This window comes from Echiichthys vipera (assembly GCF_963691815.1).
Source record: "Echiichthys vipera genome assembly, chromosome: 11".
Classification (NCBI taxonomy): domain Eukaryota; kingdom Metazoa; phylum Chordata; class Actinopteri; order Perciformes; family Trachinidae; genus Echiichthys; species Echiichthys vipera.
This window is the reverse complement of record NC_139836.1, coordinates 31,939,594-32,083,175: the sequence shown is the minus strand read 5'-3', so window position 1 is coordinate 32,083,175 and position 143,582 is coordinate 31,939,594.

The window sequence follows — 143,582 nt, the reverse complement described above, 5'->3', positions numbered from 1 at the left end:
TGTCTAGGAAGACGTTTCACCTCTCATCCAAGAGGCTTCATCAGTTCATGTACGCATCTGACCAGGCTGGGACTGGTCCAACTAACTGATCTCCACACCAGTTAGTTGGACCAGTCCCAGCCTCCTGTAGAATTTGAATTACGCAATATATACTCTGTGAGGTCCTTCTGATTTGACTAAAGTATTGTGTGTAAAATTCCTACACACCTTATCCCAGTAACCAGAAAAAAAACAGCATTATAGGTTTAATTACTGCTTCTTCCCTCAGTATGAGGTCATTTGGAGTTTATTTTGATTGATTGTAATGCCTTTCCTTAAATATTTTAAAAGCTACTTGAGACCAGTGTTACTCAGGAGAGCATGTTGTAATGAAAAACAAACCTCAATCTTCGACTAACTGAAAATAGCTGTACATGCATGCAGATAATGACATGTAATGAGTTTTGTCCCCAAAGGAAAGTGAGACACCCAAAGGTGACATTTATCAGTCTGTGTATTTGTGTAAATCTGAAGACCCCAAATAGGACATTAAAATTATTCGTCCCCAATCTAAAGGTAAAAATTCTGTATGGACAAAAAGTTGTTTAAAACTAAAATACCAACTGATTTTCATAATCTGGGAACTCCCAGTAATATATTCCACTTACCAGCATCTCTTTAAACCATTCAGAAAGTGGTGTCCTCTAAGGGGGGGTGTTGAAATGTCCGCCCCAAAAGTGGACGGACGGACGGATGTGTGCGTGTGCAGCCAGATTATGAGGCCATTTTAATTCTCCCTCTCCCCTTGTGGACAGGTGCTGGAGCTCAGAGCGGCGACCCAATCCCTGGTGGCGGGTTCTTCATTTCTCAGTTGCGTGGGTGTGCAGTGTCACGGGTGATATTTTTTTTGGTTTGTTTCGCCCTCCTTTTTGGTTTCAGGTCGCCGTGGCAAGCCCAGCTCTGTCCATCCCCTTTTATTGGCCCAGTTTTATTGACCACCTCGCCACACTGAACAATCATAGAAATCAAGTGTATATGAAAGAACACAGCCAGTAACTGATATAGGTGATTGCAAAACATTTTCTTTCAGCTCCCAGGAGTATTTTCCATTTTGCCCCACTGTAAGACAGAAACACAGCAAGAAGTATTACTGTCAAATTGTTCATAATTTTAAGAATAAATATTACTGACACTGTACTTTTTACAATGAGACATGGATTATACAGGTATGCATGCATTCTTTTTTGAAAATGAGCTTTTCAATATCATATTTAGACAGTGTATAACAAAACTCCCCAACATCTGTGTGAAAGGCATGGAGAAATAATGGGGGGGGGGGGGGGGGGACTGTTACACCTCTGAGCTGGCATTCAAGGTAGTCACAGAGACAGAGAAAAAATTTTAGGTTTCATTTGACCAAAGAATGTATTGCCAGTATGAATCTTTTTTTCTTCATGTTTTTGGGCAAGTTAAATCTTGCAGTTTTGTGCCGTTTTATGAGGAATGTTTTTTTTCTTAGATTGCATTAGACACCAAGCCAAAACTGAGAAAATTGTGGCGTTCACTTTTATAAAGTGATACAATTATGAATCATTTCACATTATAGTGATATTGCACAGGGGGTTTCTTGATTATGTTATATACTGTGAATTTATTTTAAGTCCAATACACAATACACTGCCCAAAACATTAGACTGCTATGTGACTTGCTTGACCCTCAGACTTTGCTGTCCCTTATTAAACTGCAGTTAAAGTTGAAGACATTTTTCTATTTTTATTAGTGGATTTTCCTCATCTACAGTAACAAACTTTAGAAAACATACACAAAGATAGAATTTGTAGGTTCAACATATGCCTTGTAAACATGGTCATGGTTAAACAAACTATTAAAAAAGAAACAGTCTTGTGACAATATAATCAAAATGAATTCTCTGTAAACAATTGAACGGGACCATTTTCATTGATATGACAGTAAAATTACATGAAAGGAGGACATTTTTTTAGTAAAGGGAATTCCCACAACGTACCAAATGTGGGTGTTATTTTGTTTTTCCTCAATGATCATTTTTTAATTCATTTCTTGAACTCTGTTTTAAATAATACTTACATGCACATATTGAATTAGTCATTGGTGGCTGTGAAGATTTTCCTGTAGATACTGGCCACAAACAAATTCATTACTAGAGGAATTATACTGCAAGAAATTAATGCACATATAATCATTTAATTTTGTGCAAAAATATATTCTATAGGTCAGAGAAATATGAAGTCTAAGTAACCTTCTTATGGCCCTAAGTTACAAGAGGGAATTCTCAACTACAAAGACTGTAAAATGGGAAAATACTCAGATTGTCTAATTCAGACTGCTGTATACTTTTTTTGTATTACTTTTTATATTCATCCAAAAATTAGTTGGAAATAATGAGGACTGTTATATTAACATGTAAATATGGACATGTGAGTATTTCTTCTTCCAAAAAAAAGGTTCTATGCTTGTCTGATCATGACATTCAATAGCTTGCTGTACAAAAAAGTGATGCGTTTCATGTGCTTTTGAAGAATTCATGAACAAACATCAATGAGGCAGGTCCTGTTACTTCAGCTAAATCAGTATTAACATACACAATTATATGACTATGTATGATAACATTCTAAGAGAATAACTGTTGAACCCACACATACCATTTGTGTCTGCTTTCTTATTTGCTTTTCTTTTACGTGAGGAAGATACTGAGTTAGGGGCAGGGAAGGGAGGTGGACATGGGGAGGGAGGTGGACACGGGGAGGGAGGTGGACAAAGGAGTGCGTATGAGGGTGAACTCAGTGTCAGACTCTGGGGTAAGCAGAGGTGTCCCTGGTTCAGCTTCATTGTTCGGTGGTAGAGTCTGCCCCATCCTGGTTTCTGGTTCCACTTTTGGGAAGAAAAAAATGTGATGTTGGCATAAGCAGTTGTACACACCAGGGTTTCTTTCAGTATATAACTACCCCAGTGCCCTCCTGGGCCTAAATGGACTCCCCCCCAGGCTAAGCATCAGGGATTTTAAATAAAGAAAATAACTTTTTTACATGACTTTTTAACACAACTAATGCGAGGCTGTTCCCACTGCCGAACTGTTCTCTCCCTGTCTGTGACGGACAGGGAGAGAGTTTCATACACACAAACAGACACACTTTAAATGACAGTGAGAACGTGTTTGTGTGTGTGCATTTGTGTGTGATGGAGAGTATTAATTACAAAATGTGGTAACGATGTGAATGTAGCAGAGCAATGTGTGTAGTTTATTGTCGATGAGTAAATGCTTCAACTCCAAGACCCAAGTCAAGTCCCCTTGTCTGTGCCTGCTACCTACATTTTATCCAAACGGGAAATAAGAGAACGACACTGAAGACTTCTCCCTTCTCCTGATTGATTTTGCTGAGAGTTTGATTGACAGATGGTTCATCCAATATCCTACCAGATATATTTAGAAAGGGCATACCCTTTCCCCTATCTGTTTTTAATGACGCCTTCTCAGATGTTTCAGTGAAACAAACTATCTGACAAGTCAGGTTAGACCATGGGACCAGCCGATGCACAATAAGAGTTTGCCTCCCCCTGCCCCCTATACTATGATTTGGTGTTTGACACTTTATTAGAGCACAAAACAGTTTGCTGTACAAGAACATGTCAGTACCAAATGAAAGAGACATAATACCACTATGGAATCAATCAAGATTCATTATTCCACATCAAATTGTGGAAGGACACAGTTAAAGACTGATGGATAACCAGGTCTGCATTTCCATCCTAAGCCATGTTGTTCACATGTTAAAGAAAAAAAGACTTTGCTTTGCTATATGCAGAAATATGTTGCAAAGGCAGTATTTCAAAAGGAGTCTTGAAAATATAGCATGCACTGTGAGACTTTCATAAATCTTCTTAATTGTAATAAGGGCATTCCTGGCATCTTCTGTGTCCATTTTCCATGGACTGACACACTCGGCTGTAAACCCATCTGGAGCTCTGCTGGCAAGGAGGAGGATGGGATCTAAAAGTTGCCACATTTTATGCCTGGTAAAAGGTGTGTAGTTTGAACAGTACAGCAAACTGACCACTTTGAAAGTTTTGTTGTGAGAATTTGGCATAGGACTCATAGCTGCAGCACTATATATCCACTGCATAGTCACATGCACATCACATGCAACATGGTGGACCATGTTGCATGTGATGTATTGCATTATACAGTTGTGTATGTGTGACTCTTACATCCAAAAATTGGTATCTGCATTTTTTTTTCAGCCACTACTTTGCTCTGTCCCCTCTCTGCTTTAAGAACAACAGGGGCTATCTTTTATGTCTAAACATTACCGTCATCTTACTTCTGGATTAAAATTGTATCTTGTCAATCCTAACAAGAGTTAGAGGTGGCATTCACCATTCCACATGTAATAATCAAGAAAGTGTGTGGTGAGGGGTCTTCCTAACTTATTTATATTTCATGTTGATTTAGTTGAGCGTTAAAAAAACCAAACAACCTTTGCATTAAACCAAAAACAAACTAATAATTTATTTATTTTATTAATAATATTAATTTATTATATTAATTTGGTTAACAATGAAAAATAAAGATTAATAATGGGTATGCAAAGATTTTTTATGCCGTTTTAATTTAGTTGGCAATAAGCAGCCGACCAGAATAAATATGCAGTTATTAGGCTTTGATCTGTACTTCATCTGTACTTCTTCAAAAGCCCCGACAAAAGATATCTAGCAGGCTAAATATCTGGAACTGTGGGGGAATCCAGGAGCCAATGAGAGTACAATGCAGGTTGTGTTTGCGAGGCTCCCTCTATTTTTTTCTGAACCTCAGCCGAGGACCATATTCCTAGGAGACAGTTTGTTTCCTCCACCGAGCACTACTTTGATTTTGCATCCATATTTTATCCAAAGAGGTTAATGAAACTGTTAATGATCTGTTTCCACAAGCTCTGCGTTTTTAAAAATGGCGCTCAGAACATTTATGTTTCTCTTGTTGGTAATCATTATCCGCCCCCAGGCCCTGACGGAAGCAAGACTTGATTCCAGACCTGGTACAAGATTAAGCACTCTGTCCAAGCCGGCCCTCAAAATGCCTTGGTCAAATAGAGTACGCAGGCTGAGGGGAGACCAAGAGACGAGGGCACCTGTAGCAATAGGAACTGTTTTTGTGGCCCTAAATGGAACCTGTCATTGGTGGGGACCAGTGGAGAAGAAAGGAGAAATTCTGCTCCTGGCCTCAGGAGAAGCTACTGAGTGACTCACCAGTGACTTAGGCAGAGTGAAAACAAGACAAGACAACTGGGAAGGGTACAGTAAATCGAGAATTCAGGATTGTCTTGCACAATAAAACCAAGATGAGTGTTAAATTGCTGCAAAAGCAAATAATGTAAGAGAAATATAGCAATGTAAATTTAAAGATCAACTATTAATTACATATTATTTTTTGACAACTGTCTGAAAGAAAAAAATAACCTACCAGTAGATTTGTTGCATCATACACTTTGTTGATGCTGCAATTTTTTTGTTTGTTTGTGTTTCCAATTTTGGCCAAATTTCTTCTTTTGATTTTCAAAATTTTTTTTGTAAGGCTGCTTGGCCCCGCACTGCTTACACGTCTTGCTGGCCACACCAATCCTTTCCTTGCATGTGATGCATTGTTTTTGAGTGGCCATCGCCGTCTGGAACTCCTCTTGCTGGACGAGGCGGGCCTCCTGGGTGCGCAGCGCCTCCGATAAGCGACCTGCCTCCCGAGTCCATACTGGCCAAATTATTCTGTCAGGCCCAGGCAGGAAAGAGGACTCAGGTGCGGAGGTTCGCGGATCAACACTGAATTTATTTGCTTGACGACAGGAACGTGGCACAGAACAAAAACCACAAACAAAAAAATCTCTCCGCACAGGAGGAACAAAAAGAAAGTCGCCAGCAATAAAGTAAAGTACAAAATAAAGTCACTCCGTCCAGGAGGAAAAAACAAAAGGCAAAGTGAACAAAATAATTAATTAAACAAGGACGCTCCAACCAGGAGGGAAAAACAATGGACAAACAAGAATTTAAAAACACTACATTTACTTTAACAAAACAAGAAATACTATCCTGAACGTGAAAAGAAAGGTTGACACACAAAACCGGCAATTCACCATTGAATGGACAGAGAAGTTTTTGTTTCTAACCGTCACTGTGAAGCCTGTGTTTTTTGTGTCAAGAGTATAACTTGATATGGTATTTTAAGAAAAATCATGCTAACTTTAACACCACTTTACCACTGAAATGTAAAAAATACTCTGCATTTACATTACATTAATTTTTGTCAGTCTAGTTTTTGATGAATAGCTAATGTTTCATATGTACTTTTAAGATTGGTAAAGTAACTAGTAACTGAAGTAATCAGTTAATGTAGTGGAGTAAAAAGTAGAGTATTTCCACTGATTTGTAGTGGCGTAGAAGTATAAAGGAGCATAAAAAGAAAATACTAGGTAAGTAGGGGGCAGAGCCTCAAACTTGTACTTTAGTACAATAATTGTTGAGTGTAAACCTCTGGTTAACAGGCATGTTCATTTAATAAGGATTGCTACTATTTCTATTGATAAATAAATATGTTGAGTATAGACCTTTTCAAAGTTGTAAACATAAACATTCTAAATGTGTCCAAGTTTGATTCCTGTTGCAGTAAATGTGAACGACATCAACTGACAAAAGGGTCTATACAGTTTACCTATTCAGAGGGAAATTCAGCTTCTCAGAAGAATTGCGTTTATCAAATAATCGATCATCAATTGATAAAATGAAACAACTATTGGTTAATGAATTACTCAATAATTTGCATCCCTAGTTGCCATGGGACAGTTGCCCAGTTTGCCTGGTAGGTAATCCAGCCTTGGCCGTTGGTGCCAAAACCAATCATCTTGTCACTGATGTCAATCCTACTGCTATAGTGTATTTCTGCCGTACAACAGAACATCTCATAAAAATGAATGGTTCACAGAAAAAACAGGAAAGCATGCCAGCACCATACCCCTTTAAAATAGCTAAATCAGACAATGCTAGTATTTAACAGACAAGAGGTTTAAAGTTTGAATGTAAGATGAGGACAAAATAGCGGCCGTGGAGAATCCAGCGAGATCCACCAAGATGCATGATGTCTTTGTCAGTATCTTATAGAGTAACATGAGGGCAGCCATCAGCAGTACTTACTGCAATATAGGTCATGCTAATTGTGGCAACACTGAGCTTTAGGCTGTGTATACACAGCTCTGTGCTGAGGTCATACAGGGTGAGCAGCAGGAGGCTCTGAATGTACGCAGCATCTGGCTACAGTCCCGTCCACCGGCAAAGTGTCAGGAGCAAATCATCTGTTCTTCAGTAGAGATGAAACAGTTGGCGGTGATCAATCACGGTTATCAGTATTATCGTTGAATTATTCAAATGTGGAGATGCTCAAAAAGTACTGAAATCAGTGCCTGAAGGGGGGACCTTCACTGCAGAGTAGGTGAGGAAGGAGTTGTGCAGACTCCGCCCAGGCAAGGCAGCAGGTCCCGACGGTGTCAGCCCGAGGGTCCTCAAAGCATGTGCAACCCAGCTGTGTGGAGTACTGCAGTACATCTACAACCTCAGCCTGAGTCTTGAGAAGGTCCCTTTTCTGTGGAAGACATCCTGCCTGGTACCAGTACCAAAGAAGGTGCGTCCCAGCGCCTCCGAAGACTACAAACCGGTGGCGCTGACGTCGCACCTGATGAAGTCCCTGGAGAGGCTGGTTCTTTCACTTCTTCGGCCCTTGGTCAGCTCATCACTGGACCCTCTACAGTTTGCCTACCAGCCAAGTCTAGGTGTGGAGGACGCTATCATCTTCCTGCTCAACCGTGCCTGCACCCACCTTGACAGAGCGGGAACCACTGTGAGAATCTTGTTCATGGACTTCTCCAGTGCCTTCAATACCATCCGGCCTGCTCTGTGGGACGTAAGCTGACGGCGATGCAGGTGGACCTTCCCCTGGTTTCCTGGATTACGGATTACTTGACGGGTCGACCACAGTATGTCAGACTGCAGGACAGAGTGTCTGACACTGTGGTCAGCAGTACTGGAGCTCCACAGGGAACTGTTCTTTCCCCATTTCTGTTCACCCTGTACACCTCAGACTTTCAGTTCCTCTCTGAGTCCTGCCACCTGCAGAAGTTTGCTGACATACTGCAATTGTTGGCTTTGTCAGTGAGGGAAAGGAGGAGGAATACAGGGGTGTTGTGGACTCCTTCGTCGACTGGTGTGCAGCTAATCACCTGATTCTAAACGCCACCAAGACTAAGGAGCTAGTGGTGGATTTCCGCAGGAGTAAATCTGCCCCCACACCCATCTCCATCAACGGCGTGACCGTGGATGTTGTCCAGGATTACAAATACCTTGGAGTATACCTGGACAACAAACTGGACTGGTCCAAGAACACTGAGGCTGTCTACAAGAAGGGCCAGTCGTCTCCATTTCCTGAGGAGGCTCCGGTCATTCAATGTATGTAACACCATGCTGCGGATGTTCTACCAGTCAGTGGTAGCCAGTGCCATCTTCTTTGCTGTTGTGTGCTGGGGCAGCAGACTGAGGGCAGCAGACGCAAAGAGGATCAGTAAGATCATCAGGAAGGCTGGCTCCGTCCTGGGGGTCAAACTGGTCTCTTTGGTGGCGGTGTCTGAGAGGCGGATGCTGTCTAAACTGCACAGCATCCTGGACAACAACTCTCATCCTCTCCACCAGCTGCTGACCTCCAGCAGAAGCACCTTCTGCCACAGACTCATTCTCCCCCAGTGTAATACTGAACACCGGAGGAAGTCTTTTCTTCCGGCGGCCATCAAACTTTATAATTCATCTCCCCCTGGTCAGGTAAGGAACAGTGGAGACACTGTATCCTGAAAATGTCACTTTGTCACTTTATATCATCACTGCACCACTTTATTCAGTTGTACTGTCACTCAGGGCCTACTCACACTGTCCTTCTGGCCGGGGCCAAAACCGGTTTTTCATCTAAAGCCTAGTACCTTTAAGCAGTGTGAGTGCACCCGCTCCGCGCACAACTGCGGCCAGCGGGCCGTCCACGGCCCGCTTGAAAGAGGTGGGCTTTAGCGGAGTCGTTTGCACATGTACGAGCACGAGCGTGCGCACATGTACGAGCACGAGCGTGCGCACGTGGGCGAGCACGAGCCCTGCGGCAGTAGCGTTATGTCCGCCTGTTCGGACATGTAAATAGAAGGACGGACCATGCGCGGACATATAACAACAACAACAAAGGTTCATGGTGGTGTGATGCGGAGTGGGGAGTGTTTACTGCAGAATTGGTCGGATGGAAATATTCAAAAACAGTCGACAAGACGCACAAAAACTCCGAGGTCTGTGGAAAGATTTGTAAACAAAGCCACACACACGCGATCAATGCGTGTGACGTGTTACGGCGTGATGGTGTTTGGACAGCAAGAAGCATTGGCCGGCCCTGGCAGTGTGAGTACAAACGGGGCTGGGGCGCGGGGGGGAGAGGGAGGGGGGACAAGTACCCTAAAGCCCGGGTCGCGGTCTGGAAGGACAGTGTGAGTACGCTCTTACTTAAGTGAGAAATGCTGCTATACTTTACACTGTCACTTTATACCACCACTACATCACTTATTTTTGTGGTACTGTAACTTACTGCTGCTACACTTACACTGTCTCTTTATATCACCACTACATCACTTTATTTATTATTAATGGTACTGTAACTATCTGCTGCTACATTTACTGTGCTTAGGACATGCTGCTACATTTCACTGTGGTTTACTGTAACTTACTGTAACTTACTTCAGTACAAAATGCTGCTACACTCAACTGTGCCATACTGTCACTTAGTTATGTAGGAAATGCTGCTACATTTTTAACATTTTTAACACTTATAACTTATCGCTCCTTCTCACTTATTAGTTTGTACTTATTTCATTTCAATCTGCTGCTAAACTGCACAGCGCGTATTGTTGTCTATTGTATATACCTACGCTTAACCACGATGTCTGTTGCACTTTGTCACACTTAGTTCATTGCTTGATTTATCTGATGTTAGCTTTATTTTGATTTGATTTATGTTTTTATGCTCATTGTTACTCTGATCCTTTTCCACCTTTGTATTGAAATAATTTCCCTCTGGATAAATAAAGCTTCTTGAATCTTGAATCTTGAACTGGGGTGTGAATGGCACAATGCACTTTAATTTGTATTAACATTAAATCAATAACATACCCAATACCTTGGCAACATAAAAAAGACCCCAGTGGGTTAAAAGGCTGAGGAAATGCTGATTTTTCTTCTTGCCTGTTAAAGGGAAGGTTTTCAACGCTACTGTGCTCAAAGGGGGAATTGTTGGGTCTCTGTAAATCCTATATAAGTCATAGAGTGTGGTCTTTACCTACTTCGTAAAGTGTCCTGAGATAACTTTTGTTGTGATTTAGCACTGTAAATAGAATTTAATTGAAAATATTTTTTTCTATACAGAATTTCTTTTTTCACACTGTGACTACTAAGTACATTTTAAGCAAAGTATTAGTAATGATCCACAATGAATTTACGTACAATATCTCTCATCTCATCTCATCTCATCTCATCTCATCTTCATCCGCTTATCCGGGGTCGGGTACAATATATTTTATAAAAAAAACAAAAACAAATAGAAGTGATGTGACATTTGCCTGCATATATCCCTGCATTGCAAAGAATTTACAGAAGTAGTAAAACCTGCAGGCTACACCGTGGTGTAGTGGTTAGCACTGTCGCCTCACAGCAGGAAGGTTCAAGGTTCGCCTGGGCCTTTCTGTGTGGAGTTTGCATGTTCTCCCCGTGTCTGCGTGGGTTTCCTCCGAGTACTCCGGTTTCCTCCCACAGTCCAAAGACATGCACCTGTTTAATTAAATCCTCTAAAAATGTGAGGTGTGAATGGTCTGTCTCTGTTCGTCTCTGTGTGCCCTGCGATAGACTGGCGTACTGTCCAGGGTTTACCCCGCCTCACGCCCGATGTCAGCTGGGATCGGCTCCAGCCCCCCCGGGATAAGCGGTTGAAGATGAATGAATGAGTAAAACCTGCCTGTAGCAGGATACTTGTAGTAAATTAATACAAACTTCAGCAGATTCTGAACAACATAAAAAGCTGGCCCTGTTGACAAAGAAACAATAGAGAACCTACGTGTGCCATATTTGCATATGTGTGGCTCTCATTCGGAAAACATGCGCTAGAAAAAGTGACAGTCAATGGAGGTATTGAAAATGAATATCGGCATTGAAACAAGTTTAAGCACTAAAAAAAAAGTTCAATTAAATTAAAACAAACATTAAAACATAATCTTACAATCATGATATGTTCTTTTATATTGATATTTCTTAGCAATAATTTTTTTTCAATCTTAATCTTTAATTTTTTTCTTGAGGTCTGTCTTTTTTCATTGTCACCGGTTTTCAGTTTCAACTTTCTGTCACTCTTTTGGAGTGGAGAGGAGGGGCTTGAGGGGAGAGACAAGGAGGGGGCCTTTAAGGATAATTTGCATACTTTAAGCACCGTGATCTGTGATCACGACAGTGTGGCCATCCTCTCAGATGCCTGATATGACCACATATCTGCAATGGCTTCCACAATTTTACCAGATCTCAAGTAAGTCTGTATTTCTGCCAATGTTTTTGTCATATATAGTCCCTACAGTTATATGCTTTTTTTCAAATTTTCACTGCATCAGGGGGCTGTTGCAGGAAGGTAGAATTAAAAAAAAAAGCCAAACTTGATCTAGTCTGTACTGATCATTCTGGTTAAATTAGTTGCACATACACCAAACCAGGATGAGACGCTACGGCTTTGTCAAGCGAGGTATAAGTAATTCTGACGAGTGCAGGTTCACGGGAGAGGGAGACCGCAAGGTCGAGCACAGATTTACTGATACAGACACGGAAAAGGCATATGCAGCACCCTTCTCTGCCTCAACAGCAAAATCTAATGGAAATGTATTAGGAAGTGAAGCATGTCATAAGTATATAAGGAAATTCAGCTGCTTTTATTAAACAATGAAAAAAGGGGTGATGGGCAATATCAGACGGATTGAATAAGCAAATGTTCAAAAATATATACCTGTCATTTGTGTCACTTTCATTTTCACAAATGAACAGGTGAACACAATGCAAATGTGAGCAGTGGAACTGAACTCCTTCAAAGGAACAACACGCAGCCATTGGTTCAGATATGTGGACGATACGTAGGTTAAAATCAAATCCAAACACTGACACTGTCTGTCTGTCTACAGCAGGTACACAGAGTTATATTATTAACTGTCACTGATATATACACATATGAAGGGTCTCTGTCTCTCTCTGAGCTAATTTTATTTACAGCGCATTGTATCTTAATCTATAACAATATATGGCATTCATTTGTTGATAATATTTTGTATTAAGAATCTGAATCAGTTAAATAACTAAAGTTACCAAAAGAATGTAGTGGAGTAAAAAGTACAATATTTCTTCTGTAATGTAGTGGAGTAGAGGTATAAAGTAGCATCAAATGTTATTAATCAAGTACCTCAAAATTGTACTTCAATTCAATTTTATGTATAGTGTCAAATCATAACAAAAGTTTTCTCAGGACACTTTACAGAGTAGGTAAAGACCACACTCTGTGACTTATTTATGATTTACATAGACCCAACAATTCCTCTGTAGAGTGTGCGCGCGTATAGAAAGACCTCAAAAGTAGGCCTGTGAATGTTCTCATTTGTCCAGGTCATCGTTATCCTCAAAGCAATTTCAGTCAAAAGCAACTGGACTGGCTATTTGTCTAGGAAGGCGTTTCACCTCTCATCCAAGAGGCTTCATTCAATTCAATTCAATTCAATTTCATTTATAGTGTCGAATCATAACAAAAGTTATCTCAGGACACTTTACAGAGTAGGTAAAGACCACACTCAATGACTTATTTATGATTTACATAGACCCAACAATTCCTCTGTAGAGTACGGTGGCAACGAAAACCTTCCCTATACGGGCTGATTTTTATTAAAACAGTGAGTAGGTTTATGTACACTCTGGCTAAAACCAATCGAATCTAATAGAGAGATAAACGCAGTACTAAGGCTATTATTAACAACGTCCACATGAATATTAAAATCTCCTACAATGATTACTTTATCAGATTTAAGGACTAAATTTGACAGAAACTCTGAGAATTCAGACAGAAATTCAGAGTACGGACCAGGAGCACGGTACACTATGACAAATATAATTGGCTGCACAGTTTTCCAGGTTGAATGTGAAAGACTAAGAACAAGACTTTCAAATGAATTATACTTTAGATTAGGTTTAATTAACAGGTCTGAGTCATAAATAGCTGCAACGCCTCCTCCTCGACCACTGCCTCGAGGAATATGAGTATTAATATGACTGGGAGGAGTGGATTCATTTAGGCTAACATATTCTTCATGACACAGCCAGGTTTCAGTCAGACAGAGTAAATCAATATGGTTATCTGATATCAGATCGTTTACTAATACAGCTTTAGATGACCTGATGAGATCTGATGTTTAAAAGTCCACATTTTATTTTCTGATTTTGGTGCATAGTCGCAGATTTTGCGTTGATTTGTATCAAGCTTTTCGGTATAGCTCCTCTTCTGTTCATTTTTGATCTGATTAATTTAAATGATCGTGGGGCAGACAGTGTTTGTATACTATACTGAGTTTGAAAATGCTCCACAGGGAGCGCAGAGAGGTGTGTAAGACTGCCACTCTGCTTCCTGGGCACCTGCGACTCTGCTTCCTGATCCCAACACTGGGTTGTCATGGTTTTAGACCGCTAACAACTGCGTCCAGGTTCTTAGATACGAGAGCAGCACCCTCCAAAGTAGAATGAATACCATCTCTCTTAATAAGACCAGGTTTTCCCCAGAAAGACTGCCAATTATCTACGAAGCCCACATTATTTACCGGACAGCGACGGAATGATGACATGCGGCTATACATGTCATTGCAAGTCAAGTTGGGCAGGGGACCAGAGAAAATTACGGAGTCCGACATGGTGTGTGCTTATGCAAAAACTAACTCCACATTAATTTTAGTGACCTCCAATTGACGTAATCGGGTGTCATTACCGCCGACGTGAATAACAATCTTACCATATTTACGTTTATCCTTAGCCAGTCATTTCAAATAGGATTCAATGTCGCCCGCTCTGGACCCTGTTTGAAACGTGAACGGGTGGATGGCCAATGGCTTCAATTAAGAACTATGCTTCCTCTCAGTCACCCAGGAGGACCCTGGCTGCTCAGGAATTGCCGCGGGAGGGCTAGCAGGGGCTAACGCTACACTATGTGGCTTCGCACCGGCTAAAGTTATAGGGGGCCGGCTAGCTGCCGTAGCGTAAGACTGAGCTTCCATGGTGGAGCTTCCGGATCCTGATATAAATAGCGCTGGTTGGTGCGCTTCAATGGGTCAGCTGACCGCGAACTATACTAAGATTATAATTTATGATGAATGTATGGGGAATTGAGGTGTTCTGTGTAAACAATGGCACAGCCATATGGAGGGTTGTTAGTGCAACATTGTGACGTGAAAGTTAATGGGAGGTTTTTTGTTTGGGTATTCTGTTTCTGTTTATGTGTTGAAACCCCTGTGCTGGGATAATTGGTTTGCCCAGGGGAGGGGCCAAAGGGTATTTAAAGGAAGCTTGAGCGGGGCATTTCGGCTGAGAGGCATGTGGGTCCTAATTGCTAATTTTTCTCTCTGTCCTTTGTAAATATTTTTTCTCTCAGTCCTGTTGTAAATATTCCTGTTACTTTTCTTTGCCACCTGTGGATATTTTTCATTGGTTTTGGGTGACAGCCCCGCAACTGGGTCAGGCAGTGGCAGAGCTGAGGCTGGACGCACCTATCCAAGCACCACCCAGGGCCCCATCACTATCTGAGTAGCTGATGAGCCTTAGAATGGACTTGCCTACACCTGCTGCACCGTGCCGCAGTTCACCCTTAAGGCCACCAAGGTAAGGTCCAACCAGGAGGGTAAAACAATGGAAAAACGAGAATTCAAAAACACTACACTTTCTTTGACAAAACAAGAAATACTATCACCTGAACGTGGAAAAAATAAACTCGAGGGCATAAACAAGACTGTGGGAAAAACGCTGGATACATTCGACCAGTGGTGGACCCTCAAGGCCAGCAAGGCCTTCTCTGCTGGCCTAAACATAATCAGGAATATATTTTTTTAATATATATTCTTTCCACAAATATGTATTAAATTGTTCCCCATAGTCTATACACTTCATTTCATAGCTTTCCTAAGTTGGTTGCTCTGCTTCCAGCCCCAGGTCTGGGGGGGCTGGCGTTTATGTTAGAGTTTTTATCCAATCATTATTCAGCTATCATGTGTTGCCAGGGTCCCAAATCTGCCCTTACGCATTCAGAAGCAAGAGTGCAGGCGCATGGTAGCTTAAAGTCAATGATAACGGACCTGTGGAATTAACCAATCAGCGTCAAGTTGGGTTCACTGGCGCCTGCTAGCAGGCCTACAGCGTCATCGCGTGCACGTCTTTTGATTGGATATGCGCTAGAGAGGTAGAGCTATGCAGAGCTATGCAAAGCAGTCCTGAGCACAAATGTCAATGTGATAAACGGGAAATAAGGACATTTCTAATTTGTGTAGCGCGACAAGTTGTTTTACTTTATTTAACCCACCTTAGCTGAAGGAGGCGAAGATAACGATTTGATCGCAGATTTATTTTACAACGCCATTCTCTAGAAAACTTTTCAAGATAAGCTAGACACTGTAAAGAGAGGCCGTCCGACCCCGACGCTAGCAAGCCCGACTCAGCATTATTCAAACACACTTGATCTGAGTGAGTACAAAGCATTATATGTTTTATTAGATTTGTATGCCTTGCCCATTTTATTTAGTAATGTTAAATATGTATTAACAACCTCAATTGGCAAATATTCTGTAAATTGTTTATTTTTTAATGAACAGTGTCTGTGTGTGCGTCAAACATGTTTCTATGACACTGCGGGTTTGTGTGTGATGATGCGCTGTTTGGAGAACACACTTGTTAAAGCCCATCGCTGTAGTGTTGGTGGACTTCATACAACTTTGTATTATAACTTAAAAGCCTTCTATTGTTTTCTGAAATTATGCCTTTGTGTTATATATAATGGCGCGTGAGCCCGTGGTGGAATACACTGAGCAAATGAAAGCCACAGTACAGCTTATAGTTGAGTTATTTTTGTATTTGAGTTGGGGACTTTTGCAGCTTTCTTTATTTTGCAGAGTTAATATTATTGTTAAAAAAATATATTAACGAATGTTTCTGTGACGCTGCTTTGGCTGCGACTTGATTGGTTGGACAGTGCGCTCTGCGCTGTTTTGTGAACAAACTTGTTAAAGCTCATACTGTTGGTTGAGTGAATAAAACTCAGTAGAGTAATATAACTCTGTTGTACTTGACTATATGTTAAGGTGATGCAACGCCCAGTTGTGCTGTGTTTTGGTCTAAATGCATAATGTGTAGAGCCATGGCATCATAATTATGGTTTTAAGAGGTGGATTAAGTCTGGTAGGGCATCGCTGCAGGCGCAGGTCTGAAATGCACGGCCACGCCATTAGACACATGGTTTGAGATAATCTGGCATGGAACAGGGGGGAAGACACGGATTTTACACACATGAGGGAAGTGGAACCACAGGTGGAAACAATCGGGAATCAGGGAATGACGTCAGACTGGTAGCACAAAAGGAAGGGCAATTGACCTGGAACGAGAGGAGAGTTATCTTTCAAAATAAAGCAGGAAATTTACAAGACAAAAACCCAAAGACAGGACTGACCTAACCATGGCGTGACAGCTTGAAAAAGCTGAAAAAGACGTTTTTAAGCTTGTTAAGGCTGGAAATGACATTTCATATGTGAATCGGCCAAATAACATAAAAATGTGATCCCAAACACATATTCTTCATATGTAGGCTACCTTACACATATAATACTGTGAGATTTGTATTTTAAAGCTTTCAAACAGAACTTAGTCTATTCCATGCAAACATGGTTTTAGGTGTTTAATAGCTTAAAAAAGGCTAAAATAGTGTGTGTGTGTGTGTGTGTGTGTGTGTGTGTGTGTGTGTGTGTGTGTGTGTGTGTGTGTGTGTGTGTGTGTGTGTGTCGAGAGCAGGTCCAGCAGACTGGGTGAGGGTAGACTCCTTCTGGAGGAGTAGGACCTTCTGGCTGGGATGGTACTCTCTGCGCCTGGCCTGTCGGTCATACCATGCCTTCTCAGTGATGCGCTCCTGACCCTCCGTTGCTAGGGTTAGCAAAACCATCACAAAAACAACACAAAAAGTGCCGTGAAAGTTCAAAAAAAGAAAGGTGTTCGTCCTCTCCCAGTCTCCGGAGAAGAGTCGCCAAAAGTTCAGCAAAAACCAAAACACAAACACAACAAAAACTTTTTAAAAACTTAAAAACCCACGGGAGCTGCTGTTACAGGCTGCCACCTAGTACGGCGGCATAGCAACTACATATGAGCTCCTTACCGGGGCTGCGCTGGCGAGGTGTGGGCTGGCAGATGCTGGCTCTGGGCTGTGGCAGAACGTGACGACTGGGACCACCCTGGTAGGCAGTCGGAACTCCCCTCCGGGCGTTAAGGTACTGCAGCGCTAGCTTGCCTGCAGCTAGCCCATCCGTCGGCTCGTGCTCCTTCACCCAGGTGCGGATGTCTGCCGGGAAGACACGCAGCAGCTGCTCCAAAATGACCTGCTCACCGATCTGCTCCTTTGTATGTTGCTCTGGCAGAATCCATTGACCGTAGAGACCCTTCAAGCTGTGGTAAGTCTCTGTTGGGTTCTCTCCCGGTAGAACTGCCAGGGACCGGAACTGCTGGCGATACGTCTCCAGAGAGACGTCTAACTTAGTCAGGAGCGCTGCCTTCAGGTCCGGGTACCAGTGAGCCCTGTCCTCAGCCATTGCTGTGTATGCTTCGAGCGCATTCCCCATGAACAGAGGCACCAGGCGACACGCCCACTCCCCATCTGGCCAACCCCGCATTCTGGCAAATGCGTTCGAAGCGGAGCAGGTCATTTCCAATGTCCTCTCCAGCCAGGTACTGTGGGATCCCTCCAGGAAGGTCCGCATGACCGCAACCAGCTCCTCTCCTGCACTTGGAGCTCCGGAGCGCAGGACTGGAGCTGCAGCACCTCCTCCGCACTCCTCGTCTGTGGACCAGGCTCCCTCCTCAACATCTTCCTCATGAGCTGGTTCCTGCTTTTGTGAGCGCAATCCAGTACGTCTTCCTGTGTACCAGACGCATGCTCCTCGTCGACTGGCCATCCCACTTCTGACACCAAATGTCGGGGTTCGCACTTTGAAGTTGATAGATGATGGCCCAGTCGGCAAGCTTCAGTGTGGTGATTTTTTTTATTGACACCAAAAAACCCAAAGAAAAATATCCACAGGTGGCAAAGCAAAAGTAGCAGGATTATTTACAACAGGACAGAGAGAAAAAATATTTACAACAAGACAGAGAAAAAATATTTACAACAGGATTTCACAGAAGCAATTAGGACCCACATGCCTCTTAGCCGAATGCCCTCCTCAAGTGAGCTGAGCTTCCCTTATATACCCCCTTGGCCCCTCCCGCGGGCAAACCAATTATCCCAACACAGGGGTGTCAACACATAAACAGGGAAACAGAATACCTAAACACAAAAACCCCATAATCTTTTACATCTGTATGTGGCACTAACGATATAGCTGTGCCATAGCTGTGCCTATGTTTACTCAGAACACCTCAATTATCATTAATCATATTATTTGTATAGTCCGCGGTCAGCTGACCCATTGAAGTGCGCCAACCAGCGCTATTTAAATCAGGATCCGGAACTGCCTCGGTTCGGTCATGAACCCAAGACAGACCTCTACAGCAGGTGAGCGTGTGTGTGTTGCGTAAGCGCCGAGTGTGCACCCTCGACGACCTACGGGGGGCAAACAGAGTTCAGGGAAATGGGCGAAAGTTTGTGTCACTGTTGGACCCAGTTTTGATGGAGCTTGGCGCCACCGGAATAATGCGAGCGCCACGTGCGTTTCCAGCACCCTGCGGCGGGGCCACACACACACACACACACACACACACACACACACACACACACACACACACACACACACACACACACACACACACACACACACACACACACACACACACACACACACACACACACACACACACACACACACACACACACACACACACACACACACACACACACACACACACACACACACACACACACACACACACACACACACACACACACACACACACACACACACACACACACACACACACACACACACACACACACACACACACACACACAGAAGGAAATACAAAACAGATAAGAAAAGACAATATGGATGGTTACGTGGGGTAGGCAGTCCGGAATAGGTGAGTTTTTAGTTTTGATTTGAAGTGTGTGAAAGAGTCCAAGTTCCTGAGATCCGGTGGAAGTGCGTTCCAGAGTTGGGGGGCAGAACGGCTGAAAGCCCTGCTCCCCATGGTGACAAGGCGGGCGGGGGGGGCGGAGAGGTGGACAGAGGAGGCAGATCTGAGGGAACGGGAAGGGGTGGCGATGTTGAGGAGTTCAGACAGATAAGGAGGGGAGAGGTTGTGGATGGCCTTGAAGGTAAACAGGAGTATTTTGAATTCGATGCGGAGTTTGACCGGGAGCCAGTGGAGTTGCTGCAGAACAGGGGTGATGTGTGGTGGATGGAGGGGGTTCTGGTGATGATCCGAGCTGCAGAGTTCTGAACCAGTTGGAGTTTATGGAGGTGTTTGTAAGGTAGACCGAAGAGAAGGGAGTTACAGTAGTCGATACGGGAGGTGACAAGGCTGTGTACAAGAATTGCAGTGGAGTGAGGAGAAAGGGAGGGGCGGAGGCGATTAATATTGCGTAGGTGGAAGTAGGCAGACCGGGTGATGTTGTTGATATGGGATTGGAATGATAACGTGCTGTCGAGAATGACACCCAGACTCTTAACCTGAGGGGAGGGGGAGACAGAGGAATGGTCAATGGTGAGGGAGAAACTGTCAGTTTTTGAGAGGGTTGATTTGGTGCCAATTAAAAGGAATTCTGTTTTTTCACTGTTGAGTTTGAGGAAGTTGGAGGTGAACCAAGATTTGAGCTCGGTGAAGCAGTCAGTAAGGGAGGAAGGTGGGAGAGTGGAGTTTGGTTTGCTGGAGAGGTAGAGCTGGGTGTCATCCGCAAAGCAATGGAAATTAATGTTGTATTTACGGAAGATATTGCCAAGTGGAAGGAGGTAGATGATAAAGAGAAGGGGCCCCAGGACTGAGCCCTGGGGCACACCAGTGGTAACGGGGGATGGGTGGGAACTGAAGGATTGGATATTAAACAGTCAGATGCTAATGATCTCGTCCCCTCAATTTTTTCAGCCAATAGATGTGAACTGCTTTCCACCAATCATATGCCAGGGAAAACAGACCACATCAGTCGATGCCAGATCTACTTTAGTTTGCTCAAATACTACTACTACAAACTATTACAGGACTACTTGTTTATGGTGTTTGTTTAGTGTGCTTGAAAAAAAAAAAATCACATATCTAACATTTGTGGACATTTTATGTTTAAAGATATTTCAAATATATTTTTGCTATTTATGTCTTCCTGACAGTATGGTTAGAATGTCAGTTTGTGAGGCAGTTCCCTACTGAGGTGCAGCTTCAGATCCCACTTTATGCATCACTCTTCCATGCTGTCTATTATGCTGTTAATAATATAATACATAACCCAATAAGGCTGAATTTGGTTTTAAGTATTAACATGCATTTACATAGCCTGAAGATGACAACATAAGAACAAGTTGCACCTTTAAGATTATACAGAGTCCAAAAGAGAGAATAAACAATGTGGAAATATTTTAAATATGCTGTAATTGTGTGCCCAGATAAAAAAAAAATCCCAGCACACTGTAGCAGGAAATATAGGCCTATATGTGCATCAGTAGACCACTGATATGTCCGTAAAAATATGGAAGAAAACATACAGTAAAAATCTTTAATTTATTGAAAAAATAACAGTCATAATGTTAAATGTTCAAAGTTTCCCCTTAAAAAATAAGAAGAACTATGTATAAAGAGGTTTGAATCCTCGACATTTTACATTATTATGGGTAATTAGTGTAATTAGTGTTTTTTAAACAAGAAATGTGAATATCACCTTGATGTTCGTCTTCTCTTTTGAGCTCTCTTATTATTAGTATCAGTGCAGTGTGCGGTCATGCAAACTACCAGAGTGGACGTGCACAAACCTGTGCAAATTACAAACCTGTGCCAACCAATGCAATGAGGAAGAGCCTCCCAGCACACCTGACAGACTCAGATGTAGATGATGTTGATTAAAAAAATAATCTGTGCACTATGATGTTCAGTGAAATTTTAACATTTCTTCTGTTCTCATCTGTTATGTTACCTGTGATTTGGCTAGTGCTGAAGTCATAAAATGCCTTGTTACTCTGGTATATGTTCTGCTTCACACAGGATGATTGTAAAGAGTGTATACATCCATATACTTTGTTTTCACCTCATTTGTTTTTGTTGGTATATGATATCGCAGGGTTAGAGGTTGGAGGTTGGATGACGACAGCATCGTTCAACAAAGTCTGTGGTTTCGCCGGCTGCGTGTGGATGGTCGGCCAAAACGATACTAAAGTTGTGCGGTTACAGGAAAACGCATCTCCGTGTGCATGGGCCCTAAAAGTGCTAGGATTCAAAGATTCAAACCTCCCCGTTTCCTGATTCCCATTGAGTCCTAATCTTTCAACATGTTACACAAAACAGTGCCTGTCTATAACCTATTAAAAGACAAAATTGTTTTCTTCATTACAGGGAAAATGCACAAACACGTCTTCTTCCCCTGGAAAGTCAGTGGGGTCTTTCGCACTGGACTGCTCGGATATCTCCACCAGGATCCCACCAAGGCAGCCAAACGGCTGAAGGACAACCTGTCACTGCAGGACAAGTCTGCTGCGTTGAAGGAGGAGCAGATCAGGGATAATGCTCGGACTGTGGTTGTCATTAGAAGGGGTGATGCCTCAGAAATGATGGTCCCACCAAGGCAGCCAAACTGCTGAAGGATAACCTGTCACTGCAGGACTGGGAGAGTACATCCTACAATTTGGAAAATACAAGGGGAAAACTTTATGCTGGCTCCTGAAAATGAGATAGGGTACACTGTATATCTGATCTAGAACCAGCAAAAAGAAGAGGCTGCAGGAGTATTCATAGATATTTTTAAAGCTGAGGGCATAATTCAGAAATGCCAGGAGGCTGTCCTTGCTGTGTCCCTTAGCTTTAAAAATATCCAGTATCTTCTCCGCTACGAGTCATAGAAGCCAGTTGTGACAGCAGCAGCATCATAGGATAAGCTGATTGGTTTTTGCATTGTGTCACGTTGACCTGAAGACAATGTCAGGGGACTGTATAAACACCAGGGGTCTGTATAATGCGGCAATGCTTATAATAATAAGTGGATAATAATCCACAATGCCCGTTGGCACAAACTCCCTTCGGACCAGTGTCAGGAAGCTCCCCGAGTCAACCAGTGCAGTCACAGATTCACCGTTAATGGTAATGTCTTTAAAACGCTGTTGCCCTCTCCCAGCACTTGCAACCTCAGAGTGTAACATGCCCCGTTAAGTTTCGCTTTTCTGATAGGGCACAAAGAAGCCTTGTGCCCTGCCTGCTGGCAGTAAAAAGAGATGAGCTCCTTACCTGGGCTGCGCTGGCGAGGTGCGCGACAGAACATGATGACTGGGACAACCCTGGTAAGCAGTCGGGCCTCCCCTCTGGGCGTTGAGGTACTGCAGCGCGAGCTTGCCTGCAGCTAGCCCATCTGTCGGCTCGTGCTCCTTCACCCAGGTGCGGATGTCGACGGGGAAGACATGCAGCAGCTGCTCCAAAATGACCTGCTCACCGATCTGCTCCTTTGTATGTTGCTCTGGCCGAATCCATCGACGGTAGAGACCCTTTAAGCGGTGGTAAGTCCCTGTTGGGTCCTCTCCCTGTGGAATTGCCAGGGACCGGAACTGCTGGCGATACGTCAAACTTGGTCAGGAGCGCTGCCTTCAGGTCCGGGTACCAGTGAGCCCTGTCCTCGTCCATTGTTGTGTATGCTTCGAGCGCCTTCCCTCTGAGCAGAAGCACCAGGCGACACGCCCACTCCTTATCTGGCCAACCCCACGTTCTGGCAATACGCTCGAAGCGGAGCAGGTAATTTCCGATGTCCTCTCCAGACAGGTACTGTGGGATATTGGGGTCGCCAAAGGGTCTGCTCTCCGGCCTAGGAGGTTCTGACCCGCTGCTCACCCCAAACCTTGGTGGCCTTAAGGGTGAACTGCGGTGCGGGGCAGCAGGTGCAGGCAAGTTCATTCTAAGGCTCATCAGCAACTCAGATAGTGATGGGGCCCTGGATGGTGCTTGGATAGGTGCGTCCAGCCTCAGCTCTGCCACTGCCTGACCCAGTTGCAGGGCTGGCCACGCAGCCCGGGGTCCCCTTAGCTCTGCCAGAAACCCCTCCTCTCTTTTCTGCTGTCCCTCCAGGAAGGTCCGCATGACCGCCAGCAGCTCCTCTCCTGCACTTGGAGCTCCAGGGCAGACCTGCAGGACTGGAGCTGCAGCACCTCCTCCGCACTCCTAGTCTGTGGACCAGGCTCCCTCCTCAACATCTTCCTGATGAGCTGGTTCCTGCTTTTGTGGGTGCAATCCAGTACGTCTTCCTGTGTACCGGATGCATGCTCCTCGTCAACTGGCCATCCCACTTCTGACACCAAATGTCGGGGTTCGGACTTTGCGATGGATAGATGTTGGCCCAGTCGGCAAACTTCAGTGTGGTGATTTTTTTTATTGACACCCAAAACCAAAGAAAAATATCCACAGGTGGCAAAGCAAAAGTAACAGGAATATTAACAACAGGACAGAGAGAAAAAATATTTACAAAAGGACAGAGAGAAAAAATATTGACATCGATCAGGATTTCACAGCAGCAATTAGGACCCACATGCCTCTCAGCTGAAATGCCCCCCTCAAGTGAGCCAAGCTTCCTTTTAATACCCTTTGGCCCCTCCCCCGGGCAAACCAATTATCCCAGCACAGGGGTTTCAACACATAAACAGAGAAACAGAATACCCAAACAAACAAAAAAAAACATTAACTTTCACGTCACAATGTTGCACTAAAAACCCTCCATATGGCTGTGCCATTGTTTACACAGAACACCTCAATTCCCATACATTCATCATAAATTATAATCTTAGTTTAGCCCGCGGTCAGCTGACCCATTAAAGCGCGCCAACCAGCGCTATTTATATCAGGATCCGGAACTGCTTCGGTTCGGCCCGTGAACCCGAGACAGACCTCTACAGTAACAGCAGGTGAGCGTGTGTGTTCGTCTATGTGTGTTGCGTAGTTGCGTAGTTGCCGAGTGTGCACCCTGAACGATGTACGGTGGTTTAGGGAGTTTAGCGAAATGTGCGAACGTTTGTATCACTGCTAGACCGCGAGATGCGGTCTTTTAGAAGACAGTTGGGATGGAGCTTGGCTCCGCCGGAACAATGAGAGCGCAGCGTGCGCTCCCAGCACCGGCACTCTCTGAGGGAAAGAGCGCGCCGGTCTGGGAATGACGGGCGTTGAATGGCGCTCCGTCACATTGATTAATAGGCCTGAGTCATAAATAGCTGCAACGCTTCCTCCTCGACCACTGCCTCGAGCTATATGAGTATTAATATGACTTGGAGGAGTGGATTAATTTAGGCTAACATATTTTTCATGACACAGCCAGGTTTCAGTCAGACAGAGTAAATCAGTATGGTTATCTGATATCAGATCATTTACTAATACGGCTTTAAATGGCAGAGATCTGATGTTTAAAAGTCCACATTTTATTTTCTGATTTTGTTGCATTATCACAGATTTGGTGTTGATTTGTATCAAGTTTTTCTGTATAGCGCCTCTTCTGTTCACATCGTTTGTATAATATACTAGATTTAGATTAAGTACATTGACTAAATTATTTTAAAAATAAAAAAGCAGATTTAGTACATTGACTAAATTTATTTAAAATAAAAAGTAGATTAGTACATTGACTAAATTCATTTAAAAATAATTAAAAAGCGGATTAAGTACATTGAATGAATTAATTTAAAATAAAAAGTAGATTAGTACATTGACTAAATTCATTTAAAAAATTTAAAAATATTAAGCAGATTAAGATTTAGTACATTGACTAAATTAATTTAAAAATGAATAAAAAGCAGATTTAGTACATTGACTTAATTATTTTAAATTAAAAAGTAGATAAGTACATTGATTCAATTAATTTAAAAATATATAAGTATAAAGCAGAATTAGATTAAGTACATTGACTAAATTATTTTAAAAAAAGTAAAAAGAAGACTAGTACAGTGACTAAATCAATTTAAAAATAGATAAAAAGCAGATTTGGTATATTAACAAAATTAATTTAAAATAAAAGTAGATTAGTACATTGACTAAATTAATTTAAAAATACAAATAAATAAAGCAGATTTAGATCTAGTACATTGACTAAATTAATTTAAAAATAAATAAAAAATTGGATTTAGTACATTGAATAAATTAATTTAAAATAAAAAAGTAGATTAGTACATTGACTAAATTAATTTAAAAATAAATAGAAAGTGGATTTAGTACATTGAATGAAATTAATTTAAAATAAAAAAGTAGATTAGTACATTGACTAAATTAAGTTAAAAATAAAAAATATAAAGCAGATTTAGATTAAGTACATTGACTAAATTATTTAAAAAATAAAAATGCAGATATAGTACATTGACTAAATTAATTTAAAAATAAATGTAAAGCAGATTTAGTACATTGACTAAATTAATTTAAAAATAAATAAAAAGCAGACCAGTACAGTGACTAAATCAATTTAAAAATAAATAAAAAGGAGATTTAGTATATTAACAAAATTAATTTAAAATAAAAAGTAGATAAGTACATTGCTTAAATTAATTTAAAAATAAAAATATATAAAGCAGATTTAGTACATTGACTAAATTAATTTAAAAATAAATAAAAAAGTGGATTTAGTACATTGAATGAATTACTTTAAAATAAAAAAGTAGATTAGAACATTGACTAACTTAATTTAAAAATAAAAAATATAAAGCAGATTTAGATTTAGTACATTGACTAAATTAATTTTAAAATGAATAAAAAGCAGATTTAGTACATTGACTTAATTTATTGAAAATAATAAGTAGATTAGTACATTGACTTAATTAATTTAAAAATAAATAAAAAGCGGATTTAGTACATTGACTTAATTATTTTAAATTAAAAAGTAGAAAAGTACATTGATTCAATTAATTTAAAAATATATATGTATTAAGCAGATTTAGATTAAGTACATTGACTAAATTATTTAAAAAAAGCAGATTTAGTACAATGACTAAATTAATTTAAAAATAAGTAAAAAGCAGACTAGTACAGTGACTAAATCAATTTAAAAATAGATAAAAAGCCGATTTAGTATATTAACAAAGGTAATTTAAAATAAAAGTAGATTAGTACATTGACTAAATTAATTTAAAAATAAAAATAAAGCAGATTTAGATCTAGTACATTGACTAAATTAAGTTAAAAATAAATAGAAAGTGGATTTAGTACATTGAATACATTACTTTAAAATAAAAAGTAGATTAGTACATTGACTAAATTAATTTAAAAATATTAAGCAGATTTAGATTTAGTACATTGACTAAATTAATTTAAAAATGAATAAAAAGCAGATTTAGTACATTGACTTAATTATTTTAAATTAAAAAGTAGATATGTACATTGATTCAATTAATTTAAAAATAAGTATAAGTATAAAGCAGATTTAGATTAAGTACATTGACTAAATTATTTAAAAAAAAGCAGATTAAGTACATTGACTAAATTAATTTAAAAATAAGTAAAAACCAGACTAGTACAGTGACTAAATCAATTTAAAAATAAATAAAAAGCAGATTTAGTATATTAACAAAATTAATTTAAAAAAAAAGTAAATTAGTACATTGACTAAATTAATTTAAAAATAAAAATAAATAAAGCAGATTTAGATCTAGTACATTGACTAAATTAATTTAAAAATAAATAAAAAGTGGATTCAGTACATTGAATAAATTAATTTAAAATAAAAAAGTAGATTAGTACATTGACTAAATTAATTTAAATATAAATGTAAAGCAGATTTAGTACTTTGACTAAATTAAGTTAAAATTGAATGTAAAGAAGATTTAGTACATTGACTAAATTAATTTAAAAATAAATGTAAAGCAGATTTAGTACTTTGACTAAATTAATTTAAAAATAAATGTAAAGCAGATTTAGTACTTTGACTAAATTAAGTTAAAAATAAATGTAAAGCAGATTTAGTACGTTGACTAAATTAAGTTAAAATTAAGCAAAAAGCAGACTAGTACAGTGACTAAATTAATTTAAAAATAAATGAAAAGCAGATTTAGTACATTGACTTAATTTAAAATAAAAAATAGATTAGTACATTGATTAGATTAATTTAAAAATATATAAATATAAAGCAGATTTAGATTAAGTACATTGACTAAATTATTTAAAAAATAAAAAAACAGATTTAGTACATTGACTAAATTAATTTAAAAATGAATGTAAAGCAGATTTAGTACATTGACTAAATTAATTTAAAAATAAATGTAAAGCAGATTTAGTACTTTGACTAAATTAATTTAAAAATAAATGTAAAGCAGATTTAGTACATTGACTAAATTAATTTAAAAATAAATGTAAAGCAGATTTAGTACTTTGACTAAATTAAGTTAAAAATAAATGTAAAGCAGATTTAGTACATTGACTAAATTAAGTTAATAATAAGTAAAAAGCAGACTAGAACAGTGACTAAATTAATTTAAAAATAAATGAAAAGCAGATATAGTACATTGACTTAATTTAAAAAATAAAAAGTAGATTAGTACATTGATTAAATTAATTTAAAAATAAATAAAAAAGAATGAGATTTAGTACATTGACTAAATTAATTTATAAATAAATAAAAAGTGGATTTAGTACATTGAATAAATTAATTTAAAAACAAATGAAAAGCAGATTTAGTACATTGACTTAATAATTTAAAATAAAACGTAGATATGTACAATGATTAAATTAATTTAAAAATATATAAATATAAAGCAGATTTAGATTAAGTACATTGACTAAATTATTTAAAAAAATTAAAAAGCAGATTTAGTACATTGACCAAATTAATTTAAAAATGAATGTAAAGCAGATTTAGTACATTGACTAAATTAATTTAAAAATAAATGTAAAGCAGATTTAGTACTTTGACTAAATTAAGTTAAAAATAAATGTAAAGCAGATTTAGTACATTGACTAAATTAAGTTAAAAATAAGTAAAAAGCAGACTAGTACAGTGACTAAATTAATTTAAAAATAAATGAAAAGCAGATTTAGTACATTGACTTAATTTAAAATAAAAAGAATATTAGTACATTGATTAAATTAATTTAAAAATAAAAAATATAAAGCAGATTTAGATTTAGTACATTGAATTAATTAATTTAAAAATGAATAAAAAGCAGATTTCTTACATTGACTAAATTTATTTAAAATAAAAAGTAGATATGTACATTGACTAAATTCATCTAAAAATAAATAAAAAGCAGATTTAGTTTGTTGACTTAATTATTTTAAACTAAAAGGTAGATTAGTAAATTGATTAAATTAATTTAAAAATTAATAAATATTAAGCAGATTTAGTACATTGAGTAAATTAATTTAAAAATAAATGTAAAGCAGATTTAGTACATTGACTAAATTTATTTAAAAATAAGTAAAAGACAGACTAGTACAGTGACTAAATTAATTTAAAAATAAATAAAAAGTGGATTTAGTACATTGAATACATTACTTTAAAATAAAACAGTAGATTAGAACATTGACTAACTTAATTTAAAAATAAAAAATATAAAGCAGATTTAGATTTAGTACATTGACTAAATTATTTTTAAAATGAATAAAAAGCAGATTTAGTACATTGACTTAATTTAAAAATAAATGTAAAGCAGATTTAGTACTTTGACTAAATTGAGTTAAAAATAAATATGAAGCAGATTTAGTACATTGACTAAATTAAGTTAAAAATAAGCAAAAAGCAGACTAGTACAGTGACTAAATTAATTTAAAAATAAATGAAAAGCAGATTTAGTACATTGACTTAATTTAAAATAAAAAATAGATTAGTACATTGATTAAATTAATTTAAAAATATATAAATATAAAGCAGATTTAGATTAAGTACATTGACTAAATTATTTAAAAAATAAAAAAGCAGATTTAGTACATTGACTAAATTAATTTAAAAATAAATGTAAAGCAGATTTAGTACTTTGACTAAATTAAGTTAAAAATAAATGTAAAGCAGATTTAGTACATTGACTAAATTAATTTAAAAATAAATGTAAAGCAGATTTAGTACTTTGACTAAATTGAGTTAAAAATAAATGTAAAGCAGATTTAATACATTGACTAAATTAAGTTAATAATAAGTAAAAAGCAGACTAGAACAGTGACTAAATTAATTTAAAAATAAATGAAAAGCAGATTTAGTGAATTGACTTAATTTAAAAAAATAATAAGTAGATTAGTACATTGATTAAATTAATTTAAAAATAAATAAAAAAGAATGAGATTTAGTACATTGACTAAATTAATTTATAAATAAATAAAAAGTGGTTGTAGTACACTGAATAAATTAATTTAAAATAAAAAAGTAGTCTAGTACATTGACTAAATTAATTTAAAAATAAATGTAAAGCAGATTTAGTACATTGACTAAATTAAGTTAAAAATAAATGTGAAGCAGATTTAGTACATTGACTAAATTAAGTTAAAAATAAGCAAAAAGCAGACTAGTACAGTGACTAAATTAATTTAAAAATAAATGAAAAGCAGATTTAGTACATTGACTTAATTTAAAATAAAAAATAGATTAGTACATTGATTAAATTAATTTAAAAATATATAAATATAAAGCAGATTTAGATTAAGTACATTGACTAAATTATTTAAAAAATAAAAAAGCAGATTTAGTACATTGACTAAATTAATTTAAAAATAAATGTAAAGCAGATTTAGTACTTTGACTAAATTAAGTTAAAAATAAATGTAAAGCAGATTTAGTACATTGACTAAATTAATTTAAAAATAAATGTAAAGCAGATTTAGTACTTTGACTAAATTGAGTTAAAAATAAATGTAAAGCAGATTTAATACATTGACTAAATTAAGTTAATAATAAGTAAAAAGCAGACTAGAACAGTGACTAAATTAATTTAAAAATAAATGAAAAGCAGATTTAGTACATTGACTTAATTTAAAAAAATAATAAGTAGATTAGTACATTGATTAAATTAATTTAAAAATAAATAAAAAAGAATGAGATTTAGTACATTGACTAAATTAATTTATAAATAAATAAAAAGTGGTTGTAGTACACTGAATAAATTAATTTAAAATAAAAAAGTAGTCTAGTACATTGACTAAATTAATTTAAAAATAAATGAAAAGCAGATTTAGTACATTGACTTAATTTAAAATAAAAATATTAGTATATTGATTAAATTAATTTAAAAATAAAAAATATAAAGCAGATTTAGATTTAGTACATTGACTAAATTAATTTAAAAATGAATAAAAAGCAGATTTTGTACATTGACTAAATTTATTTAAAATAAAAAGTAGATATGTACATTGACTAAATTCATTTAAAAATAAATAAAAAGCAGATTTAGTTTGTTGACTTAATTATTTTAAACTAAAAGGTAGATTAGTACATTGATTAAATTAATTTAAAAATTAATAAATATTAAGCAGATTTAGTACATTGACTAAATTAATTTAAAAATAAATGTAAAGCAGATTTAGTACATTGACTAAATTAATTTAAAAATAAATGTAAAGCAGATTTAGTACATTGACTGCTTTTTACTTATTTTTAAATAAATGTAGACTAGTACAGTGACTAAATTAATTTAAAAATAAATGAAAAGCAGATATAGTACATTGACTTAATTAATTTAAAATAAAAAGTAGATTAGTACATTGACTTAATTAATTTAAAAATATATAAATATAAAGCAGATTTAGATCAAGTACATTGACTAAATTATTTAAAAAATAAAAAAGCAGATTTAGTACATTGACTAAATTGATTTAAAAATAAATGTAAAGCAGATTTAGTACATTGACTGAATTAATTTAAAAATAAGAAAAAAGCAGACAAGTACAGTGACTGAATTAATTTACAAATAGAGAAAGCGGATTTAGTATATTAACAAAATTAATTTAAAATAAAAAGTAGATTAGTACATTGATGAAATTAATTTAAAAATAAAAATATATAAAGCAGATTTAGTACATTGACTAAATTAATTTAAAAATAAAAATATATATAGCAGATTTAGTACATTGTCTAAATTAATTTAAAAATAAATAAGAAGTGGATTTAGTGCATTGAATAAATTAATTTAAAATTAAAAAGTAGATTACTACGTTGATTTAATTAATTTAAAAATAAATACATATAAAGCAGATTTAGATTAAGTACATTAACTAAATTATTTAAAAAATAAAAAAGCAGATTTAGTACATTGACTAAATGAAGTTAAAAATAAGTAAAAAGCAGACTAGTACAGTGACTAAATTAATTTAAAAATAAATGAAAAGCAGATTTAGTACATTGAGTTAATTTAAAATAAAAAGAAGATTAGTACATTGATTAAATTAATTTAAAAATAAAAAATATAAAGCAGATTTAGATTTAGTACATTGACTAAATTAATTTAAAAATGAATAAAAAGCAGATTTTGTACATTGACTAAATTTATTTAAAAATAAATAAAAAGCAGATTTAGTTTGTTGACTTAATTATTTTAAAAATAAATGAAAAGCAGATATAGTACATTGACTTAATTAATTTAAAATAAAAAGTAGATTAGTACATTGACTTAATTAATTTAAAAATATATAAATATAAAGCAGATTTAGATTTAGTACATTGACTAAATTAATTTAAAAATGAATAAAAAGCAGATTTTGTACATTGACTAAATTTATTTAAAAATAAATAAAAAGCAGATTTAGTTTGTTGACTTAATTATTTTAAAAATAAATGAAAAGCAGATATAGTACATTGACTTAATTAATTTAAAATAAAAAGTAGATTAGTACATTGACTTAATTAATTTAAAAATATATAAATATAAAGCAGATTTAGATTAAGTACATTGACTAAATTGATTTAAAAATAAATGTAAAGCAGATTTAGTACATTGACTAAATTAATTTAAAAATAAGTAAAAAGCAGACAAGTACAGTGACTGAATCAATTTACAAATAAAGAGAAAGCAGATTTAGTATATTAACAAAATTAATTTAAAATAAAAAGTAGATTAGTACATTGATTAAATTAATTTAAAAATAAAAATATATAAAGCAGATTTAGTACATTGACTAAATTAATTTAAAAATAAATAAGAAGTGGATGTAGTGCATTGAATAAATTAATTTAAAATTAAAAAGTAGATTAGTACGTTGATTTAATTAATTTAAAAATAAATACATATAAAGGAGATTTAGATTAAGTACATTAACTAAATTATTTAAAAAATAAAAAAGCAGATTTAGTACATTGACTTAATGAATTTAAAAATAAGTCAAAAGTGGATTTATTACATTGAATAATTAATTTAAAATAAAAAAGATTAGTACATTGATTAAATTAATTTAAAAATAAAAAATATAAAGCAGATTTAGATTTAGTACATTGACTAAATTAATTTAAAAATGAATAAAAAGCAGATTTTGTACATTGACTAAATTTATTTAAAATAAAAAGTAGATTAGTACATTGACTAAATTAATTTAAAAATGAATAAAAAGCAGATTTAGTATGTTGACTTAATTATTTTATAAACTAAAAAGTAGATTAGTACATTGATTAAATTATTTTAAAAATTAATAAATATTAAGCAGATTTAGTATGTTGACTTAATTAATTTAAAATAAAAAGTAAATTAGTACATTGATTAAATTAATTTAATAATAAATAAATATAAAGCAGATTTAACAATAAATAAATATAAAGCAGATTTAGATTAAGTACATTGACGAAATTATTTAAAAAATAAAAAAGCAGATTTAGTACATTGAATAAATTAATTTAAAAATAAATGTAAAGCAGATTTAATACTTTGACTAAATTAAGTTAAAAATAAGTGATAAGCAGACTAGTACAGTGACTAAATGAATTTAAAAATAAATGAAAAGCAGATTTAGTATGTTGACTTAATTAATTTAAAATAAAAAGTAGATTAGTACATTGATTAAATTAATTTAAAAATAAATAAATATTATGCAGATTTAGATTAAGTACATTGACTAAATTAAGTTAAAAAATAAGTAAAAAGCAGACTAGTACAGTGACTAAATTAATTTAAAAATAAATAAAAAGCAGATTTAGTGTTTTAACAAAATTAATTTAAAATAAAAAGTAGATAAGTACATTGATTAAATTAATTTAAAAATAAAAAATATAAAGAAGATTAAGATTTAGTACATTGGCTAAATTAATTAAAAAAATAAATAAAAAGCAGATTAAGTACATTGACTAAATTAATTTAAAAATAAATAAAAAGCAGATTTAGTACATTGACTAAATTAATTTATAAGTACATTAATAAAAAAGATAAAGTAATCCTTGTTTGCACCGTCGGGGTCAGCAGCTCCTCCTCGACAGTGTCCTTCCAGGCTCGGTCTCCCTCTTAGGCTAAAAGATCATGGAACAATTGTAAAACATGTTTGATTTGATCGGAGTGACAGCTGACTGAACAGATAAAGCAGCAGAATTAATCAAGCCTGGCTGTTAGCCTGGTCTGGGCCACCAGCACATAATAAATCTCCATGGCCTCTTGTGCAACTGAGTCATCGATAAAGTAAGCCAGGATAACAGGCATATCCCAGCCTAATCCCTTATCTACCTTCCATGCAATAGCCCCAAGACAACTTTCGTGGAATAATTTAATGTCCACACAAATCCCTGCTCTATACAGCACAATAGATCACACGCGATAATTTGAACATATGTCATATATACACCCTACAGTTGTGTGTTTTAGTTTTTCTTTGCACTATGTCAGACAACTTTTTAAAAGTGTTATTGATGTTGTTTTTATTGTTCTAATCTTTTTTTTAAAAATTCTGCCTTTATTTTTTTGAATTTTCTTCCTTGGTATCGAAAAATTAAATTTTTTTGCACAGTAGTGTATATGGTCTACGATAGTATCTAAATTGTTGTTTTTCACGATAGATGACATCACAAAATCGAATGTCCCTCATTTTGCGAAAAACAATCAAAACACACCATTTTTAGAGGCCACACATTCACTGCATGATCAAGCCTCGTAAGACTAGTAGCGGACTACTGCCGCTGTTGCCAGATTAGACTTTTATCAGCCAAAAGATTTAGGCGGTTTTGCCAGGGTTTTTTTCTGGTTTGGAAATTAAATCTCAATTCGGCAGCCGTGACTATAGTGCGTGCACATATGGGGATATTGATTTTTGTTAATATCGCACACCTACATTCATTTTCCAATAATGTCTTATTTTATGAGAATGCACAATGGCAAACATACACCATATATATTTATTTATATATATATATATATATATATATATATATATATATATATATACGCACACACACACACGCAGATGCAGAGGTGGAAAGTAACTGAGTACATTTACTCAAGTACCGTACTTAAGTACAATTTTGAGGTACTTGATTTATTACATTTGATGCTACTTTATACTTATACTCCACTACATTACAGAAGAACTATTGTATTTTTTACTCCACTACATTCTTAGTTATTTTACCGATTCAGATTCTTAATACAAAATATTATCAACAAATTAATACCATATATTGTTATAGATTAAGATACACTGCGCTGTAAATAAAATTAGCCCAGAGCGAGACAGAGACCCTTCATATGTGTATATATCAGTGACAGTTAATAGTATAACTCTGTGTACCTGTAGACAGACAGACAGACAGACAGACAGACAGACAGACAGACAGACAGACAGACAGACAGACAGACAGACAGACAGACAGACAGACAGTGTTTGGATTTGATTTTAACCCATCTTTCGTCCACATATCTGAACCAATAGCTGTGTGTTGTTCCTTTAAAGGTGTTTAGTTCCACTGGTACACCTCGCTTGACAAAGCCGTAGCTTCTCATCCTGGTTTGGTGCATGTGCAACTAATTTAACCAGAATGATCAGAACAGACTAGATCAAGTTTGGCTTTTTCATTTATCGCGGACGTTTTAATTCTGCCTTCCTGCAACAGCCCCCTGATGCAGTGAAAATTTGAAAGAAAGCACATAACTGTAGGGTCTATATATGACAAATATTTTCAAGTTCTCTTGTTTGTTTTCTTGTGTTCTAGTGTAAACGGTGATCTGGTCCATGCGAATGTATTCAGCTACAGTCTTGTTTATCTTCTGTGTTTCTGCTGACTTGGCTCCATATTATCTCTGCTGATTAAATCGTAAGTATAGCAGCTGCCACAGTTTCTGTCTCACTGTTGGTTGACTTTTCAGACCCGTTACTGTGTCACCCTGTTAAATACACGTTAGACACAATGACTGATAATGTTAGCTGCTCAGGACTACCGTTAGCATTAATCAGAATCAGAATCAGAAATACTTGAATAATCCCCAGGGGAAATTATTTTTGTTACACAACTCAGGGTATACAAACAAGTATTATACAGACTAATCATGTATTAGAAAAGACTCAAATGTAAATTTATAGAAATTAATATTTACAGTAGTGAAGTATAAAGATGATCAAAGATTGTGTGTGGTTGAGTCTGAATTACCGAGAGGAGGTGACAGACTCTCCACCGGCCCTCCTGATCAGTTTGTTCAGTCTGTTGGTGTCTACGAATTTCAGAGTGGAGTCTTGTCAGCTGTCTTCTCACCAGGTCATGCGTGAAGGACACTGTAGAGGTGTCCGTCAGGGGAGGGCTGAGGTCATAAGGTATGGAGCTAGAACAGTGACAGTCAACTGAGGTATTGAAGAAAAAAATGTAAGCACTGAAAAAATGTTCAACTTAAAAATAAAATACAAAAAAAAGAAATCCTCTCACAATCATGTTTTGCATTTTCATTTTAATATTTTTATGCATTATGATGGGTTTTTCAATTTGAATCTATAGATTTTTCTTGATGTCTGTGTTTTTTCAATAATTACCACATTTATGAGGCCTTGTGTATCAGCAATAACACTGCCCTGAAAGACCTAGTAGACAATAAATACTAGATCATAGAGGACAGATGAACATCCGGGGGCTGAGTTGAGGTATTAGCCAGCATTAACGTTGGCGCTTGTTCAGCTAACCTCTGCCAAAACAGCACAGCGTCCATTAAAAGTTAACATTAAACCAGGCTGCTTCTTATTTGAAAAAACAGTGGCAGAAATACAGACTTACTTGAGATCTGGTAAAATTGTGATCACAGATCACGGTGCTTAAAGTATGCAAATTATCCTTAAAGGCCCCCTCCTTGTCCCTCCCCTCAAGCCCCTCCTCTCCACTCCAAAAGAGTGACAGAAAGTTGAAACTGAAAACCGGTGACCTTGAAAAAAGACACTCAAGAAAAAAATTAAAGATTGAGATTGAAAAAAAATCATAATGCTTAGAAATATCAATATAAAAAAACATATCATGATCGTAAGATTATAATGTTTTAATGTTTGTGTTTTATTTTCAATTGAACATTTTTTTTAAGTGTTAAAACTTGTTGTTTCAATGCCGATTTTTCATTTTCTTTGTAATGCAGGTATATATGCTGGCAAATGTCACATCACTTCTATTTGTTTTAGTTTTTTTTATAAAATATATTGTACGTAAATTCATTGCGGATCATTACTAATACTTTGCTTAAAATGTACTTAGTAGTCATTGTGAAAAAATAAATTCTTTATAGAAAAAGTATTTTCAATTAAATTTTATTTACAGTGCCAAATCATAACAAAAGTTATCTCAGGACACTTTACAAAGTAGGTAAAGACCACAATCTATGAGTTATATAGGATTTACAGAGACCCAACAATTCCCCCTTTGAGCACAGTAGCGTTGAAAACCTTCCCTTTAACAGGCAAGAACGTCTGACAGACCCAGCTCTATGAAGGACGGACAACTGTCTTGACCGGTTGGGGAGGAAGAAAAGGAGAGGGAAAAGACAAAGATGGAAAGAGAGAGAGACAAAGACGGACACAAACACAGAAAGAGAGACAGTTCCAGAGATGCAAGCAACCACAAAAGTAAAACAGTAAGTATAATAATAGCTATAGTAATGTGAGTATAACTTATATGTTTTGCAGTTGTATAGTACAATAATAGAAACAATCACAGAGATGAAACACGATGCATTGATAATCATTTTATAATCGCAGTGCAGTCCTCTGAATTGTAATCAAATTGAAGGTGCCTAGAGATTCCCATCCCAATGAATAGTAGAAATAATGGGAATAAAGGTAGTAGAAATATGAATATGAATAATTATGGTGGGGAATATGTCACAAAAACAGACAGACGAATAGATGAGTAAAACACCATATTTTAGTCCAACTTTTCAATTTTATCTGAATAGCACCAAATCACAACTGAGGTTCTCTCATGACACCTGGAGTCAACCATTAGCAGATGACCTACAAGAACAGCACCATTCTGTCATTTTAACTCAAATTTTATAAGCTTGCCATTCTTACTTATACTAATAATGTTACCACCAGTAAAAAAACCTAATCAAATCCTTGTACTTTATAACCTCGCTGGTTATGTTGAAGAAAAGGACTAATGCCGGCGTCTCTTTGGAAATGAATACCTCCGCTCCATCATGTGTGTTTCCGACCACAATAAGCTGTGACGGGTGTGTTTTTCAGGAGGATTTAGCGATTCGGGCTCCCCAACGTCATATTACTTTTTCTACACACAACACAGCTAAACGATTAGCATTACCTATATTGCAGTAAGTACTGCTGATGGCTGCCCTCATGTTACTCTATAAGATACTGACAGAGGCATCTTGGTGGATCTTACTGGATTCTCCCGGCCGCTATTTTGTCCTCATCTTACATTCAAACTTTAAACTTCTTGTCTGTTAAATACTAGCATTGTCTGATTTAACTATTTTAAAGGGGTATGGTGCTGGCATGTTTTCCTGTTTTTTCTGTGAACCATTCATTTTTATGACATGTTCTGTTGTACGGCAGAAATACACTATAGCAGTAGGATCAGTGACAAGATGATTGGTTTTGGCACCAACAGCCAAGGCTGGATTACCAACCAGGCGAATTGGGCAACTGTCCCATGGCAACTAGGGATGCAAATTATAATTCATTAACCAATAGTTGTTTCATTTTATCAATTGATGATCGATTATTTGATAAACGCAATTCTTCTGAGAAGCTGAATTTCCCTCTGAATAGGTTAACTGTATAGACCCTTTTGTCAGCTGATGTCGTTCACATTTACTGCAACAGGAATCAAACTTGGACACATGTAGAATGTTTATGTTTACAACTTAAAAAAGGTCTATACTTAAAATATTTATTTAGCAATATAAATAGTAGCAATCCTTATTAAAGGAACTTGCCTGTTAACCAGAAGTTTACACTCAACAATTATTGTACTAAAGTACATGTTTGAGGCTCCTGCCCCCTACTTGAGTATTTCCTTTTTATGCTCCTTTAAACTTCTACTGCACTACAAATCAGTGGAAATACTCTTCTTTTTACTCCACTACATTAACTGATTATTTCAGTCACTAGTTACTTTACCAATCTTAAAAGTACATATGAAACATTAGTTTATTCATCAAAAACTGGACTGACAAAATTTAACGTAATGTAAATGCAGAGTATTGTTTACACTCCAGTGGTAAACAGGTGTAAAGCATGATTTTTCTTAAAATGCCTTATCAAGTTGTACTCTTGACACAAAAAACACAGGCTTCACAGTGACAGTTAGAAACAAAAACTTCTCTGTCCATTCACTGGTGAATTGACGGTTTTGTGTGTCAACCTTTCTTTTTCAGAGTAGAAAGAGACATTGATGTGGTGATTTAACCACGGATTTAACCAGACAGAAACGATTGAGATCAACAACAGAGTGGAGCTTGAGGAGCTGTTGCCAAGCAGGAGCGTGTGGACTAAGTCTCCCAGCTCGCCGGGAGTCTACACGCTGAGATCAGAGAGGACAGCAGTCAACATCAGCCATGGATTACTGTTTCACACAGGCTTCTACTCAAAGGGCTAGGAAACATTCCATTGTTCGTTCGCAATCAATTGTGCAGTCTTAGTTAATACACATAAAAATACACATATATATTTCATTTGTATTTTGTCAATTTTACTATGCACTTATTTACAGCAATTAATTAATTAATTAGATACATCCCTAATAAACTCAGAAACATGTAAAGCACGTAAGTCTGTGCCCTGTCTTCCAGCAGGAGCAATCTTGCAATGGGTGGAGATTACAACTAAATGTTCAGTGGAGATCAAATTTAGAGAACAAATTAGAAATACTTGATTTATTCTGAAAGACTGTAATATCAGCTGTGGCTATACCACTGCTGTACTAGCATTTTTGTTTTAGATACCAAGAGAACCAAGGTACTTCAACAAAAAAATATTGTATTTAAAAGGTTATAAGCCCAACAATGCAGTCTCTCATCCACTGCCACTGTTTTACACACACAGTGCGATAATCTGCAAATAGCAAAATATTGAAACAAGTTAAGATGAAAGCTGTCTGTATCTATTCTGTTTTTCTTAGGTTGACATAAATCTTTGGCCAAGTGCTAAAAAGGAGCTCCTGGTTGAAACAAACCAGCACCCGTCTATACCATAGGTGGTTTTAATGGTTTTTTTTATCAGATGCTGTAAGTGAGGTATTTGATGTATTTAAATTGAGGTCATTTATTTAAAGCATTAAATGTCACGCCGCAGTGAGGTTTGTCCTGTCTTTGGGTTTTTGTCTTGTGAATTTCCTTTTTTATTTTGAAAGATAACTCTCCTCTCGTTCCAGGTCACTTGCCCTTCCTCTTGTGTCCCCGGTGTGACGTCATTCCCTGATTCCCGATTGTTTCCACCTGTGGTTCCCCTTCCCTCATGTGTAGAAAGTCTGTCTTCCCCCTTGTTCAGTGCCATATTATTTCGTACCTTGTGTCAAATGTATCCAGCGGTTTTTCCCACAGTCTTGTTCATGCCATCAAGCTTATTGTTTCCGAGTTCAGGTGATAGTATTTCTTGTTTTGTTAAAGTAAGTGTAGTGTTTTTGAATTCTTGTTTGTCCATTGTTTTCCCCTCCTGGTTGGACCGTCCTTGTTTAATTAATTATTTTGTTCACTTTGCCTTTTGTTTTTTCCTCCTGGATGGAGTGACTTTATTTTGTACTTTACTTTATTGCTGGCAACTTTCTTTTTGTTCCTCCTGTGCGGAGTGATTTTTTGTTTGTGGATTTTGCTCTGCGCCACGTTCCTGTCGTCAAGATAATAAATTCAGTGTTGACCACGGCCAACCACATGGGACAGCTTTCCTCGCAGCTACATGACTTGCTGGGGCATTTGTCTCGACCAGCGACCTCAGCTCCTCCTTCGGATAAGGGAGTGGGACGAGTGGAAGATGGGATTCAACACCCCTAGTGGACACTACGAGTATCGGGTCATGCCTTTTGGTCTCACCAATGCGCCGGCAGTGTTTCAGGCCATGATCAATGACGTGCTTAGAGACCTTTCTTGACCACTTTGTCTACGTGTATCTCAACGACATAATTTAATTTACTCCCCAGACCTAGACACCCACCAGAGCCATGTTACCCAGGTGCTCAAAAGACTACTGGATAACCATCTTTATGTCAAAGCCAAGAAAAAGTGTTTTTCATGCCGACACCTTATCTTTTCTGGGCTTCATTGTAGCCCCTGGAAAGGTACAGATGGACCCGGCTAAAGTTAGCGCAGTTCCGCTGGTCGCCGGAAGCAGAGAAGGCCTGGCAGACCCTCAAGAGACGCTTCACCTCAGCCCCCATCCTCACCATGCCTGATCTGCGCCGCCAATTGGTGGTTGAGGTGTACATCTCCAACGAAGGGGTGGGAGCGGTCCTCTCACAGCGTCCAGAGCAGGACGGCAAGATGCACCCTTGCGCCTTTCTGTCTAAGCGGCTGTCCAAGGCGGAACGGAACTACGATGTCGGCAACCAAGAGTTGCTGGCGGAAAGTCGCCTTAGAAGAATGGAGGCATTGGCTTGAGGGGGTCCAGCTGACATGTGGTGGGCTTGGACTTATGGATGAGGTCGGAAATCTCTGAGAGAGTGGGGAGCTCGAAAAAAGAGGAAAAGGGGTGGGCGGGTGGGTTTTCGGTCAGAAGTGACACTGGAGGAGTTTAAACCAAGACCCTGATGGATTGTCTGGATTATGGTGTTGAAGAAAGACATAAGAGAGTTATAGAAGGCAGTTGAGTACAAGTGGGGTGGTATAGAAACTGAGGATCTAGTGATATTGTTGAACAGTGAAAAGAGTGACTTTGTCATGAACGGTACAGAGATACAACACAAAAGAGAGGACCCAAGGCAGACACAGACGCGGAATAAAAGTACAAACAAATATTTAATTACAATTACAAACAAAATGCAAAACACTCCAGGGGAAAAACAGGCAATATCAATGACGAGACGGTCGAGGGAAAAACAGGAACAAGGAGATGCTGACGTATTAGTATTTAGGCGCAGGAATGCGATGGCGATCCGCCATCCTGCGGTTCTGCTCCGCCGTCTGAAGCAAGGCCCCTCGGGTCTCTCTCCAAATCCGACGTACTTTCCGGAGATGGATTTGGATGGACGGAACAGCTATCTCAGCTTCCTGGGCCGAAACCAGAGGGGAACGAAGCCTCGAAGGGAGACATACCTGTATACCTGAGTATTCCACCCAGGAGAGTTGTGATAACCACGACGAGGGATTGCGGGCACAGATGCAGCGAAGAGCGGCCTCAAGTGCCTGGTTAGCCCGCTCCGTTTGTCCGTTAGACTTGGGATGGAACCCCGACGTTAAGCTAACCTTAGCTCCCAAAGCCTGGCAGAAAGCTTTCTAGACCCGATAGGTGAATTGGGGCCCACGGTCAGAAACGATGTCCGCTGGAATTCCGTGGATGCGGAAGACATGGTCCACCAGGATCTGTGCCGTCTCCATGGCGGACGGCAGCTGAGGAAGCGGGACAAAGTGAACCATCTTAGAAAAACAGTCTACAATGAGATGAACCTTGAGATACAGGAAGTCCTGTAACAAAATCCAAGGCGATATGGGACCATGGTCGACCGGGTACCGGGAGAGGACGGAGAAGGGCGATGCTGGAGGGCGATGAGAAGTCTTTCCCCGGGCGCAGGCGGTGCAGTCCAGGACAAACTCCAGATCCGAACCCATGGTCTTCCACCAGAAGTGCAGACGAAGAAGGGACAGCGTCCTGGTGATTCCGGGATGACAGGAGAGACGAGAAGAGTGCCCCCACTGGAGCACCTGGGAGCGAACGCCGGCAGGAACAAACAGACGCCCAGGTGTACCACCACCAGGGTCGGGGTTAGAGCGCTGAGGATGGACTCATTCTCCCAGGTTAATGCTACCATCACACATGATGAGGGAACGATGTTATCCACAACGGATTCTTCCTCCTCGGCTGGTCCAAACTGCCGAGAAAGGGCAGCTGGCTTGATGCTTATTACTGCCAGGAATATAAGTCAAAGTGAAGTTTTAAGAATTGAGTTTCTTGGCGGTCTGAATATAAGCCAAGTTTTTGTGGTCAGTCCAGACCACGAATGGAACTTCTGCCCCCTCAACCAATGTCGCCACTCCTCTAAAGCTAGCTCAACCGCTAGTAGCTCCCGGTTCCCAATGTCGTAGTTCCTCTCCGCAGGCGATAGCTTCTTAGAAAAGAATGCACATGGGTGAACCTTGTTATCAGATAATGCCTGCTGGGAAATAACCGCCCCAACTCCCAGATCCAAGGCATCTACTTCGACAATGAACTGGAGGGCAGTATCCGGTTGGACTAGCACGGGGGCGGACGGGAAACACTTCTTGAGAGTCAGAAAGGCATTGTTGGCGGCAGGAGACCAGTCAAAAGGAGCAGAGGGGGAAGTCAACCTAGTCATCGGTGAAACTACCTGGCTGTGGTTACGGATGAACCAACGGTAGAAGTTAGCGAAACCCAAAAATCGCTGTAGTTGCTTCCTAGAGGTAGGCGTCGACCATTCAGTCACCGCAGTGACCTTTGTAGGGTCAGCCCTAACCTGTCCACTCTCCACGATATACCCCAAAAATTTTACGGAGGAGACGTGGAACTCTCATTTCTCGGCTTTGACAAAGAGACGATTCTCCTAGAGACGCTGAAGAACCTGACGAAAAAATGGAAAAAATCAGGATGTTGTCCAGGTACACGAAGACAGAGCGATTAAGCATATCACGAAGTACGTCATTAACCAGGGCCTGAAAAACGGCTGGCGCGTTAGTTAACCCAAACGGCATGACCAGATACTCAAAGTGTCCGAGTGGAGTGTAGAAAGACTGTCTTCCACTCGTCCCCCTCCCTCACAAGATGATATGCGTTGCGGAGGTCTAGCTTGGAGAAGATGGTCGCTCAATGCAACGGCTCCAACGTGGAATTGATCAACGGGAGGGCTACTTGTTTTTAACCGTGATATTGTTGAGACCACGGTAGTCAAGGCAGGGGCGTAGCGATTTATCTTTTTTGGCCACAAAGAAAAAAACAGCTCCTAGTGGAGAAGAAGAGGGGCGAATGATCCCTGACTTAAGCTAGTCATTGATGTATGTTTCCCGTTCGGGACCTGACAGGTTATAGAGACGACTAGTGGGAAAAGTTGACCCGGGCAACAACTCAATGGGACAATCGTAAGGACGGTGAGGGGATAAGGATAATGCCTTAGCCTTGCTAAATACCTCGGCGATATCTTGATACACGGGAGGCACGGAAGACAAGTCAGGAGGATGAGGTAGTAAGGAACTGGGGGTACTAGGACATCTAGGAGGAGCTGAACGAAGACAAGAAGAATGGCAATTGCTACTCCAATTCACAACCCTACCTGTTAACCAGTCAATAACTGGGTTGTGAGTGATAAGCCAGGGGAGACCAAGAACTACGGGAGCATTAGTGGAAGGCAATGGACTGGTTACCAGCAAGAGACATGGTTAAAGGCAAAGTCTCTGCGGAGATCTGAGCGAGTTCGCTTCCACTGAGACTATTAACCTTTAATGGAGTCTCTAGCTGGTTCACAGGAATAGCATTAGCTTTAACAAATTCAGTATAATATTAGTTTAAGCCCGAGAGTCAATTAATGCATGAAGGAAAAATTCCCTGCCCTCACAACTCAAAACTATGTCCAGATTAATACATTGGCGGGGACTATTAGGAACAACCGAACGACTCACCAGGACCCCCGTCTTTGACTGGTGGGTCTGACAGTTTAACCGTCTGTGACAGTTGGCTATCTGCTGATTGGGACCTCCACAGTAAATACATAATCGGTCTCTAAAGCGCCGCTCAGGTTCAGCGGGAGTTAAGTGACTACGACCTAGCTGCATGTGTCATGGCTACTCTTGCATACAAAAAAGTTCAAAAATCGTCAGAGTAGTTTCTGAGGAGGAGGTCTACGACTCACTAAATAAAAAGCACTCGCGGAGATGTTTCTTGTTTCAACAAAAAGGGTTTCGCATTTATTTACATAAACAGAAATATCCTCCGGTTGACTTCAAACCATAAGCAAATAAAAAACGTAATTTAGCGGTTGATAAACTGTTTCACTCCTCACTCCTTCAACACAAAAAGCCGCCCAGCAAACCAGCTGTTCTCTCTCCTTAATCACGGGAGGAGGATGGCCTGACTAGGAGGAGTGCCATAAACAACAAAAACAATCATAATAAATAGTAGTTCATGTACATTACACATTCTAAATAGTTATCCTTATCATTATTTTATGCCGTTACCATATACCATTTTCCTAATAATTAATACAAAGAATTAATAGGCTCCAACATTCCGGCCCGTAATTGTTGGCTTTAGCAAAACAATTACATAAATAAGGTTCAAAGGAGCCAAAATAAAGCAGTTACACAATAGAAAATAAATTATGCTAATTAAACTCAAAGTCCATTCAGTTACTTGATGATGACTTTCTGTCTTATCAAAGTTCATAATTATGTCAGAATATCTGAATCAGTCCATAGTGAAGGATGGAAATTCACGGCCTCCCTCCATTCATACGGCTGCCTCCATTAGAAGACAGCTTATCTATTGGTCGTTGAATCACACTGCTTTTGGTTTTAACCAAAACGCTCCTCACGAAACCCTTGGCATCTGGAAATGTCTTTACAACACGGCCAGTAATCCATGAGTTCCTCGGTGCTGTGTTGTCAACAATAATGACCAGATCTCCAGGACTCAGGTTCCTTTTTATGCTGTTCCACTTGCTCCTTTCTTGCATGAGTGGAAGATACTCTTTTGTCCAACGTTTCCAGAAGAGATCTGCAAGATACTGTGCTGGTCTCCATCTCTTCCTTGAATAATGATCCTTTTTTTCAAAAACCCCTGGTGGCATAGTTGTTTTCGCCTTCAGCTGAAGCAAATGGTTTGGGGATAGTGGTTCCAGGTCATTGGGGTCACTTGACACTGTAGTTATTGGTCGGTCATTCAGGATGGCTTCATCGTCCAGTGTTTGCTGTTTTAGAACAGATGTAAGGCTCTTTTTGACTAGTCTGATCAGTCTTTCCCAGACTCCGCCGTGGTGGGCTCCAAAAGGAGGGTTAAAAATCCACTTTATTCCCTCTATTAGAAGGGTGTTTTGAATCTTCTGATGATTCAGCTCTTTCAAAGCTTCCTGTAGTTCCCTTTGGGCTCCAACAAAGTTTGTCCCACAGTCAGTCCTGATACTTAAGACTGGTCCTCTTCTGCAGATGAATCTGCGAATAGCATTTATGCATGAATCTGTCGTTAGGAAGTTTGGCATTTCCAGGTGGATAGCTCGACTCACCAGGCAGGTGAAGATGACCCCCCACCGTTTTACCTGAGTGCGGCCCCTCTTCACTTCAATGGGACCAAAGTAGTCAATGCCAACATGACTAAAGGGAGGTAGGTCCGGATACAACCGATCCTCAGGAAGATCTGCCATTTTCTGTTCACTAGGTCTTGCCTGCATGCGCCTGCAAAATACACAGTTCCTGATGATTTTCCTGGCTAAGGAGTTTGCATGAGGGAGCCAAAACCTTTGTCCTAGCCTGGAAAGCATATGGCTTCTTCCTGAGTGCCCAACTTGATGATGGATATGTTGTAGGATGAGGTTAGATATGTGAGCACCTTTAGGGAGAATAATTGTATTCTTCTGGTGCACTGGCATTGCACTTTTGTTTATTCTACCTCCTACTCTCAAGATGCCATTATCAAAAATTGGATCCAGTTTGCGGAGTGTGCTTCTTGAACTGAGGGTTTTGCCGTGTTCCAGGCAAGTAAATTCATGGCTGAAGTAGCGTCTTTGTTCAAAACAAACGATTGCCCTCTCTGCCTCTTCCATATCCTCCACTGATAAGTTTTGTGTCCCGCGCTCATCTTTCAGTTTTCTCTTCGTCTCCGAAGACACGTGTGTCTGACCCTTTCTTATCTGACTTAGCAGTTGAAGTAGTTTTTTCACCTTCAGTATCCAGGCTACAGACCTCTGAAGTTGGTTCCATGATGAGTGATACTTGATTAATGTGCCTATCGGATGTTGGTTTTCAATTCTCACACTGTTAACTGTGACCTCCTTTTTCACCTCGGGGTCATTTGCTGATATTTCTCCTAGACCTTGCGTGATCTTTGGCCATGTATTTTTCTCTCTGCCCAGGTATTCGGGTCCTCTCAGCCATCTTGATCTCAAGTAAGATTCTACATGCAACCCTCGTGATGCATCATCGGCTGGATTGTCTCTTGAATTTATGTGTCTCCACTGGCTTGTGCGGGAGAGGTCATGGATCACTGCAACTCTATTGGATACAAATGTATGAAATCTCCTTGTTTGATTGGGGATATATTTTAATACAGATGTACTATCTGTCCAGAAAGTTGAATCTGTGAGTGGTAAATCCAACTCCTTCCTCAGCATCCGATCCACTTTTACAGCCAGTGTTGCTGCAGTGAGTTCAAGCCTGGGTATGGTAATCTGCTTGAGAGGTGAGACTCTGGCTTTTCCAAATATGAAGGAAATATTGATTTTGCCTTGCTGATTCATTAATCTAAGATAGCTTACAGTACCATAACCCGACTCACTTGCATCGCAGAAGTGATGCAGCTCAGCCGTCTCCACAGGGTCAAAGTTCTCAGGCTTTATGCATCTTGCTACTTGAAACCCACGTAACTGATTTAAATCCCCGATCCATCTCTGCCAAGGTGTTGCAAGTTCCTGTGGAATAATTTGATCCCATCCATACCTGGCTTTGCAGAGCTCTTGGAGTAGTTGTTTGGCTTTCAGGATGAAAGGAGAGAGAAAACCGGGTCATAAACTGAACTAACTGTGGAGAGTATACCTCTCCTGGTAGCAGGCCGGCTTCTGACAGTTACTTTAAAGCTGAAGGTGTCACTGTGGGTGTTCCAGTAGATTCTAAGTGCAGGCTCAACTGTGATTTGTTCTTTCAGCTTTTCTTTATCCAGGTTCAGTTCCTTGACTGCCTTTGCTCTGTGATGCTCAGGAATGCTTGCTAACACCTCACAGTCATTGCTGACCCATTTTGTCAGTGTGAAGCCTCCCTGGCCGCAGGCTTCAGTGAGATCTTTGACAAGCTTCATAGCTTGGTCCACTGTTGCCACTGATCGGAGACAATCATCCACGTAAAAGTTAGTTTTGATGGTTTTCATAACTTCATCAGAGTAATGCTTCTGGTTGTCATCAGCAGTTTGACGCAGGGCAAAATTAGCAATACTCGGGGATGATACAGCACCAAAGAGGTGAACTTTCATCCTGTAAACTTCAAGCGGTTTGCTGATATCACTCTCTGGCCACCACAAAAACCTCAGGAAATCTCTGTCCTTTTCAACAACCTGTACTTGATAAAACATTGCCTCAATGTCTGCCATAACGGCAATTTGTTCTTGACGAAACCTTAATAGAGCTCCAATGAGGGTGTTTGTTAGGTCTGGACCTTGGAGGAGCTCCTTGTCCAGAGATGTTCCTTGAAATGAGGATGTACAGTCAAACACCACCCTCAGTTTGAGCTTTCGCTTGTGGTTGACACCATGATGCGGGATGTACCAGACCCGTTCATCCTCTCTGCAAAGCTGCTGGGGTGGAACCTTTTCTGCATAACCCTTTTTGAGAATGTCTTCCATGAAGGAGGTGTATTCCTCAGCATACTTCTTATCCTTCCTACATTTTTTCATAAGGTGCAGTGTGCGTTCCTTTACTATATCATAGTTGTCAGGCATGATCTTGTCTTTATCCCGGAAAGGCAATGGCAAATGATAGTGGCCATCTTTAAGAAATGCTGATTTGGAAGCAATCTCCATAAAATGTTTATCCTCAACTGACATCTCAATTTTCTCCTGATACATGTTTTCAGAGAAATCCTGGTTATACTGTCTGATGAGTAGATCCTTCAACTCAGCAACAGAGATTCTGTTACTTGACACTGCAATGGGCCCATCATGTTCTGCAGCACTATCAACACTGAGGGGTCCAGTTACCACCCATCCCAGTAAGGTTTGGACCGCATATGGTCCATTATCATGACTGTTTATTATTTGCCATGGCTCCATTGCTCGAGGAACATCAGTCCCAATGAGGAGTTCAATGTCTGCCTCAATTTCTTTTAACTGGATGCCACTGAGATAAGGCCATTTCTTCAAATCAGCTTCTGTGATTATATTTTCTGTTGAGACAGGGATTTTGCTCTGTGTGTAAACTTTCGGAAGGTCAAGATATGTGCAGCCTTCCAAGTCTCCCACCTCCAGTCCTCTGACCTCATAGGTCCCTGCAGGCTTTTCCTGTCCCATTGTTCGCAAAAGTATCTCGGTTTTGCGTCCTTTCACATTCAGCCGGTTCATTAGATTTTCTGTGCAAAACGTTGCTGTGCTGCCTGGATCGAGGAAGGCATAGGTCTGAATATACCTGCTCCCCTTTGCCACTTTAATTCTGACTGGAACAATTGCAAGTGCACAGTCTCTCCCGGCCCCAGTTACATCACCTGCTGAAACGAGAGCACTGCATATGGCGGTATCTTCTGTCTCAGCAGTGGCTTTTGGTTGATTTTCCTGTTTTGGGCCTTTTACCCTTTGAATATGAAGTACAGTAGGATGTTTCATTTGACAAACTTGACACATTAATCTTCTTTTACAATTTTTGCTTAGATGACCTTTAAGTAGGCCACCAAAGCAGTATCCATGGCTTCTTAAGAATTCAACCTTGTTGTCATGTGACTGTGTTTGGAATTGTGAGCAGTCGATCAGGGCGTGTTTCCCTTGGCAGAATCCGCAGGAAGGAATGATAGGACAGGGTTTGGTCTGAAGTGGTTGTTTTGGAATAGATGATTGTTTTACAGCGTATCCTGCTTTCTCTGTATTCACCGCCACTGAAGTAGCAAAGCTGCTGTTTTTGCCTCATATTGATTTTAGTTCACTTCTTCTTCTTGGGATAGACTTTTTTGTAGTCATTTGGTCTTGAATGTCTCCAAACAACGGATCCAAAAGCATCTTTGCATGTTTTTCCACAAAGTTCACAAGGTGCTGAAATCTGATACTCCTGCCAGTTTTCTGTTGTGTCTCATAAGCTGTGGTTCACCATCTTTCCCGGAGTTTATAGGGTAGTTTGGATGCCATTAGCCTTAGGTTTGATGGGATTTCAAGTTCCTCTAAATACTGTAAATCTTGCATTATGTTACAACATCCTGTCAAATACATTGCATATGCATGCAGCATTTTCCCATCCTCAGCTTTAATCGCTGTCCAGTTCAAGGCCTTTTCCAGGTAAGCTCCAGAAACCTTAATTTCATTCCCAAAGTGCTCTTTTAAGAGATGTCTTGCTTCACTATAGCCTCTTCTGTCATCCATATGCAAACAGCTGCGAACCAGGTCTCTTGGTAATCCAGAGGTAAACTGCTCAAGATAGTAGAGTCTGTCCTGATTAATTTTAGTCTTGTCTTCAATCAAGTGTTCAAATGCATGGATAAAGGACTGATATGCCAATGGGTTACCATTAAACACAGAAATCTCCCTTGCTGGTAACCTAGACAAGTTTTGCTGTGAGACAATGAGTTCTGCAATGTCATTTTGTCTTCGAATAACCACATCCAAGTTATCTTGTGCAGCATGAGTTACGGTGCGATTATGATTTGCAGTTTCGGTTCTGTGTTTTTCAGTTAAATTCTTGTTTTGGGGTTTATTTTCTGGTGTGTTGGTACCCCTTGTAGGTGGAGGTCTGTGGAGACTCAAGATGGTTTGGTGAAGTGGGGTTTTGGGTACTGCACCTAACTGCACAAATTCCACATTGCTCTCCATTGTTTCTGGTTCATGGTGAGGGTCATAATACTCGTTCATGCCATCACCTGGAGCTTCCTGATCCACCTCATCACTTTGTAGAATTTTTATTTTAGCAGTTGATGCAGCAAGGTCTGCTTCCAACTCCATTTGTTCCATTTTTGATTTCAGTTTTGTTTCCTCCAGTTGCAAGGTGTGTTTTTCTTTCAAAGCAGCAGCTCGAGCCACTGCAGCAGCAGCCTGTTCTGCTTTGGCCTTTTTTAATTCTGAGGAGACTGAGGAGGATCTGGAGACTGATGATCCAATAGAAGTGGAAGACTTTGATTTGTGTGACACATTCGATATGCTGTCCAGTGGTTCAACCTTTGATTGTGCAATTTCTCTTTTCCATGTTTCAACCTCTTTCATGAAATAATTCAGGTTAGTTATTCTGGGTTCATACCAGTCATAGTAATAATTTTCCTGTTCCACCTCGGATAAGAGCTCTTGCACAGATCTGTGAGCATTTTTAAATTCATCCACAGCTCCTTTAAACGCTTCAAAAAGCAGGTTTAGTGAAAACTCTGAGTCTGTTAACCCTGAAATGAGGGAAACTCTGAGTTTTCCGTTTCACAAAGGGAGTTAACTCAAACCAGAGACAGAGGGGTAACTCTAGCCTGTTTCACAAAGAGAGGTAACTTAACCTCTCGGTCAGTTACCATGGTAACATGCTCTCTGAAACTAACCTGGTCGGGACCAGGTTTTTCTCGGAAAACCTTGAGTTTCTCTCTGTCTCCGCCCTCTTTCAGCCACACACGGTGTTTGATTTCCTCATTCATTCAGTCAGCACGCGAGTTTTGGTGTAGTATAGTTCTGTCTGTTTTTTCAGAAAATCATTGCAAAAATCAGACATTAGAAGTTATATTAGGTGGTGTGGAAGTAAGAGAAATGAGCTGCTCTCTTCATGTGGCTTTTGAAATGGCTAAACTGAAGTTGGTACACAGTACCCCTGGAATGAGACTATTCCTTGCTGATTGAGCAGATAATAAACTTGCAACACAGAGCCTAGAATGTGCAAGGTAAGATATCTCGTGCCCATTCTCCCATCACCTCGTAAAGATTCTAACAAACAGAGGAAATGCTCATTTCCTCATTTTAGGCACACACACACATATTCCTTAACTAACAAGTTTGTGTGTTGCAAACACAGACACATCTGTCTCTCTAGATAGCCATATAGGGACATGCACTAAATTCCTTCTCTCAGCATTTAGTGTTATAAGATGTTGCTAGGCAGATTAACATCTGTTGCCACCTTTTTTACCTTGGGGGCGTTACCATCAGCCCACCAGTGTATTTAAAGCCGCTACTCTTAGACCACAACAGACTCGTCTGATGTATGACCTGGTTGGTGTTGAATCAGAACTTGTCTCTGCTTTGCAAAGTGCTCCAATAAAGATATTGGTGTGATCTCAAGCCATTGTCTCAAGATCTCTTCTTCCATCCTCCGATCAACGGACCCGGGGAGGCAACTGCAGGTTGATCTCAACAATTTGGGGGCTCGTCCGGGATCGGAAGGAGGAGAAGGCAAATTCGACCCAAAAGGTTTCTTCACGGGGAACAGCGTGAGACACAAGCCGGCACATCAGTAAAGGTAAGCAGAACCTGTTTAATCGAAACTCTGCACATTGGGCATTCTAAAACATTGTGTCTTGCCTGCGCCACAGTGAGTAAACTATTTAAATTGAGATAATGGCAAAACTTAGAATGGTAAACTGAGAATGGTCCTGGGTCGTGGTTGACCCCACCGTTATTCTGACGAGGATACGGACAAAACCTAGGAGGTTACTGGGTTAGAGGCCCGGGGAACTGAGGATACCCCGAATTCTATAAGTGAGTTTTAGCTCACAGAGGCATCACAAATTTTGCTATAAGCCGAGTCAGAATATTTAGTGTGGATTGTGAAAGTGAATAAAGAACAGAAGAGATACTTAGGCGCCATTTTGGAATAATTAAATATCAGGCTTGCTGTTTTCTGACTCACAATGAAGTGAACGAATAACACGGTGTCCTGGCTGTTCCAATCAGAGGTGATCTGTAACGAACAAAGTCAGCAGGATCAGCAAGAGCTGATTGGCCGTGGATGAGTCACCGTCTCAGAATAAGGTTCAGAAGACAGTAATCATATAAGAAAATAATGAACGGAGAATTTGATCCCGAGCAGGACGATGGAGGTTGGGGTCCGGTTAACCCCAACTCCAGATGGACGTCATTTGCAGTCCAGTTAGACAATATGATGAAAGTAGCGGATATCACCCTCGGACCGAAAGGGAAAGAAAAGAAATTGTCAGAGATAAGAGTTAAAGTGGAAGGGTTGGTGAAGAGAAAAGGGAAAGAAATGGATGAGAAAGGATCATTGGGCAAGTGGTTATGGGAGAAGGAGTGTGAAAGTCGGGTGACAAGGGATGAAATGAACGACAAGGGTAAGAATGCAGGAATAATGAAACGTTCCGGATATAAGAAAAAAGTGGAAACTCTGGAGGAATATAGAAGGGAGTGGTCGGAACTAGGGTTTTACTGGCAAAGTACAAAACACTTACACAAAAAAACCACACCCACTAAAAAACAACTCGCCATTTCTGCCACAGCTTCGTCATGTCCACCTCCGTATTCCCCTTCAGCCACGACTCAAATTTCAGAAACCCCTGGCATGTATCCAACATTGTATATTACTGAGGGCACCCTCACGGTCGGTGAAGAGGAGGAAGTGTACACACAGGATATTGCTAGTAACACCTCAAGCCTACAAACAGGCTCCATCTCACAGGCAACAGGAGGGGCCTCGTGGCCACCTCCACCCCCGCCACCGACGGTTAATACCAGCTCAGGCGGAATGGACACTGTTCCATTTGATCTGCGCAAACAACGTGAAAAACAAGCCGAAGAATGGTCAAAGTTAGAAAATGAATTACAAAAGTACCACTCGACACTGAAGCAACAGACCCAACCCCAACCTCCACCACTCACCCATGCCCCCGCTCCAACAGCACAGCCACCATCGCAGCCTACAGACTTTCCCACACTGAGCTCTAATACTCCTTTACCAGCACTCGATTCAACAGGTCGAGGATGGGCCGCCTTTAGGGGGAAAGGGGGAGAAGAACAGACTGGGAATGTCGTTCCTGTCTCTATGGATCTGTTAGGATCCTGGGACAATAACGATCCGGCATCTGCCCGTCAGTCTCCTTCTGTAACAGAAATACTAGAACGCGAGAGGTCTGCTTTACAGGAGAGAATTTGGGAATCAACAGCCACTGTTAAAGCCCTGGAAAATACTATTGGTAGCAGGGTTGCGGCCAGAAATCGCACAACCCGTCAGGAAAATCTTTCTGGAGGGGCACATGGCAATTATCCGCTGGTGACGTCAAATAACAATAGAGGACAATATAAACCTTATAGTCAGGGAGACCTTGGCGCCATTGTTGAAAAACTACCACCTATGTCCGAAGGGGGTAACTTGTGGTTAGCCAAATTAGATGCGTTGACTGCGGGACAGAAACTAGGACTGGGTGACTTCCGAGCAGTAGCTGCACGTTGCATGACAGGAGGAGACTTAGCGTCTCTTGAACAACAGGCAGGGACCGTTGGCCTAAGTGATGATACTCCATTTTTGGCGCTGAGCACTCTGATTGGTCAGTTTTTAAGGGAAAAATACCCATTGCCCAGCGCAGCCGCCATGCCCAAAATGAGGTGGGATCCTAAGCAAAATCCGCGAGAATACATTGACAACGGCAAAGATTTATGGTTAAAATATACAGGCATGCACCCTGGCAAAGAAGGTACACAACGTGAATGGTTTAGACAGGTGGTACTGGAGGGAGTTCCGGAGGAAGTCAGAGTGGCTATGGTCAATAATCCGGATATGTTAGGGGCGGAGTCGACTAATTGGGAAAAACATCTCATACATCATTTGACTCGTGCACAAGACCAAACTCAAAAAGAGACAGAGGATCTTAAAGAATCACAGACACAACTACTGAAATTACAATTATCTGATGCGAGACAAAAAGTAAATGACAAAAATAAGTCTAATAAGGACTCTGGGAAGGTGATGGTTGCCGCAGCATACACGCCCAACTCATTCCACTCTGATCACATTCCATGGGTGCCACCACACCCACAACAAACGAGGGGCAGTGGGCGTGGCAGGGGATTCGTGAGGGGTGGCAGCAGGTTCCGAGAAGGGCATGGAAAGGGCAGTACAGGGCGTGGTCAGTCGAGGGAGGGTTGCTTTGTATGCGGTGACCAAGGACACTGGGCCAGAGACTGCCCCAGAGGACAGGGCGGTCCGTCACCTTTCCGGGCCAGAGGCCGTGCATCTGGAGGACGACGACCTCCATGTCCTCCTTGGCGTGCCACTGACGAGGCCCCACCAGAGGGCAGCAACGATGATCCCGGCCAGTTTCCACAGTGGGAGGGTGGCTGGGAGGAGTCCAGCCAATATTGACACACCCCTGAGAACCACACGGACAACAATCCCACGGCAGAACCAATGTTGTCTGTACAAGTAGGAACGGCCAAATTGCCATTTTTGGTTGACACGGGGGCCACGTGCTCAACGATAAAATCATTACCTCCCGGTTCTCTATCTTCAAACACCATCACACTTGTGGGCTTCTCTGGGGAAAAACAAACTCTGCCGATTACCAAACCCCTGTTAACAAAAATTGGCCCACAGACTTTTGTGCATCCCTTTGTGCATTCTCCCATGGTCCCTATGAATCTCCTGGGGAGGGATATGCTCATTAAAATGGGAGCATCCATCCTGTGTTGTGCTGATGGACTGGTTGTCACTCTACCGGACGGTACTCGACTGCCATGCTCGAACGGCCCAGCCTCAGCTGGACAATATCTGCTGCAACCTGTAACCGAACAATGTGTCGACATATACTGGGGAACTATACAACCACAAACGCCGGGGCAGGGTAGCGTTCTTTCGGCTTACTCTCTCTGGAAACCCTGGATAGCTCAGATCGAGCCCTACGTCTCTCCTCCGGATCCACCACATGTCACACTGTTCTATGATAGAGCACAAACTGATTGGTATCAGGATAAATATCAAAGCTGCCTTGAAGGGCAGACTTGGGAAATTGACACACAATACATTTATGTTGCACCAGAGGGCGTGGCTGCTGCGGTTAACTTAACACCTGAACAGACTTCCTGGTACATGATGGATGACGAGGCGTCGCCACACGTTTCTCTGGCGCTGCATCCTCAACATCAGGCCAAGGAACTTGGGAGCATTGTTAAAAGGGCAATACAGCAAACGGATTGGGTAGACACACCACTGCCACAAGTCCAATATTCGCATACGACTAACACTTATCGTATTTTAGTTTCAGGAACTGATCGGGTAATCTTAGAACATGCACAGTTGTCCAGACATCATGGTCGCGAGCAGACAGATCACCCAGAGGCCACCAACATACTTGCCGGACTTCCTGCTAGTTTATGGGCAAATGGCCCGACGGACGTCGGCATGGTACAATGCTCGCCGGTCGCTTTCCAGATACAGGACGAAAATCCTATCTGGATCAGGCAGTATAAGCCTCAAGCTGAGGAGGGGATAGCTGACACAATCCTGGGCCTTCTCCACTCAGGGGTCCTGGAGCAATCACATTCCGAATGGAACACGCCCATTTTGCCGGTTGAAAAGAAAGGGACAGGTAAATATCGCATGGCACATGATCTGAGGGCGATCAATGACATCCTTCGTACTCCCACAGTACCAGTTCCTAACCCATATGTTGCGCTCACGAATTTGGCTCCGGAACAACAGTGGATCACCTGTATTGACTTGGCTAATGCGTTCTTCTGTTTACCTTTGGCCAAGGAGTTACGGGACATTTTTTCATTTACCTTCCAAGGACAACGACTTAGATACACCCGCCTACCACAAGGTTTCGCCCTCTCCCCTGGACTGTTTAATCAGACCCTCAAGGAACTGTTAGTCGACTGTCCCTTACCCGTCCAAGTGACTTTGGTTCAGTACGTAGATGACCTGCTACTTGCTGCACCAACGGCCACGTTATGCCTACAAGCGACGCAACTCGTTCTGATTCATTTGGCAAAAGGGGGATTCAAAGTCAGCAAAAACAAACTGCAAGTCTGTCGAAAGCAGGTTTCTTTTTTGGGAAGGGTAATTTCTCAGAAGGGGACTAGCCTCTCTCCACAGCATAAATCCACCATTTTGCATCATTCAAAACCCATGATAGTAAAAGACATGCCGTCGTTTTTAGGACTCACAGGCTATAGTAGGTCGTATATTGCTGACTATGTTGGACTGACGACTCCATTGCGCAACCTCGTGAAAGAACAGGGTATGCGGAATCTCTCAGCGTCTCTTGACTGGACCCAGGAGGCGGAAGAAGCTTTTATCAATCTTAAACAGGCACTTTCGTCCGCCGCTGAATTGGCCATTCCAGACTACTCGTTACCGTTCTGTCTCGATGTCTCTGTCACAAATGCCTGTGCCAACGGCATTTTGTTCCAGAGAAAAGGGGGAGATAGGATAGTATTAATGTATGTAAGCGTCATGTTAGACGAAATGGAAAAACGACATCATGACTGCACTCGACACGCAGCAGGTTTGGCTAAAATCATTCAGAAAACGGCCCATGTCGTCATGGGCCATCAATTACACATTTTGACGTCACACAGTGTGGTAGCATATGTCAACTCACAAGCATTCACATTAACGGCGTTACGACAACGAAGACTGAGTCATATACTCGAAGCCCCGAATTTAACATTCACACATGAAGGAATAAATATGGCCGATCAAATGGGAACAGGAGAACCTCACACATGCGTGGACATAATATATAGGGATGAAAAAGTGCGACCTGACTTGCAGGCACAAGCAATTGATGGTGCCAGAGACTTGTACACAGACGGCTGTTGCTTTAGAGATGAGAAGGAAGGGTTAAAAGCTGCCTTCGCGGTGGTAGAGGATCTACAAGGACAGTTCGTCACACGAAGCGCGGAACGAATACAGGGACAGCAATCAGCCCAAAGAGCGGAGGTGCTGGCCCTTATAGCGGCCCTAAAAATAGGTGAAGGACAGAGAGCAAACATTTATTCAGACTCCGCGTATGCAACGGGCGCGGTCCATGTAGAATTAAAACAATGGTTAAGGACAGGCTTTCTGACGACCAACAAAAAACCCATCAAACATGAAACTGAAATGAGAGAACTGGCAAATGCATTATTACTCCCAAATGAGGTAGCAGTAATAAAATGCAAAGGACATGACAAAGTCAACACACGAGTAAGACAAGGCAATGACGCAGCTGATCAAGCCGTAAAGAAGGCGGCAGGATACTTAACACAAGCAATAGTAGTGTGTTCAGAGGCAGAAGAGCTATCTGATCTGAGTGCACTCAAAAATGGACAAGCAGCAGCGTCGCCACAGGAGAAAACTATGTGGAAAGCTAGAGGGGCCACACAAACGGATGGTTTGTGGAGAGGCCCGGATGGGCGTCTCGTTTTGCCACCGGACGGTAGACAGACCGCTTTAGCTGAAGCACACGGTGTGGGACATGTGGGTGTGGCTCAGATGATGAGAAATCTGGAACATTGGTGGCATCCTTATCTGAAAGACATGGCCAAACACTATGTGACCACATGCAAAATATGACAGACTGGGTGGTACTGAAGGTCATCAAGCGGAAGTGGTCCGAACCTCGCTGGACAGGTCCATACCAGGTGGTGGAGCGAACATCCCACGCTGTCCGACTGAAGGGGAAAGGCGACACTTGGTACCACTGGAGCCAGTGTGCGGCAGCAGCAGAACCACAACGCTCCTTGAGTGAGGTGCATCAGGACCTGAAAGCATCGTGCACTGTACCGGCTGGTACAGAAGAAAAGACCACCGACCAACAAGGGGCAGAATAATCCCCTGGTGGCACTGGAGGGAAGGTAGTATACCTGAGCTCGTTAAAACCAACACTCGAAGAAGACGACGTCGCCAGACCCACCATCTCCATGACAACGTGTCAACTGAACTTTTCGTTTTTCTATCTGTAATATTTGCTATTTACTTTGCTTTAGGTTTGCTAAAACTAATACACACAGGCACCACTAGGTTTTAGTGCTGAATCATGCTACTATTTGGTAATAGAGGGGTGTTATTATCGTGTGGTGCTCTAACATGTATAATTGTACCCCTGATTTTTTGGGTATGCGAGGGTCAGCATGAACAGAGTCAGGCAGTGACACCCCTTAGCCCGTTCTCTCGTGAGAAACGAGGAACGCAAAAAAAGGATAAGTGTATACAGAAATATGGGGGAATTGAGTTAGATTACACCCTAAATTCAACCTCGGCATTCCAATTTGACCTATGTAGCGTAATTCCTTGTGGAGGCAAGCCAACTTCGTATAGAGGGTATGACGTATATCTCTGCCAGCTGGGGTGGCCAGGGAGCCAGGTTTGGTGTCCTAGCTGGAACCATGTCTGGCAGGCCACCAATCGAGACTTTAACCCGCAAACGACGACCTCGGAAGGAAAGATAAAAACGGCAGGGTACTTTCGTATACAGAGGGATTTTAGTGCACAAACAAACCCATTAACAATGAGTGTCCTACAATTAACAGCCAATCCGTATCCTAACCGCCCAAGTGGACATTGTTGGAACTATACCGAAAACTCCTTCTATTTCTTATTAGGGTTAGATATCACAGGAAAGGACCCTATGGGCCTAATAAAACTAAACTTACACCCGGCTCGTCCTCAAAACCTCACCGCATTAGCCACTGTGTCCACTCCAGCCCCGGCGACTAAACCGGATCTGGGATCTACCTTTAAGGTTATAGACTACTCTCTATTGAAACCGGCAGATGTAGTATGGATGGCTACCGGGTACTCTGAAGAAAACTTGTGGGTATCCTGGGTAGCTCAGGTAGCGCGAGAACAGAGTGAAGGGGACTGTGTAGCATGTGCATCTGCTCGCCCCAGTTTAGTAAAAGTCCCAGCGCCACTCTTTCCAAACGACACAGTAGGCTATAATTGCATGATGAGCTTGACTAACGGCATTGATACCAGCTGTTCCACTCTGGGACATCTGTTTCCCCCGATATCTAACAAAACCACAGTAGGTCCATTTACGCCCAATAAGAACAATGGTAAGTACATATGTTATGAATGGTCTGACTATACCCCAAGATGTAATCTAACTCACAGCAAAATGCCTGATAAACGCGACTATGGGTCCATAGACTCCTCCTGGTGCAAAGAAATCAGAAACGGAAGTGAAATTGGCACGTGGGCTCGGGCAGGATTGTATTACTATTGCGGCACTAACCGACTCTATGTCCGTCTTCTCCCACATAGCATTGGGAAATGCGCGATGGTAAGACTGAGAACACCTCTCCTTTTGATAGGCGACCATTTGAGACATCTGTCTGCCACCGAAACCGCTAGACAGGCACTCACACAACGTCGACGACGTCATGTGCTCGAGAAACGACACACCGGTTCATTTGATACGTCATTAAACAATCCTACGTATATTGATGCAGTTGGAGTACCACGCGGGGTCCCCAACCGATACATATTAGTGGATCAAGTAGCAGCAGGTTTCGAAAACATCCCCCTTATCAGTGCTGTGTTTCCGATCACGCCTAACAAAAATGTCGATCGCATCAATTATGTGCATTACAATGTCCTGCGACTAACCAATTTAACCAGGGACGCAGTCGAAGGTCTTTCGGCTCAATTAGCCCCGACTTCACTTATGGCAGTTCAAAATAGGATGGCCTTGGACATAGTTTTAGCCGAAAAAGGGGGTGTGTGTGCAATGTTTGGGAACATGTGTTGCACGTTCATTCCCAACAATACAGCGCCGGACGGTTCAGTGACCAAGGCCTTAGAAGGATTGCGAACCCTCTCTAAAACTATGCACGTACATTCTGGATTGGATAACCCCTTGGATGAATGGTTCACCAGAGTATTTGGAAAATGGAAGACATTGATTCTGTCATTGTTTCTGTCTGTCGCTGTTTTCCTGGCTATACTAGTAACTTGTGGATGCTGTTGTGTACCATGTATCAGATCTTTGATGGTTAGGCTAATCACCACCACCATTGCAGGTAAAGCTCCTGTCATGATGACCATGCCTCTACTGTTAGCTGAAGAACAGGAAAACCAGGAGAATAAGGATGGTGACTATGTACGGGATATTAGACTGGTCGATGTCTAGACCCACTACAGATGTGATTCCAACGCTTTTTCTTAAAACCCATGTACGGCCGAACTATAGCATACGGCCGAGCTATATTCATGTTTACTATCAATGATTGTCTGCAATTGCGAACGCTTGATGTTGAGCTCTTTTGAGAGCTCAAAAGGGGGAATTGTGGAAGTAAGAGAAATGAGCTGCTCTCTTCATGTGGCTTTTGAAATGGCTTAACTGAAGTTGGTACACAGTGCCCCTGGAATGAGACTATTCCTTGCTGATTGAGCAGATAATAAACTTGCAACACAGAGCCTAGAATGTGCAAGGTAAGATATCTCGTGCCCATTCTCCCATCACCTCGTAAAGATTCTAACAAACAGAGGAAATGCTCATTTCCTCATTTTAGGCACACACACACATATTCCTTAACTAACAAGTTTGTGTGTTGCAAACACAGACACATCTGTCTCTCTAGATAGCCATATAGGGACATGCACTAAATTCCTTCTCTCAGCATTTAGTGTTATAAGATGTTGCTAGGCAGATTAACATCTGTTGCCACCTTTTTTACCTTGGGGGCATTACCATCAGCCCAGTGTATTTAAAGCCGCTATTCTTAGACCACAACAGACTCGTCTGATGTATGACCTGGTTGGTGTTGTATCAGAACTTGTCTCCGCTTTGCAAAGTGCTCCAATAAAGATATTGGTGTGATCTCAAGCCATTGTCTCAAGATCTCTTCTTCCATCCTCCGATCAACGGACCCGGGGGGGCAACTGCAGGTTGATCTCAACAGTGGTGACTATTTCCACTACCATGGCGTGTCCTTTTGATAACGATCCCGTGGATGAAGGTGCAGCATTACTGCACAGAGAATTAAATATTCGTCGGGAGATGATTATCAAACTATTGATTATAGATGTTCTTGCATTTCCAGGCAATTCTCTTTTTGAGCGGTACCGTTTCATATCACGGCAGATATTCTGTGTTGCGCTGCGTTTTTTTGCAAACGGGAGTTTTTGTATACAACGTATAAAAATCATTCAGTAGGCCTACATTAGAAGTTATATTAGGTGGTGAATATTTACACTACCATGGCATGTCCTTTTGATAACGATCCCGTGGATGAAGGTGACGCATTTCGCAGAGAGAATTAAATATTGGTCGGGAGATGATTATCAGACCGCGCATAGACGTCCTTAATATACTGCAGCCATAATTACAAAATGAATGAAATGGATCTTTTGAGCAAGTTGAATGTATTTGACTTAGCGTTTCTAAATATAATCCCAGCTTTTCTTGCAATTCATAGGTTCTTTGTGTGTGCTTTTAATTGGGTTACCGGTATATAAACTACTCCTATATAGCATTCTGATCCAGAATATCACCTATAATGCGAGGGGGCTGAATACGGCACAACACCGTTTCATATCACAGTCCATCTCATCCCTCCTTACATTTCCAACATTAACAACCAGTAATGCTCTCACATCACAGCAGATATTGTGTGTTGCGCTGCGTTTTTTTTGCAAATGGGAGTTTTTTATACAACATTGATATGTTGTATAAAAAACAGCCACTTACGGTAATATTTACTTTACGATGTAAAACATGCTCAAAATGAGGCGTCACCATGAGACTGTGCTGAGGTTTTACCTGTTTGAAAAATGTTTTTATGTTTCATCTTAAGCTGCGCTTCTCCCCCGCGGGGTTGCACTTAAATGAAATAAATTAATAGGCTCCCACTCAAGCAGTTCCCCCTGTGATATTACTGTGATTGCAACAGGACTACATTTAAACTTACGCACTGACCCGAGCAGCAATGTCCTCCCGCACCGTCTCCCTCTCTTTTGCTGCTGCAGCGGTGTAAACCTGCTCAAACTCTCCGTATCAGCGCATTAATATTTCCATTTCCAGTTGTAGCGTAGCCCTTCGCTTCCCCGTCTCCATGGTGACTCGTCGAATCAGGGCTCCATTGATGCTGTCTTTTTTTACTTGTGGTGCACGCGCTTAACTCCAGGTCAAACTACTCTGAGTTGATCAACCTAACGCAAATCTGCTGTTCTGGAACCGAAAACTCAGAGTTTCCTATCTCAGAGTAGATCAACTCAGAGTTCAGGGTTAGACTCAGAGTTTTTTGAACCTGAAGTTGTTCCTTAACGCATATCTGACGGTCTTTGATATCTTATAGTGTGGTTTTGACCTGCTCTTTATGAAAAGTGTCCTGAGACTACTTCTGTTATGATTAGATACCATGAATAAAATTTAATTGGATAGTTTGTAGCGTTAGCTCTGTTTTTAGATATTGAAGCAGGTGATGCTTCTCTTGTCTCACACTGAATTGGAATAGCTGTGTTTGTTACCAAGGTCTTTTGTTTTTTAAATTGCTACTAAAACAGTTTATAGTGACCTCACTCTGAGTCTCAATGTATAGCTTATATGTATAGGTATTAAAGCATAAAATATATTTTTTTATTTATTATGACCTTCCATTTATGTATCCAATTTTCTGTCTTGTGATTTTGTGCCAATTTTGTTTCAGCTCCACAATTGACATCCCATCCTCCTTGCCATCAGAGCTCCCGATGGGTTTACAGCCGAGTGTATCTGTCCATGGGAAATGGACACAGAAGATGCCAGGAATGCCCTTATTACAATTAAGAGGATTTATGAAAGTCTTATTAGCGGTAATGTACACAGTGCATGCTATATTTTCAAGACTCCTTTGAAATACTGCCTTTGCAACATATTTCTGCATATAGCAAAGCAAAGTCTTTTTTTCTTTGTTAACATGTGAACAACATGGCTTAGGATGAAAATGCAGACCTGGTTACCCATCAGTCTTTAACTGTGTCCTTCCACAATTTGATGCGGAATAATGAATCTTGATTGATTCCATAGTGGTATTATGTCTCTTTCATTTGGTACTGACATGTTCAGTTTGTACAGCAAACTGTTTTGTGCTCTAATCAAGTGTCACACACTTATTGTTCCTTATATCTTTCTTTCTTTTTTAAGGACCGTGACGAGGTGTTGGTGCAGTGGCTGCCTTGCTCTGGATGGTGTGTATGTTCTTAAGTTTATTTTACTGTATATGAGGAAAATCCACTAATAAAAAAAGTAAAATGTCTTCAACTTTAACTGCAGTTTAATAAGGGTCAGCAAAGTCTGAGGGTCAAGCAAGTCACATAGCAGTCAAATGTTTTGGGCAGTATTGTGCATTGGACTTGAAATAAATTCACAGTATATAACATAATCAAGAAACCCCCTGTGCAATATCACTATAATGTGAAATGATTCAAAATTGTATCACCTTATAAAAGTGAACGCCACAATTTTCTCAGTTTTGGCCTGGTGTCTAATGCAATCTAAGAAAAAAACATTCCTCATAAAACGGCACAAAACTGCAAGATTTAACTTGACCAAAAACATGAAGAAAAAAAGATTCATACTGGCAATACATTCTGTGACTACCTCCAATGCCAGCTCAGGGGTGTAACACTTCTGTTGCCTCCATTCCTTCTCCATACCTTTCACACAGACGTTGGGGAGTTTTCTTTTACACTGTCTAAATATGATATTGAAAAGCTCATTTTCAAAAAAGAATGCATGCATACCTGTATAATCCATATCTCATTGTAAAAAGTACAGTGTCAGTTATATTCTCAAAAATTATGAACAATTTGACAGTAACACTTCTTGCTGTGTTTCTGTCTTACAGTGGGGACAAATGGAAAAACTCCTGGGAGCCGAAAGAAAATGTTTTGCAAAAATAAATGTTTTTAAAACACATATACCAGTTACTGGCTGTGTTCTTTCATATACACTTGATTTCTATGATCGTTCAGAACCTTTCAAGAGCGAATTGTAGTAGTTGCAGTTTCCCAAAAAAACCAACATTTTGTGTTATTTTTACTGTTGACAAATTTAGTGTTCAGTCACCATCTTAAAAACATGAGAAATAGAATGATTTACTGAGAAAAGGTGGATGTAAAACAATTATTTTTTGGCTTATTCCCTCACCTTTTCTTAAAGCAGAAATATTTTTCCATCCCCTGGTTTTCTTTCTATGTATTATGTATTTGTACGCTGAAGACAATACCCAGACAAAAGGAAGAGTACATCCTGTTCACACAGCTAAAAATAAACTTTTGAATGTATTCACAATCACCATGATCTACAGGCACCTTATCGATTCATCTGAAATGCTCATTCTTGGCTGGTGTAATAACACCCATAAGGATAAGGTAAGAAGATGCCAGAGAGGGATAACGTTTTTATCGTAGAATCACTTAGCTCAGACTCATAATTGTTGTCCTTTACTAAGTAAATAATTGGGCTTTTGTTTTTGAATACATTTATGACTTGACATGGGTTTTAAATCATCCGGCAGTCCCAATCGGAGAACCGAGGACCCGCCTCCCGGAAGCATTTTTTTCAACAATCTCCTGATAAAGAGTCCTTAATAACTTCACAATACGATGGGTTAATGCAATGGCCATCGATTATAATTATTTCTTTCGGATCTGAGAAATATAGTTTTATTTTGTCAGTTTTGGATAACGGAAGGCTACGTTTTTACCCCCAGCCACCGTTGCGCTTGTTTGGCTTGTGTTAAAGGCGGAAGTGGTGTGTTCGAATACTATTATGAGCTGTCCGCCGTGGATGGGCTGCATTCCAACTCAAATTGCCGCCGTTCAGCGTGGTGTTTTCGAATACTATTATGAGCTGTCCGCCGTGGATGGGCTGCATTCCAACTCAAATTCCAGCGTCAGCGTCACTAGCTCTGTTGATGAGACATTTTATAGCCAGTGATTGTAAAATATGAAGTGGCTCATTAATATAGTTTAATATTATATTTTTAAGAATATATGGCTGATTATATTTAAAATAAAATCGTATTTCGTATGTGTCTTCCTCAATTAATATTGAACCACATACGAATCAGAATGGGTTTTTATTATCATATTGTCATATTAAAAGGAAAAAGACAAAAAAATAAATAAAAGGTAAATACTAAATAATAGATAACAGGCTATAGACATTTGAATGTAATTCCCGTGCTAGGCAACAGCCTTGGTCCTTGTTAACTTCCCCAAATTTCAGTCCTGGAGAGCCACTGTCCTGCATGTTTAAGTTTCTCCCTGGTCCAACACACCTGATTCTAATGATGTGCTCGTTATCAAGCAGCTGAAGCTTGTCACAGGTTTGAAAATCATATAATCTATATATGTAATAATATGTTGCTGAGGATATTTGATCTACATCATCAAATAAATCACTGTGTGTGTGTGTGTGTGTGTGTGTGTGTGTGTGTGTGTGTGTGTGTGTGTGTGTGTGTGTGTGTGTGTGTGTGTGTGTGTGTGTGTGTGTGTGTGTGTGTGTGTGTGTGTGTGTGTGTGTGTGTGTGTGTGTGTGTGTGTGTGTGTGTGTGTGTGTGAGTGAGTGAGTGAGTGAGTGAGTGAGTGAGTGAGTGAGTGAGTGAGTGAGTGAGTGAGTGAGTGAGTGAGTGAGTGAGTGAGTGAGTGAGTGAGTGAGTGAGTGAGTGAGTGAGTGAGTGAGTGAGTGAGTGAGTGAGTGAGTGAGTGAGTGAGTGAGTGAGTGTGTGAGTGTGTGTGCGCGTGCGGCATTTGTGCGTCATACATAAAACATCATTCTTAATGCTTGCATTGGCTAATAATAACATATACACAGTGAATATTGTGATATATGAAGGTGACTCATGTCAGTCAACAAAGAAACAAACAAAGAATGAAGGAAACAAACAAACAAACAAACTTTTATGTGTAGATTCAAGATTCAAGATTCAAGAAGCTTTATTTATCCCGAGGGAAATTATTGTGCAACAGTTTCGATACAAAGGCGGAAAAGGATCAGAGTGACAATAAGCATAAACATAAATCAAATCAAAATAAAGCTAACGTCAGATAAATCAAGCAATGAACCAAGTGTGACAGAGTGCAACAGACGTCGTGGTTAAGCGTAGGTATATACAATATACAACGATACGCAGCGTGCAGTTTAGCAGCAGATTGAAATAAAATAAGTACAAACTAAATAAGTGAGAAGGAGCGATAAGTTATAAGTGCTAAAAATGTTAAAAATGTAGCAGCATGTCCTACAGAACTAAGTGACAGTATGGCACAGTGGAGTGTAGCAGCATTTCGTACTTCAGTCAGTTACAGTAAACCACAGTGAAATGTAGCAGCATGTCCTAAAGCACAGTAAGTGTATCAGCAGATAGTTACAGTAAACCATTAATAAATAAAGTGATGTAGTGGTGATATAAAGTGACAGTGTCGAATAGCAGCATTACTTACTGAAGTAAGTGACAGTACAACTGAATAAAGTACAACTGAATAAAGTGATGCAGTGATGGTATACAGTGACAAAGTGACATTTTCAGGATACAGTGTCTCCACTGTTCCTTACCTGACTGGGGGGAGATGAATTATAAAGTTAGATGGCCGCCGGAAGAAAAGACTTCCTCCGGCGTTCAGTGTTACACCGTGGGAGAATGAGTCTATGGCTGAATGTGCTTCTGCTGGAGGTCAGCAGCTGGTGGAGAGGGTGAGAGTTATTGTCCAGGATGCTGTGCAGTTTAGACAGCATCCTCCTCTCAGACACCGCCACCAAAGAGTCCAGTGTGACCCCCAGGACGGAGCCAGCCTTCCTGATGATCTTACTGATCCTCTTTGCGTCTGCTGCCCTCAGTCTGCTGCCCCAGCACACAACAGCAAAGAAGATGGCACTGGCTACCACTGACTGATAGAACATCATTAGCATGGTGTTACAAACGTTGAATGACCGGAGCCTCCTCAGGAAATAGAGACGACTCTGGCCCTTCTTGTATACAGCCTCAGTGTTCTTGGAAAAGTCCAGTTTGTTGTCCAGGTGTACTCCAAGATATTTGTAATCCTGGACAACATCCACAGTCAGTCCGTTGATGGAGATGGGTGTGGGGGCAGATTTACTCCTGCGGAAATCCACCACTAGCTCCTTAGTCTTGGTGGCGTTTAGAATCAGGTGATTAGCTGCACACCAGTCGACAAAGGAGTCCACAACGCCCCTGTACTCCTCCTCCTTCCCCTCACTGACACAGCCAACAATTGCAGAATCGTCGGCAAACTTCTGCAGGTGGCAGGACTCAGAGAGGAACTGAAAGTCTGAGGTGTACAGGGTGAACAGAAATGGGGAAAGAACAGTACCTTGTGGAGCTCCAGTGCTGCAGACCACGGTGTCAGACACTCCGTCCTGCAGTCTGACATACTGTGGTCGACCCGTCAAGTAATCCGCAATCCAGGAAACCAGGGGAGGGTCCACCTGCATCGCCGCCAGCTTCCGTCCCAGCAGAGCAGGCCGGATGGTGTTGAACGCACTTGAGAAGTCCATGAACAAGATTCTCACTGTGGTCCCCACTCTGTCCAGGTGGGCGCAGGCACGGTTGAGCAGGAAGATGATAGCATCCTCCACTCCTAGTCTCGGCTGGTAGGCAAACTGTAGAGGGTCCAGTGATGAGCTGACCAGGGGCCGAAGAAGTGAAAGAACCAGCCTCTCCAGGGACTTCATCAGGTGCGACGTCAGCGCCACCGGTCTGTAGTCTTCTGAGGTGCTGGGACGCACCTTCTTTGGTAATGGTACCAGGCAGGATGTCTTCCACAGCACAGGGACCTTCTCGAGACTCAGGCTGACGTTGTAGATGTACTGCAGGACTCCACACAGCTGGATCGCACAAGTTTTGAGGACCCTCGGGCTGACACCGTCGGGACCCGCTGCCTTGCCTGGGCGGAGTCTGCACAGCTCCTTCCTCACCTGCTCTGCAGTGAAGGTCTGTCTGCTGTGTGTGTTGGTGGGGGTGGAGAGAGGTGATGGCGGGGGGGGAGAGGACAGGTAGGGCAAAATCAGGAAGGAATTGAGGGGGAGGTGTCAGCAGGGTTGTAGGTTTGGAGGAGGGTGGTTGTAGAGGAGCCGTGGGGAGGTGGTCCAGAGCCCTTTCATCAAATCTGTTGAAGAACAGATTTAGCTCATTGGCACGTTCAGTACCACCTCCTACCGTCTGGCTACCAGATGGTTTGTAGCCAGTGATGCTCCTCATGCCGCTCCACACGTCCTTTAAGTTGTTCTGCTGGAGTTTGTGCTCCAGCTTCCTCCTGTAGGTGTCTTTGCCCTGTTGGATCCTCTCCTTCAGCTCCCTCTGGACCTGCCTCATCTGCTCTCTGTCCCCCTCTCTGAAGGCCCTCTTCTTCGCATTCAGCAGGACCTTGATGTCTCTGGTGACCCACGGCTTGTTATTTGGGAAACAGAGTACAGTCTCTCTAGGAACAACGCTGTCCACACAGAAATTGATGTACCCTGTTATGCAGTCCGTGAGATCATCAAGGTCCTCCCCATGTGAATTACAGAGCAAATCCCAGTCTGTGAGTTCAAAGCAACCCTGTAAAGCTTCGTCAGTCTCCTGTGACCATCTCCTCACAGTCCTGGTGGTCACAGGAAGCCGCTGGACTTGGGGCTTATACAGGGGCTGCAGATGGATGAGGTTGTGATCTGATCTTCCAAGAGGAGGAAGGGCAGTGGAGCTGTAAGCCTCCTTAACATTAGCATACAGCAGGTCCAGTGTCTTGTTTTCCCTGGTGGGACAGTCCACAAACTGCTTGAAAGTGGGCAGTGTTGCAGCCAGAGTGATGTGGTTGAAGTCCCCAGATATTGCAATGAATGCGTCTGGGTGCCGTGTCTGAAGTCCCGCGACGACGGTGTGGATGACGTCACTCGCGCGCGCCGCGTTTGCAGTCGGAGGAACGTAAACAACCAGAACGATCACGTGTGAAAACTCCCTCGGCAGATAGTATGGCCGCAGACTCACGGCAAACAGCTCAATGTCCGGGCTACACACACGCTCCTTTACAGTAACGTGTCCAGGATGACACCACTTGTTGTTAATAAGAATAGCAAGTCCCCCACCTTTCCTCTTGCCACTCTCACGGTGACTCCTGTCCGCCCGAACAGTCTGAAAGCCGTCCACAGTTACGTTCGAGTCCGGGATGTCCTCGTGGAGCCACGTCTCCGTGAAACACAGCACACTGCTCACACGATACATCCACTGAGTCTTCACCAGGCCCGCCAGCTCGTCCATCTTGTTAGCCAGCGACCTCACGTTCCCCATGGTGATGGAAGGGAGAGATGGTTTATATCTCCTCTTCTTTTCCCGTTGTTTACGTCCAGCCTTACATCCCCTGTACTTTCTCCTCAGTTCTTTGGGGATTTCAGGCCTCTCCCGCATTAGCGCCGTTGGTGCTAGCGATAACAGCTGTTCACGGGTGTAAACAAAGGAGCCGCCGCATTGTTGCGTCCAGACGGAGACGCGGTCGGCAAAAATAGTCCCAAGAATGAGACAAACGGACAAAAAACACGTAAGAAAGTTCACGAACATAGTTGGCTAAGGTTAGCACTACGACTTACAGGAAAAAGTACTAATAAAAAGACAGTAAAATAAGATAAAATAGCAAAAAAGTGCGGAAAGGAGAGGGAGCAACTGTTGCTGGCTGCCGCTTTACACAGCGCCGGAACCGGGAGAGCCTTCAAAGTGCTGTCTGGATGTAGGGTTTGGATGACCTGAGTCCATGACATGAAAAAATTCAAACTTTGCTGTAGAGCTAAACCAAATACATCATTGGAAAGGTCTCGACCTGGGGAGTAATAATATGTTAGTATTAATATTCTACATGGCTCCGGTTTTGAAATAATGAACTTTGAACCTTGACCTCAGGGCCTGTTTGAGGGCTTATAATTCTGCAATAAAAAGAAATACAGAAATGGGACCAACTGTTATAGAGAGCTCTTGACCCCAGCTATAACATGAGTACAATCAACAATTTTGGGTTTTGTCAATTATGGGTCAAATTAATTTTCACCTATGGAATAATTTGATTTTAAAAACCTGATTACATCAATGTGTTAACTATGCCCTTAAACTCCTCAATGTATTCTCATTTCAACATTTACAACTTCCAATTCTATGAAAAATACAACCTTAATTAAAGAACTACAACTCCAATGAGCCGAGCAATAACGCTAAGTACTGCTATCTGCCATAGTTGTAGTTTTCTGTGGTTCTTCCGGTTTGTAAATAAATGGGTTCACAAAAAAAAACAAAAAAAAAAACAAATAAATAAATAAATAAATAAATATATATATATATATATATATATATATATATATATATATATATATATATATATATATATATATATTACATATATCATATATCATATATCTAGAACAGCTGGATTAGTATTGAGATTACATAAAGATGATCTATGTCAACAAAAAGTAAAGATGTATTCTTGAAATAGGTATGCAGTTTTCTGGTTTGCAAAAAGGGTAGTAAATAATGTGCCGTATACTTTAAATATTGAATATAGCCTAACTCCCGTTTTTTCTTCATATATATGGTCTTTATGTTAAGAAACAGTTCAGATGCTAGGTGTTTGAACAATATTTATTAGTTTTAAGTAAATTAGGGTTTGCATGCAGCGGACTGGCTCCGTCTCTATAGCCACTTCCGGCTTCCGCAGCGTGCGTGGCAACCACCATAGCAACAAGAGAAAACGATGCATCTGGGGATTCCAACTATTTGTTCGCTTTGTAATAACTCATAAATAATATATCATAAACATTCACTAGACAAAGCTGTAGATAAGACATTAATTTGTGAGGCTTAATTCTTCATGTCTACATTGTTATTACATACAAAATACAATATTTTTAAAGATTATCTCCAGACATGTTAGATGTATGAAAAAACCTCGTTTGTAATAACAGTAATGTTTGAATGAGCCACCGGTATACTGGATGAACCAGAACACCATGGCACAACAATTTGTGACACGAATAATGTTACATTTCAAAACGCTATGTTTTTATATTCTATGTACTCACATTAGAATTTGCTACTCTCATGCAAAATAAAACACATCCCACTGTGATATACTGTAAAACTTACAGAACCTTTAAAATATTTAAACAAATAATTGGTCACACTGTCCAGCACTAGGCACTATATAAATGCAGCCATTTACTGAACTTCCACGAGTAACAAGTACAGCACTCTGACCAAAACTGAGCACATCTTTCGTCACCTGTTATGTAAACTTTATACAACAGTTAGTTTCCAGCTTACACAAAGTATCAAGCTATTGCACAGACAAATGGTTATGTGTTGCTTAGCCACAGTCCAGTTCCAGTCTGGTGCTTTGTAGAAAGGATATATAAAAGCAATATCACACGAGAGGGAGTGATGTTGTGCTGAACATCATCACAGCTGTGAATATGTAAAAGGCACACGGCCTGCGGCCTTATGTCCACAACTGAATCACAGCCTCAAAGGCTTTACATTTCTTCCTCTGAAATATCTGGAGTGCTGTTGTCCTCCTGGTCACTGTTCTCTTCAACGTCCTCATTGTCTTCCTCCAACATGAAAAAGGAGGGTTCAGTGTCAAAATGGGTGTAAGTGCTGGTGACTGCGCTCAGTTTCTGCTGCAGAATGTGTCGCTTGTGCAGCAGACAACAGAGCAGCCCCCTGTATCCCTCTTCTCTCAGCTCTCTGGGAGGTGCTAAAATAAAATGTAAAAAAAATAAATAATAATAATCAGATAGAAAATAAGGCAACTCTTTATGAACATTCAAATGCAGATTGTCTGCCCAGCTCTGAGACTGTACTACTACATACCATACTATGTTTCGTGATATTCTCTTGAGTGTGACGAAGGAGGCTGTATACTTTGTCCAAGGCCTTTCTCAGGTACTCGCAATGCCGGGTCATCTCCTTCACAATTATAACTTTTTCCTCTTCCATAGGCCTGACCAGCATAACCTGGTCAAAAAGTTGCCTCTTCAGGCGAAGACTCACCACTGTTTTGAAAAAGAGAACAGATGGGACAAAAGTAAAACACTTAAGCCCCTTTCACATATACACTGCAAACATAAAATGATCTAGACAATCAGTATGTGAAAACACAAATACTTGATCCAGTCAGACTGGACATCAAGTGGAATTTACCTGGCCAGCTCCCAAGTACTACTACTATGAGCTACATGTCTCTTTTGAAAAACAGAAACAAGCAAAATTGACCATAAAAAAATAGTATTGTAAAACATATAGCGAAATGTACCATAACACATACCAGTGGCTGCCCACTGCTGGACGTCACACACCCATTCCTCCGTGTCCTCCAGAGAGATGTTGAGCTCCTGCTTGAGACTCTCAAGATTAACTCCTTCGATTTCTGCTCTCTGTTTAGTCCATTTAGAATGTTTAAAAAAAACAAAAAACATAGATAAGTCATGGTGTGATCCGTAAAAAGGTATGTTAACATAGGGCATTAGAGATAAGAGAATAAAGATGTTTTCACATTTGAACCCAGAATAATGTCAGAGAATCAGGTCCGGAGATAGTCCCGAGTTTCTTTCACACATGCAGCACACACTTAGATGTGTTCACACTTAATGTAACTACTTAGTTTGGTTTAGGCAAGAGGAGCGTGCAGCTGTATTCACACATGTGCACACTCTGGAATTACCCAGTCTTTGCACTATTAAGCTGGGAGGGTAAACTCCATTTGATGCCCGGTCCGACTGAATCCGATATTTGTGTACACACACAGCTGTACCAGGAAATGTTCAGATAGTTTCAGGTTTGCAGTGCATGTGTGACAAGGGCTTAAGATGTAGGACAACTATCTAGTGGAATGTAATACACCAAAAGTATTTCATAATATCAGAAAAAAATGTTATTTTTTAAAAAAGGGGACAATATCAGTGAGTGTATCTCTAATCATGATTGAAAAACCTAAATGACAACATGCAAAACATTCAAGCATAAATTGATGAGGATATTCTTCAAGGTATGTCCTCAAAAGAGACTATGTGCCTCATGAAACAATTATTTCCTTGTTATAACAAAGGCTATTTTATGGTGAAAGAATGCAATACGTATATAAGAATGCTAATTGGATAGAAAGGACATTGAGTTGTTTGCTGCAGTCATTTGATGTCAAAAACACTTAATGGTGATTTTTGTGAGTTGTCATGGGACTGTTAAACTCAGTAGCAGTGAGTCAGTGGACCATAAGCCCATTGTTCTGCTCATTTTTTGTAGCCAATGCAGCACAAAAACACAGCGATCCAGCAAGCCAGCAGCCAACCAGCATATGGCTCTGCCATGCCTGCACACCACACCAGTCACAGGACATGAGCTGAACAAAGTTGTCACTCCTTTAACCTGTGATGCCAGTATTCAAGCCCAGTAACTTGCAGTAAAGACTTCTTACTTTGAAAAATCTTTTTGCCAGGGTCTTGTGCAGACTCTCTGTCTTCCTGTTGTTCCATCCCGTGGCAAGCACAGTTATCATCTCTGCTCTGCCTGTAAAAAAAAATATCCACACACACAAAACCCCCCAGAAAATATCAAAATTCAGAAAAATTTTACAATCTGGTACCGTGTCAAGCCTACCCTTTTCTGACTACACACCAACCAGCATCAGCTGTTTTACATTGCTGACAGCAATGTGGAGTTACAGTCTCTGCGCCCAATTTCGAATTCAAGAGCTCTGGCATTGCAGCTCTGAATTCTTTTTCAGACATTAACTGTTTTCTTGTCCATGCTGACATTGTGGGTGTCTCCTCCACTTTAGTCTCTGAAGATGATGATCTAAAATAATAAAACACAAAAATTGATGTAAAGGACAGTGTATTTAAAGACAGAAAAGTCATTTCCATAATGGCTTTGTTACTGCACGTGCATAAAAAAAAATCACGGCCACTACTTAAGTCAGTTGCCTAAATTTCACATTTTTAAATGGAAACATAAAGGTCGTCTTTAAGCTTTTTAAGCTATCAGATGTCAATATGTGTACCAAGACTTAGGACATCTTGAGGAATGTCATCTGTCAGCAACTCCTCCACTTCTGGGGGCTTCCTAGCGCCACACGGTTTAACTATAAACACAAAACATAATGCAAGAAACATTACTGCTGACCAACTTGTGATTAACAGTAGAACTGTATTATATTTTACTGACCAGATCGATTCTTCCTAAAGTGTTGAGCTATAATGTTCCCATTCTTGTCCCTCTTCCTCTAGGTAACTCTGGAAACTTTAGTCCCTTTGTTTTCTTTTCTTTTCCAGATGCCATTTTAGATGAGAGAGAGAGAGAGAGAGAGAGAGAGAGAGAGAGAGAGAGAGAGAGAAGAAACTAACAAACAGAAGACCAAACAAAGGCTACAGTCAAAGTAAAGACAAAGAGACAAAATGACAAAGCAAAAGCTCAGAAAATTAAATTAGTGTAACAGGGAGAAGGATTAAGAAAATGGCTCTTAAAAGAACCGTTGGATTTGTGATATATGAAGAGAGTTTTTTTTATTATAAAAAAAATGAAGCAGGATTAGTTGCACTTCCATAAATGTTACTTATTGCCACTAAAAATAAAAATTTAGCAAAATGTAGAGTAAATAATCAAAAGAATAAAAAGAGAAATAAAACGTGTGCCTACAAAAGTTAAGAGTACACTAACACTAATTAAAACTATCAGGGCTCTGTATTTGAGTATCAAAATGCGCTCTCTAAGTTCTTACAGTGTATTTTCACCTGTTTATTACCTAAATAAATAGTTAACAGATGTCCTAATACTGACGGAAATACACAAAATCACATAAGGTAGCATTTTTTTGTCAAGATAGCATAAATAAAAAGCGTGTTAGCATGTGCGCTAACCTTAGCGCCTTATTGATAGTTAACATACGACCTCCGTGGCATTCCCAACTGAGTTGTAACTTAAAGGTCAAACTGAACTAACTTACTTACACATGATTTGGAGACAATCACCGTGATAGCTCACGCACAGAACACAACATGACCACATAAATTGAGTACACAAACGGACTTACCAATGCTACGACGTCCAGTGAAACGTGAATGCCACGCCTCCTTCTGGCGCATCACATTTTGATTGGTGCCAAAGGTTAAAGGGTAGGCGATGACGACATACCAACACACCGTTTATTGTAGTTGTGTACACGACCGCTAAACTCGAAACGTGCCTATGGGTCGTCATAAGCTCCTTGATCAAAGGGTCCTTGATCTAAGGGTAGTTTTTGGGTGGAGGACAGGCTGCTTACATTGGAATGAGTTGAAAGCCCCCTGCGTCGGGTTTGTAGGTTTAAGGAGCGCTCCGATGAGCGCCCCGAAGAGCCCGAAGAGCGCCCCGAAGAGCGCCCCGAAGAGCGCCCCGAGGAGCGCCCCGAGGAGCGCTTCAAATATCGGCGCGGACGGGCTTACATTGGAATGAGTTAAAAGCCCCCTGCGTCGGGTTTATACGTTTAAAGACTGCCCTGAGCTTCAAATATGGACGTTTAAGGAGAGCCCAAAACTTCAGATATGGACGTTAAAGGATAGCCCTAAGCTTCAAATATCGCCTCGGACGGGCTTACATTGGAATGAGTTGAAAGCCCTCTGCGTCGGGTTTGTAAGTTTAAGGAGACCTTTTTTTTAGTCAGTAACTAACGCCAAAGGCCCTGACCAATCTTCAGTATTTGACGCGTTGGGAGTGAGACTGTGTTGGTTTTTGTGGAGTTTTGCATCTGTTTTTAGTTGTTTCATCACGGTTTTGTGGTGTTTTCATCTGTTTTAAGTGGTTTCATCACGTTTTTGTGGTGTTTTCATCTGTTTTTAGTCGTTTTTGTGGTGTCTTGCGTCTGTTTTTAGCCGTTTCATCACGTTTTTGTGGTGTGTTTTGTCTGTTTATAGTTGTTTTATCACGTTTTTGTGGTGTTTTCATCCGTTTTAAGTCGTTTCATCATATATGTGGTGTTTTCGTCTGTTGTTTGTCGTTTAATCACATTTTTGTTGGTGTTTTCGTCTGTTTTTAGTCATTTTGTCACGTTTTAGTGCTATTTTAATCAGTTTTTAGTCGTTTTGTCATGTTTCTGTGGAATTTTGCGTCTGTTTTTAGTCGTTTCATCACGTTTTTGTGGTGTTTTCGTCTGTTTTTAGTCGTTTTGTCATGTTTTTGTGGTGTTTTGCCTCTGTTATAAGTCGTTTCATCACATATTTGTGGTGTTTTCGTCTGTTTTTAGTTGTTTTATCATATTTTTGTGGTGTTTTGATCTTTGGTTGGTCCTTTTGTCACATTTCTGTGGTGTTTTCATCTGTTTTTAGTCGTTTTTGTCACCTTTTTGTGGTGTTTGCATCTACTTTAGGTAATTTTTGTCACGTTTTGTGGTAATTTCATCCATTTTTAGTCTTTTTTCATGTTTTTGTGGGGTTTTCGTCTGTTTTTAGTCGTTTCATCACGTATTTGTGGTGTTTTGCGTCTGTTTTTAGTCGTTTTGCATTGTTTTATGGAGCTTTGCGTCTGTTTTTAGTCGTTTTGTCATGTTTTTGTGGTGTTTTCATCCGTTTTTAGTCGTTTTGTCATGTTTTTGTGGAGTCTTGGTCTGTTTTTAGTCGCTTTGTCAGGTTTTTTGGTGTTTTCATCTGTTTTTAGTTGTTTCATCACAGTTTTGTGGAGTTTTGCGTCTGTTTTTAGTCGTTTTGCATTGTTTTATGGAGCTTTGCGTCTGTTTTTAGTCGTTTTGTCAAGTTTTTGTGGTGTTTTCATCCGTTTTTAGTCGTTTTGTCATGTTTTTGTGGGTTTTTCGTCTATTTTTAGTCATTTCATCACGTTTCTGTGGTGTTTACATCTGTTTTTAGTCGTTTCATAATGTTTTTGTGGAGTTTTGCGTCTGTTTTTAGTCGTTTTTTCATGTTTTTGTGGGTTTTTCGTCTGTTTTTAGTCGTTTCATTACGTTTTTGTGGTGTTTACATCTGTTTTTAGTCGTTTCATAATGTTTTTGTGGAGTTTTGCGTCTGTTTTTAGTCGTTTTTTCATGTTTTTGTGGTGTTTTCGTCTGTTTTTAGTTGTTTTGTCATGTTTTGTTTTTTTTTTAATCTGTTTTTAGGAGTTTCATCACGTTTTTACGGTGTTTTCATCTGTTTTTAGTCGTTTTGTCATGTTTTTGTGGAGCTTTGCATCCGTTTTTAATCGTTTCATCACATTTTTGTGGAATTTTGCGTCTGTTTTCAGTCGTTTCATCACGTTTTTGTGGTGTTTTCATCTGTTTTTAGTCGTTTTTGTCATGTTATTGTGGTGTTTTCATCCGTTTTTTAGTCGTTTTTTCGTGTTTTTGTGGTGTTTTCGTCTGTTTTAAGTCGTTTCATCACGTTTTTTTGTGGTGTTTTCATCGGTTTTTAGTCGTTCAATATTATTTTTGTGGAGTTTTGCGTGTGTTTTTAGTTGTTTTGTCATGTTTTTGTGGAGCTTTGCGTCTGTTTTTAATCATTTCATCACATTTTCGTTGAATTTTGCTTCTTTTTGCGGTGTTTTCATCTATCTTTAGTCATTTTTGTCATGTTTTTGTGTTGTTTTCATCTGTTTCTAATCGTTTCGTCATGTTTTTTTGGTGTTTTCATCTGTTTATAGTCGTTTTGTGATGTTTTTGTGGTGTTTTCGTCTGTTTTTTTGGAAATTTCATCGCCTTTTGTGGTGTTTTTATCTGTTTTTAGTCGTTTCATTATGTTTTTGTGGAGTTTTGCGTCTATTTTTAGGCGTTTCATCACGTTTTTGTGGTGTTTTTGTCTGTTTTTAATCGTTTTGTCACGTTTTTGTGGTGTTTTCATCTGTTTTTAGTCGTTTCGTCATGTTTTTGTGGAGTTTTGCGTCTGTTTTTAGTTGTTTTGTCATGTTTTTGTGGAGTCTTGGTCTGTTTTTAGTCGTTTTGTCAGGTTTTTTGGTGTTTTCATCTGTTTTTAGTTGTTTCATCACATTTTTGTGGAGTTTTGCGTCTGTTTTTAGTCGTTTTGCATTGTTTTATGGAGCTTGGCGTCCGTTTTTAGTCTTTTTGTCATGTTTTTTGGTGTTTTCATCCGTTTTGTCATGTTTTTGTGGGTTTTTCGTCTGTTTTTAGTCGTTTCATCACGTTTTTGTGGTGTTTTCATCTGTTTTTAGTTGTTTCATAATGTTTTTGTGGAGTTTTGCGTCTGTTTTTAGTCGTTTTCTCAAGTTTTTGTGGTGTTGCCTTTTTTTAATCGTTTTGTCACGTTTTAGTGGTGTTTTCATCAGTTTTTAGTCGTTTTGTAATGTTGCTGTGGAGTTTTGCGTCTGTTTTTAGTCGTTTCATCATGTTTTTGTGGAGTTTTGCATCTGTTTTTAGTTGTTTCATCACGGTTTAGTGGTGTTTTCGTCTGTTTTTAGTCGTTTCATCACGTTTTTGTGGTGTTTTCATCTGTTTTTAGTCGTTTTTGCGGTGTCTTGCGTCTGTTTTTAGTCGTTTCATCACATTTTTGTGGTGTGTTTCGTCTGTTTATAGTTGTTTTATCACGTTTTTGTGGTGTTTTCATCTGTTTTTAGTCATTTTTGTCACGTTTTTGTGGTGTTTTCATCTGTTTTTAGTCGTTTCATCACGTTTTTGTGGTGTGTTTCGTCTGTTTTTAGTTGTCTTATCACGTTTTGTGGTGTTTTCATCTGTTTTTAGTCATTTTTGTCATGTTTTTGTGGTGTTTTCATCTGTTTTAAGTCGTTTCATAACGTACTTGTGGTGTTTTCGTCTAATTTTAGTCGTTTCATCACGTTTTTGTTGGTGTTTTCGTCTGTTTTTAGTCGTTTTGTCACGTTTTAGTGCTATTTTAATCAGTTTCTGTGGAATTTTGCGTCTGTTTTTAGTCGTTTCATCACGTTTTTGTGGTGTTTTCGTCTGTTTTTAGTCGTTTTGTCATGTTTTTGTGGTGTTTTGCCTCTGTTTTAAGTCGTTTCATCACATATTTGTGGTGTTTTCGTCTGTTTTCGTTGTTTTATCATATTTTTGTGGTGTTTTGATCTGTTTTTAGGTGTTTCATCACGTATTTGCGCTGTTTTCATCTGTTTTTAGTCTTTTTGTCACATTTTTGTGGTGTCTTGCGTCTGTTTTTAGTCGTTTCATCACGTTTTTGTGGTGTGTTTCGTCTGTTTTTAGTTGTTTTATCATGTTTTTGTGGTGTTTTCATCTGTTTTTAGTCGTTCCATCACGTTTTTGTTGAGTTTTGCATCTGTTTTTAGGTGTTTCATCATGTTTTTGTGGTGTCTTCATCTGTTTTCAGTTTTTTTTGTGGTGTCTTGCGTTTGTTTTTAGTTGTTTCATCACGTCTTTTGTGGTGTGTTTCATCTGTTTATAGTTGTTTTATCACGTTTTTGTGGTGTTTTCATTCGTTTTTAGTCGTTTTTGTCACGTTTTTGTGGTGTTTTCATCTGTTTTTAGTCGTTTCATCATGTTTTTCTGGAGTTTTGCGTCTGTTTTTAGTTGTTATGTCATGTTCTTCTGGTGTTTTCGTCTGTTTTTAGTCGATTTGTCACATTTTGTGGTGTTTTCATCTGTTTTAAGTCGGTTCATCACGTTTTTGTGGTGTTTTCTTCTGTTTTTAGTAATTTCATCACGTTTTTGTGATGTTTTCGTCTGTTTTTCGTTGTTTTTTTGTCATGTTTTTTGGTGTTTTCATCTGTTTTTAGTCGTTTCGTCATGTTTTTGTGGAGTTTTGCGTCTGTTTTTAGTTGTTTTGTCATGTTTTTGTGGAGTCTTGGTCTGTTTTTAGTCGTTTTGTCAGGTTTTTTGGTGTTTTCATCTGTTTTTAGTTGTTTCATCACATTTTTGTGGAGTTTTGCGTCTGTTTTTAGTCGTTTTGCATTGTTTTATGGAGCTTGGCGTCCGTTTTTAGTCTTTTTGTCATGTTTTTTGGTGTTTTCATCCGTTTTGTCATGTTTTTGTGGGTTTTTCGTCTGTTTTTAGTCGTTTCATCACGTTTTTGTGGTGTTTTCATCTGTTTTTAGTTGTTTCATAATGTTTTTGTGGAGTTTTGCGTCTGTTTTTAGTCGTTTTCTCAAGTTTTTGTGGTGTTGCCTTTTTTTAATCGTTTTGTCACGTTTTAGTGGTGTTTTCATCAGTTTTTAGTCGTTTTGTAATGTTGCTGTGGAGTTTTGCGTCTGTTTTTAGTCGTTTCATCATGTTTTTGTGGAGTTTTGCATCTGTTTTTAGTTGTTTCATCACGGTTTAGTGGTGTTTTCGTCTGTTTTTAGTCGTTTCATCACGTTTTTGTGGTGTTTTCATCTGTTTTTAGTCGTTTTTGCGGTGTCTTGCGTCTGTTTTTAGTCGTTTCATCACATTTTTGTGGTGTGTTTCGTCTGTTTATAGTTGTTTTATCACGTTTTTGTGGTGTTTTCATCTGTTTTTAGTCATTTTTGTCATGTTTTTGTGGAGTTTTGCGTCTATTTTTAGGCGTTTCATCACGTTTTTGTGGTGTTTTTGTCTGTTTTTAATCGTTTTGTCACGTTTTTGTGGTGTTTTCATCTGTTTTTAGTCGTTTCGTCATGTTTTTGTGGAGTTTTGCGTCTGTTTTTAGTTGTTTTGTCATGTTTTTGTGGAGTCTTGGTCTGTTTTTAGTCGTTTTGTCAGGTTTTTTGGTGTTTTCATCTGTTTTTAGTTGTTTCATCACATTTTTGTGGAGTTTTGCGTCTGTTTTTAGTCGTTTTGCATTGTTTTATGGAGCTTGGCGTCCGTTTTTAGTCTTTTTGTCATGTTTTTTGGTGTTTTCATCCGTTTTGTCATGTTTTTGTGGGTTTTTCGTCTGTTTTTAGTCGTTTCATCACGTTTTTGTGGTGTTTTCATCTGTTTTTAGTTGTTTCATAATGTTTTTGTGGAGTTTTGCGTCTGTTTTTAGTCGTTTTCTCAAGTTTTTGTGGTGTTGCCTTTTTTTAATCGTTTTGTCACGTTTTAGTGGTGTTTTCATCAGTTTTTAGTCGTTTTGTAATGTTGCTGTGGAGTTTTGCGTCTGTTTTTAGTCGTTTCATCATGTTTTTGTGGAGTTTTGCATCTGTTTTTAGTTGTTTCATCACGGTTTAGTGGTGTTTTCGTCTGTTTTTAGTCGTTTCATCACGTTTTTGTGGTGTTTTCATCTGTTTTTAGTCGTTTTTGCGGTGTCTTGCGTCTGTTTTTAGTCGTTTCATCACATTTTTGTGGTGTGTTTCGTCTGTTTATAGTTGTTTTATCACGTTTTTGTGGTGTTTTCATCTGTTTTTAGTCATTTTTGTCACGTTTTTGTGGTGTTTTCATCTGTTTTTAGTCGTTTCATCACGTTTTTGTGGTGTGTTTCGTCTGTTTTTAGTTGTCTTATCACGTTTTGTGGTGTTTTCATCTGTTTTTAGTCATTTTTGTCATGTTTTTGTGGTGTTTTCATCTGTTTTAAGTCGTTTCATAACGTACTTGTGGTGTTTTCGTCTAATTTTAGTCGTTTCATCACGTTTTTGTTGGTGTTTTCGTCTGTTTTTAGTCGTTTTGTCACGTTTTAGTGCTATTTTAATCAGTTTCTGTGGAATTTTGCGTCTGTTTTTAGTCGTTTCATCACGTTTTTGTGGTGTTTTCGTCTGTTTTTAGTCGTTTTGTCATGTTTTTGTGGTGTTTTGCCTCTGTTTTAAGTCGTTTCATCACATATTTGTGGTGTTTTCGTCTGTTTTCGTTGTTTTATCATATTTTTGTGGTGTTTTGATCTGTTTTTAGGTGTTTCATCACGTATTTGCGCTGTTTTCATCTGTTTTTAGTCTTTTTGTCACATTTTTGTGGTGTCTTGCGTCTGTTTTTAGTCGTTTCATCACGTTTTTGTGGTGTGTTTCGTCTGTTTTTAGTTGTTTTATCATGTTTTTGTGGTGTTTTCATCTGTTTTTAGTCGTTCCATCACGTTTTTGTTGAGTTTTGCATCTGTTTTTAGGTGTTTCATCATGTTTTTGTGGTGTCTTCATCTGTTTTCAGTTTTTTTTGTGGTGTCTTGCGTTTGTTTTTAGTTGTTTCATCACGTCTTTTGTGGTGTGTTTCATCTGTTTATAGTTGTTTTATCACGTTTTTGTGGTGTTTTCATTCGTTTTTAGTCGTTTTTGTCACGTTTTTGTGGTGTTTTCATCTGTTTTTAGTCGTTTCATCATGTTTTTCTGGAGTTTTGCGTCTGTTTTTAGTTGTTATGTCATGTTCTTCTGGTGTTTTCGTCTGTTTTTAGTCGATTTGTCACATTTTGTGGTGTTTTCATCTGTTTTAAGTCGGTTCATCACGTTTTTGTGGTGTTTTCTTCTGTTTTTAGTAATTTCATCACGTTTTTGTGATGTTTTCGTCTGTTTTTCGTTGTTTTTTTGTCATGTTTTTTGGTGTTTTCATCTGTTTTTAGTCGTTTCGTCATGTTTTTGTGGAGTTTTGCGTCTGTTTTTAGTTGTTTTGTCATGTTTTTGTGGAGTCTTGGTCTGTTTTTAGTCGTTTTGTCAGGTTTTTTGGTGTTTTCATCTGTTTTTAGTTGTTTCATCACATTTTTGTGGAGTTTTGCGTCTGTTTTTAGTCGTTTTGCATTGTTTTATGGAGCTTGGCGTCCGTTTTTAGTCTTTTTGTCATGTTTTTTGGTGTTTTCATCCGTTTTGTCATGTTTTTGTGGGTTTTTCGTCTGTTTTTAGTCGTTTCATCACGTTTTTGTGGTGTTTTCATCTGTTTTTAGTTGTTTCATAATGTTTTTGTGGAGTTTTGCGTCTGTTTTTAGTCGTTTTCTCAAGTTTTTGTGGTGTTGCCTTTTTTTAATCGTTTTGTCACGTTTTAGTGGTGTTTTCATCAGTTTTTAGTCGTTTTGTAATGTTGCTGTGGAGTTTTGCGTCTGTTTTTAGTCGTTTCATCATGTTTTTGTGGAGTTTTGCATCTGTTTTTAGTTGTTTCATCACGGTTTAGTGGTGTTTTCGTCTGTTTTTAGTCGTTTCATCACGTTTTTGTGGTGTTTTCATCTGTTTTTAGTCGTTTTTGCGGTGTCTTGCGTCTGTTTTTAGTCGTTTCATCACATTTTTGTGGTGTGTTTCGTCTGTTTATAGTTGTTTTATCACGTTTTTGTGGTGTTTTCATCTGTTTTTAGTCATTTTTGTCACGTTTTTGTGGTGTTTTCATCTGTTTTTAGTCGTTTCATCACGTTTTTGTGGTGTGTTTCGTCTGTTTTTAGTTGTCTTATCACGTTTTGTGGTGTTTTCATCTGTTTTTAGTCATTTTTGTCATGTTTTTGTGGTGTTTTCATCTGTTTTAAGTCGTTTCATAACGTACTTGTGGTGTTTTCGTCTGTTTTTAGTCGTTTTGTCACGTTTTAGTGCTATTTTAATCAGTTTCTGTGGAATTTTGCGTCTGTTTTTAGTCGTTCCATCACGTTTTTGTGGTGTTTTCGTCTGTTTTTAGTCGTTTTGTCATGTTTTTGTGGTGTTTTGCCTCTGTTTTAAGTCGTTTCATCACATATTTGTGGTGTTTTCGTCTGTTTTCGTTGTTTTATCATATTTTTGTGGTGTTTTGATCTGTTTTTAGGTGTTTCATCACGTATTTGCGCTGTTTTCATCTGTTTTTAGTCTTTTTGTCACATTTTTGTGGTGTCTTGCGTCTGTTTTTAGTCGTTTCATCACGTTTTTGTGGTGTGTTTCGTCTGTTTTTAGTTGTTTTATCATGTTTTTGTGGTGTTTTCATCTGTTTTTAGTCGTTCCATCACGTTTTTGTTGAGTTTTGCATCTGTTTTTAGGTGTTTCATCATGTTTTTGTGGTGTCTTCATCTGTTTTCAGTTTTTTTTGTGGTGTCTTGCGTTTGTTTTTAGTTGTTTCATCACGTCTTTTGTGGTGTGTTTCATCTGTTTATAGTTGTTTTATCACGTTTTTGTGGTGTTTTCATTCGTTTTTAGTCGTTTTTGTCACGTTTTTGTGGTGTTTTCATCTGTTTTTAGTCGTTTCATCATGTTTTTCTGGAGTTTTGCGTCTGTTTTTAGTTGTTATGTCATGTTCTTCTGGTGTTTTCGTCTGTTTTTAGTCGATTTGTCACATTTTGTGGTGTTTTCATCTGTTTTAAGTCGGTTCATCACGTTTTTGTGGTGTTTTCTTCTGTTTTTAGTAATTTCATCACGTTTTTGTGATGTTTTCGTCCGTTTTTCGTTGTTTTTTTGTCATGTTTTTTGGTGTTTTCATGTGTTTTTAGTCGTTTCATCACGTTTTTGTGGAGTTTTGTGTCTGTTTTTAGTTGTTTCATTACGATTTTTTGGTTTTTTCATCTATTTTAAGTCGGTTCATCACGTTTTTTTGGTGTTTTCATCTATTTTTAGTCGTTTTTGTCACATTTTTGTGGTGTTTTCATCTGTTTTTAGTCGTTTCATCACGTTTCTGTGGTGTTTTCATCTGTTTTTAGTAATTTTGTCATGTTTTTGTGGTGTTTTGCGTCTGTTTTCAGTCGTTTCATCATGTTTTGTGGAATTTTGAGTTCATTTTTTAGTCGTTTCATCAAGTTTTTGTGGTGTTTTCGTCTGTTATTAGTTGTTTTATCATATTTTTGTGGTGTTTTGATCTGTTTTTAGGTGTTTCATCACGTATTTGCGCTGTTTTCATCTTTTTTTAGTCTTTTTGTCACATTTTTGTGGTGTCTTGCGTCTGTTTTTAGTCGTTTCATCACGTTTTTGTGGTGTGTTTCGTCTGTTTTCAGTTGTTTTATCATGTGTTTGTGGTGTTTTCATCTGTTTTTAGTCGTTCCATAACGTTTTTGTTGAGTTTTGCATCTGTTTTTAGGTGTTTCATCATGTTTTTATGGTGTCTTCATCTGTTTTCAGTTTTTTTTGTGGTGTCTTGCGTTTGTTTTTAGTTGTTTCATCACGTCTTTTGTGGTGTGTTTCATCTGTTTATAGTTGTTTTATCACGTTTTTGTGGTGTTTTCATTCGTTTTTAGTCGTTTTTGTCACGTTTTTGTGGTGTTTTCATCTGTTTTTAGTCGTTTCATCATGTTTTTCTGGAGTTTTGCATCTGTTTTTAGTTGTTATGTCATGTTCCTCTGGTGTTTTCGTCTGTTTTTAGTCGATTTGTCACATTTTGTGGTGTTTTCATCTGTTTTAAGTCGGTTCATCGCGTTTTTGTGGTGTTTTCGTCTGTTTTTAGTAATTTCATCACGTTTTTGTGATGTTTTCGTCTGTTTTTAGTTGTTTTTTTGTCATGTTTTTTGGTGTTTTCATGTGTTTTTAGTCGTTTCATCACGTTTTTGTGGATTTTTGTGTCTGTTTTTTGTTGTTTTGTCATGTTTTATGGAGCTTTATGTCTGTTTTTAGTTGTTTCATTACGATTTTGTGGTGTTTTCATCTGTTTTAAGTCGGTTCATCACGTTTTTTTGGTGTTTTCATCTTTTTTTAGTCGTTTTTGTCACGTTTTTGTGGTGTTTTCATCTGTTTTTAGTCTTTTCATCACGTTTTTGTGGTGTGTTTCGTCTGTTTTTAGTTGTCTTATCACGTTTTGTGGTGTTTTCATCTGTTTTTAGTCGTTTCATCCCGTTTCTGTGGTGTTTTCATCTGTTTTTTGTCATTTTTGTCATGTTTTTGTGGTGTTTTGCGTCTGTTTTCAGTCGTTTCATCATGTTTTGTGGAATTTTGAGTTCATTTTTTAGTCATTTCATCACGTTCTTGTGGTGTTTTCATCTGTTTTTAGTTGTTTTATCATATTTTTGTGATGTTTTGATCTTTTTTTGGTCATTTCGTCATGTTTTTGTGGTGTTTTCATCCGTCTTTAGTCGTTTTGTCATGTTTTTGTGGTGTTTTCGTCTGGTTTTAGTCGCTTCATCACGTTTTTGTGGTGTTTTCATCTGTTTTTAGTCGTTTCATAATGTTTTTGTGGAGTTTTGCGTCTGTTTTAAGTCGTTTTGTAATTTGTTGTTGAGTTTTGCATCTGTTTTTAGGTGTTTCATCATGTTTTTGTGGTGTCTTCATCTGTTTTCAGTTTTTTTTGTGGTGTCTTGCGTTTGTTTTTAGTTGTTTCATCAGGTCTTTTGTGGTGTGTTTCATCTGTTTATAGTTGTTTTATCACGTTTTTGTGGTGTTTTCGTCTGTTTTTAGTCCTTTTTGTCACGTTTTTGTGGTGTTTTGCGTCTGTTTTTAGTCGTTTCATCATGTTTTTCTGGAGTTTTGCGTCTGTTTTTAGTTGTTATGTCATGTTCTTCTGGTGTTTTCGTCTGTTTTTAGTCGATTTGTCACATTTTGTGGTGTTTTCATCTGTTTTAAGTCGGTTCATCACGTTTTTGTGGTGTTTTCGTCTGTTTTTTGTTGTTTTGTCATGTTTTATGGAGCTTTATGTCTGTTTTTAGTTGTTTCATTACGATTTTGTGGTGTTTTCATCTGTTTTAAGTCGGTTCATCACGTTTTTGTGGAGTTTTGTGTCTGTTTTTTGTTGTTTTGTCATGTTGTATGGAGCTTTATGTCTGTTTTTAGTTGTTTCATTACGATTTTGTGGTGTTTTCATCTGTTTTAAGTCGGTTCATCACGTTTTTTTGGTGTTTTCATCTTTTTTTAGTCGTTTTTGTCACGTTTTTGTGGTGTTTTCATCTGTTTTTAGTCTTTTCATCACGTTTTTGTGGTGTGTTTCGTCTGTTTTTAGTTGTCTTATCACGTTTTGTGGTGTTTTCATCTGTTTTTAGTCGTTTCATCACGTTTCTGTGGTGTTTTCATCTGTTTTTAGTCATTTTTGTCATGTTTTTGTGGTGTTTTGCGTCTGTTTTCAGTCGTTTCATCATGTTTTGTGGAATTTTGAGTTCATTTTTTAGTCGTTTCATCACGTTTTTGTGGTGTTTTCGTCTGTTTTTAGTTGTTTTATCATATTTTTGTGATGTTTTGATCTTTTTTTGGTCATTTTGTCATGTTTTTGTGGTGTTTTCATCCGTTTTAAGTCGTTTTGTCATGTTTTTGTGGTGTTTTCGTCTGGTTTTAGTCGTTTCATCACGTTTTTGTGGTGTTTTCATCTGTTTTTAGTCGTTTGATAATGTTTTTGTGGAGTTTTACGTCTGTTTTAAGTCGTTTTGTAATTTTTTTGTTGTGTTTTCTGTTTTTAATCGTTTTGTCACGTTTTAGTGGTGTTTCCATCTGTTTTTAGTCGTTTTGTCATGTTTCTGTGGAGTTTTGCGTCTGTTTGTAGTCTATTCATCATGTTTTTGTGCAGTTTTGCGTCTGTTTTTAGTCGTTTCATCGCGTTTTTGTGGTGTTTTCGTCTGTTTTTAGTCGTTTTGTCATGTTTTTGTGGTGTCTTGCGTCATTTTTAACTAGTTTCATCACATATTTGTGGTGTTTTCAAGTGTTTTTAGTCGTTTCATCACGTTTTTGTGGTGTTTTCGTCTGTTTTTAGTTGCTTTGTCATGTTTTTGTGGTGTTTTCATCTGTTTTTAGGCGTTTCATCATGATTTTGTGGAGATTTGCGTCTGTTTTTAGTCGTTTTGTCATGTTTTTGTAGAGTCTTGGTCTGTTTTTAGTGTTTTTGTCAGGTTTTTTTGGTGTTTTCATCTGTTTTTAGTCGTTTCATCACGTTTTTGTGGAGTTTTGTGTCTGTTTTTTCTTGTTTTGTCATGTTTTATGGAGCTTTATGTCTGTTTTTAGTTGTTTCATTACGATTTTGTGGTGTTTTCATCTGTTTTAAGTCGGTTCATCACGTTTTTTTGGTGTTTTCATCTTTTTTTAGTCGTTTTTGTCACGTTTTTGTGGTGTTTTCATCTGTTTTTAGTCTTTTCATCACGTTTTTGTGGTGTGTTTCGTCTGTTTTTAGTTGTCTTATCACGTTTTGTGGTGTTTTCATCTGTTTTTAGTCATTTTTGTCATGTTTTTGTTGTGTTTTGCGTCTGTTTTCAGTCGTTTCATCATGTTTTGTGGAATTTTGAGTTCATTTTTTAGTCGTTTCATCACGTTTTTGTGGTGTTTTCGTCTGTTTTTAGTTGTTTTATCATATTTTTGTGATGTTTTGATCTTTTTTTGGTCATTTTGTCATTTTTTTGTGGTGTTTTCATCCATTTTTAGTCGTTTTGTCATGTTTTTGTGGTGTTTTCGTCTGGTTTTAGTCGTTTCATCACGTTTTTGTGGTGTTTTCATCTGTTTTTAGTCGTTTATAATGTTTTTGTGGAGATTTGCGTCTGTTTTTAGTCGTTTTGTCATGTTTTTGTAGAGTCTTGGTCTGTTTTTAGTGTTTTTGTCAGGTTTTTTTGGTGTTTTCATCTGTTTTTAGTCGTTTCATCACGTTTTTGTGGAGTTTTGTGTCTGTTTTTTCTTGTTTTGTCATGTTTTATGGAGCTTTATGTCTGTTTTTAGTTGTTTCATTACGATTTTGTGCTGTTTTCATCTGTTTTAAGTCGGTTCATCACGTTTTTTTGGTGTTTTCATCTTTTTTTAGTCGTTTTTGTCACGTTTTTGTGGTGTTTTCACCTGTTTTTAGTCTTTTCATCACGTTTTTGTGGTGTGTTTCGTCTGTTTTTAGTTGTCTTATCACGTTTTGTGGTGTTTTCATCTGTTTTTAGTCATTTTTGTCATGTTTTTGTTGTGTTTTGCGTCTGTTTTCAGTCGTTTCATCATGTTTTGTGGAATTTTGAGTTCATTTTTTAGTCGTTTCATCACGTTTTTGTGGTGTTTTCGTCTGTTTTTAGTTGTTTTATCATATTTTTGTGATGTTTTGATCTTTTTTTGGTCATTTTGTCATGTTTTTGTGGTGTTTTCATCCGTTTTTAGTCGTTTTGTCATGTTTTTGTGGTGTTTTCGTCTGGTTTTAGTCGTTTCATCACGTTTTTGTGGTGTTTTCATCTGTTTTTAGTCGTTTCATAATGTTTTTGTGGAGTTTTGCGTTTGTTTTAAGTCGTTTTGTAATTTTTTTGTTGTGTTTTCTGTTTTGAATTGTTTTGTCACGTTTTAGTGGTGTTTCCATCTGTTTTTAGTCGTTTTGTCATGTTTCTGTGGAGTTTTGCGTCTGTTTTTAGTCTATTCATCATGTTTTTGTGCAGTTTTGGGTCCGTTTTTAGTTGTTTCATCACGTTTTTGTGGTGTTTTTATCTGTTTTTAGTCTTTTTGTCACATTTTTGTGGTGTCTTGCGTCTGTTTTCAGTCGTTTCATCACGTTTTTGTGGTGTTTTCGTCTGTTTTTAGTCATTTTGTCATGTTTTTGTGGTGTCTTGCGTCATTTTTAAGTCGTTTCATCACATATTTGTGGTGTTTTCAAGTGTTTTTAGTCGTTTTGTCATGTTTTTGTGGTGTTTTCATCTGTTTTTAGTCGTTTCATCACGTTTTTGTGGTGTTTTCATCTGTTTTTAGTCGTTTCATAATGTTTTTGTGGAGTTTTGCGTCTGTTTTTAGTCGTTTTGTCATGTTTTTATGGAGTCTTGGTCTTTTTTTAGTAGTTTTGTCAGGTTTTTTGGTGTTCACATCTGATTTCACTCGTTTTATCATATTTTTGTGGTGTTTTCATCTGTTTTTAGTCGTTTCATCACGTTTTTGTTGAGTCTTGCATCTGTTTTTAGTTGTTTCCTCACGGTTTTGTGGTGTTTTCATCTGTTTTAAGTGGTTTCATCACGTTGTTGTGGTGTTTTTGTCTGTTTTTAGTAATTTCATCACGTTTTTGTGATGTTTTCGTCTGTTTTTAGTTGTTTTTTTGTCATGTTTTTGGTGTTTTCATCTGTTTTGAGGCGTTTCATCACGTTTTGTGTTGTTTTCATCCGTTTTTAGTCGTTTTTGTGGTGTCTTGCGTCTGTTTTTAGTCGTTTCATCACGTTTTTGTGGTGTTTTCGTCTGTTTTTAGTCGTTTTGTCATGTTTTTGTGGTGTCTTGCGACATTTTAAGTCGTTTCATCACATATTTGTGGTGTTTTCAAGTGTTTTTAGTCGTTTCATCACGTTTTTGTGGTGTTTTCGTCTGTTTTTAGTTGCTTTGTCATGTTTTTGTGGTGTTTTCATCTTTTTTTAGTAGTTTCATCATGATTTTGCGCTGTTTTCATCTGTTTTTAGTCTTTTTGTCACATTTTTGTGGTGTCTTGCGTCTGTTTTTAGTCGTTTCATCACGTTTTTGTGGTGTTTTCGTCTGTTTTAAGTCATTTTGTCATGTTTTTGTGGTGTCTTGCGTCATTTTTAAGTCGTTTCATCACATATTTGTGGTGTTTTCAAGTGTTTTTAGTCGTTTTATCACGTTTTTGTGGTGTTTTCGTCTGTTTTTAGTTGTTTTGTCATGTTTTTGTGGTGTTTTCATCTGTTTTTAGGTGTTTCATCACGTATTTGCGCTGTTTTCATCTGTTTTTAGTCTTTTTGTCACATTTTTGTGGTGTCTTGCGTCTGTTTTTAGTCGTTCCATCACGTTTTTGTTGAGTTTTGCATCTGTTTTTAGGTGTTTCATCATGTTTTTGTGGTGTCTTCATCTGTTTTCAGTTTTTTTTGTGGTGTCTTGCGTTTGTTTTTAGTTGTTTCATCACGTCTTTTGTGGTATGTTTCATCTGTTTATAGTTGTTTTATCACGTTTTTGTGGTGTTTTCATCCATTTTTAGTCGTTTTTGTCACGTTTTTGTGGTGTTTTCATCTGTTTTTAGTCGTTTTATCATGTTTTTCTGGAGTTTTGCGTCTGTTTTTAGTTGTTATGTCATGTTCTTCTGGTGTTTACGTCTGTTTTTAGTCGATTTGTCACATTTTGTGGTGTTTTCATCTGTTTTAAGTCGGTTCATCACGTTTTTGTAGTGTTTTCGTCTGTTTTTAGTAATTTCATCACGTTTTTGTGATGTTTTCGTCTGTTTTTAGTTGTTTTTTTGTCATGTTTTTTGGTGTTTTCATCTGTTTTGAGGCGTTTCATCACATTTCTGTGGTGTTTTCATCCGTTTTTAGTCATTTTTGTGGTGTCTTGCGTCTGTTATTAGTTGTTTCATCACGTTTTTGTGGTGTCTTGCGTCTGTTTTTAGTCGTTTCATCACGTTTTTGTGGTGTGTTTCCTCTGTTTTTAGTTGTTTTATCATATTTTTGTGGTGTTTTCATCTGTTTTTAGTCGTTTTTTCACGTTTGTGTGGTGTTTTCATCTGTTTTTAGTCGTTTTTGTCACCTTTTAATGGTGTTTTCATCCGTGTTAGTTGTTTTTTCATGTTTTTGTGGTGTTTTCGTCTGTTTTCAGTCGTTTCATCATGTTTTGTGGAATTTTGAGTTCATTTTTTAGTCGTTTCATCACGTTTTTGTGGTGTTTTCGTCTGTTTTTAGTTGTTTTATCATATTTTTGTGATGTTTTGATCTTTTTTTGGTCATTTTGTCATGTTTTTGTGGTGTTTTCATCCGTTTTAAGTCGTTTTGTCATGTTTTTGTGGTGTTTTCGTCTGGTTTTAGTCGTTTCATCACGTTTTTGTGGTGTTTTCATCTGTTTTTAGTCGTTTGATAATGTTTTTGTGGAGTTTTACGTCTGTTTTAAGTCGTTTTGTAATTTTTTTGTTGTGTTTTCTGTTTTTAATCGTTTTGTCACGTTTTAGTGGTGTTTCCATCTGTTTTTAGTCGTTTTGTCATGTTTCTGTGGAGTTTTGCGTCTGTTTGTAGTCTATTCATCATGTTTTTGTGCAGTTTTGCGTCTGTTTTTAGTCGTTTCATCGCGTTTTTGTGGTGTTTTCGTCTGTTTTTAGTCGTTTTGTCATGTTTTTGTGGTGTCTTGCGTCATTTTTAACTAGTTTCATCACATATTTGTGGTGTTTTCAAGTGTTTTTAGTCGTTTCATCACGTTTTTGTGGTGTTTTCGTCTGTTTTTAGTTGCTTTGTCATGTTTTTGTGGTGTTTTCATCTGTTTTTAGGCGTTTCATCATGATTTTGCGCTGTTTTCATCTTTTTTTAGTCTTTTTGTCACATTTTTGTGGTGTCTTGCGTCTGTTTTCAGTCGTTTCATCGCGTTTTTGTGGCGTTTTTGTGGTGTTTTTAGTCATTTTGACATGTTTTTGTGGTGTCTTGCGTCATTTTTAAGTCGTTTCATCACATATTTGTGGTGTTTTCAAGTGTTTTTAGTGGTTTTATCACGTTTTTGTGGTGTTTTCGTCTGTTTTTAGTTGTTTTGTCATGTTTTTGTGGTGTTTTGATCTGTTTTTAGGTGTTTCATCACGTATTTGCGCTGTTTCATCTGTTTTTAGTCTTTTTGTCACATTTTTGTGGTGTCTTGCGTCTGTATTTAGTCGTTTCATCACGTTTTTGTGGTGTGTTTTGTCTGTTTTTAGTTGTTTTATCATGTTTTTGTGGTGTTTTCATCTGTTTTTAGTCGTTCCATCACGTTTTTGTTGAGTTTTGCATCTGTTTTTAGGTGTTTCATCACGTTTTTGTGGTGTTTTCATCTGTTTTTAGTCGTTTCATAATGTTTTTGTGGAGTTTTGCGTCTGTTTTAAGTCGTTTTGTAATTTTTTGTTGAGTTTTGCATCTGTTTTTAGGTGTTTCATCATGTTTTTGTGGTGTCTTCATCTGTTTTCAGTTTTTTTTGTGGTGTCTTGGGTTTGTTTTTAGTTGTTTCATCACGTCTTTTGTGGTGTGTTTCATCTGTTTATAGTTGTTTTATCACGTTTTTGTGTTTTTTTCATTCGTTTTTAGTCCTTTTTGTCACGTTTTTGTGGTGTTTTGCGTCTGTTTTTAGTCGTTTCATCATGTTTTTCTGGAGTTTTGCGTCTGTTTTTAGTTGTTATGTCATGTTCTTCTGGTGTTTTCGTCTGTTTTTAGTCGATTTGTCACATTTTGTGGTGTTTTCATCTGTTTTAAGTCGGTTCATCACGTTTTTGTGGTGTTTTCGTCTGTTTTTAGTAATTTCATCACGTTTTTGTGATGTTTTCGTCTGTTTTTAGTTGTTTTTTGTCATGTTTTTTGGTGTTTTCGTGTGTTTTTAGTCGTTTCATCACGTTTTTGTGGAGTTTCGTGTCTTTTTTTTGTTGTTTTGTCATGTTTTATGGATCTTTATGTCTGTTTTTAGTTGTTTCATTACGATTTTGTGGTGTTTTCATCTGTTTTAAGTCGGTTCATCACGTTTTTGTGGAGTTTTGTGTCTGTTTTTTGTTGTTTTGTCATGTTTTATGGAGCTTTATGTCTGTTTTTAGTTGTTTCATTACGATTTTGTGGTGTTTTCATCTGTTTTAAGTCGGTTCATCACGTTTTTTTGGTGTTTTCATCTTTTTTTAGTCGTTTTTGTCACGTTTTTGTGGTGTTTTCATCTGTTTTTAGTCTTTTCATCACGTTTTTGTGGTGTGTTTCGTCTGTTTTTAGTTGTCTTATCACGTTTTGTGGTGTTTTCATCTGTTTTTAGTCGTTTCATCACGTTTCTGTGGTGTTTTCATCTGTTTTTAGTCGTTTTGTCATGTTTTTGTGGTGTCTTGCGTCATTTTTAACTAGTTTCATCACATATTTGTGGTGTTTTCAAGTGTTTTTAGTCGTTTCATCACGTTTTTGTGGTGTTTTCGTCTGTTTTTAGTTGCTTTGTCATGTTTTTGTGGTGTTTTCATCTGTTTTTAGGCGTTTCATCATGATTTTGTGGAGATTTGCGTCTGTTTTTAGTCGTTTTGTCATGTTTTTGTAGAGTCTTGGTCTGTTTTTAGTGTTTTTGTCAGGTTTTTTTGGTGTTTTCATCTGTTTTTAGTCGTTTCATCACGTTTTTGTGGAGTTTTGTGTCTGTTTTTTCTTGTTTTGTCATGTTTTATGGAGCTTTATGTCTGTTTTTAGTTGTTTCATTACGATTTTGTGGTGTTTTCATCTGTTTTAAGTCGGTTCATCACGTTTTTTTGGTGTTTTCATCTTTTTTTAGTCGTTTTTGTCACGTTTTTGTGGTGTTTTCATCTGTTTTTAGTCTTTTCATCACGTTTTTGTGGTGTGTTTCGTCTGTTTTTAGTTGTCTTATCACGTTTTGTGGTGTTTTCATCTGTTTTTAGTCATTTTTGTCATGTTTTTGTTGTGTTTTGCGTCTGTTTTCAGTCGTTTCATCATGTTTTGTGGAATTTTGAGTTCATTTTTTAGTCGTTTCATCACGTTTTTGTGGTGTTTTCGTCTGTTTTTAGTTGTTTTATCATATTTTTGTGATGTTTTGATCTTTTTTTGGTCATTTTGTCATTTTTTTGTGGTGTTTTCATCCATTTTTAGTCGTTTTGTCATGTTTTTGTGGTGTTTTCGTCTGGTTTTAGTCGTTTCATCACGTTTTTGTGGTGTTTTCATCTGTTTTTAGTCGTTTATAATGTTTTTGTGGAGATTTGCGTCTGTTTTTAGTCGTTTTGTCATGTTTTTGTAGAGTCTTGGTCTGTTTTTAGTGTTTTTGTCAGGTTTTTTTGGTGTTTTCATCTGTTTTTAGTCGTTTCATCACGTTTTTGTGGAGTTTTGTGTCTGTTTTTTCTTGTTTTGTCATGTTTTATGGAGCTTTATGTCTGTTTTTAGTTGTTTCATTACGATTTTGTGCTGTTTTCATCTGTTTTAAGTCGGTTCATCACGTTTTTTTGGTGTTTTCATCTTTTTTTAGTCGTTTTTGTCACGTTTTTGTGGTGTTTTCACCTGTTTTTAGTCTTTTCATCACGTTTTTGTGGTGTGTTTCGTCTGTTTTTAGTTGTCTTATCACGTTTTGTGGTGTTTTCATCTGTTTTTAGTCATTTTTGTCATGTTTTTGTTGTGTTTTGCGTCTGTTTTCAGTCGTTTCATCATGTTTTGTGGAATTTTGAGTTCATTTTTTAGTCGTTTCATCACGTTTTTGTGGTGTTTTCGTCTGTTTTTAGTTGTTTTATCATATTTTTGTGATGTTTTGATCTTTTTTTGGTCATTTTGTCATGTTTTTGTGGTGTTTTCATCCGTTTTTAGTCGTTTTGTCATGTTTTTGTGGTGTTTTCGTCTGGTTTTAGTCGTTTCATCACGTTTTTGTGGTGTTTTCATCTGTTTTTAGTCGTTTCATAATGTTTTTGTGGAGTTTTGCGTTTGTTTTAAGTCGTTTTGTAATTTTTTTGTTGTGTTTTCTGTTTTGAATTGTTTTGTCACGTTTTAGTGGTGTTTCCATCTGTTTTTAGTCGTTTTGTCATGTTTCTGTGGAGTTTTGCGTCTGTTTTTAGTCTATTCATCATGTTTTTGTGCAGTTTTGGGTCCGTTTTTAGTTGTTTCATCACGTTTTTGTGGTGTTTTTATCTGTTTTTAGTCTTTTTGTCACATTTTTGTGGTGTCTTGCGTCTGTTTTCAGTCGTTTCATCACGTTTTTGTGGTGTTTTCGTCTGTTTTTAGTCATTTTGTCATGTTTTTGTGGTGTCTTGCGTCATTTTTAAGTCGTTTCATCACATATTTGTGGTGTTTTCAAGTGTTTTTAGTCGTTTTGTCATGTTTTTGTGGTGTTTTCATCTGTTTTTAGTCGTTTCATCACGTTTTTGTGGTGTTTTCATCTGTTTTTAGTCGTTTCATAATGTTTTTGTGGAGTTTTGCGTCTGTTTTTAGTCGTTTTGTCATGTTTTTATGGAGTCTTGGTCTTTTTTTAGTAGTTTTGTCAGGTTTTTTGGTGTTCACATCTGATTTCACTCGTTTTATCATATTTTTGTGGTGTTTTCATCTGTTTTTAGTCGTTTCATCACGTTTTTGTTGAGTCTTGCATCTGTTTTTAGTTGTTTCCTCACGGTTTTGTGGTGTTTTCATCTGTTTTAAGTGGTTTCATCACGTTGTTGTGGTGTTTTTGTCTGTTTTTAGTAATTTCATCACGTTTTTGTGATGTTTTCGTCTGTTTTTAGTTGTTTTTTTGTCATGTTTTTGGTGTTTTCATCTGTTTTGAGGCGTTTCATCACGTTTTGTGTTGTTTTCATCCGTTTTTAGTCGTTTTTGTGGTGTCTTGCGTCTGTTTTTAGTCGTTTCATCACGTTTTTGTGGTGTTTTCGTCTGTTTTTAGTCGTTTTGTCATGTTTTTGTGGTGTCTTGCGACATTTTAAGTCGTTTCATCACATATTTGTGGTGTTTTCAAGTGTTTTTAGTCGTTTCATCACGTTTTTGTGGTGTTTTCGTCTGTTTTTAGTTGCTTTGTCATGTTTTTGTGGTGTTTTCATCTTTTTTTAGTAGTTTCATCATGATTTTGCGCTGTTTTCATCTGTTTTTAGTCTTTTTGTCACATTTTTGTGGTGTCTTGCGTCTGTTTTTAGTCGTTTCATCACGTTTTTGTGGTGTTTTCGTCTGTTTTAAGTCATTTTGTCATGTTTTTGTGGTGTCTTGCGTCATTTTTAAGTCGTTTCATCACATATTTGTGGTGTTTTCAAGTGTTTTTAGTCGTTTTATCACGTTTTTGTGGTGTTTTCGTCTGTTTTTAGTTGTTTTGTCATGTTTTTGTGGTGTTTTCATCTGTTTTTAGGTGTTTCATCACGTATTTGCGCTGTTTTCATCTGTTTTTAGTCTTTTTGTCACATTTTTGTGGTGTCTTGCGTCTGTTTTTAGTCGTTCCATCACGTTTTTGTTGAGTTTTGCATCTGTTTTTAGGTGTTTCATCATGTTTTTGTGGTGTCTTCATCTGTTTTCAGTTTTTTTTGTGGTGTCTTGCGTTTGTTTTTAGTTGTTTCATCACGTCTTTTGTGGTATGTTTCATCTGTTTATAGTTGTTTTATCACGTTTTTGTGGTGTTTTCATCAATTTTTAGTCGTTTTTGTCACGTTTTTGTGGTGTTTTCATCTGTTTTTAGTCGTTTTATCATGTTTTTCTGGAGTTTTGCGTCTGTTTTTAGTTGTTATGTCATGTTCTTCTGGTGTTTACGTCTGTTTTTAGTCGATTTGTCACATTTTGTGGTGTTTTCATCTGTTTTAAGTCGGTTCATCACGTTTTTGTAGTGTTTTCGTCTGTTTTTAGTAATTTCATCACGTTTTTGTGATGTTTTCGTCTGTTTTTAGTTGTTTTTTTGTCATGTTTTTTGGTGTTTTCATCTGTTTTGAGGCGTTTCATCACATTTCTGTGGTGTTTTCATCCGTTTTTAGTCATTTTTGTGGTGTCTTGCGTCTGTTATTAGTTGTTTCATCACGTTTTTGTGGTGTCTTGCGTCTGTTTTTAGTCGTTTCATCACGTTTTTGTGGTGTGTTTCCTCTGTTTTTAGTTGTTTTATCATATTTTTGTGGTGTTTTCATCTGTTTTTAGTCGTTTTTTCACGTTTGTGTGGTGTTTTCATCTGTTTTTAGTCGTTTTTGTCACCTTTTAATGGTGTTTTCATCCGTGTTAGTTGTTTTTTCATGTTTTTGTGGTGTTTTCGTCTGTTTTTAGTCGTTTCATCACGTTTTTGTGGTGTTTTCGTCTGTTTTTAGTTGCTTTGTCATGTTTTTGTGGTGTTTTCATCTTTTTTTAGTAGTTTCATCATGATTTTGCGCTGTTTTCATCTGTTTTTAGTCTTTTTGTCACATTTTTGTGGTGTCTTGCGTCTGTTTTTAGTCGTTTCATCACGTTTTTGTGGTGTTTTCGTCTGTTTTAAGTCATTTTGTCATGTTTTTGTGGTGTCTTGCGTCATTTTTAAGTCGTTTCATCACATATTTGTGGTGTTTTCAAGTGTTTTTAGTTGTTTTGTCATGTTTTTGTGGTGTTTTCATCTGTTTTTAGGTGTTTCATCACGTATTTGCGCTGTTTTCATCTGTTTTTAGTCTTTTTGTCACATTTTTGTGGTGTCTTGCGTCTGTTTTTAGTCGTTTCATCACGTTTTTGTGGTGTGTTTCATCTGTTTTTAGTTGTTTTATCATGTTTTTGTGGTGTTATCATCTGTTTTTAGTTGTTCCATCACGTTTTTGTTGAGTTTTGCATCTGTTTTTAGGTGTTTCATCATGTTTTTGTGGTGTCTTCATCTGTTTTCAGTTTTTTTTGTGGTGTCTTGCGTTTGTTTTTAGTTGTTTCATCACGTCTTTTGTGGTGTGTTTCATCTGTTTATAGTTGTTTTATCACGTTTTTGTGGTGTTTTCATCCATTTTTAGTCGTTTTTGTCACGTTTTTGTGGTGTTTTCATCTGTTTTTAGTCGTTTTATCATGTTTTTCTGGAGTTTTGCGTCTGTTTTTAGTTGTTATGTCATGTTCTTCTGGTGTTTTCGTCTGTTTTTAGTCGATTTGTCACATTTTGTGGTGTTTTCATCTGTTTTAAGTCGGTTCATCACGTTTTTGTAGTGTTTTCGTCTGTTTTTAGTAATTTCATCACGTTTTTGTGATGTTTTCGTCTGTTTTTAGTGTTTTTTTTGTCATGTTTTTTGGTGTTTTCATCTGTTTTGAGGCGTTTCATCACATTTCTGTGGTGTTTTCATCCGTTTTTAGTCGTTTTTGTGGTGTCTTGCGTCTGTTATTAGTTGTTTCATCACGTTTTTGTGGTGTCTTGCGTCTGTTTTTAGTCGTTTCATCACGTTTTTGTGGTGTGTTTCCTCTGTTTTTAGTTGTTTTATCATATTTTTGTGGTGTTTTCATCTGTTTTTAGTCGTTTTTTCACGTTTGTGTGGTGTTTTCATCTGTTTTTAGTCGTTTTTGTCACCTTTTAATGGTGTTTTCATCCGTGTTAGTTGTTTTTTCATGTTTTTGTGGTGTTTTCGTCTGTTTTTAGTCGTTTTGTCATGTTTTTGTGGTGTTTTCATCTGTTTTTAGTAGTTTTGTCAGGTTTTTTGGTGTTTACATCTTTTTTTAGTAGTTTCATCATGATTTTGCGCTGTTTTCATCTGTTTTTAGTCTTTTTGTCACATTTTTGTGGTGTCTTGCGTCTGTTTTTAGTCGTTTCATCACGTTTTTGTGGTGTTTTCGTCTGTTTTAAGTCATTTTGTCATGTTTTTGTGGTGTCTTGCGTCATTTTTAAGTCGTTTCATCACATATTTGTGGTGTTTTCAAGTGTTTTTAGTCGTTTTATCACGTTTTTGTGATGTTTTCGTCTGTTTTTAGTTATTTTTTTGTCATGTTTTTTGGTGTTTTCATCTGTTTTGAGGCGTTTCATCACATTTCTGTGGTGTTTTCATCCGTTTTTAGTCGTTTTTGTGGTGTCTTGCGTCTGTTATTAGTTGTTTCATCACGTTTTTGTGGTGTCTTGCGTCTGTTTTTAGTCGTTTCATCACGTTTTAATGGTGTTTTCATCCGTGTTAGTTGTTTTTTCATGTTTTTGTGGTGTTTTCGTCTGTTTTTAGTCGTTTTGTCATGTTTTTGTGGTGTTTTCATCTGTTTTTAGTAGTTTTGTCAGGTTTTTTGGTGTTTACATCTTTTTTTAGTAGTTTCATCATGATTTTGCGCTGTTTTCATCTGTTTTTAGTCTTTTTGTCACATTTTTGTGGTGTCTTGCGTCTGTTTTTAGTCGTTTCATCACGTTTTTGTGGTGTTTTCGTCTGTTTTAAGTCATTTTGTCATGTTTTTGTGGTGTCTTGCGTCATTTTTAAGTCGTTTCATCACATATTTGTGGTGTTTTCAAGTGTTTTTAGTCGTTTTATCACGTTTTTGTGATGTTTTCGTCTGTTTTTAGTTGTTTTTTTGTCATGTTTTTTGGTGTTTTCATCTGTTTTGAGGCGTTTCATCACATTTCTGTGGTGTTTTCATCCGTTTTTAGTCGTTTTTGTGGTGTTTTGCGTCTGTTATTAGTTGTTTCATCACGTTTTTGTGGTGTCTTGCGTCTGTTTTTAGTCGTTTCATCACGTTTTTGTGGTGTGTTTCCTCTGTTTTTAGTTGTTTTATCATATTTTTGTGGTGTTTTCATCTGTTTTTAGTCGTTTTTTCACGTTTGTGTGGTGTTTTCATCTGTTTTTAGTCGTTTTTGTCACCTTTTAATGGTGTTTTCATCCGTGTTAGTTGTTTTTTCATGTTTTTGTGGTGTTTTCGTCTGTTTTTAGTCGTTTTGTCATGTTTTTGTGGTGTTTTCATCTGTTTTTAGTAGTTTTGTCAGGTTTTTTGGTGTTTACATCTTTTTTTAGTAGTTTCATCATGATTTTGCGCTGTTTTCATCTGTTTTTAGTTGTTTTGTCATGTTTTTGTGGTGTTTTCATCTGTTTTTAGGTGTTTCATCACGTATTTGCGCTGTTTTCATCTGTTTTTAGTCTTTTTGTCACATTTTTGTGGTGTCTTGCGTCTGTTTTTAGTCGTTTCATCACGTTTTTGTGGTGTGTTTCATCTGTTTTTAGTTGTTTTATCATGTTTTTGTGGTGTTATCATCTGTTTTTAGTCGTTCCATCACGTTTTTGTTGAGTTTTGCATCTGTTTTTAGGTGTTTCATCATGTTTTTGTGGTGTCTTCATCTGTTTTCAGTTTTTTTTGTGGTGTCTTGCGTTTGTTTTTAGTTCTTTCATCACGTCTTTTGTGGTGTGTTTCATCTGTTTATAGTTGTTTTATCACGTTTTTGTGGTGTTTTCATCCATTTTTAGTCGTTTTTGTCACGTTTTTGTGGTGTTTTCATCTGTTTTTAGTCGTTTTATCATGTTTTTCTGGAGTTTTGCGTCTGTTTTTAGTTGTTATGTCATGTTCTTCTGGTGTTTTCGTCTGTTTTTAGTCGGTTCATCACGTTTTTGTAGTGTTTTCGTCTGTTTTTAGTAATTTCATCACGTTTTTGTGATGTTTTCGTCTGTTTTTAGTTGTTTTTTTGTCATGTTTTTTGGTGTTTTCATCCGTTTTTAGGCGTTTTTGTGGTGTCTTGCGTCTGTTATTAGTTGTTTCATCAAGTTTTTGTGGTGTCTTGCGTCTGTTTTTAGTCGTTTCATCACGTTTTTGTGGTGTATTTCCTCTGTTTTTAGTTGTTTTATCATATTTTTGTGGTGTTTTCATCTGTTTTTAGTCGTTTTTTCACGTTTGTGTGGTGTTTTCATCTGTTTTTAGTCGTTTTTGTCACCTTTTAATGGTGTTTTCATCCGTGTTAGTTGTTTTTTCATGTTTTTGTGGTGTTTTCGTCTGTTTTTAGTCGTTTTGTCATGTTTTTGTGGTGTTTTCATCTGTTTTTAGTAGTTTTGTCAGGTTTTTTGGTGTTTACATCTGATTTTAGTCGTTTTATCATATTTTTGTGGTGTTTTCATCTGTTTTTAGTCGTTTCATCACGTTTTTGTTGAGTCTTGCATCTGTTTTTAGTTGTTTCCTCACGGTTTTGTGGTGTTTTCATTTGTTTTAAGTGGTTTCATCACGTTGTTGTGGTGTTTTCGTCTGTTTTTAGTAATTTCATCACGTTTTTGTGATGTTTTCGTCTGTTTTTAGTTGTTTTTTTGTCATGTTTTTTGGTGTTTTCATCTGTTTTGAGGCGTTTCATCACGTTTTGTGTTGTTTTCATCCGTTTTTAGTCGTTTTTGTGGTGTCTTGCGTCTGTTTTTAGTCGTTTCATCACGTTTTTGTGGTGTTTTCATCTGTTTTTAGTCGTTTCATCATGATTTTGCGCTGTTTTCATCAGTTTTTAGTCTTTTTGTCACATTTTTGTGGTGTCTTGCATCTGTTTTTAGTCGTTTCATCACGTTTTTGTGGTGTTTTCGTCTGTTTTTAGTCATTTTGTCATGTTTTTGTGATGTCTTGCGTCATTTTAAGTCGTTTCATCACATATTTTTGGTGTTTTCAAGTGTATTTAGTCGTTTTATCCCGTTTTTGTGGTGTTTTCGTCTGTTTTTAGTTGTTTTGTCATGTTTTTGTGGTGTTTTCATCTGTTTTTAGTCGTTCCATCACGTTTTTGTTGAGTTTTGCATCTGTTTTTAGGTGTTTCATCATGTTTTTGTGGTGTCTTCATCTGTTTTCAGTTTTTTTTTGTGGTGTCTTGCGTTTGTTTTTAGTTGTTTCATCACGTCTTTTGTGGTGTGTTTAATCTGTTTATAGTTGTTTTATCACGTTTTTGTGGTGTTTTCATCCGTTTTTAGTCTTTTTTGTCACGTTTTTGTGGTGTTTTCATCTGTTTTTAGTCGTTTCATCATGTTTTTCTGGAGTTTTCGTCTGTTTTTAGTTATGTCATGTTCTTCTGGTGTTTTCGTCTGTTTTTAGTCGATTTGTCACATTTTGTGGTGTTTTCATCTGTTTTAAGTCGGTTCATCACGTTTTTGTGGTGTTTTCGTCTGTTTTTAGTAATTTCATCACGTTTTTGTGATGTTTTCATCTGTTTTTAGTTGTTTTTTTGTCATGTTTTTTGGTGTTTTCATCTGTTTGGGGCGTTTCATCACGTTTCTGTGGTGTTTCCATCCGTTTTTAGTCGTTTTTGTGGTGTCTTGCGTTTATTAGTCGTTTCATCACGTTTTTGTGGTGTTTTCGTCTGTTTTTAGTTGTTTTGTCATGTTTTTGCGGTGTTTTCATCTGTTTTTAGGTGTTTCATCACGTATTTGCGCTGTTTTCATCTGTTTTTAGTCTTTTTGTCACATTTTTGTGGTGTCTTGCGTCTGTTTTTAGTCGTTTCATCACGTTTTTGTGGTGTGTTTCATCTGTTTTTAGTTGTTTTATCATGTTTTTGTGGTGTTATCATCTGTTTTTAGTCGTTCCATCACGTTTTTTGTTGAGTTTTGCATCTGTTTTTAGGTGTTTCATCATGTTTTTGTGGTGTCTTCATCTGTTTTCAGTTTTTTTTGTGGTGTCTTGCGTTTGTTTTTAGTTGTTTCATCACGTCTTTTGTGGTGTGTTTCATCTGTTTTTAGTCGTTTCATCATGATTTTGCGCTGTTTTCATCAGTTTTTAGTCTTTTTGTCACATTTTTGTGGTGTCTTGCGTCTGTTTTTAGTCGTTTCATCACGTTTTTGTGGTGTTTTCGTCTGTTTTTAGTCATTTTGTCATGTTTTTGTGGTGTCTTGCGTCATTTTAAGTCGTTTCACCACATATTTTTGGTGTTTTCAAGTGTATTTAGTCGTTTTATCCCGTTTTTGTGGTGTTTTCGTCTGTTTTTAGTTGTTTTGTCATGTTTTTGTGGTGTTTTCATCTGTTTTTAGTCGTTCCATCACGTTTTTGTTGAGTTTTGCATCTGTTTTTAGGTGTTTCATCATGTTTTTGTGGTGTCTTCATCTGTTTTCAGTTTTTTTTTGTGGTGTCTTGCGTTTGTTTTTAGTTGTTTCATCACGTCTTTTGTGGTGTGTTTAATCTGTTTATAGTTGTTTTATCACGTTTTTGTGGTGTTTTCATCCGTTTTTAGTCTTTTTTGTCACGTTTTTGTGGTGTTTTCATCTGTTTTTAGTCGTTTCATCATGTTTTTCTGGAGTTTTCGTCTGTTTTTAGTTATGTCATGTTCTTCTGGTGTTTTCGTCTGTTTTTAGTCGATTTGTCACATTTTGTGGTGTTTTCATCTGTTTTAAGTCGGTTCATCACGTTTTTGTGGTGTTTTCGTCTGTTTTTAGTAATTTCATCACGTTTTTGTGATGTTTTCATCTGTTTTTAGTTGTTTTTTTGTCATGTTTTTTGGTGTTTTCATCTGTTTGGGGCGTTTCATCACGTTTCTGTGGTGTTTCCATCCGTTTTTAGTCGTTTTTGTGGTGTCTTGCGTTTATTAGTCGTTTCATCACGTTTTTGTGGTGTTTTCGTCTGTTTTTAGTTGTTTTGTCATGTTTTTGCGGTGTTTTCATCTGTTTTTAGGTGTTTCATCACGTATTTGCGCTGTTTTCATCTGTTTTTAGTCTTTTTGTCACATTTTTGTGGTGTCTTGCGTCTGTTTTTAGTCGTTTCATCACGTTTTTGTGGTGTGTTTCATCTGTTTTTAGTTGTTTTATCATGTTTTTGTGGTGTTATCATCTGTTTTTAGTCGTTCCATCACGTTTTTTGTTGAGTTTTGCATCTGTTTTTAGGTGTTTCATCATGTTTTTGTGGTGTCTTCATCTGTTTTCAGTTTTTTTTGTGGTGTCTTGCGTTTGTTTTTAGTTGTTTCATCACGTCTTTTGTGGTGTGTTTCATCACGTTTTTGTGGTGTTTTCATCTGTTCTTAGTCGTTTCATAATGTTTTTGTGGAGTTTTGCGTCTGTTTTTAGTCGTTTCATCACGTTTTTGTGGTGTGTTTCATCTGTTTTTAGTTGTTTTATCATGTTTTTGTGGTGTTATCATCTGTTTTTAGTCGTTCCATCACGTTTTTGTTGAGTTTTGCATCTGTTTTTAGGTGTTTCATCATGTTTTTGTGGTGTCTTCATCTGTTTTCAGTTTTTTTTGTGGTGTCTTGCGTTTGTTATTAGTTGTTTCATCACGTCTTTTGTGGTGTGTTTCATCTGTTTATAGTTGTTTTATCACGTTTTTGTGGTGTTTTCATCCATTTTTAGTCGTTTTTGTCACGTTTTTGTGGTGTTTTCATCTGTTTTTAGTCGTTTTATCATGTTTTTCTGGAGTTTTGCGTCTGTTTTTAGTTGTTATGTCATGTTCTTCTGGTGTTTTCGTCTGTTTTTAGTCGATTTGTCACATTTTGTGGTGTTTTCATCTGTTTTAAGTCGGTTCATCACGTTTTTGTGGTGTTTTCGTCTGTTTTTAGTAATTTCATCACGTTTTTGTGATGTTTTCGTCTGTTTTTAGATGGTTTTTTGTCATGTTTTTTGGTGTTTTCATCTGTTTGGGGCGTTTCATCACGTTTCTGTGGTGTTTTCATCCGTTTTTAGTCGTTTTTGTGGTGTCTTGCGTTTATTAGTCGTTTTATCACGTTTTTGTGGTGTTTTCGTCTGTTTTTAGTTGTTTTGTTGTGTTTTTGTGGTGTTTTCATCTGTTTTTAGGTGTTTCATCACGTATTTGCGCTGTTTTTATCTGTTTTTAGTCTTTTTGTCACATTTTTGTGGTGTCTTGCGTCTGTTTTTAGTCGTTTCATCACGTTTTTGTGGTGTGTTTCATCTGTTTTTAGTTGTTTTATCATGTTTTTGTGGTGTTATCATCTGTTTTTAGTCGTTCCATCACGTTTTTTGTTGAGTTTTGCATCTGTTTTTAGGTGTTTCATCATGTTTTTGTGGTGTCTTCATCTGTTTTCAGTTTTTTTTGTGGTGTCTTGCGTTTGTTTTTAGTTGTTTCATCACGTCTTTTGTGGAGTGTTTCATCTGTTTATAGTTGTTTTATCACGTTTTTGTGGTGTTTTCATCCATTTTTAGTCGTTTTTGTCACGTTTTTGTGGTGTTTTCATCTGTTTTTAGTCGTTTCATCATGTTTTTCTGGAGTTTTGCGTCTGTTTTTAGTTGTTATGTCATGTTCTTCTGGTGTTTTCGTCTGTTTTTAGTCGATTTGTCACATTTTGTGGTGTTTTCATCTGTTTTAAGTCGGTTCATCACGTTTTTGTAGTGTTTTCGTCTGTTTTTAGTAATTTCATCACGTTTTTGTGATGTTTTCGTCTGTTTTTAGTTGTTTTTTTGTCATGTTTTTTGGTGTTTTCATCTGTTTTGAGGCGTTTCATCACATTTCTGTGGTGTTTTCATCCGTTTTTAGTCGTTTTTGTGGTGTCTTGCGTTTGTTATTAGTTGTTTCATCACGTTTTTGTGGTGTCTTGCGTCTGTTTTTAGTCGTTTCATCACGTTTTTGTGGTGTGTTTCCTCTGTTTTTAGTTGTTTTATCATATTTTTGTGGTGTTTTCATCTGTTTTTAGTCGTTTTTTCACGGTTGTGTGGTGTTTTCATCTGTTTTTAGTCGTTTTTGTCACCTTTTAATGGTGTTTTCATCCGTGTTAGTTGTTTTTTCATGTTTTTGTGGTGTTTTCGTCTGTTTTTAGTCGTTTCATCACGTTTTTGTGGTGTTTTCATCTGTTCTTAGTCGTTTCATAATGTTTTTGTGGTGTTTTCGTCTGTTTTTAGTCGTTTCATCACGTTTTTGTGGTGTTTTCATCTGTTCTTAGTCGTTTCATAATGTTTTTGTGGAGTTTTGCGTCTGTTTTTAGTCGTTTCATCACGTTTTTGTGGTGTGTTTCATCTGTTTTTAGTCGTTTCATCACGTTTTTGTGGTGTGTTTCCTCTGTTTTTAGTTGTTTTATCATATTTTTGTGGTGTTTTCATCTGTTTTTAGTCGTTTTTTCACGTTTGTGTGGTGTTTTCATCTGTTTTTAGTCGTTTTTGTCACCTTTTAATGGTGTTTTCATCCGTGTTAGTTGTTTTTTCATGTTCCTCTGGTGTTTTCGTCTGTTTTTAGTCGATTTGTCACATTTTGTGGTGTTTTCATCTGTTTTAAGTCGGTTCATCACGTTTTTGTGGTGTTTTCGTCTGTTTTTAGTAATTTCATCACGTTTTTGTGATGTTTTCGTCTGTTTTTAGTTGTTTTTTTGTCATGTTTTTTAGTGTTTTCATCTGTTTGGGGCGTTTCATCACGTTTCTGTGGTGTTTTCATCCGTTTTTAGTCGTTTTTGTGGTGTCTTGCGTCTGTTATCAGTTGTTTCATCACGTTTTTGTGGTGTCTTGCGTCTGTTTTTAGTCGTTTCATCACGTTTTTGTGGTGTGTTTCCTCTGTTTTTAGTTGTTTTATCATATTTTTGTGGTGTTTTCATCTGTTTTTAGTCGTTTTTTCACGTTTGTGTGGTGTTTTCATCTGTTTTTAGTCGTTTTTGTCACCTTTTAATGGTGTTTTCATCCGTGTTAGTTGTTTTTTCATGTTTTTGTGGTGTTTTCGTCTGTTTTTAGTTGTTTTTGTCACCTTTTAATGGTGTTTTCATCCGTGTTAGTTGTTTTTTCATGTTTTTGTGATGTTTTCGTCTGTTTTTAGTCGTTTCATCACGTTTTTGTGGTGTTTTCATCTGTTCTTAGTCGTTTCATAATGTTTTTGTGGAGTTTTGCGTCTGTTTTTAGTTGTTTTATCATTTTTTTGTGGTGTTATCATCTGTTTTTAGTCGTTCCATCACGTTTTTGTTGAGTTTTGCATCTGTTTTTAGGTGTTTCATCATGTTTTTGTGGTGTCTTCATCTGTTTTCAGTTTTTTTTGTGGTGTCTTGCGTTTGTTTTTAGTTGTTTCATCACGTCTTTTGTGGTGTGTTTCATCTGTTTATAGTTGTTTTATCACGTTTTTGTGGTGTTTTCATCCATTTTTAGTCGTTTTTGTCACGTTTTTGTGGTGTTTTCATCTGTTTTTAGTCGTTTTATCATGTTTTTCTGGAGTTTTGCGTCTGTTTTTAGTTGTTATGTCATGTTCTTCTGGTGTTTTCGTCTGTTTTTAGTCGATTTGTCACATTTTGTGGTGTTTTCATCTGTTTTAAGTCGATTCATCACGTTTTTGTAGTGTTTTCGTCTGTTTTTAGTAATTTCATCACGTTTTTGTGATGTTTTCGTCTGTTTTTAGTTGTTTTTTTGTCATGTTTTTTGGTGTTTTCATCTGTTTTGAGGCGTTTAATCACATTTCTGTGGTGTTTTCATCCGTTTTTAGTCGTTTTTGTGGTGTCTTGCGTTTGTTATTAGTTGTTTCATCACGTTTTTGTGGTGTCTTGCGTCTGTTTTTAGTCGTTTCATCACGTTTTTGTGGTGTGTTTCCTCTGTTTTTAGTTGTTTTATCATTTTTTTGTGGTGTTTTCATCTGTTTTTAGTCGTTTTTTCACGTTTGTGTGGTGTTTTCATCTGTTTTTAGTCGTTTTTGTCACCTTTTAATGGTGTTTTCATCCGTGTTAGTGTTTTTTTCATGTTTTTGTGGTGTTTTCGTCTGTTTTTAGTCGTTTTGTCATGTTTTTGTGGGGTCTTGGTCTTTTTTTAGTAGTTTTGTCAGGTTTTTTGGTGTTTACATCTGATTTTAGTCGTTTTATCATATTTTTGTGGTGTTTTCATCTGTTTTTAGTCGTTTCATCACGTTTTTGTTGAGTCTTGCATCTGTTTTTAGTTGTTTCCTCACGGTTTTGTGGTGTTTTCATCTGTTTTAAGTGGTTTCATCACGTTGTTGTGGTGTTTTCGTCTGTTTTTAGTAATTTCATCACGTTTTTGTGATGTTTTCGTCTGTTTTTAGTCGTTTTTTTGTCATGTTTTTTGGTGTTTTCGTCTGTTTTTAGTTGTCTTATCACGTTTTGTGGTGTTTTCATCTGTTTTTAGTCGTTTCATCACGTTTCTGTGGTGTTTTCATCTGCTTTTAGTCGTTTTGTCATGTTTTTGTGGTGTCTTGCGTCATTTTTAACTAGTTTCATCACATATTTGTGGTGTTTTCAAGTGTTTTTAGTCGTTTCATCACGTTTTTGTGGTGTTTTCGTCTGTTTTTAGTTGCTTTGTCATGTTTTTGTGGTGTTTTCATCTGTTTTTAGGCGTTTCATCATGATTTTGTGGAGATTTGCGTCTGTTTTTAGTCGTTTTGTCATGTTTTTGTAGAGTCTTGGTCTGTTTTTAGTGTTTTTGTCAGGTTTTTTTGGTGTTTTCATCTGTTTTTAGTCGTTTCATCACGTTTTTGTGGAGTTTTGTGTCTGTTTTTTCTTGTTTTGTCATGTTTTATGGAGCTTTATGTCTGTTTTTAGTTGTTTCATTACGATTTTGTGGTGTTTTCATCTGTTTTAAGTCGGTTCATCACGTTTTTTTGGTGTTTTCATCTTTTTTTAGTCGTTTTTGTCACGTTTTTGTGGTGTTTTCATCTGTTTTCAGTCTTTTCATCACGTTTTTGTGGTGTGTTTCGTCTGTTTTTAGTTGTCTTATCACGTTTTGTGGTGTTTTCATCTGTTTTTAGTCATTTTTGTCATGTTTTTGTTGTGTTTTGCGTCTGTTTTCAGTCGTTTCATCATGTTTTGTGGAATTTTGAGTTAATTTTTTAGTCGTTTCATCACGTTTTTGTGGTGTTTTCGTCTGTTTTTAGTTGTTTTATCATATTTTTGTGATGTTTTGATCTTTTTTTGGTCATTTTGTCATGTTTTTGTGGTGTTTTCATCCATTTTTAGTCGTTTTGTCATGTTTTTGTGGTGTTTTCGTCTGGTTTTAGTCGTTTCATCACGTTTTTGTGGTGTTTTCATCTGTTTTTAGTCGTTTATAATGTTTTTGTGGAGATTGCGTCTGTTTTTAGTCGTTTTGTCATGTTTTTGTAGAGTCTTGGTCTGTTTTTAGTGTTTTTGTCAGGTTTTTTTGGTGTTTTCATCTGTTTTTAGTCGTTTCATCACGTTTTTGTGGAGTTTTGTGTCTGTTTTTTCTTGTTTTGTCATGTTTTATGGAGCTTTATGTCTGTTTTTAGTTGTTTCATTACGATTTTGTGGTGTTTTCATCTGTTTTAAGTCGGTTCATCACGTTTTTTTGGTGTTTTCATCTTTTTTTAGTCGTTTTTGTCACGTTTTTGTGGTGTTTTCACCTGTTTTTAGTCTTTTCATCCCGTTTTTGTGGTGTGTTTCGTCTGTTTTTAGTTGTCTTATCACGTTTTGTGGTGTTTTCATCTGTTTTTAGTCATTTTTGTCATGTTTTTGTTGTGTTTTGCGTCTGTTTTCAGTCGTTTCATCATGTTTTGTGGAATTTTGAGTTCATTTTTTAGTCGTTTCATCACGTTTTTGTGGTGTTTTCGTCTGTTTTTAGTTGTTTTATCATATTTTTGTGATGTTTTGATCTTTTTTTGGTCATTTTGTCATGTTTTTGTGGTGTTTTCATCCGTTTTTAGTCGTTTTGTCATGTTTTTGTGGTGTTTTCGTCTGGTTTTAGTCGTTTCATCATGTTTTTCTGGAGTTTTGCGTCTGTTTTTAGTTGTTATGTCATGTTCTTCTGGTGTTTTCGTCTGTTTTTAGTCGATTTGTCACATTTTGTGGTGTTTTCATCTGTTTTAAGTCGCTTCATCACGTTTTTGTAGTGTTTTCGTCTGTTTTTAGTAATTTCATCACGTTTTTGTGATGTTTTCGTCCGTTTTTAGTTGTTTTTTTGTCATGTTTTTTGGTGTTTTCATCTGTTTTGAGGCGTTTCATCACATTTCTGTGGTGTTTTCATCCGTTTTTAGTCGTTTTTGTGGTGTCTTGCGTTTGTTATTAGTTGTTTCATCACGTTTTTGTGGTGTCTTGCGTCTGTTTTTAGTCGTTTTTTCACGTTTGTGTGGTGTTTTCATCTGTTTTTAGTCGTTTTTGTCACCTTTTAATGGTGTTTTCATCCGTGTTAGTGTTTTTTTCATGTTTTTGTGGTGTTTTCGTCTGTTTTTAGTCGTTTTGTCATGTTTTTGTGGGGTCTTGGTCTTTTTTTAGTAGTTTTGTCAGGTTTTTTGGTGTTTACATCTGATTTTAGTCGTTTTATCATATTTTTGTGGTGTTTTCATCTGTTTTTAGTCGTTTCATCACGTTTTTGTTGAGTCTTGCATCTGTTTTTAGTTGTTTCCTCACGGTTTTGTGGTGTTTTCATCTGTTTTAAGTGGTTTCATCACGTTGTTGTGGTGTTTTCGTCTGTTTTTAGTAATTTCATCACGTTTTTGTGATGTTTTCGTCTGTTTTTAGTTGTTTTTTTGTCATGTTTTTTGGTGTTTTCGTCTGTTTTTAGTTGTCTTATCACGTTTTGTGGTGTTTTCATCTGTTTTTAGTCGTTTCATCACGTTTCTGTGGTGTTTTCATCTGCTTTTAGTCGTTTTGTCATGTTTTTGTGGTGTCTTGCGTCATTTTTAACTAGTTTCATCACATATTTGTGGTGTTTTCAAGTGTTTTTAGTCGTTTCATCACGTTTTTGTGGTGTTTTCGTCTGTTTTTAGTTGCTTTGTCATGTTTTTGTGGTGTTTTCATCTGTTTTTAGGCGTTTCATCATGATTTTGTGGAGATTTGCGTCTGTTTTTAGTCGTTTTGTCATGTTTTTGTAGAGTCTTGGTCTGTTTTTAGTGTTTTTGTCAGGTTTTTTTGGTGTTTTCATCTGTTTTTAGTCGTTTCATCACGTTTTTGTGGAGTTTTGTGTCTGTTTTTTCTTGTTTTGTCATGTTTTATGGAGCTTTATGTCTGTTTTTAGTTGTTTCATTACGATTTTGTGGTGTTTTCATCTGTTTTAAGTCGGTTCATCACGTTTTTTTGGTGTTTTCATCTTTTTTTAGTCGTTTTTGTCACGTTTTTGTGGTGTTTTCATCTGTTTTCAGTCTTTTCATCACGTTTTTGTGGTGTGTTTCGTCTGTTTTTAGTTGTCTTATCACGTTTTGTGGTGTTTTCATCTGTTTTTAGTCATTTTTGTCATGTTTTTGTTGTGTTTTGCGTCTGTTTTCAGTCGTTTCATCATGTTTTGTGGAATTTTGAGTTAATTTTTTAGTCGTTTCATCACGTTTTTGTGGTGTTTTCGTCTGTTTTTAGTTGTTTTATCATATTTTTGTGATGTTTTGATCTTTTTTTGGTCATTTTGTCATGTTTTTGTGGTGTTTTCATCCATTTTTAGTCGTTTTGTCATGTTTTTGTGGTGTTTTCGTCTGGTTTTAGTCGTTTCATCACGTTTTTGTGGTGTTTTCATCTGTTTTTAGTCGTTTATAATGTTTTTGTGGAGATTGCGTCTGTTTTTAGTCGTTTTGTCATGTTTTTGTAGAGTCTTGGTCTGTTTTTAGTGTTTTTGTCAGGTTTTTTTGGTGTTTTCATCTGTTTTTAGTCGTTTCATCACGTTTTTGTGGAGTTTTGTGTCTGTTTTTTCTTGTTTTATCATGTTTTATGGAGCTTTATGTCTGTTTTTAGTTGTTTCATTACGATTTTGTGGTGTTTTCATCTGTTTTAAGTCGGTTCATCACGTTTTTTTGGTGTTTTCATCTTTTTTTAGTCGTTTTTGTCACGTTTTTGTGGTGTTTTCACCTGTTTTTAGTCTTTTCATCCCGTTTTTGTGGTGTGTTTCGTCTGTTTTTAGTTGTCTTATCACGTTTTGTGGTGTTTTCATCTGTTTTTAGTCATTTTTGTCATGTTTTTGTTGTGTTTTGCGTCTGTTTTCAGTCGTTTCATCATGTTTTGTGGAATTTTGAGTTAATTTTTTAGTCGTTTCATCACGTTTTTGTGGTGTTTTCGTCTGTTTTTAGTTGTTTTATCATATTTTTGTGATGTTTTGATCTTTTTTTGGTCATTTTGTCATGTTTTTGTGGTGTTTTCATCCGTTTTTAGTCGTTTTGTCATGTTTTTGTGGTGTTTTCGTCTGGTTTTAGTCGTTTCATCATGTTTTTCTGGAGTTTTGCGTCTGTTTTTAGTTGTTATGTCATGTTCTTCTGGTGTTTTCGTCTGTTTTTAGTCGATTTGTCACATTTTGTGGTGTTTTCATCTGTTTTAAGTCGCTTCATCACGTTTTTGTAGTGTTTTCGTCTGTTTTTAGTAATTTCATCACGTTTTTGTGATGTTTTCGTCCGTTTTTAGTTGTTTTTTTGTCATGTTTTTTGGTGTTTTCATCTGTTTTGAGGCGTTTCATCACATTTCTGTGGTGTTTTCATCCGTTTTTAGTCGTTTTTGTGGTGTCTTGCGTTTGTTATTAGTTGTTTCATCACGTTTTTGTGGTGTCTTGCGTCTGTTTTTAGTCGTTTCATCACGTTTTTGTGGTGTGTTTCCTCTGTTTTTAGTTGTTTTATCATATTTTTGTGGTGTTTTCATCTGTTTTTAGTCGTTTTTTCACGGTTGTGTGGTGTTTTCATCTGTTTTTAGTCGTTTTTGTCACCTTTTAATGGTGTTTTCATCCGTGTTAGTTGTTTTTTCATGTTTTTGTGGTGTTTTCGTCTGTTTTTAGTCGTTTCATCACGTTTTTGTGGTGTTTTCATCTGTTCTTAGTCGTTTCATAATGTTTTTGTGGAGTTTTGCGTCTGTTTTTAGTCGTTTCATCACGTTTTTGTGGTGTGTTTCATCTGTTTTTAGTTGTTTTATCATGTTTTTGTGGTGTTATCATCTGTTTTTAGTCGTTCCATCGAGTTTTTGTTGAGTTTTGCATCTGTTTTCAGGTGTTTCATCATGTTTTTGTGGTGTCTTCATCTGTTTTCAGTTTTTTTTGTGGTGTCTTGCGTTTGTTTTTAGTTGTTTCATCACGTCTTTTGTGGTGTGTTTCATCTGTTTATAGTTGTTTTATCACGTTTTTGTGGTGTTTTCATCCATTTTTAGTCGTTTTTGTCACGTTTTTGTGGTGTTTTCATCTGTTTTTAGTCGTTTTATCATGTTTTTCTGGAGTTTTGCGTCTGTTTTTAGTTGTTATGTCATGTTCTTCTGGTGTTTTCGTCTGTTTTTAGTCGATTTGTCACATTTTGTGGTGTTTTCATCTGTTTTAAGTCGATTCATCACGTTTTTGTAGTGTTTTCGTCTGTTTTTAGTAATTTCATCACGTTTTTGTGATGTTTTCGTCTGTTTTTAGTTGTTTTTTTGTCATGTTTTTTGGTGTTTTCATCTGTTTTGAGGCGTTTAATCACATTTCTGTGGTGTTTTCATCCGTTTTTAGTCGTTTTTGTGGTGTCTTGCGTTTGTTATTAGTTGTTTCATCACGTTTTTGTGGTGTCTTGCGTCTGTTTTTAGTCGTTTCATCACGTTTTTGTGGTGTGTTTCCTCTGTTTTTAGTTGTTTTATCATTTTTTTGTGGTGTTTTCAACTGTTTTTAGTCGTTTTTTCACGTTTGTGTGGTGTTTTCATCTGTTTTTAGTCGTTTTTGTCACCTTTTAATGGTGTTTTCATCCGTGTTAGTGTTTTTTTCATGTTTTTGTGGTGTTTTCGTCTGTTTTTAGTCGTTTTGTCATGTTTTTGTGGGGTCTTGGTCTTTTTTTAGTAGTTTTGTCAGGTTTTTTGGTGTTTACATCTGATTTTAGTCGTTTTATCATATTTTTGTGGTGTTTTAATCTGTTTTTAGTCGTTTCATCACGTTTTTGTTGAGTCTTGCATCTGTTTTTAGTTGTTTCCTCACGGTTTTGTGGTGTTTTCATCTGTTTTAAGTGGTTTCATCACGTTGTTGTGGTGTTTTCGTCTGTTTTTAGTAATTTCATCACGTTTTTGTGATGTTTTCGTCTGTTTTTAGTTGTTTTTTTGTCATGTTTTTTGGTGTTTTCGTCTGTTTTTAGTTGTCTTATCACGTTTTGTGGTGTTTTCATCTGTTTTTAGTCGTTTCATCACGTTTCTGTGGTGTTTTCATCTGTTTTTAGTCGTTTTGTCATGTTTTTGTGGTGTCTTGCGTCATTTTTAACTAGTTTCATCACATATTTGTGGTGTTTTCAAGTGTTTTTAGTCGTTTCATCACGTTTTTGTGGTGTTTTCGTCTGTTTTTAGTTGCTTTGTCATGTTTTTGTGGTGTTTTCATCTGTTTTTAGGCGTTTCATCATGATTTTGTGGAGATTTGCGTCTGTTTTTAGTCGTTTTGTCATGTTTTTGTAGAGTCTTGGTCTGTTTTTAGTGTTTTTGTCAGGTTTTTTTGGTGTTTTCATCTGTTTTTAGTCGTTTCATCACGTTTTTGTGGAGTTTTGTGTCTGTTTTTTCTTGTTTTGTCATGTTTTATGGAGCTTTATGTCTGTTTTTAGTTGTTTCATTACGATTTTGTGGTGTTTTCATCTGTTTTAAGTCGGTTCATCACGTTTTTTTGGTGTTTTCATCTTTTTTTAGTCGTTTTTGTCACGTTTTTGTGGTGTTTTCATCTGTTTTCAGTCTTTTCATCACGTTTTTGTGGTGTGTTTCGTCTGTTTTTAGTTGTCTTATCACGTTTTGTGGTGTTTTCATCTGTTTTTAGTCATTTTTGTCATGTTTTTGTTGTGTTTTGCGTCTGTTTTCAGTCGTTTCATCATGTTTTGTGGAATTTTGAGTTCATTTTTTAGTCGTTTCATCACATTTTTGTGGTGTTTTCGTCTGTTTTTAGTTGTTTTATCATATTTTTGTGATGTTTTGATCTTTTTTTGGTCATTTTGTCATGTTTTTGTGGTGTTTTCATCCATTTTTAGTCGTTTTGTCATGTTTTTGTGGTGTTTTCGTCTGGTTTTAGTCGTTTCATCACGTTTTTGTGGTGTTTTCATCTGTTTTTAGTCGTTTATAATGTTTTTGTGGAGATTTGCGTCTGTTTTTAGTCGTTTTGTCATGTTTTTGTAGAGTCTTGGTCTGTTTTTAGTGTTTTTGTCAGGTTTTTTTGGTGTTTTCATCTGTTTTTAGTCGTTTCATCACGTTTTTGTGGAGTTTTATGTCTGTTTTTTCTTGTTTTGTCATGTTGTATGGAGCTTTATGTCTGTTTTTAGTTGTTTCATTACGATTTTGTGGTGTTTTCATCTGTTTTAAGTCGGTTCATCACGTTTTTTTGGTGTTTTCATCTTTTTTTAGTCGTTTTTGTCACGTTTTTGTGGCGTTTTCACCTGTTTTTAGTCTTTTCATCACGTTTTTGTGGTGTGTTTCGTCTGTTTCTAGTTGTCTTATCAGGTTTTGTGGTGTTTTCATCTGTTTTTAGTCATTTTTGTCACGTTTTTGTGGCGTTTTCACCTGTTTTTAGTCTTTTCATCACGTTTTTGTGGTGTGTTTCGTCTGTTTTTAGTTGTCTTATCACGTTTTGTGGTGTTTTCATCTGTTTTTAGTCATTTTTGTCATGTTTTTGTTGTGTTTTGCGTCTGTTTTCAGTCGTTTCATCATGTTTTGTGGAATTTTGAGTTCATTTTTTAGTCGTTTCATCACGTTTTTGTGGTGTTTTCGTCTGTTTTTAGTTGTTTTATCATATTTTTGTGATGTTTTGATCTTTTTTTGGTCATTTTGTCATGTTTTTGTGGTGTTTTCATCCGTTTTTAGTCGTTTTGTCATGTTTTTGTGGTGTTTTCGTCTGGTTTTAGTCGTTTCATCACGTTTTTGTTGTGTTTTCAGCTGTTTTTAGTCGTTTCATAATGTTTTTGTGGAGTTTTGCGTTTGTTTTAAGTCGTTTTGTAATTTTTTTGTTGTGTTTTCTGTTTTGAATTGTTTTGTCACGTTTTAGTGGTGTTTCCATCTGTTTTTAGTCGTTTTGTCATGTTTCTGTGGAGTTTTGCGTCTGTTTTCAGTCGTTTCATCATGTTTTGTGGAATTTTGAGTTCATTTTTTAGTCGTTTCATCACGTTTTTGTGGTGTTTTCGTCTGTTTTTAGTTGTTTTATCATATTTTTGTGATGTTTTGATCTTTTTTTGGTCATTTTGTCATGTTTTTGTGGTGTTTTCATCCGTTTTTAGTCGTTTTGTCATGTTTTTGTGGTGTTTTCGTCTGGTTTTAGTCGTTTCATCATGTTTTTCTGGAGTTTTGCGTCTGTTTTTAGTTGTTATGTCATGTTCTTCTGGTGTTTTCGTCTGTTTTTAGTCGATTTGTCACATTTTGTGGTGTTTTCATCTGTTTTAAGTCGCTTCATCACGTTTTTGTAGTGTTTTCGTCTGTTTTTAGTAATTTCATCACGTTTTTGTGATGTTTTCGTCTGCTTTTAGTTGTTTTTTTGTCATGTTTTTTGGTGTTTTCATCTGTTTTGAGGCGTTTCATCACATTTCTGTGGTGTTTTCATCCGTTTTTAGTCGTTTTTGTGGTGTCTTGCGTTTGTTATTAGTTGTTTCATCACGTTTTTGTGGTGTCTTGCGTCTGTTTTTAGTCGTTTCATCACGTTTTTGTGGTGTGTTTCCTCTGTTTTTAGTTGTTTTATCACATTTTTGTGGTGTGTTTCCTCTGTTTTTAGTCGTTTTTTCACGGTTGTGTGGTGTTTTCATCTGTTTTTAGTCGTTTTTGTCACCTTTTAATGGTGTTTTCATCCGTGTTAGTTGTTTTTTCATGTTTTTGTGGTGTTTTCGTCTGTTTTTAGTCGTTTCATCACGTTTTTGTGGTGTTTTCATCTGTTCTTAGTCGTTTCATAATGTTTTTGTGGAGTTTTGCGTCTGTTTTTAGTCGTTTCATCACGTTTTTGTGGTGTGTTTCATCTGTTTTTAGTTGTTTTATCATGTTTTTGTGGTGTTATCATCTGTTTTTAGTCGTTCCATCACGTTTTTGTTGAGTTTTGCATCTGTTTTTAGGTGTTTCATCATGTTTTTGTGGTGTCTTCATCTGTTTTCAGTTTTTTTTGTGGTGTCTTGCGTTTGTTTTTAGTTGTTTCATCACGTCTTTTGTGGTGTGTTTCATCTGTTTATAGTTGTTTTATCACGTTTTTGTGGTGTTTTCATCCATTTTTAGTCGTTTTTGTCACGTTTTTGTGGTGTTTTCATCTGTTTTTAGTCGTTTTATCATGTTTTTCTGGAGTTTTGCGTCTGTTTTTAGTTGTTATGTCATGTTCTTCTGGTGTTTTCGTCTGTTTTTAGTCGATTTGTCACATTTTGTGGTGTTTTCATCTGTTTTAAGTCGATTCATCACGTTTTTGTAGTGTTTTCGTCTGTTTTTAGTAATTTCATCACGTTTTTGTGATGTTTTCGTCTGTTTTTAGTTGTTTTTTTGTAATGTTTTTTGGTGTTTTCATCTGTTTTGAGGCGTTTAATCACATTTCTGTGGTGTTTTCATCCGTTTTTAGTCGTTTTTGTGGTGTCTTGCGTTTGTTATTAGTTGTTTCATCACGTTTTTGTGGTGTCTTGCGTCTGTTTTTAGTCGTTTCATCACGTTTTTGTGGTGTGTTTCCTCTGTTTTTAGTTGTTTTATCATTTTTTTGTGGTGTTTTCATCTGTTTTTAGTCGTTTTTTCACGTTTGTGTGGTGTTTTCATCTGTTTTTAGTCGTTTTTGTCACCTTTTAATGGTGTTTTCATCCGTGTTAGTGTTTTTTTCATGTTTTTGTGGTGTTTTCGTCTGTTTTTAGTCGTTTTGTCATGTTTTTGTGGGGTCTTGGTCTTTTTTTAGTTGTTTTGTCAGGTTTTTTGGTGTTTACATCTGATTTTAGTCGTTTTATCATATTTTTGTGGTGTTTTCATCTGTTTTTAGTCGTTTCATCACGTTTTTGTTGAGTCTTGCATCTGTTTTTAGTTGTTTCCTCACGGTTTTGTGGTGTTTTCATCTGTTTTAAGTGGTTTCATCACGTTGTTGTGGTGTTTTCGTCTGTTTTTAGTAATTTCATCACGTTTTTGTGATGTTTTCGTCTGTTTTTAGTTGTTTTTTTGTCATGTTTTTTGGTGTTTTCGTCTGTTTTTAGTTGTCTTATCACGTTTTGTGGTGTTTTCATCTGTTTTTAGTCGTTTCATCACGTTTCTGTGGTGTTTTCATCTGTTTTTAGTCGTTTTGTCATGTTTTTGTGGTGTCTTGCGTCATTTTTAACTAGTTTCATCACATATTTGTGGTGTTTTCAAGTGTTTTTAGTCGTTTCATCACGTTTTTGTGGTGTTTTCGTCTGTTTTTAGTTGCTTTGTCATGTTTTTGTGGTGTTTTCATCTGTTTTTAGGCGTTTCATCATGATTTTGTGGAGATTTGCGTCTGTTTTTAGTCGTTTTGTCATGTTTTTGTAGAGTCTTGGTCTGTTTTTAGTGTTTTTGTCAGTTTTTTTTGGTGTTTTCATCTGTTTTTAGTCGTTTCATCACGTTTTTGTGGAGTTTTGTGTCTGTTTTTTCTTGTTTTGTCATGTTTTATGGAGCTTTATGTCTGTTTTTAGTTGTTTCATTACGATTTTGTGGTGTTTTCATCTGTTTTAAGTCGGTTCATCACGTTTTTTTGGTGTTTTCATCTTTTTTTAGTCGTTTTTGTCACGTTTTTGTGGTGTTTTCATCTGTTTTCAGTCTTTTCATCACGTTTTTGTGGTGTGTTTCGTCTGTTTTTAGTTGTCTTATCACGTTTTGTGGTGTTTTCATCTGTTTTTAGTCATTTTTGTCATGTTTTTGTTGTGTTTTGCGTCTGTTTTCAGTCGTTTCATCATGTTTTGTGGAATTTTGAGTTCATTTTTTAGTCGTTTCATCACATTTTTGTGGTGTTTTCGTCTGTTTTTAGTTGTTTTATCATATTTTTGTGATGTTTTGATCTTTTTTTGGTCATTTTGTCATGTTTTTGTGGTGTTTTCATCCATTTTTAGTCGTTTTGTCATGTTTTTGTGGTGTTTTCGTCTGGTTTTAGTCGTTTCATCACGTTTTTGTGGTGTTTTCATCTGTTTTTAGTCGTTTATAATGTTTTTGTGGAGATTTGCGTCTGTTTTTAGTCGTTTTGTCATGTTTTTGTAGAGTCTTGGTCTGTTTTTAGTGTTTTTGTCAGGTTTTTTTGGTGTTTTCATCTGTTTTTAGTCGTTTCATCACGTTTTTGTGGAGTTTTGTGTCTGTTTTTTCTTGTTTTGTCATGTTTTATGGAGCTTTATGTCTGTTTTTAGTTGTTTCATTACGATTTTGTGGTGTTTTCATCTGTTTTAAGTCGGTTCATCACGTTTTTTTGGTGTTTTCATCTTTTTTTAGTCGTTTTTGTCACGTTTTTGTGGCGTTTTCACCTGTTTTTAGTCTTTTCATCACGTTTTTGTGGTGTGTTTCGTCTGTTTTTAGTTGTCTTATCACGTTTTGTGGTGTTTTCATCTGTTTTTAGTCATTTTTGTCACGTTTTTGTGGCGTTTTCACCTGTTTTTAGTCTTTTCATCACGTTTTTGTGGTGTGTTTCGTCTGTTTTTAGTTGTCTTATCACGTTTTGTGGTGTTTTCATCTGTTTTTAGTCATTTTTGTCATGTTTTTGTTGTGTTTTGCGTCTGTTTTCAGTCGTTTCATCATGTTTTGTGGAATTTTGAGTTCATTTTTTAGTCGTTTCATCACGTTTTTGTGGTGTTTTCGTCTGTTTTTAGTTGTTTTATCATATTTTTGTGATGTTTTGATCTTTTTTTGGTCATTTTGTCATGTTTTTGTGGTGTTTTCATCCGTTTTAGTCGTTTTGTCATGTTTTTGTGGTGTTTTCGTCTGGTTTTAGTCGTTTCATCACGTTTTTGTTGTGTTTTCATCTGTTTTTAGTCGTTTCATAATGTTTTTGTGGAGTTTTGCGTTTGTTTTAAGTCGTTTTGTAATTTTTTTGTTGTGTTTTCTGTTTTGAATTGTTTTGTCACGTTTTAGTGGTGTTTCCATCTGTTTTTAGTCGTGTTGTCATGTTTCTGTGGAGTTTTGCGTCTGTTTTTAGTCTATTCATCATGTTTTTGTGCAGTTTTGGGTCCGTTTTTAGTTGTTTCATCACGTTTTTGTGGTGTTTTTATCTGTTTTTAGTCTTTTTGTCACATTTTTGTGGTGTCTTGCGTCTGTTTTCAGTCGTTTCATCACGTTTTTGTGGTGTTTTCGTCTGTTTTTAGTCATTTTGTCATGTTTTTGTGGTGTCTTGCGTCATTTTTAAGTCGTTTCATCACATATTTGTGGTGTTTTCAAGTGTTTTTAGTCGTTTTGTCATGTTTTTGTGGTGTTTTCATCTGTTTTTAGTCGTTTCATCACGTTTTTGTGGTGTTTTCATCTGTTTTTAGTCGTTTCATAATGTTTTTGTGGAGTTTTGCGTCTGTTTTTAGTCGTTTTGTCATGTTTTTATGGAGTCTTGGTCTTTTTTTAGTAGTTTTGTCACGTTTTTTGGTGTTCACATCTGATTTCACTCGTTTTATCATATTTTTGTGGTGTTTTCATCTGTTTTTAGTCGTTTCATCACGTTTTTGTTGAGTCTTGCATCTGTTTTTAGTTGTTTCCTCACGGTTTTGTGGTGTTTTCATCTGTTTTTAGTTGTTTTATCATGTTTTTGTGGTGTTATCATCTGTTTTTAGTCGTTCCATCACGTTTTTGTTGAGTTTTGCATCTGTTTTTAGGTGTTTCATCATGTTTTTGTGGTGTCTTCATCTGTTTTCAGTTTTTTTTGTGGTGTCTTGCGTTTGTTTTTAGTTGTTTCATCACGTCTTTTGTGGTGTGTTTCATCTGTTTATAGTTGTTTTATCACGTTTTTGTGGTGTTTTCATCCGTTTTTAGTCGTTTTTGTCACGTTTTTGTGGTGTTTTCATCTGTTTTTAGTCGTTTTATCATGTTTTTCTGGAGTTTTGCGTCTGTTTTTAGTTGTTATGTCATGTTCTTCTGGTGTTTTCGTCTGTTTTTAGTCGATTTGTCACATTTTGTGGTGTTTTCATCTGTTTTAAGTCGATTCATCACGTTTTTGTAGTGTTTTCGTCTGTTTTTAGTAATTTCATCACGTTTTTGTGATGTTTTCGTCTGTTTTTAGTTGTTTTTTTGTAATGTTTTTTGGTGTTTTCATCTGTTTTGAGGCGTTTAATCACATTTCTGTGGTGTTTTCATCCGTTTTTAGTCGTTTTTGTGGTGTCTTGCGTTTGTTATTAGTTGTTTCATCACGTTTTTGTGGTGTCTTGCGTCTGTTTTTAGTCGTTTCATCACGTTTTTGTGGTGTGTTTCCTCTGTTTTTAGTTGTTTTATCATTTTTTTGTGGTGTTTTCATCTGTTTTTAGTCGTTTTTTCACGTTTGTGTGGTGTTTTCATCTGTTTTTAGTCGTTTTTGTCACCTTTTAATGGTGTTTTCATCCGTGTTAGTGTTTTTTTCATGTTTTTGTGGTGTTTTCGTCTGTTTTTAGTCGTTTTGTCATGTTTTTGTGGGGTCTTGGTCTTTTTTTAGTTGTTTTGTCAGGTTTTTTGGTGTTTACATCTGATTTTAGTCGTTTTATCATATTTTTGTGGTGTTTTCATCTGTTTTTAGTCGTTTCATCACGTTTTTGTTGAGTCTTGCATCTGTTTTTAGTTGTTTCCTCACGGTTTTGTGGTGTTTTCATCTGTTTTAAGTGGTTTCATCACGTTGTTGTGGTGTTTTCGTCTGTTTTTAGTAATTTCATCACGTTTTTGTGATGTTTTCGTCTGTTTTTAGTTGTTTTTTTGTCATGTTTTTTGGTGTTTTCGTCTGTTTTTAGTTGTCTTATCACGTTTTGTGGTGTTTTCATCTGTTTTTAGTCGTTTCATCACGTTTCTGTGGTGTTTTCATCTGTTTTTAGTCGTTTTGTCATGTTTTTGTGGTGTCTTGCGTCATTTTTAACTAGTTTCATCACATATTTGTGGTGTTTTCAAGTGTTTTTAGTCGTTTCATCACGTTTTTGTGGTGTTTTCGTCTGTTTTTAGTTGCTTTGTCATGTTTTTGTGGTGTTTTCATCTGTTTTTAGGCGTTTCATCATGATTTTGTGGAGATTTGCGTCTGTTTTTAGTCGTTTTGTCATGTTTTTGTAGAGTCTTGGTCTGTTTTTAGTGTTTTTGTCAGTTTTTTTTGGTGTTTTCATCTGTTTTTAGTCGTTTCATCACGTTTTTGTGGAGTTTTGTGTCTGTTTTTTCTTGTTTTGTCATGTTTTATGGAGCTTTATGTCTGTTTTTAGTTGTTTCATTACGATTTTGTGGTGTTTTCATCTGTTTTAAGTCGGTTCATCACGTTTTTTTGGTGTTTTCATCTTTTTTTAGTCGTTTTTGTCACGTTTTTGTGGTGTTTTCATCTGTTTTCAGTCTTTTCATCACGTTTTTGTGGTGTGTTTCGTCTGTTTTTAGTTGTCTTATCACGTTTTGTGGTGTTTTCATCTGTTTTTAGTCATTTTTGTCATGTTTTTGTTGTGTTTTGCGTCTGTTTTCAGTCGTTTCATCATGTTTTGTGGAATTTTGAGTTCATTTTTTAGTCGTTTCATCACATTTTTGTGGTGTTTTCGTCTGTTTTTAGTTGTTTTATCATATTTTTGTGATGTTTTGATCTTTTTTTGGTCATTTTGTCATGTTTTTGTGGTGTTTTCATCCATTTTTAGTCGTTTTGTCATGTTTTTGTGGTGTTTTCGTCTGGTTTTAGTCGTTTCATCACGTTTTTGTGGTGTTTTCATCTGTTTTTAGTCGTTTATAATGTTTTTGTGGAGATTTGCGTCTGTTTTTAGTCGTTTTGTCATGTTTTTGTAGAGTCTTGGTCTGTTTTTAGTGTTTTTGTCAGGTTTTTTTGGTGTTTTCATCTGTTTTTAGTCGTTTCATCACGTTTTTGTGGAGTTTTGTGTCTGTTTTTTCTTGTTTTGTCATGTTTTATGGAGCTTTATGTCTGTTTTTAGTTGTTTCATTACGATTTTGTGGTGTTTTCATCTGTTTTAAGTCGGTTCATCACGTTTTTTTGGTGTTTTCATCTTTTTTTAGTCGTTTTTGTCACGTTTTTGTGGCGTTTTCACCTGTTTTTAGTCTTTTCATCACGTTTTTGTGGTGTGTTTCGTCTGTTTTTAGTTGTCTTATCACGTTTTGTGGTGTTTTCATCTGTTTTTAGTCATTTTTGTCATGTTTTTGTTGTGTTTTGCGTCTGTTTTCAGTCGTTTCATCATGTTTTGTGGAATTTTGAGTTCATTTTTTAGTCGTTTCATCACGTTTTTGTGGTGTTTTCGTCTGTTTTTAGTTGTTTTATCATATTTTTGTGATGTTTTGATCTTTTTTTGGTCATTTTGTCATGTTTTTGTGGTGTTTTCATCCGTTTTAGTCGTTTTGTCATGTTTTTGTGGTGTTTTCGTCTGGTTTTAGTCGTTTCATCACGTTTTTGTTGTGTTTTCATCTGTTTTTAGTCGTTTCATAATGTTTTTGTGGAGTTTTGCGTTTGTTTTAAGTCGTTTTGTAATTTTTTTGTTGTGTTTTCTGTTTTGAATTGTTTTGTCACGTTTTAGTGGTGTTTCCATCTGTTTTTAGTCGTGTTGTCATGTTTCTGTGGAGTTTTGCGTCTGTTTTTAGTCTATTCATCATGTTTTTGTGCAGTTTTGGGTCCGTTTTTAGTTGTTTCATCACGTTTTTGTGGTGTTTTTATCTGTTTTTAGTCTTTTTGTCACATTTTTGTGGTGTCTTGCGTCTGTTTTCAGTCGTTTCATCACGTTTTTGTGGTGTTTTCGTCTGTTTTTAGTCATTTTGTCATGTTTTTGTGGTGTCTTGCGTCATTTTTAAGTCGTTTCATCACATATTTGTGGTGTTTTCAAGTGTTTTTAGTCGTTTCATCACGTTTTTGTGGTGTTTTCGTCTGTTTTTAGTTGCTTTGTCATGTTTTTGTGGTGTTTTCATCTTTTTTTAGTAGTTTCATCATGATTTTGCGCTGTTTTCATCTGTTTTTAGTCTTTTTGTCACATTTTTGTGGTGTCTTGCGTCTGTTTTTAGTCGTTTCATCACGTTTTTGTGGTGTTTTCGTCTGTTTTAAGTCATTTTGTCATGTTTTTGTGGTGTCTTGCGTCATTTTTAAGTCGTTTCATCACATATTTGTGGTGTTTTCAAGTGTTTTTAGTCGTTTTATCACGTTTTTGTGGTGTTTTCGTCTGTTTTTAGTTGTTTTGTCATGTTTTTGTGGTGTTTTCATCTGTTTTTAGGTGTTTCATCACGTATTTGCGCTGTTTTCATCTGTTTTTAGTCTTTTTGTCACATTTTTGTGGTGTCTTGCGTCTGTTTTTAGTCGTTCCATCACGTTTTTGTTGAGTTTTGCATCTGTTTTTAGGTGTTTCATCATGTTTTTGTGGTGTCTTCATCTGTTTTCAGTTTTTTTTGTGGTGTCTTGCGTTTGTTTTTAGTTGTTTCATCACGTCTTTTGTGGTATGTTTCATCTGTTTATAGTTGTTTTATCACGTTTTTGTGGTGTTTTCATCCATTTTTAGTCGTTTTTGTCACGTTTTTGTGGTGTTTTCATCTGTTTTTAGTCGTTTTATCATGTTTTTCTGGAGTTTTGCGTCTGTTTTTAGTTGTTATGTCATGTTCTTCTGGTGTTTTCGTCTGTTTTTAGTCGATTTGTCACATTTTGTGGTGTTTTCATCTGTTTTAAGTCGGTTCATCACGTTTTTGTAGTGTTTTCGTCTGTTTTTAGTAATTTCATCACGTTTTTGTGATGTTTTCGTCTGTTTTTAGTTGTTTTTTTGTCATGTTTTTTGGTGTTTTCATCTGTTTTGAGGCGTTTCATCACATTTCTGTGGTGTTTTCATCCGTTTTTAGTCGTTTTTGTGGTGTCTTGCGTCTGTTATTAGTTGTTTCATCACGTTTTTGTGGTGTCTCGCGTCTGTTTTTAGTCGTTTCATCACGTTTTTGTGGTGTGTTTCCTCTGTTTTTAGTTGTTTTATCATATTTTTGTGGTGTTTTCATCTGTTTTTAGTCGTTTTTTCACGTTTGTGTGGTGTTTTCATCTGTTTTTAGTCGTTTTTGTCACCTTTTAATGGTGTTTTCATCCGTGTTAGTTGTTTTTTCATGTTTTTGTGGTGTTTTCGTCTGTTTTTAGTCGTTTCATCACGTTTTTGTGGTGTTTTCGTCTGTTTTTAGTTGCTTTGTCATGTTTTTGTGGTGTTTTCATCTTTTTTTAGTAGTTTCATCATGATTTTGCGCTGTTTTCATCTGTTTTTAGTCTTTTTGTCACATTTTTGTGGTGTCTTGCGTCTGTTTTTAGTCGTTTCATCACGTTTTTGTGGTGTTTTCGTCTGTTTTAAGTCATTTTGTCATGTTTTTGTGGTGTCTTGCGTCATTTTTAAGTCGTTTCATCACATATTTGTGGTGTTTTCAAGTGTTTTTAGTCGTTTTATCACGTTTTTGTGGTGTTTTCGTCTGTTTTTAGTTGTTTTGTCATGTTTTTTTGGTGTTTTCATCTGTTTTTAGGTGTTTCATCACGTATTTGCGCTGTTTTCATCTGTTTTTAGTCTTTTTGTCACATTTTTGTGGTGTCTTGCGTCTGTTTTTAGTCGTTTCATCACGTTTTTGTGGTGTGTTTCATCTGTTTTTAGTTGTTTTATCATGTTTTTGTGGTGTTATCATCTGTTTTTAGTCGTTCCATCACGTTTTTGTTGAGTTTTGCATCTGTTTTTAGGTGTTTCATCATGTTTTTGTGGTGTCTTCATCTGTTTTCAGTTTTTTTTGTGGTGTCTTGCGTTTGTTTTTAGTTGTTTCATCACGTCTTTTGTGGTGTGTTTCATCTGTTTATAGTTGTTTTATCACGTTTTTGTGGTGTTTTCATCCATTTTTAGTCGTTTTTGTCACGTTTTTGTGGTGTTTTCATCTGTTTTTAGTGGTTTTATCATGTTTTTCTGGAGTTTTGCGTCTGTTTTTAGTTGTTATGTCATGTTCTTCTGGTGTTTTCGTCTGTTTTTAGTCGATTTGTCACATTTTGTGGTGTTTTCATCTGTTTTAAGTCGGTTCATCACGTTTTTGTAGTGTTTTCGTCTGTTTTTAGTAATTTCATCACGTTTTTGTGATGTTTTCGTCTGTTTTTAGTTGTTTTTTTGTCATGTTTTTTGGTGTTTTCATCTGTTTTGAGGCGTTTCATCACATTTCTGTGGTGTTTTCATCCGTTTTTAGTCGTTTTTGTGGTGTCTTGCGTCTGTTATTAGTTGTTTCATCACGTTTTTGTGGTGTCTTGCGTCTGTTTTTAGTCGTTTCATCACGTTTTTGTGGTGTGTTTCCTCTGTTTTTAGTTGTTTTATCATATTTTTGTGGTGTTTTCATCTGTTTTTAGTCGTTTTTTCACGTTTGTGTGGTGTTTTCATCTGTTTTTAGTCGTTTTTGTCACCTTTTAATGGTGTTTTCATCCGTGTTAGTTGTTTTTTCATGTTTTTGTGGTGTTTTCGTCTGTTTTTAGTCGTTTCATCACGTTTTTGTGGTGTTTTTGTCTGTTTTTAGTTGCTTTGTCATGTTTTTGTGGTGTTTTCATCTTTTTTTAGTAGTTTCATCATGATTTTGCGCTGTTTTCATCTGTTTTTAGTCTTTTAGTCACATTTTTGTGGTGTCTTGCGTCTGTTTTTAGTCGTTTCATCACGTTTTTGTGGTGTTTTCGTCTGTTTTAAGTCATTTTGTCATGTTTTTGTGGTGTCTTGCGTCATTTTTAAGTCGTTTCATCACATATTTGTGGTGTTTTCAAGTGTTTTTAGTCGTTTTATCACGTTTTTGTGGTGTTTTCGTCTGTTTTTAGTTGTTTTGTCATGTTTTTTTGGTGTTTTCATCTGTTTTTAGGTGTTTCATCACGTATTTGCGCTGTTTTCATCTGTTTTTAGTCTTTTTGTCACATTTTTGTGGTGTCTTGCGTCTGTTTTTAGTCGTTTCATCACGTTTTTGTGGTGTGTTTCATCAGTTTTTAGTTGTTTTATCATGTTTTTGTGGTGTTATCATCTGTTTTTAGTCGTTCCATCACGTTTTTGTTGAGTTTTGCATCTGTTTTTAGGTGTTTCATCATGTTTTTGTGGTGTCTTCATCTGTTTTCAGTTTTTTTTGTGGTGTCTTGCGTTTGTTTTTAGTTGTTTCATCACGTCTTTTGTGGTGTGTTTCATCTGTTTATAGTTGTTTTATCACGTTTTTGTGGTGTTTTCATCCATTTTTAGTCGTTTTTGTCACGTTTTTGTGGTGTTTTCATCTGTTTTTAGTCGTTTTATCATGTTTTTCTGGAGTTTTGCGTCTGTTTTTAGTTGTTATGTCATGTTCTTCTGGTGTTTTTGTCTGTTTTTAGTCGATTTGTCACATTTTGTGGTGTTTTCATCTGTTTTAAGTCGGTTCATCACGTTTTTGTAGTGTTTTCGTCTGTTTTTAGTAATTTCATCACGTTTTTGTGATGTTTTCGTCTGTTTTTAGTTGTTTTTTTGTCATGTTTTTTGGTGTTTTCATCTGTTTTGAGGCGTTTCATCACATTTCTGTGGTGTTTTCATCCGTTTTTAGTCGTTTTTGTGGTGTCTTGCGTCTGTTATTAGTTGTTTCATCACGTTTTTGTGGTGTCTTGCGTCTGTTTTTAGTCGTTTCATCACGTTTTTGTGGTGTGTTTCCTCTGTTTTTAGTTGTTTTATCATATTTTTGTGGTGTTTTCATCTGTTTTTAGTCGTTTTTTCACGTTTGTGTGGTGTTTTCATCTGTTTTTAGTCGTTTTTGTCACCTTTTAATGGTGTTTTCATCCGTGTTAGTTGTTTTTTCATGTTTTTGTGGTGTTTTCGTCTGTTTTTAGTCGTTTTGTCATGTTTTTGTGGTGTTTTCATCTGTTGTTAGTAGTTATGTCAGGTTTTTTGGTGTTTACATCTTTTTTTAGTAGTTTCATCATGATTTTGCGCTGTTTTCATCTGTTTTTAGTCTTTTTGTCACATTTTTGTCGTGTCTTGCGTCTGTTTTTAGTCGTTTCATCACGTTTTTGTGGTGTTTTCGTCTGTTTTAAGTCATTTTGTCATGTTTTTGTGGTGTCTTGCGTCATTTTTAAGTCGTTTCATCACATATTTGTGGTGTTTTCAAGTGTTTTTAGTCGTTTTATCACGTTTTTGTGATGTTTTCGTCTGTTTTTAGTCGTTTTTGTCACGTTTTTGTGGTGTTTTCATCTGTTTTTTAGTCGTTTTATCATGTTTTTCTGGAGTTTTGCGTCTGTTTTTAGTTGTTATGTCATGTTCTTCTGGTGTTTTCGTCTGTTTTTAGTCGATTTGTCACATTTTGTGGTGTTTTCATCTGTTTTAAGTCGGTTCATCACGTTTTTGTAGTGTTTTCGTCTGTTTTTAGTAATTTCATCACGTTTTTGTGATGTTTTCGTCTGTTTTTAGTTGTTTTTTTGTCATGTTTTTTGGTGTTTTCATCTGTTTTGAGGCGTTTCATCACATTTCTGTGGTGTTTTCATCCGTTTTTAGTCGTTTTTGTGGTGTCTTGCGTCTGTTATTAGTTGTTTCATCACGTTTTTGTGGTGTCTTGCGTCTGTTTTTAGTCGTTTCATCACGTTTTTGTGGTGTGTTTCCTCTGTTTTTAGTTGTTTTATCATATTTTTGTGGTGTTTTCATCTGTTTTTAGTCTTTTTTTCACGTTTGTGTGGTGTTTTCATCTGTTTTTAGTCGTTTTTGTCACCTTTTAAAGGTGTTTTCATCCGTGTTAGTTGTTTTTTCATGTTTTTGTGGTGTTTTCGTCTGTTTTTAGTCGTTTTGTCATGTTTTTGTGGTGTTTTCATCTGTTTTTAGTAGTTTTGTCAGGTTTTTTGGTGTTTACATCTGATTTTAGTCGTTTTATCATATTTTTGTGGTGTTTTCATCTGTTTTTAGTCGTTTCATCACGTTTTTGTTGAGTCTTGCATCTGTTTTTAGTTGTTTCCTCACGGTTTTGTGGTGTTTTCATTTGTTTTAAGTGGTTTCATCACGTTGTTGTGGTGTTTTCGTCTGTTTTTAGTAATTTCATCACGTTTTTGTGATGTTTTCGTCTGTTTTTAGTTGTTTTTTTGTCATGTTTTTTGGTGTTTTCATCTGTTTTGAGGCGTTTCATCACGTTTTGTGTTGTTTTCATCCGTTTTTAGTCGTTTTTGTGGTGTCTTGCGTCTGTTTTTAGTCGTTTCATCACGTTTTTGTGGTGTTTTCATCTGTTTTTAGTCGTTTCATCATGATTTTGCGCTGTTTTCATCAGTTTTTAGTCTTTTTGTCACATTTTTGTGGTGTCTTGCGTCTGTTTTTAGTCGTTTCATCACGTTTTTGTGGTGTTTTCGTCTGTTTTTAGTCATTTTGTCATGTTTTTGTGGTGTCTTGCGTCATTTTAAGTCGTTTCATCACATATTTGTGGTGTTTTCAAGTGTATTTAGTCGTTTTATCCCGTTTTTGTGGTGTTTTCGTCTGTTTTTAGTTGTTTTGTCATGTTTTTGTGGTGTTTTCATCTGTTTTTAGTCGTTCCATCACATTTTTGTTGAGTTTTGCATCTGTTTTTAGGTGTTTCATCATGTTTTTGTGGTGTCTTCATCTGTTTTCAGTTTTTTTTTGTGGTGTCTTGCGTTTGTTTTTAGTTGTTTCATCACGTCTTTTGTGGTGTGTTTAATCTGTTTATAGTTGTTTTATCATGTTTTTGTGGTGTTTTCATCCGTTTTTAGTCTTTTTTGTCACGTTTTTGTGGTGTTTTCATCTGTTTTTAGTCGTTTCATCATGTTTTTCTGGAGTTTTCCGTCTGTTTTTAGTTGTTATGTCATGTTCTTCTGGTGTTTTCGTCTGTTTTTAGTCGATTTGTCACATTTTGTGGTGTTTTCATCTGTTTTAAGTCGGTTCATCACGTTTTTGTAGTGTTTTCGTCTGTTTTTAGTAATTTCATCACGTTTTTGTGATGTTTTCGTCTGTTTTTAGTTGTTTTTTTGTCATGTTTTTTGGTGTTTTCATCTGTTTTGAGGCGTTTCATCACATTTCTGTGGTGTTTTCATCCGTTTTTAGTCGTTTTTGTGGTGTCTTGCGTTTGTTATTAGTTGTTTCATCACGTTTTTGTGGTGTCTTGCGTCTGTTTTTAGTCGTTTCATCATGTTTTTGTTGAGTTTTCATCTGTTTGGGGCGTTTCATCACGTTTCTGTGGTGTTTTCATCCGTTTTTAGTCGTTTTTGTGGTGTCTTGCGTTTATTAGTCGTTTTATCACGTTTTTGTGGTGTTTTCGTCTGTTTTTAGTTGTTTTGTTGTGTTTTTGTGGTGTTTTCATCTGTTTTTAGGTGTTTCATCACGTATTTGCGCTGTTTTTATCTGTTTTTAGTCTTTTTGTCACATTTTTGTGGTGTCTTGCGTCTGTTTTTAGTCGTTTCATCACGTTTTTGTGGTGTGTTTCATCTGTTTTTAGTTGTTTTATCATGTTTTTGTGGTGTTATCATCTGTTTTTAGTCGTTCCATCACGTTTTTTGTTGAGTTTTGCATCTGTTTTTAGGTGTTTCATCATGTTTTTGTGGTGTCTTCATCTGTTTTCAGTTTTTTTTGTGGTGTCTTGCGTTTGTTTTTAGTTGTTTCATCACGTCTTTTGTGGAGTGTTTCATCTGTTTATAGTCGTTTTTTCACGTTTGTGTGGTGTTTTCATCTGTTTTTAGTCGTTTTTGTCACCTTTTAATGGTGTTTTCATCCGTGTTAGTTGTTTTTTCATGTTTTTGTGGTGTTTTCGTCTGTTTTTAGTCGTTTTGTCATGTTTTTGTGGTGTTTTCATCTGTTTTTAGTAGTTTTGTCAGGTTTTTTTGGTGTTTACATCTGATTTTAGTCGTTTTATCATATTTTTGTGGTGTTTTCATCTGTTTTTAGTCGTTTCATCACGTTTTTGTTGAGTCTTGCATCTGTTTTTAGTTGTTTCCTCACGGTTTTGTGGTGTTTTCATCTGTTTTAAGTGGTTTCATCACGTTGTTGTGGTGTTTTCGTCTGTTTTTAGTAATTTCATCACGTTTTTGTGATGTTTTCGTCTGTTTTTAGTTGTTTTTTTGTCATGTTTTTTGGTGTTTTCATCTGTTTTGAGGCGTTTCATCACGTTTTGTGTTGTTTTCATCCGTTTTTAGTCGTTTTTGTGGTGTCTTGCGTCTGTTTTTAGTCGTTTCATCACGTTTTTGTGGTGTTTTCATCTGTTTTTAGTCGTTTCATCATGATTTTGCGCTGTTTTCATCAGTTTTTAGTCTTTTTGTCACATTTTTGTGGTGTCTTGCGTCTGTTTTTAGTCGTTTCATCACGTTTTTGTGGTGTTTTCGTCTGTTTTAAGTCATTTTGTCATGTTTTTGTGGTGTCTTGCGTCATTTTTAAGTCGTTTCATCACATATTTGTGGTGTTTTCAAGTGTTTTTAGTCGTTTTATCACGTTTTTGTGGTGTTTTCGTCTGTTTTTAGTTGTTTTGTCATGTTTTTTTGGTGTTTTCATCTGTTTTTAGGTGTTTCATCACGTATTTGCGCTGTTTTCATCTGTTTTTAGTCTTTTTGTCACATTTTTGTGGTGTCTTGCGTCTGTTTTTAGTCGTTTCATCACGTTTTTGTGGTGTGTTTCATCAGTTTTTAGTTGTTTTATCATGTTTTTGTGGTGTTATCATCTGTTTTTAGTCGTTCCATCACGTTTTTGTTGAGTTTTGCATCTGTTTTTAGGTGTTTCATCATGTTTTTGTGGTGTCTTCATCTGTTTTCAGTTTTTTTTGTGGTGTCTTGCGTTTGTTTTTAGTTGTTTCATCACGTCTTTTGTGGTGTGTTTCATCTGTTTATAGTTGTTTTATCACGTTTTTGTGGTGTTTTCATCCATTTTTAGTCGTTTTTGTCACGTTTTTGTGGTGTTTTCATCTGTTTTTAGTCGTTTTATCATGTTTTTCTGGAGTTTTGCGTCTGTTTTTAGTTGTTATGTCATGTTCTTCTGGTGTTTTCGTCTGTTTTTAGTCGATTTGTCACATTTTGTGGTGTTTTCATCTGTTTTAAGTCGGTTCATCACGTTTTTGTAGTGTTTTCGTCTGTTTTTAGTAATTTCATCACGTTTTTGTGATGTTTTCGTCTGTTTTTAGTTGTTTTTTTGTCATGTTTTTTGGTGTTTTCATCTGTTTTGAGGCGTTTCATCACATTTCTGTGGTGTTTTCATCCGTTTTTAGTCGTTTTTGTGGTGTCTTGCGTCTGTTATTAGTTGTTTCATCACGTTTTTGTGGTGTCTTGCGTCTGTTTTTAGTCGTTTCATCACGTTTTTGTGGTGTGTTTCCTCTGTTTTTAGTTGTTTTATCATATTTTTGTGGTGTTTATATCTGTTTTTAGACGTTTTTTCACGTTTGTGTGGTGTTTTCATCTGTTTTTAGTCGTTTTTGTCACCTTTTAATGGTGTTTTCATCCGTGTTAGTTGTTTTTTCATGTTTTTGTGGTGTTTTCGTCTGTTTTTAGTCGTTTTGTCATGTTTTTGTGGTGTTTTCATCTGTTTTTAGTAGTTTTGTCAGGTTTTTTGGTGTATACATCTTTTTTTAGTAGTTTCATCATGATTTTGCGCTGTTTTCATCTGTTTTTAGTCTTTTTGTCACATTTTTGTGGTGTCTTGCGTCTGTTTTTAGTCGTTTCATCACGTTTTTGTGGTGTTTTCGTCTGTTTTAAGTCATTTTGTCATGTTTTTGTGGTGTCTTGCGTCATTTTTAAGTCGTTTCATCACATATTTGTGGTGTTTTCAAGTGTTTTTAGTCGTTTTATCACGTTTTTGTGATGTTTTCGTCTGTTTTTAGTCGTTTTTGTCACGTTTTTGTGGTGTTTTCATCTGTTTTTAGTCGTTTTATCATGTTTTTCTGGAGTTTTGCGTCTGTTTTTAGTTGTTATGTCATGTTCTTCTGGTGTTTTCGTCTGTTTTTAGTCGATTTGTCACATTTTGTGGTGTTTTCATCTGTTTTAAGTCGGTTCATCACGTTTTTGTAGTGTTTTCGTCTGTTTTTAGTAATTTCATCACGTTTTTGTGATGTTTTCGTCTGTTTTTAGTATTTTTTTTGTCATGTTTTTTGGTGTTTTCATCTGTTTTGAGGCGTTTCATCACATTTCTGTGGTGTTTTCATCCGTTTTTAGTCGTTTTTGTGGTGTCTTGCGTCTGTTATTAGTTGTTTCATCACGTTTTTGTGGTGTCTTGCGTCTGTTTTTAGTCGTTTCATCACGTTTTTGTGGTTTGTTTCCTCTGTTTTTAGTTGTTTTATCATATTTTTGTGGTGTTTTCATCTGTTTTTAGTCGTTTTTTCACGTTTGTGTGGTGTTTTCATCTGTTTTTAGTCGTTTTTGTCACCTTTTAATGGTGTTTTCATCCGTGTTAGTTGTTTTTTCATGTTTTTGTGGTGTTTTCGTCTGTTTTTAGTCGTTTTGTCATGTTTTTGTGGTGTTTTCATCTGTTTTTAGTAGTTTTGTCAGGTTTTTTGGTGTTTACATCTTTTTTTAGTAGTTTCATCATGATTTTGCGCTGTTTTCATCTGTTTTTAGTCTTTTTGTCACATTTTTGTGGTGTCTTGCGTCTGTTTTTAGTCGTTTCATCACGTTTTTGTGGTGTTTTCGTCTGTTTTAAGTCATTTTGTCATGTTTTTGTGGTGTCTTGCGTCATTTTTAAGTCGTTTCATCACATATTTGTGGTGTTTTCAAGTGTTTTTAGTCGTTTTATCACGTTTTTGTGATGTTTTCGTCTGTTTTTAGTCGTTTTTGTCACGTTTTTGTGGTGTTTTCATCTGTTTTTAGTCGTTTTATCATGTTTTTCTGGAGTTTTGCGTCTGTTTTTAGTTGTTATGTCATGTTCTTCTGGTGTTTTCGTCTGTTTTTAGTCGATTTGTCACATTTTGTGGTGTTTTCATCTGTTTTAAGTCGGTTCATCACGTTTTTGTAGTGTTTTCGTCTGTTTTTAGTAATTTCATCACGTTTTTGTGATGTTTTCGTCTGTTTTTAGTTGTTTTTTTGTCATGTTTTTTGGTGTTTTCATCTGTTTTGAGGCGTTTCATCACATTTCTGTGGTGTTTTCATCCGTTTTTAGTCGTTTTTGTGGTGTCTTGCGTCTGTTATTAGTTGTTTCATCACGTTTTTGTGGTGTCTTGCGTCTGTTTTTAGTCGTTTCATCACGTTTTTGTGGTTTGTTTCCTCTGTTTTTAGTTGTTTTATCATATTTTTGTGGTGTTTTCATCTGTTTTTAGTCGTTTTTTCACGTTTGTGTGGTGTTTTCATCTGTTTTTAGTCGTTTTTGTCACCTTTTAATGGTGTTTTCATCCGTGTTAGTTGTTTTTTCATGTTTTTGTGGTGTTTTCGTCTGTTTTTAGTCGTTTTGTCATGTTTTTGTGGTGTTTTCATCTGTTTTTAGTAGTTTTGTCAGGTTTTTTGGTGTTTACATCTTTTTTTAGTAGTTTCATCATGATTTTGCGCTGTTTTCATCTGTTTTTAGTCTTTTTGTCACATTTTTGTGGTGTCTTGCGTCTGTTTTTAGTCGTTTCATCACGTTTTTGTGGTGTTTTCGTCTGTTTTAAGTCATTTTGTCATGTTTTTGTGGTGTCTTGCGTCATTTTTAAGTCGTTTCATCACATATTTGTGGTGTTTTCAAGTGTTTTTAGTCGTTTTATCACGTTTTTGTGATGTTTTCGTCTGTTTTTAGTCGTTTTTGTCACGTTTTTGTGTTGTTTTCATCTGTTTTTAGTCGTTTTATCATGTTTTTCTGGAGTTTTGCGTCTGTTTTTAGTTGTTATGTCATGTTCTTCTGGTGTTTTCGTCTGTTTTTAGTCGATTTGTCACATTTTGTGGTGTTTTCATCTGTTTTAAGTCGGTTCATCACGTTTTTGTAGTGTTTTCGTCTGTTTTTAGTAATTTCATCACGTTTTTGTGATGTTTTCGTCTGTTTTTAGTTGTTTTTTTGTCATGTTTTTTGGTGTTTTCATCTGTTTTGAGGCGTTTCATCACATTTCTGTGGTGTTTTCATCCGTTTTTAGTCGTTTTTGTGGTGTCTTGCGTCTGTTATTAGTTGTTTCATCACGTTTTTGTGGTGTCTTGCGTCTGTTTTTAGTCGTTTCATCACGTTTTTGTGGTGTGTTTCCTCTGTTTTTAGTTGTTTTATCATATTTTTGTGGTGTTTTCATCTGTTTTTAGTCTTTTTTTCACGTTTGTGTGGTGTTTTCATCTGTTTTTAGTCGTTTTTTCACGTTTGTGTGGTGTTTTCATCTGTTTTTAGTCGTTTTTGTCACCTTTTAATGGTGTTTTCATCCGTGTTAGTTGTTTTTTCATGTTTTTGTGGTGTTTTCGTCTGTTTTTAGTCGTTTTGTCATGTTTTTGTGGTGTTTTCATCTGTTTTTAGTAGTTTTGTCAGGTTTTTTGGTGTTTACATCTTTTTTTAGTAGTTTCATCATGATTTTGCGCTGTTTTCATCTGTTTTTAGTCTTTTTGTCACATTTTTGTGGTGTCTTGCGTCTGTTTTTAGTCGTTTCATCACGTTTTTGTGGTGTTTTCGTCTGTTTTAAGTCATTTTGTCATGTTTTTGTGGTGTCTTGCGTCATTTTTAAGTCGTTTCATCACATATTTGTGGTGTTTTCAAGTGTTTTTAGTCGTTTTATCACGTTTTTGTGATGTTTTCGTCTGTTTTTAGTCGTTTTTGTCACGTTTTTGTGTTGTTTTCATCTGTTTTTAGTCGTTTTATCATGTTTTTCTGGAGTTTTGCGTCTGTTTTTAGTTGTTATGTCATGTTCTTCTGGTGTTTTCGTCTGTTTTTAGTCGATTTGTCACATTTTGTGGTGTTTTCATCTGTTTTAAGTCGGTTCATCACGTTTTTGTAGTGTTTTCGTCTGTTTTTAGTAATTTCATCACGTTTTTGTGATGTTTTCGTCTGTTTTTAGTTGTTTTTTTGTCATGTTTTTTGGTGTTTTCATCTGTTTTGAGGCGTTTCATCACATTTCTGTGGTGTTTTCATCCGTTTTTAGTCGTTTTTGTGGTGTCTTGCGTCTGTTATTAGTTGTTTCATCACGTTTTTGTGGTGTCTTGCGTCTGTTTTTAGTCGTTTCATCACGTTTTTGTGGTGTGTTTCCTCTGTTTTTAGTTGTTTTATCATATTTTTGTGGTGTTTTCATCTGTTTTTAGTCTTTTTTTCACGTTTGTGTGGTGTTTTCATCTGTTTTTAGTCGTTTTTGTCACCTTTTAATGGTGTTTTCATCCGTGTTAGTTGTTTTTTCATGTTTTTGTGGTGTTTTCGTCTGTTTTTAGTCGTTTTGTCATGTTTTTGTGGTGTTTTCATCTGTTTTTAGTAGTTTTGTCAGGTTTTTTGGTGTTTACATCTGATTTTAGTCGTTTTATCATATTTTTGTGGTGTTTTCATCTGTTTTTAGTCGTTTCATCACGTTTTTGTTGAGTCTTGCATCTGTTTTTAGTTGTTTCCTCACGGTTTTGTGGTGTTTTCATTTGTTTTAAGTGGTTTCATCACGTTGTTGTGGTGTTTTCGTCTGTTTTTAGTAATTTCATCACGTTTTTGTGATGTTTTCGTCTGTTTTTAGTTGTTTTTTTGTCATGTTTTTTGGTGTTTTCATCTGTTTTGAGGCGTTTCATCACGTTTTGTGTTGTTTTCATCCGTTTTTAGTCGTTTTTGTGGTGTCTTGCGTCTGTTTTTAGTCGTTTCATCACGTTTTTGTGGTGTTTTCATCTGTTTTTAGTCGTTTCATCATGATTTTGCGCTGTTTTCATCAGTTTTTAGTCTTTTTGTCACATTTTTGTGGTGTCTTGCGTCTGTTTTTAGTCGTTTCATCACGTTTTTGTGGTGTTTTCGTCTGTTTTTAGTCATTTTGTCATGTTTTTGTGGTGTCTTGCGTCATTTTAAGTCGTTTGATCACATATTTTTGGTGTTTTCAAGTGTATTTAGTCGTTTTATCCCGTTTTTGTGGTGTTTTTGTCTGTTTTTAGTTGTTTTGTCATGTTTTTGTGGTGTTTTCATCTGTTTTTAGTCGTTCCATCACGTTTTTGTTGAGTTTTGCATCTGTTTTTAGGTGTTTCATCATGTTTTTGTGGTGTCTTCATCTGTTTTCAGTTTTTTTTTGTGGTGTCTTGCGTTTGTTTTTAGTTGTTTCATCACGTCTTTTGTGGTGTGTTTAATCTGTTTATAGTTGTTTTATCACGTTTTTGTGGTGTTTTCATCCGTTTTTAGTCTTTTTTGTCACGTTTTTGTGGTGTTTTCATCTGTTTTTAGTCGTTTCATCATGTTTTTCTGGAGTTTTCGTCTGTTTTTAGTTATGTCATGTTCTTCTGGTGTTTTCGTCTGTTTTTAGTCGATTTGTCACATTTTGTGGTGTTTTCATCTGTTTTAAGTCGGTTCATCACGTTTTTGTGGTGTTTTCGTCTGTTTTTAGTAATTTCATCACGTTTTTGTGATGTTTTCATCTGTTTTTAGTTGTTTTTTTGTCATGTTTTTTGGTGTTTTCATCTGTTTGGGGCGTTTCATCACGTTTCTGTGGTGTTTCCATCCGTTTTTAGTCGTTTTTGTGGTGTCTTGCGTTTATTAGTCGTTTCATCACGTTTTTGTGGTGTTTTCGTCTGTTTTTAGTTGTTTTGTCATGTTTTTGCGGTGTTTTCATCTGTTTTTAGGTGTTTCATCACGTATTTGCGCTGTTTTCATCTGTTTTTAGTCTTTTTGTCACATTTTTGTGGTGTCTTGAGTCTGTTTTTAGTCGTTTCATCACGTTTTTGTGGTGTGTTTCATCTGTTTTTAGTTGTTTTATCATGTTTTTGTGGTGTTATCATCTGTTTTTAGTCGTTCCATCACGTTTTTGTTGAGTTTTGCATCTGTTTTTAGGTGTTTCATCATGTTTTTGTGGTGTCTTCATCTGTTTTCAGTTTTTTTTTGTGGTGTCTTGCGTTTGTTTTTAGTTGTTTCATCACGTCTTTTGTGGAGTGTTTCATCTGTTTATAGTTGTTTTATCACGTTTTTGTGGTGTTTTCATCCATTTTTAGTCGTTTTTGTCACGTTTTTGTGGTGTTTTCATCTGTTTTTAGTCGTTTCATCATGTTTTTCTGGAGTTTTGCGTCTGTTTTTAGTTGTTATGTCATGTTCTTCTGGTGTTTTCGTCTGTTTTTAGTCGATTTGTCACATTTTGTGGTGTTTTCATCTGTTTTAAGTCGGTTCATCACGTTTTTGTAGTGTTTTCGTCTGTTTTTAGTAATTTCATCACGTTTTTGTGATGTTTTCGTCTGTTTTTAGTTGTTTTTTTGTCATGTTTTTTGGTGTTTTCATCTGTTTTGAGGCGTTTCATCACATTTCTGTGGTGTTTTCATCCGTTTTTAGTCGTTTTTGTGGTGTCTTGCGTTTGTTATTAGTTGTTTCATCACGTTTTTGTGGTGTCTTGCGTCTGTTTTTAGTCGTTTCATCACGTTTTTGTGGTGTGTTTCCTCTGTTTTTAGTTGTTTTATCATATTTTTGTGGTGTTTTCATCTGTTTTTAGTCGTTTTTTAACGTTTGTGTGGTGTTTTCATCTTTTTTTAGTCGTTTTTGTCACCTTTTAATGGTGTTTTCATCCGTGTTAGTTGTTTTTTCATGTTTTTGTGGTGTTTTCGTCTGTTTTTAGTCGTTTCATCACGTTTTTGTGGTGTTTTCATCTGTTCTTAGTCGTTTCATAATGTTTTAGTGGAGTTTTGCGTCTGTTTTTAGTCGTTTTGTCATGTTTTTGTGGAGTCTTGGTCTTTTTTTAGTAGTTTTGTCAGGTTTTTTGGTGTTTACATCTGATTTTAGTCGTTTTATAATATTTTTGTGGTGTTTTCATCTGTTTTTAGTCGTTTCATCACGTTTTTGTTGAGTCTTGCATCTGTTTTTAGTTGTTTCCTCACGGTTTTGTGGTGTTTTCATCTGTTTTAAGTGGTTTCATCACGTTGTTGTGGTGTTTTCGTCTGTTTTTAGTAATTTCATCACGTTTTTGTGATGTTTTCGTCTGTTTTTAGTTGTTTTTTTGTCATGTTTTTTGGTGTTTTCATCTGTTTTGAGGCGTTTCATCACGTTTTGTGTTGTTTTCATCCGTTTTTAGTCTTTTTGTCACATTTTTGTGGTGTCTTGCGTCTGTTTTTAGTCGTTTCATCACGTTTTTGTGGTGTTTTCGTCTATTTTTAGTCATTTTGTCATGTTTTTGTGGTGTCTTGCGTCATTTTAAGTCGTTTCATCACATATTTGTGGTGTTTTCAAGTGTATTTAGTCGTTTTATCCCGTTTTTGTGGTGTTTTCGTCTGTTTTTAGTTGTTTTGTCATGTTTTTGTGGTGTTTTCATCTGTTTTTAGTCGCTCCATCACATTTTTGTTGAGTTTTGCATCTGTTTTTAGGTGTTTCATCATGTTTTTGTGGTGTCTTCATCTGTTTTCAGTTTTTTTGTGTGGTGTCTTGCGTTTGTTTTTAGTTGTTTCATCACGTCTTTTGTGGTGTGTTTAATCTGTTTATAGTTGTTTTATCATGTTTTTGTGGTGTTTTCATCCGTTTTTAGTCTTTTTTGTCACGTTTTTGTGGTGTTTTCATCTGTTTTTAGTCGTTTCATCATGTTTTTCTGGAGTTTTCCGTCTGTTTTTAGTTGTTATGTCATGTTCTTCTGGTGTTTTCGTCTGTTTTTAGTCGATTTGTCACATTTTGTGGTGTTTTCATCTGTTTTAAGTCGGTTCATCACGTTTTTGTAGTGTTTTCGTCTGTTGTTAGTAATTTCATCACGTTTTTGTGATGTTTTCGTCTGTTTTTAGTTGTTTTTTTGTCATGTTTTTTGGTGTTTTCATCTGTTTTGAGGCGTTTCATCACATTTCTGTGGTGTTTTCATCCGTTTTTAGTCGTTTTTGTGGTGTCTTGCGTTTGTTATTAGTTGTTTCATCACGTTTTTGTGGTGTCTTGCGTCTGTTTTTAGTTGTCTTATCACGTTTTGTGGTTATTTCATCTGTTTTTAGTCATTTTTGTCATGTTTTTGTGGTGTTTTCATCTGTTTTAAGTTTTTTCATAACATATTTGTGGTGTTTTCGTCTGTTTTTAGTCGTTTCATCACGTTTTTGTTGGTGTTTTCGTCTGTTTTTAGTCGTTTTATCAAGTTTTAGTGTTATTTTAATCAGTTTATAGTCGTTTTGTCATGTTTTTGTGGTGTTTTCGTCTGTTTTTAGTCATTTTGTCATGTTTTTGTGGTGTTTTGCGTCTGTTTTAAGTCGTTTCATCACATATTTGTGGTGTTTTCGTCTGTTTTTAGTCGTTTCATCACGTTTTTGTGGTGTTTTGATATGTTTTTAGTTGTTTTGTCATGTTTTTGTGGTGTTTTCATTTGTTTTTAGTCGTTTTGTCATGTTTTTGTTGAGTTTTGCGTCTGTTTTCAGTCGTTTCATCACGTTTTTGTGGTGTTTTCATCCGTGTTTAGTCGTTTTTATAATGTTTTTGTGGAGTTTTGCGTCTGTTTTTAGTCGTTTTGTCATGTTTTTGTGGTGTTGTCTGTTTTTAATCGTTTTGTCATGTTTTAGTGGTGTTTTCATCTGTTTTTAGTCGTTTTGTCATGTTCCTTTGGAGTTTTGCGTCTGTTTTTAGTCTATTCATCATGTTTTCGTGGAGTTTTGCGTCTGTTTTTAGTCGTTTCATCACGTTTTTGTGGTGTTTTCGTCTTTTTTTAGTTGTTTTATCATGTTTTTGTGGTGTTTTAATCTGTTTTTAGACGTTTCATCACGTTTTTGCGCAGTTCTCATCTGTTTTTAGTCTTTTTGTCACATTTTTGTGGTGTCTGCGTCTGTTTTTAGTCGTTTCATCACGTTTTTGTGGTGTGTTTCGTCTGTTTTTAGTTGTTTTATCACGTTTTTGTTGTGTTTTCATCTGTTTTTAGTCGTTTCATGTTTTTTTGGAGTTTTACGTCTGTTTTTAGTCGTTTTGTCATGTTTTTGTGGGTTTTTCGTCTGTTTTTATTCGTTTCATCACGTTTTTGTGGTGTTTTTGTCTGTTTTTAGTTGTTTTGTAATGTTTTTGTGGTGTTTTCATCCGTTTTTAGTCGTTTCATCACGTTTTTGTGGTGTGTTTCGTCTGTTTTTCGTCGTTTCATCACGTTTTTGTGGTGTTTTCATCTGTTTTTAGTCGTTTCATGTTTTTTTGGAGTTTTGCGTCTGTTTTTAGTCGTTTTGTCATGTTTTTGTGGGTTTTTCGTCTGTTTTTATTCGTTTCATCACGTTTTTGTGGTGTTTTTGTCTGTTTTTAGTTGTTTTGTAATGTTTTTGTGGTGTTTTCATCCGTTTTTAGTCGTTTTGTCATGTTTTTTTGGTGTTTTCATCTGATTTTAGTCGTTTCATCACGTTTTTGTGGTGTGTTTCTTCTGTTTTTTAGTTGTTTTATCAAGTTTTTGTGGTGTTTTCATCTGTTTTTATTCGTTTCATCACGATTTTGTGGAGTTTTGCGTCTGTTTTTAGTCGTTTTGTCATGTTTTTGTTGAGCTTTCCGTCTGTTTTTATTTGTTTCATCACGTTTTTGTTGAGTTTTGCATTTGTTTTTAGTTGTTTCATCACGTTTTTGTGGTGTTTTTATCTGTTTTTAGTCGTTTCATGATGTTTTTTTGGAGTTTTGCGTCTGTTTTTAGTTGTTTTGTCATGTTTTTGTGGGTTTTTCGTCTGTTTTTATTCGTTTCATCACGTTTTTGTGGTGTTTTTGTCTGTTTTTAGTCATTTCATCAAGTTTCTGTGGTGTTTTCGTCTGTTTTTAGTTGTTTTGTAATGTTTTTTGTTTTTTTTAAATCTGTTTTTAGGAGTTTCATCACGTTTTTGCGGTGTTTTCATCTGTTTTTAGTCGTTTTGTCATGTTTTTGTGGAGCTTTGCGTCCGTTTTTAATCGTTTCATCACAATTTTGTGGAATTTTGCGTCTGTTTTCAGTCGTTTCATCACATTTTTGTGGTGTTTTCATCTGTTTTTTAGTCGTCTTTCGTGTTTTTGTGGTGTTTTCGTCTGTTTTTAGTCGTTTCATCACGTTTTTGTGGTGTTTTCATCTGTTTTTAGTCGTTCAATATTGTTTTTGTGGAGTTTTGCGTGTGTTTTTAGTTGTTTTGTCATGTTTTTGTGGAGCTTTGCGTCTGTTTTTAATCATTTCATCACATTTTTGTTGAATTTTGCTTCTTTTTGCTGTGTTTTCATCTATCTTTAGTCATTTTTGTCATGTTTTTGTGTTGTTTTCATCTGTTTCTAATCGTTTCGTCATGTTTTTGTGGTGTTTTCATCCGTTTTTAGTCGTTTTGTAATGTTTTTGTGGTGTTTTCGTCTGTTTTTTTGGACGTTTCATCGCGTTTTGAGGTGTTTTCATCTGTTTTGAGTCGTTTCATAATGTTTTTGTGGAGTTTTGCGTCTATTTTTAGTCGTTTTGTCATGTTTTTGTGGAGTCTTGGTCTGTTTTTAGTCGTTTTGTCAGGTTTTTTGGTGTTTTCATCTGTTTTTAGTTGTTTTATCACATTTTTGTGGAGTTTTGCGTCTGTTTTTAGTCGTTTTGCATTGTTTTATGGAGCTTTGCGTCTGTTTTTAGTCGTTTTGTCATGTTTTTGTGGTGTTTTCATCCGTTTTTAGTCGTTTTGTCATGTTTTTGTGGGTTTTTCGTCAGTTTTTAGTCGTTTCATCACGTTTTTGTGGTGTTTTCATCTGTTTTTAGTCGTTTCATGATGTTTTTTTGGAGTTTTGCGTCTGTTTTTAGTCTTTTTGTCATGTTTTTATGGGTTTTTCGTCTGTTTTTAGTCGTTTCATCACGTTTTTGTGGTGTTTTTGTCTGTTTTTAGTCATTTCATCAAGTTTCTGTGGTGTTTTCGTCTGTTTTTAGTTGTTTTGTCATGTTTTTTGTTTTTTTTATCTGTTTTTAGGAGTTTCATCACGTTTTTGCTGTGTTTTCATCTGTTTTTAGTCGTTTTGTCATGTTTTTGTGGAGTTTTGCATCCGTTTTTAATCGTTTCATCACATTTTTGTGGAATTTTGCGTCTGTTTTCAGTCGTTTCATCACGTTATTGTGGTGTTTTCATCCGTTTTTTAGTCGTTTTTTCGTGTTTTTGTGGTGTTTTCGTGGTGTTTTCGTCTGTTTTTAGTCGTTTCATCACGTTTTTGTGGTGTTTTCATCTGTTTTTAGTCATTCAATATTGTTTTTGTGGAGTTTTGCGTGTGTTTTTAGTTGTTTT